This window comes from Cucumis sativus, chromosome 2, assembly GCF_000004075.3.
Source record: "Cucumis sativus cultivar 9930 chromosome 2, Cucumber_9930_V3, whole genome shotgun sequence".
NCBI lineage: Eukaryota > Viridiplantae > Streptophyta > Magnoliopsida > Cucurbitales > Cucurbitaceae > Cucumis > Cucumis sativus.
In genome coordinates this window covers 21,102,106-21,230,276 of record NC_026656.2, presented here as the reverse complement: position 1 = coordinate 21,230,276, position 128,171 = coordinate 21,102,106, and the positions used below count along the sequence as shown (strand labels likewise).

The 128,171-nt window shown below is 33.5% G+C and overlaps 25 protein-coding genes, 1 long non-coding RNA gene and 2 other non-coding genes across 41 annotated transcripts; 15 read left to right on the top strand and 13 right to left on the bottom strand.

Moving 5' to 3' along the window:
- Positions 1 to 1,188: 1,188 nt before the first annotated feature.
- LOC101215666 (pEARLI1-like lipid transfer protein 1) lies at positions 1,189 to 2,075 on the top strand. Its single transcript, XM_004138673.2, has one exon. The coding sequence runs from the start codon at positions 1,413 to 1,415 to the stop codon at positions 1,848 to 1,850; it is 438 nt and encodes a 145-aa protein (XP_004138721.1). The 5' UTR covers positions 1,189 to 1,412; the 3' UTR covers positions 1,851 to 2,075.
- A 4,253-nt stretch (positions 2,076 to 6,328) lies between these two features.
- Positions 6,329 to 8,822, bottom strand: LOC101215432 (adenine phosphoribosyltransferase 5). Its single transcript, XM_004138672.3, has 7 exons — positions 8,511 to 8,822; positions 8,312 to 8,422; positions 7,700 to 7,792; positions 7,471 to 7,620; positions 7,039 to 7,097; positions 6,856 to 6,928; positions 6,329 to 6,645 (listed from the first exon to the last, which is right to left on the bottom strand). The coding sequence occupies exons 1-6, from the start codon at positions 8,599 to 8,601 to the stop codon at positions 6,857 to 6,859; spliced, it is 576 nt and encodes a 191-aa protein (XP_004138720.1). The 5' UTR covers positions 8,602 to 8,822; the 3' UTR covers positions 6,329 to 6,645; position 6,856.
- Positions 8,823 to 20,982: 12,160 nt separating this feature from the next.
- On the bottom strand, positions 20,983 to 21,986 carry LOC101215909 (ATP synthase subunit b', chloroplastic). The gene has a single exon (XM_004138674.3). It carries the CDS (start codon positions 21,809 to 21,811, stop codon positions 21,161 to 21,163), a length of 651 nt encoding a protein of 216 aa, XP_004138722.1. The 5' UTR covers positions 21,812 to 21,986; the 3' UTR covers positions 20,983 to 21,160.
- Positions 21,987 to 22,150: 164 nt separating this feature from the next.
- On the top strand, positions 22,151 to 22,230 carry TRNAL-UAG. Its single transcript has one exon. It is a non-coding gene; the product is annotated as a tRNA-Leu (tRNA).
- Positions 22,231 to 24,515: 2,285 nt separating this feature from the next.
- On the top strand, positions 24,516 to 25,850 carry LOC101206679 (auxin-responsive protein IAA29). Its single transcript, XM_004138803.3, has 4 exons — positions 24,516 to 24,814; positions 24,992 to 25,257; positions 25,421 to 25,511; positions 25,595 to 25,850. The coding sequence occupies exons 1-4, from the start codon at positions 24,609 to 24,611 to the stop codon at positions 25,653 to 25,655; spliced, it is 624 nt and encodes a 207-aa protein (XP_004138851.1). The 5' UTR covers positions 24,516 to 24,608; the 3' UTR covers positions 25,656 to 25,850.
- A 3,264-nt stretch (positions 25,851 to 29,114) lies between these two features.
- LOC101206923 lies at positions 29,115 to 31,403 on the top strand. 2 transcript variants are annotated; one of them, XM_004138804.3, is made up of 4 exons: positions 29,115 to 29,534; positions 29,631 to 29,745; positions 29,953 to 30,067; positions 30,163 to 31,403. In XM_004138804.3, exons 1-4 carry the CDS (start codon positions 29,434 to 29,436, stop codon positions 31,017 to 31,019), a joined length of 1,188 nt encoding a protein of 395 aa, XP_004138852.1. In that variant the 5' UTR covers positions 29,115 to 29,433; the 3' UTR covers positions 31,020 to 31,403. The 2 variants fall into 2 exon arrangements, with proteins under 2 accessions (XP_004138852.1, XP_011649833.1); XM_011651531.2 differs by lacking the exon at positions 29,115 to 29,534 and having other exon boundaries at positions 29,949 to 30,067.
- Positions 31,404 to 31,567: 164 nt separating this feature from the next.
- On the bottom strand, positions 31,568 to 33,227 carry LOC101207162 (glycosyltransferase BC10). The gene has a single exon (XM_011651530.2). The coding sequence runs from the start codon at positions 32,855 to 32,857 to the stop codon at positions 31,697 to 31,699; it is 1,161 nt and encodes a 386-aa protein (XP_011649832.1). The 5' UTR covers positions 32,858 to 33,227; the 3' UTR covers positions 31,568 to 31,696.
- Positions 33,228 to 34,172: 945 nt separating this feature from the next.
- Positions 34,173 to 37,105, top strand: LOC101207405. 4 transcript variants are annotated; one of them, XM_031880784.1, is made up of 5 exons: positions 34,176 to 34,691; positions 34,801 to 34,915; positions 35,109 to 35,223; positions 35,318 to 35,515; positions 35,600 to 37,105. In XM_031880784.1, exons 1-5 carry the CDS (start codon positions 34,591 to 34,593, stop codon positions 36,166 to 36,168), a joined length of 1,098 nt encoding a protein of 365 aa, XP_031736644.1. In that variant the 5' UTR covers positions 34,176 to 34,590; the 3' UTR covers positions 36,169 to 37,105. The 4 variants fall into 4 exon arrangements, with proteins under 4 accessions (XP_031736643.1, XP_031736644.1, XP_004138854.3 ...); XM_031880783.1 differs by having other exon boundaries at positions 34,173 to 34,691; positions 35,333 to 37,105; XM_004138806.3 differs by having other exon boundaries at positions 34,181 to 34,691; positions 35,318 to 37,105.
- A 123-nt stretch (positions 37,106 to 37,228) lies between these two features.
- Positions 37,229 to 39,678, bottom strand: LOC101207652. The gene is made up of 4 exons (XM_011651527.2): positions 39,174 to 39,678; positions 38,929 to 39,087; positions 38,442 to 38,822; positions 37,229 to 38,275 (listed from the first exon to the last, which is right to left on the bottom strand). The coding sequence occupies exons 1-4, from the start codon at positions 39,462 to 39,464 to the stop codon at positions 37,373 to 37,375; spliced, it is 1,734 nt and encodes a 577-aa protein (XP_011649829.1). The 5' UTR covers positions 39,465 to 39,678; the 3' UTR covers positions 37,229 to 37,372.
- Positions 39,679 to 44,367: 4,689 nt separating this feature from the next.
- On the top strand, positions 44,368 to 47,474 carry LOC101216153 (G-type lectin S-receptor-like serine/threonine-protein kinase SD2-5). The gene has a single exon (XM_004138675.3). It carries the CDS (start codon positions 44,804 to 44,806, stop codon positions 47,273 to 47,275), a length of 2,472 nt encoding a protein of 823 aa, XP_004138723.2. The 5' UTR covers positions 44,368 to 44,803; the 3' UTR covers positions 47,276 to 47,474.
- A 268-nt stretch (positions 47,475 to 47,742) lies between these two features.
- On the top strand, positions 47,743 to 51,784 carry LOC101216396 (putative L-ascorbate peroxidase 6). Of its 3 annotated transcripts, XM_004138676.3 has the most exons (11): positions 47,744 to 48,008; positions 48,220 to 48,331; positions 48,486 to 48,622; positions 48,892 to 48,962; positions 49,043 to 49,085; positions 49,201 to 49,297; positions 49,785 to 49,868; positions 50,454 to 50,575; positions 50,895 to 50,961; positions 51,211 to 51,349; positions 51,454 to 51,784. In XM_004138676.3, the coding sequence occupies exons 1-10, from the start codon at positions 47,825 to 47,827 to the stop codon at positions 51,308 to 51,310; spliced, it is 1,017 nt and encodes a 338-aa protein (XP_004138724.1). In that variant the 5' UTR covers positions 47,744 to 47,824; the 3' UTR covers positions 51,311 to 51,349; positions 51,454 to 51,784. The 3 variants fall into 3 exon arrangements, with proteins under 3 accessions (XP_011649824.1, XP_004138724.1, XP_011649827.1); XM_011651522.2 differs by having other exon boundaries at positions 47,743 to 48,008; positions 51,211 to 51,784; XM_011651525.2 differs by having other exon boundaries at positions 47,813 to 48,008; positions 48,220 to 48,372; positions 51,211 to 51,784.
- A 1,145-nt stretch (positions 51,785 to 52,929) lies between these two features.
- Positions 52,930 to 56,768, bottom strand: LOC101216639 (EIN3-binding F-box protein 1). The gene is made up of 2 exons (XM_004138677.3): positions 56,428 to 56,768; positions 52,930 to 55,635 (listed from the first exon to the last, which is right to left on the bottom strand). Exons 1-2 carry the CDS (start codon positions 56,450 to 56,452, stop codon positions 53,720 to 53,722), a joined length of 1,941 nt encoding a protein of 646 aa, XP_004138725.1. The 5' UTR covers positions 56,453 to 56,768; the 3' UTR covers positions 52,930 to 53,719.
- Positions 56,769 to 62,105: 5,337 nt separating this feature from the next.
- Positions 62,106 to 65,013, bottom strand: LOC101216869. Its single transcript, XM_004138678.3, has 5 exons — positions 64,865 to 65,013; positions 63,662 to 63,902; positions 63,009 to 63,096; positions 62,653 to 62,719; positions 62,106 to 62,561 (listed from the first exon to the last, which is right to left on the bottom strand). Exons 1-5 carry the CDS (start codon positions 65,003 to 65,005, stop codon positions 62,508 to 62,510), a joined length of 591 nt encoding a protein of 196 aa, XP_004138726.1. The 5' UTR covers positions 65,006 to 65,013; the 3' UTR covers positions 62,106 to 62,507.
- A 449-nt stretch (positions 65,014 to 65,462) lies between these two features.
- Positions 65,463 to 70,691, bottom strand: LOC101207900 (phospholipase D alpha 2). Of its 5 annotated transcripts, none has more exons than XM_031881345.1 (6): positions 70,213 to 70,691; positions 69,567 to 69,575; positions 68,801 to 68,854; positions 66,836 to 68,696; positions 65,672 to 66,659; positions 65,463 to 65,583 (listed from the first exon to the last, which is right to left on the bottom strand). In XM_031881345.1, exons 1-5 carry the CDS (start codon positions 70,297 to 70,299, stop codon positions 66,226 to 66,228), a joined length of 2,445 nt encoding a protein of 814 aa, XP_031737205.1. In that variant the 5' UTR covers positions 70,300 to 70,691; the 3' UTR covers positions 65,463 to 65,583; positions 65,672 to 66,225. The 5 variants fall into 5 exon arrangements, with proteins under 5 accessions (XP_031737205.1, XP_011649822.1, XP_011649823.1 ...); XM_011651520.2 differs by having other exon boundaries at positions 65,702 to 66,659; XM_011651521.2 differs by having other exon boundaries at positions 65,707 to 66,659.
- Positions 70,692 to 71,041: 350 nt separating this feature from the next.
- Positions 71,042 to 76,263, bottom strand: LOC101217108 (RNA-dependent RNA polymerase 6-like). 2 transcript variants are annotated; one of them, XM_011650266.2, is made up of 3 exons: positions 75,592 to 76,263; positions 72,378 to 75,104; positions 71,042 to 72,158 (listed from the first exon to the last, which is right to left on the bottom strand). In XM_011650266.2, the coding sequence occupies exons 2-3, from the start codon at positions 75,090 to 75,092 to the stop codon at positions 71,280 to 71,282; spliced, it is 3,594 nt and encodes a 1,197-aa protein (XP_011648568.1). In that variant the 5' UTR covers positions 75,093 to 75,104; positions 75,592 to 76,263; the 3' UTR covers positions 71,042 to 71,279. The 2 variants fall into 2 exon arrangements, with proteins under 2 accessions (XP_011648568.1, NP_001267634.1); NM_001280705.1 differs by lacking the exon at positions 75,592 to 76,263 and having other exon boundaries at positions 71,280 to 72,158; positions 72,378 to 75,092.
- A 1,644-nt stretch (positions 76,264 to 77,907) lies between these two features.
- Positions 77,908 to 83,322, top strand: LOC101217346 (DEAD-box ATP-dependent RNA helicase 56). 2 transcript variants are annotated; one of them, XM_004138680.3, is made up of 12 exons: positions 77,908 to 78,079; positions 78,219 to 78,337; positions 78,670 to 78,770; positions 79,698 to 79,870; positions 80,006 to 80,237; positions 80,426 to 80,544; positions 81,116 to 81,172; positions 81,252 to 81,436; positions 81,797 to 81,941; positions 82,037 to 82,120; positions 82,190 to 82,253; positions 82,798 to 83,322. In XM_004138680.3, the coding sequence occupies exons 2-12, from the start codon at positions 78,225 to 78,227 to the stop codon at positions 82,806 to 82,808; spliced, it is 1,284 nt and encodes a 427-aa protein (XP_004138728.2). In that variant the 5' UTR covers positions 77,908 to 78,079; positions 78,219 to 78,224; the 3' UTR covers positions 82,809 to 83,322. The 2 variants fall into 2 exon arrangements, with proteins under 2 accessions (XP_004138728.2, XP_011649821.1); XM_011651519.2 differs by having other exon boundaries at positions 77,917 to 78,079; positions 78,223 to 78,337.
- A 1,935-nt stretch (positions 83,323 to 85,257) lies between these two features.
- LOC101208140 lies at positions 85,258 to 86,472 on the top strand. Its single transcript, XM_004138809.3, has one exon. It carries the CDS (start codon positions 85,400 to 85,402, stop codon positions 86,249 to 86,251), a length of 852 nt encoding a protein of 283 aa, XP_004138857.3. The 5' UTR covers positions 85,258 to 85,399; the 3' UTR covers positions 86,252 to 86,472.
- On the bottom strand, positions 86,411 to 88,384 carry LOC101208383 (UPF0481 protein At3g47200). Its single transcript, XM_004138810.3, has 2 exons — positions 88,271 to 88,384; positions 86,411 to 88,001 (listed from the first exon to the last, which is right to left on the bottom strand). Exon 2 carries the CDS (start codon positions 87,949 to 87,951, stop codon positions 86,605 to 86,607), a length of 1,347 nt encoding a protein of 448 aa, XP_004138858.1. The 5' UTR covers positions 87,952 to 88,001; positions 88,271 to 88,384; the 3' UTR covers positions 86,411 to 86,604.
- A 587-nt stretch (positions 88,385 to 88,971) lies between these two features.
- Positions 88,972 to 89,043, top strand: TRNAG-UCC. Its single transcript has one exon. It is a non-coding gene; the product is annotated as a tRNA-Gly (tRNA).
- A 1,736-nt stretch (positions 89,044 to 90,779) lies between these two features.
- LOC101217578 (probable sugar phosphate/phosphate translocator At2g25520) lies at positions 90,780 to 92,082 on the top strand. Its single transcript, XM_004138681.3, has one exon. It carries the CDS (start codon positions 90,859 to 90,861, stop codon positions 91,891 to 91,893), a length of 1,035 nt encoding a protein of 344 aa, XP_004138729.2. The 5' UTR covers positions 90,780 to 90,858; the 3' UTR covers positions 91,894 to 92,082.
- Positions 92,083 to 95,077: 2,995 nt separating this feature from the next.
- Positions 95,078 to 97,721, bottom strand: LOC101208624 (pentatricopeptide repeat-containing protein At4g21065). Its single transcript, XM_004138811.3, has 2 exons — positions 95,439 to 97,721; positions 95,078 to 95,314 (listed from the first exon to the last, which is right to left on the bottom strand). Exon 1 carries the CDS (start codon positions 97,588 to 97,590, stop codon positions 95,770 to 95,772), a length of 1,821 nt encoding a protein of 606 aa, XP_004138859.1. The 5' UTR covers positions 97,591 to 97,721; the 3' UTR covers positions 95,078 to 95,314; positions 95,439 to 95,769.
- A 3,459-nt stretch (positions 97,722 to 101,180) lies between these two features.
- Positions 101,181 to 102,189, bottom strand: LOC101208867 (EG45-like domain containing protein 2). The gene is made up of 3 exons (XM_004138812.3): positions 102,011 to 102,189; positions 101,639 to 101,918; positions 101,181 to 101,509 (listed from the first exon to the last, which is right to left on the bottom strand). Exons 1-3 carry the CDS (start codon positions 102,111 to 102,113, stop codon positions 101,503 to 101,505), a joined length of 390 nt encoding a protein of 129 aa, XP_004138860.2. The 5' UTR covers positions 102,114 to 102,189; the 3' UTR covers positions 101,181 to 101,502.
- A 3,545-nt stretch (positions 102,190 to 105,734) lies between these two features.
- On the top strand, positions 105,735 to 108,353 carry LOC101217815 (adenine nucleotide transporter BT1, chloroplastic/mitochondrial). Its single transcript, XM_004138682.3, has 3 exons — positions 105,735 to 106,711; positions 107,337 to 107,498; positions 107,586 to 108,353. Exons 1-3 carry the CDS (start codon positions 106,160 to 106,162, stop codon positions 108,057 to 108,059), a joined length of 1,188 nt encoding a protein of 395 aa, XP_004138730.1. The 5' UTR covers positions 105,735 to 106,159; the 3' UTR covers positions 108,060 to 108,353.
- A 268-nt stretch (positions 108,354 to 108,621) lies between these two features.
- Positions 108,622 to 110,358, bottom strand: LOC101218051 (transcription factor HY5). Its single transcript, XM_004138683.3, has 4 exons — positions 110,034 to 110,358; positions 109,703 to 109,883; positions 109,139 to 109,295; positions 108,622 to 108,943 (listed from the first exon to the last, which is right to left on the bottom strand). Exons 1-4 carry the CDS (start codon positions 110,128 to 110,130, stop codon positions 108,902 to 108,904), a joined length of 477 nt encoding a protein of 158 aa, XP_004138731.1. The 5' UTR covers positions 110,131 to 110,358; the 3' UTR covers positions 108,622 to 108,901.
- Positions 110,359 to 111,370: 1,012 nt separating this feature from the next.
- Positions 111,371 to 114,528, top strand: LOC101218289. 2 transcript variants are annotated; one of them, XM_004138684.3, is made up of 3 exons: positions 111,371 to 111,636; positions 112,555 to 112,786; positions 113,999 to 114,528. In XM_004138684.3, exons 1-3 carry the CDS (start codon positions 111,518 to 111,520, stop codon positions 114,293 to 114,295), a joined length of 648 nt encoding a protein of 215 aa, XP_004138732.1. In that variant the 5' UTR covers positions 111,371 to 111,517; the 3' UTR covers positions 114,296 to 114,528. The 2 variants fall into 2 exon arrangements, with proteins under 2 accessions (XP_004138732.1, XP_031736431.1); XM_031880571.1 differs by having other exon boundaries at positions 111,498 to 111,636; positions 112,477 to 112,786.
- On the bottom strand, positions 114,333 to 115,265 carry LOC105434668. Its single transcript, XR_968778.2, has 2 exons — positions 115,155 to 115,265; positions 114,333 to 115,035 (listed from the first exon to the last, which is right to left on the bottom strand). It is a non-coding gene; the product is annotated as an uncharacterized LOC105434668 (long non-coding RNA).
- Positions 115,266 to 115,329: 64 nt separating this feature from the next.
- LOC105434669 (UPF0481 protein At3g47200) lies at positions 115,330 to 117,994 on the top strand. The gene is made up of 2 exons (XM_011651516.2): positions 115,330 to 115,646; positions 116,287 to 117,994. The coding sequence occupies exon 2, from the start codon at positions 116,306 to 116,308 to the stop codon at positions 117,845 to 117,847; it is 1,542 nt and encodes a 513-aa protein (XP_011649818.1). The 5' UTR covers positions 115,330 to 115,646; positions 116,287 to 116,305; the 3' UTR covers positions 117,848 to 117,994.
- A 7,452-nt stretch (positions 117,995 to 125,446) lies between these two features.
- LOC116402142 (basic form of pathogenesis-related protein 1-like) lies at positions 125,447 to 125,923 on the top strand. Its single transcript, XM_031881204.1, has one exon. The coding sequence runs from the start codon at positions 125,447 to 125,449 to the stop codon at positions 125,921 to 125,923; it is 477 nt and encodes a 158-aa protein (XP_031737064.1).
- Positions 125,924 to 128,171: the final 2,248 nt, after the last annotated feature.

Genomic DNA, 128,171 nt, shown 5'->3' with positions numbered 1-128,171 from the left:
AAAACCTCTAATAATTAAGGATATATGCCAAATTGAAGTGTCAAATGGGAGGGTCTTAATCATATCAGGCGTAATTGGGGGGTTAAGGTACAGTGCTGTGGAAGGGTTGATTGAGGTCTGATCTTCAGGCATTGGAAGGAGCAGAATCTTTGGATGGTGGTCAAATCGTTGAACTGATCTTTTTGTGAGAGAGAGGCTGTTAGCCTTGTGTTATTTCCCTTAAAAACAACGATAAACTAAAATGAAGAATGAGTTTACCGACACGACACGTTTATATACGTATATGATATCTAGCAGGAGCATGAAGAACATATAGCATGTGAAGTTTGAAAGATAGAAAAGATGGGTATATTTTTGTGTTGTGGGGGACTTAATTTGGTTATCAATAATTCAAATGAACAGCTTGGGATCCTTTGTCAAGACATATAAAACAAGACAAATTAAACCCCGGCCGACATGTCACAATTGGTTCTTGCTGTAATACACCCACTTGCATCCTTTTCACCTCAATTCAACTTGCACCCCTATTGCACCCAAATACTCGTTATCTATATAATCTTAACCTCCACAAACATATAACCATTCTTCTACACAAATTCCATAAACAATATATTGTGGTTTTGAATGTATATGAGACAGATATTCTAAAAGTTTTTCAAGTAGTTTATATTTGGTTGTTAGTAATATTAAACGGCATTATGGTTTTATAACATTCACCCTTTTGTAACTTTGAATATCGATATAGGTGAAAATCAAATATGTCTAAAAAGAATTGACATTACAAGGATTTGAACATAAAACATTGTTTTAGTATCATTTTAAACAACATGAAATTCTATCTCAATACATAATCAATCTTTTCTACATCTTTATAAATCTCGATCATGTTTTAAATTGTAGAGTTTAATTAAGCCATGCATTCTCAAGCCTAATGATCCAGTAAGACGACGTTGAGATGTAGGATTAAAGCATTATGATGTTTTCCTAAGGGTGAGTGTAATTTATTGTAAGTCTACGTAGCTAATACTGCGGAGCTTTAGAAGTTACAGTAGCCACTATTGTTGCGATCTTTACCCTAAAAGAGAAGAACATGCAATCTTCAAATGCACAATCAGTAGTAAAAGATTAAACGTAGTCTCAAGTTCCACAGTATAAACTTGAGTTTGAGTTACATTTTCTTGACTTGATTTTATATTTTTTCGCTTCATGTTATAATTGCTCAAATAAATTATTTGATGGACCAAAAAGAAATCCTTGCAGTTTCCCCCACAAGCATCCAAAGATTCCATTAAATGCATTTTCATCGTCTTCTACAACCCTCAATCTTCGAACTTGTTTAAATAAACCCCCCCATTATCCTTCTCCATTATTCCTCTCTATAAACTCAAATTTCATATCAATTCCTTCTTAAAATGGCTTCCAAATCTCTTTCTTTACCAACCATTCTGTTGCTCTCTCTTCTCCTTTGCTCTGCTCTGGCCACCCCATGCGACCAACCCAAAACCAAGCCAGCACCGTCCGTGCCGAAAAAGAAACCCGCCATCCCCAAAATAATCCGGCCACCGGCGGCATCTTCTCCGGCAGTACAATCGAGTTACTGTCCAAAAGACACCTTGAAGTTGGGCGTTTGTGCCGACATTCTTGGAATTGGGAGTACCGTAATTGGGAGCCCTGTTTCGAACAATTGCTGTGCTCTGCTTAGTGGGCTGACAGATGTTGAAGCTGCTGCTTGTCTTTGTACCGCCATTAAAGCCAATGTTCTTGGAATTAACTTGAATATCCCTGTTTCAATCAGTTTGCTCATCAGCTCTTGCCAAAAAACTCTTCCCGATGGCTACCAGTGTAAATGATCAAAGTTTGGTTTTTGTTTAATGGGGTTTCTTGTTTTGGTTGTTATTTAAGTTCTGTGTGGGTCAATAAGTGGGCAAGAAATTTTTTTGCCTTAATTCAGGTCAGCCTTTGTTTATCTGTCATCATTGCTAAATTACTCGCTAGCAACTAGCAAGTGTTATATATTATTTGTATGTGTGGTGAGGAGGAATAATATTATTAATTTCATCCTGTGATTTGTGTTATTTTCTTTCATTTGTCTTTGCTGGTAGTTTTGAAAGTTTATTTATTTTTTCTTCTTCTAAATCTGCTCACTAGTTTTTCACTCTGTTGTCTACATCTAAGACTAATACATCAGTTTGTGTATTTTTCAACTTCAAATGATGTCTCATTTATTATGTAAATGAGAAAACGATGCAGGGGAAAACTTGATTAAACCAAATTCATGACTAACAAAGGAAAATCCGTCCCTGAAGAAGACCTCTCTCACATAGTTTAAGTTTATTTTTTGTAATGAAGATGACTATAATTTTATAAGAATCTTCCACACTAATGAAGAAATTACTTTCTACTTACAAAGGATAAATCCAGACTCAATAGTTAAATTAAATTAAGATTGAAGTGAATAGTTAATACTCTGTAATTAATTAAAAAGAAAACACAAAGCCTATATCTAGGGAAGAAGCTCAACCAAGGAATTCTCCCAAAAAAGAATAAAAAAAGAACACAAACAACCAAGGGAAGGAATAATTGAAGGATCGCTCCAAATTTAGTAATTAAATTCAAATTAATTGAGTATATAGTACAATTTTAAAAAATTTGCAAATATAACAAAATTTGTCAAATTCTATCAATGATACAAGTCTATCACCACCGATAGACCATGTTGCAAATGTTGGTTTATCATTGATATACCATATGAAGTCTATCAGCGATAGTTTTGCTATATTTACAATTTTTTAAAAATGTTACTATATCCTTAATTATTATTGCTAAAATAGTCATTCATTGCAATTTTTTATAATTTTAAACAATGTTTTCTATCAACCGTTCTGCTTAAAATTTTTATTTGCTTTTGGTTTAAACTCTATCTTCGCAAGTAAAATAGAATCTAGAATTAATTAAACTAATTACACTTACATTTGACTTGATTTGTATAATTTTAAATTTTCTATTTCAAATCATGATGGTTGTGTTTTATAGAATTGTTGACTTGAGACACATCATTTTTATTAAGGGAGATTGACATGAAATGATAGAACACCTCAATCTAAATGACATAATAGATAAAAGAACAAGAAACATTGTTCGTGCAATTATCAAGAATGTATGCTTATGGTAATTGATACAATCATTCTAGTTTCTAGCTTGAATCTTTTACCCTGTAGTTATACTAAAAAGAAATAATACAAAATCGCAAATCTCTTCCACTTCCCTCCATATTTTCTTTTTATTATCATGAATTTACTCTCCTGCAAGCAATTCCTTACCCAAATTGTTAAGCTGGTAGAATTTTATTTGGGTGATGAAGTTCAAAATCTTTCCATTGCGGGTTTGGTAGGTTTTTGTTTTCATGTATTCATAATGGACAGGACACTATTTGGCCACAGAAATTCTCACATGGAGTGAACTCACGATATGACTAGACAATACCATCTTAGGTTTTCTTCCAAAATAATGTCATTCGTATCTGATTCTGTAATAATATTCGAATTGAACTACTTGTACAGTGTTCATCTGTGATAAACACAAAACATTATTGTAGAGAAATCATTTCACCCCATACATTAGATTGATCCTCCCCTTAGGTAATCTTCATTTGCATTATAAAAGGAGATTCTGATTTGGATTCTATCCATTAAAATTGGGAGGTTAAGGATTAGACGTTGAGAATATTAAAGATGAAGAAATTTTTGTATCTTTGTTGTAGACATGAATTACTTCTAAAATTGTTAATTGGTTTTCATATTAAAATATAAAATATACTAAGAAGGCTTCAGCCAGGGTGCCCATAACCTATAGATATCTGAGGAAGTCTCATAGAGGAATGGATGATAATGCTACTCTCTGACATTGTTACATCAATAAAAAAACCATTGCAGTGGCTTGCTTGCTTTCTTTCTTTCCGTAATGTAGGCTCCATAATGCAAATGGGGGAACCTGAATTGGTTGTAATTCTAGTAATATTTTCTTAAGATCTGCACTACCAAAACTCCAGCCAACATTTTCAGTGTATTGCAAGATGAAAACACACCAACTTCATTAGGAAATCCACCTTTTTTCTTTCACACTCGCTGTTTCTTCTATTCAATCGTGTTTTCCTTCAAGATAATATATGATAATTGTAGCATTTAGAACTTGAGAACACAGGATTAGTGAAGGATGACGATTTCAAATTCACTGTTTAGGATTGGGCAGCAGAAAATTTTAACTAGTCCCAGACAGAAGTTTCGGATACATGGCACATTTAACATTGGTGAGAGATGAACTAACCATTCCATAAAGTACTCTTGAGTTGTTGAAGGCTTTAGGGTTGGTGTTAGGTGTTCAAACCCAGAAAAAATGCAAGGACAGAACTATATTACAATAGGAAAAGTTACAGGATAAAAAAGTAAATCGAGATATTTACAACCTCTTTCTTGGGGTCTCTCTGAAGTCCTAATTTACTAACAAAAATGATGAACCCCCTCCTTCCATACTCTTCCATTTATGACCAAATTACCTCATCACATCCTCCCTTGCTAAATAGTAATATAACCTTATAATATCCAGAATTATGTTTGCATCAGTTTCATATGGTGGCTTCTATGGTTATCTATCAAACTTTTCTGGGAGCAGGAATTTGGCTAGAAAATTTGATACAAGTTATCTGCGAGGTAGTGACTTTAATATCTTGAATCAGATGAGGAAAATTGCAGTACAGCTCAAAATCTTGGGCACGCTAATTTTTCATGTTTACTTCTGGGTTGAAGTTAAATTGCATAAAAAGTCATTTATAACAGAAACCAACACTGAAGATCTAACTGTATACTACATGAATATGATGCTCAGTTCTGGGTTGAAGTACTAATAGAACTTGGTTGTGATAAACCTTGGGCCTGAGAAATGGGCTCGTCTATTGATCCTTTTTAAATTTCTTAACGTACATATGGAGTCTCCAGCTATGCAAGCTACCTGCTTTGGACCAATAAAGGATTTGGAACTAGATTTTGAAAATACCAAACTGAAAAGATAACTTTTCAGCAGGCTATTTTAGTGTAGAAGGAAAAAACTAGCCATCTGAGCCGTGAAGGAATTTCCACTATAAATCATTGATCAGTTGAATTTGAATCACATGGGTTAAAATTAAGAATATGAATTTCTGAACTCTTTCCAATTCAGAGCTAGCTGACATTGATAGGTGGTTATTGTATCTAGTTGTGTTAGCTGAAATGTAGGCTCAATCAAGATAGATACTTGTCATGAGGGTTTAATCAAGCACTCAAAAGAAAAGGCCAAGAAAGAAAGAGGTAGTTTGTTGAAGGAATAATCAAGTAAGAAAACGGATGATAATTGCTTCTAAATTACAACTTTAGACTCGGTTTGCAATATCAAATTCATTCCGTCTCAGCTTCAACTCAATCATCTTTTCGACTGTTTTTCGGTCTTCAAGATTCCATTTTCCTTCATCATGGATTCCTATTTCTGATTGCATTCTTTGGACTGGGGGGATGGGATGAGAAAAGGAAAGGGTGTGGATGGATGAGAATGAAGATGAGTGAATCCAAGGAAGTTGCAATCAGAAATCTTTACAGATCAAATGGTAGATTGAGGAACCCACTCCATTCTCTAAAGACGTCATGCTGTCAGAACAGAATGATTGGATCCCAGAAAGTTGATTGGGAGGTCATTTCACGAGATGCTCTTTTCTTCTAAGGAAATACGTCATCTCTAACTTGGATACTGACAATTAAATTTTCTTTTCTTTTTTATTTATTTTCTTTTCACAAATAAAACACACAAACAACCCCACTCTTTACCATCTCTCATAGGTAAATGATGACAATTCCACAGCCAAAAGAAGCTGTACAGTGGAAAAAAAAAATCATCATGCATAAAGCTTCATGTTGGCAGAGCCATTTTCAAACAAAATTATTGGTTCATTATCTTAGGCTTGTTCCCCCACTATGATTGTTACTGTTATATGCGATTAAAGTTAAACAATAATGATAAATTTGTCTTTACAACGAAACCCTGCACATTAGTGGTTTATCTTGAATGCCATGTTAAGTTCTTAAACCATGAGTTTGTTCAGGATCGTAATCTCAAACCCACGGTTTGTAATTTTTATTACCTTCTCCTTCCACTTTAATCAACCAAACCCTGTTTCCTACTATTTTCAAACTGGTTACATTCTAAGAAATTCTTTTAGCAAAGTAAGACTGATAAGGAAAGAGGAGCAGTAGTGGTAAAAGGTACAAAGCCGGAACAGAACGAAAAACTAAGAGAAAACACTGGAAAAGAAAGAAGACACAAATTGGATCCTATTCATGTACAACAAATGAGACATCATGGATTTTTTTTTCTTTTATGAATATCAGAATCTGAGAATAGTTTGTTCATTCAAGATTTTGTTAAAATAACAGCCTGGGGAAAGGACAGATAATTTACCATTAAAAAATAGTACAATGGACCCAACATTTTCATTCATCGCTGCTCAAACTTTGGATGCAGTAATCAAATCTCTCTCTCTCTCTCTGTCTCAGTCTCAACCTGTTTGCTCAAGCATCATCTTCTCACTATCAGCCTAAGCACAACCTAAGAGATATCACCCACCTACATCCATAATGGCAAAAATGGGTTTACTTTACATCAAAGTCTGCTACTGCTGTAAAAATGTGGTTATAATAATCTAGAGCAATGAGAGTTAAGCAACCATATGTTGCATCCACAATTGAATCATTGATGTCTTGTTTGATTAAATTGATATTAGACCTCAACGAGTTTACCATCAAATTATAGAAAAATAAAGCTTCGAAAATGTACCTTAGAAACAATCATCCAATTGACGTGGCTCAACAAGGATATAAAGTGGCTTTCCATCCAGCCTACGCTGTCCCTTAATTACAGGGAATTTCAAACAAAGCAAAGTTTAGTTAATTTAATTACATAATTAATAAAGGATAGAATTAAACTAAAAGAGACGAAATATTCTCTGACGATTACTACCTTAACTTCGCGCAATCCGACAACACAAGCACATTCAACCACTTCAGCACCCATCCGTTCTAACAACAGAAAAGGATAATTAAAAACAAAACCAAATTAATTTGAAACTAAACTAATTTATTAAGATATGATGGTCCCATTTGATTTTAATTCTTTATTTTCAAGATAACGAGGGAAACATAATTATGCATAATAATTGATTTTAATCAAGAAATCTAAAAAACAATGATGAATCCCATACTTTTGTTTTGTAGTCCAGAAAAGACCATGGACATAAAACAAGCAAAATTTTCCCACGGATTTTCTCTTTTAAGGTTTAGTGATAAGAAATGTCCCAAAATTAATTCATCGAACCTCAATTTTTATAAGGTAATGTTCTTGTGAAACAATTTCAAAACTAAAAAAACAGAGTACCGAAGAACCTGAACATACCCAGAAGCCTGATTGCTGCCGATAAGGTTCCACCAGTGGCCACCAAATCATCAATAACCAATGCACGTTCACCAGTTTTCACAGCATCTATTTGCATTTCTAAGCAATCAGTTCCATACTCCAAATCATAAGCTTCTGAAATTACTTCACCTGTAAACAGTCAAAAGAAAAAAATTGAATCAATTAACCATCCCCACATCCCAAATGCTTGAAAAATAAAAACTATTACCAGGAAGCTTTCTGGGTTTTCGTAAAGGAACGAACTTTGCTCCAATGGATAAAGCAATTGAAGGACCAAACATGAATCCTCTGGCTTCTACACCTGCATGTCAAAGCGTTAGCAAAATCAGATCACAGACTTGCTTAATGGGGAAAATATCAAAAACGTGTTTGATAGAAATGGTAATGGAGAGGGCCAAAATAAAAAGTTTAAAAGATAATCATAATTTCTTAGGTAAAGCATTGTGTGTTTTTTTAAAAGGGTAAGAGATGTGGACAGCAAAGTACAAGAAGAAAGTTTTACTTTCCTTCAATGAACCGTGTGAAAGAAGAGAGAGAAACACTAAATCAGTAAAAGAAAAAAAGAAGAAGAAATCAGTCCTCGACAAACCCCTATAGTTCTTTCCTTCCATTTAAGCTGACAAAAAAAAAAAAAAAAAAACAGAGGAGTTGAGAAACCCCAAGAAAGTTGCAAGAGGAAAAGAAAAAATCAGTACAACTTTTGATCACTGAAGAAATAAGAAAAAATCATCAGGCAATGCCGGTAAAGAGGAACAAAACTTTTCAGTTTGATTCCATCGTGTTAAAGAGAAAGAAAAGAGAGAGAAGAGGAGAAGAAAACCAGCAACAACAGAGATGTTCATTCCCCTGTAACGATCTACAAAAATGTCGACAGTATCCTTAAACGCCTTGTGATCAAGCAACAACGTAGTAATATCTTGAAACATTATCCCTGTCAACAAAAAACGAAAAGAAGATAAACTTGAAATTCAATTCAAAATGTGTACAGAAACAGAATCATGATTTAGTTAAAAACAAACCGGGCTTAGGGAAGTGAGGAACAACTCTAATGGCTTGAGAGATGCCTTGAAGCCTGGGGTCTCCCTTAAGACCATTTTCTGCAGCAAACATTTCTGTGGGGCTGTGAAAGAGGAATGAACTTCGAGAAAGAAGAAGAAGAAAAAGAAGAAGAAAGTGAAGAAGATGAGGTTTTAATGGAGGTTTTAGGGTGGAGAAAGTGTTTTATAAACAGAAATAAAAGTATATAGAAGAAGAAGAGAGGAAGGGGGAAGGAGAGGGCGTTTGGAAAAGATGGGTCTTATCTAAGATGTTGGAATAATGGAGTGTGTGTTTTTAATATATATTTGGGGGTTGTTTTGTTTTGTTTATCAACGTTGTCCCGACCATAATACCTTGCAACAGATAATTAAGGACCTTCATCCTTTCCCACGCCTTTACCATCGCACGTGTAAATCACCTCTTTAAATCAAACCCTTCATTCTCTTTTGACTTCCCCCCACCCCCCACCCCCCTACTTTTTTAATTTCAACATCTCTCTTTCTCTTTAACTACTTCCATTTTAATTCTTCTTCAACCGGATTACCTTTCAACTTTATTTTATATATTCATTTAAATCAGTTTTAGCTCTACCTAAACATTCAAATTTCTAACCTTTTACTCAATCATATAATCTCATCCCACTATTACAACCTTCCTCCTTTATATTATTTATCAATCACTCCATCTCGTTTTCAAAGTCACGTTGCCTCCTTAAAAGTTTTCATATAATCAAATAGTATCATTTTCATTCAAAAATTCAGCAAAGTCTAGCTAATTAACTAATAAAATGTTGCCAAGTAACGACATTACTTTTACTAATTTCCTTTATCCAACCATCTTTCATGTACCTTCGACCACAAAACATTGCAACGCTCCCTCTCATCTCCCGCCAAAATTTTAATCTTCACAACATCAATATTGAGTTTGAAAGAGACAAGTGGAAGAGGATGTCAAGAAGAACAAAACACCATAAACCAATACTCTCTTCTTAATACTAATTTGCTATCATATTGAATGTTAGATTCAATAGAGTTTATTGATTTTTCACATATTACAAATTAATTACATTATTTTATAAATTTGAACAAAAGTTTAAAAAGACTAAATTGAACATATTAAAACTGTAAAAACCAAAGGATAATCAAACTATAGATGTATTTTATAATATTAAATCTTAAAAATAAAAGGGCATAGGTATATGAATTGTAGTTGTTGTAGATCATGAAAAGAAGAAAAGAATCCAACCGCAGCAATAAAAAAAGGTTGAGCTCCAAAATTTTGAATATTTGATTCGGAATCAATGGTTCGGCTTTTCATACAAACCCACCCCGATTTTATAACATACAGATTTTAAACACATTTGTCTTAATAATTTAATTACCCTATTTGTGACACAACATTCCAACTTGTTTTCAAACCCTATAAAGATTCGTATAAATTCCCTTTTTTTATTTCTTCCCCTTTTTCTTTTATTATCATTCTAAAATGGACTTTCCCATCACATTAATTAACCTAAATATCAATGGGAGTTTATCCTCTTATGTTACACTATTCATTATCAACATTTTGTGATACATACCAATTTAACAATTAATCATTTCTAGTTTGATTTGGTCCTTATAAAGTAAACGTGTTGGATATGGATTGCAACATACTAATTTTTTCTTTTCTTTTTCATTTAAAGGCTTCAGATTTTATTTTCCTTTATTTACCTATTTCCTTTATTTTTATTTAAACTAGAGTGGATAAATGTATATACTAAAATCACATTAAAGAAATATAAAATACGACTTGAAGTTTTATTAGGCATAACTACTTTGATAGTGAACTATATTTTTTTTATGAATCTAAAATGCAGTGGAAAAATAATATCTAATAAAGTAAATGATATATTTTGTCTTCTATAACATCTAAGTATTAGAGTTGAAAATCCATCATTTTTTTTGTTGTCTCATTAACTATAAAAACAATTAAAAATAAGAAATTAAAACATATCAAAATGAATAAAATTAAATTATATAACCACCTATCAACCAAATAAGTAAAGATTTTTTTTTTTAGATTTAGAAACTATATATATATATTGTTGAGGTTAACAAATCTAAGTATGGATGGAAAGTTTTGGATTTTTAATAGATGTACAAATTAAGACTTTTATTTTCATCAACTATTATTAATTTAGCCAGAAAAAAAAAAAAAAAAAAAAAAAAAAAAAAAAAAAAGAGAAAGAGTGAGAGAGAGAGAGAAATGTTAATATTTATTCCACTGGAAAGAAGATTGGTGAAGATTTCGTCCCCTGGTACCCTTCAATCTTATAATGTTATTATAACTACAAGTACAAAGTTAAAGATCATATCTTTACATTCTTTTTATAAAAGTAGAAATATCTTTGAAGAGCCATAAGCTCACATCTGCCCATTTTGACCAAGTTGGCTTTTTAAAAAATTATATCCAATAATTATCCTTCTTTTTATGATAAAATAAATAATACTTCGTTTTTAGAGTACATCACGTCCTAGATCGAGATAAACTACAATTTGATACATATATTATGGTATATATCTTAATCTATTACATATGAATTTATTTATATTGTCAAAATTTAGAAAGTTGGGTAAATTTAAACAATTTAAAAAATATACATTAATTTAAATGAATTAATGAAATGATGACCTTTTATCTTATAGCACATATATGAACTATGCAAAACATTAATTTAATTATTTTAAAAGACAATTGTTAGACGTTGAATTAATACATAGTTTAACATACACGCTTACTAAAATATTACAAATTTAAATTTTATTACAAATTTAAATTTAAATACCAAATCACTGCTTTCACAAGGATGGGTTATGATATGGTTTCTTATTCTCAAAAATTGAATGATTGGATTGTAAAAGTTTGAAATTGAATGAAGCAAATAGGAAGTAACTCAAAAATGGGTACTAACTAAAGATTACGTTTATTATTGTTTTTACTTGGTTTGAAATATTGTTTACGCCAAGCCATTGGATGATTCAGTGCTCATTTATGTATGCATACAAACATCAAAATAAATAAATAAAAGCAATAAATAAAAGAGGTTTCGTGGTGGTAGAAATTAACTACCAAAGATTTGATGGCCTGCCAAAAAAATCTTTTAAAAGACTCAATAAATATTGATGTGATGTATCATCACGAACTGATTTTGACAATTAATTGCGAAATTTAATGCAAAATCCATATTCAATAAGAAAATATCAACACTCTCAACATTTCCCCTTCACAATAAAAACGTAATCACAAATGCAACAATTTTATTAAATAAAGTATACAGTAATAGTTTTTAAAAATTATAAATATAAAAGAAAAATCTCTCAAAATGTAACACATAACCCTAAACATTTTTTATTATATTTATACTTTTTAAATGTTTTTATATACTTTATTATTATTATTCTTAAAATTACTGTAACTTATTTTCTTAGCTAATAATTGAACCTAAGTTAATTTATTTGTTATTAATAATAGCTTAAGGTTAGATCACGAGTTATTATCAATTTTATATACAAAACCCTTACCAATCAAAATACAATAAGATGGTCAGTCAACAACGACTAACAAAAAAAAAAGTTAAATATTGAAAATGACGTATTTTGTCAAGCAACCCTATCTTATATATTTACAAAATAGGTGGAGAGATATACACAAAGTATATATCATACTATATGATTTTGATAAAATAAATATATATACTTTTTGACTATACAACCGGTTAAATAGTTTAAAATAAACATTAGAATAGTGGATAGAATCACCGCACAATCTACAAAAAGATCATTAAGTATTTGAGGATGACGATTAAGTATACGCAATGATAAAAGAAAGTAGTAGCAAACTTTACATACTATTTCTTTTTTTGCTGGTGATATTGATCTTCAATCATGCGCAGTCATAATTGACTTAACATATGACTACTACATATCACAAAAGATTTTCTCCAATATTCTCATACTTTTTTACTCAACCCAACATGGGTTCAATCAAAGTCAACCTTCTCATAGTGGTCATCTTATAAATAAAGTTGAGTGAAGTATAAACTAAAAACGACATTTTACCATGCAATTTTTAGAAAGCACACGAGTTTAGTTTAGTTGAAATAAAAACAATAAATAAAATCATATAATTAATTTTGTCACCTAACATAATAGTCCATTTTTAAATTGAAATAAAATGGGGAAGTGGTACGAAAATTGATTGTGTGATGGGGAATGGAGAAATAGCATGTGCAAATTATGATCCAATGAAGTTGGGATTATGGGAGAGATAATTAATAATTAAAAGAGAAAAATGTCAACTTTAGGATCTTATAAAATTAAATTATAATATATTTTTGGTTTGAAGAAAGAAAGAAAGAATAGAAGGAGTGTGAGGTCACGCTCGGGAACGGGGGAGTGAGGAGGAGGGAGGAGGGAGGAGGGGGAAATTGGATTGGGAAGTGGGAAAAAAGGACACAGCTTTTAAAACAGTTTGAGTGAATCTAAGCAGCAAAGGCTGAGGTTGAAGCAACGTTGTGAAACCCAGAAAAGTTTTTTTGTTTTATTTATTTATTTATTATCACTCCTTTAAAAAGAGAGAGAGATATATAAATTTTTTTAAGAATCCTATGTTTCCGAATCTACCATTACCACATAACCAAATCTTCCTTTTCTTACTCTCATCAGCACACATTTCTAAAACAATCACCTTCACAGTTTCTGTCTCATCTCTCCATAACTCTAAAACAATATCCTATGTTCTTCTACTCCATCTCAACATACCCTCGAGCTTAGTTGAAAAAGAAAAGTGAAGTGTGGATTGTAGAGATGGTTGAGTCAAGCCGGTTACCATCTACATTATGTTCTTTATATTTCCCCATATCGACACCATCTCAAATGTGGGCGAGCTTTAGGGTATTTTTCAAGCGATGGGTACATTTTATAAACAGAGCAAACACACTAATGCACAATGTACAAAACACTTCCTTTGGCTGACAAGTATGTGAAAGTATGTGTTCCACACCGCACTGATACAATTTTATTATGCTCGTGAAGCTTACATGAATATGAAGACCTCGTAGTGACCTAATGAGATCCAAGTATAATTTTCATGACTGATAAAAAAAAAAAAAAAAAAAAGTCCCATACTATTAGACTTGATTCAACTTCTTGCCTGACTAAAGAGGGATATTAATTAGTTGCTTTTCTAAAAAATATATTTCGAATGATGAATGGATAAGAAGGGTAGCTTTGTTATATATATATACTCATAATTATTATTTGAATTCTTTAAATGGAGGTAGGATGGATAAATTTTTAGACTACTAGTAACCTATAAATTTCCTCGTTAAGAGAGAAATTTCTCGTATCACATATTTTTTATACTTCTTTTGTTATTGTATATCAAGTTACCCTCACTTTAAGAGTTGGGTGGAGCTCACTGATATCTATGAATACAAATTTATGATATTTAAAAAAAAAAGAAAAAAGAGCATAGTATTACTAAAGCAGTGTGAACTAAAATGTAGTGAAATAAAATAACATTAACTTTTAGTCATTGTTGATTTTTTTTTTTTATTGGGGCCTAAAAGAAAAAGTAATATTTGCATGTGTGAGAAGAGAAGGCAGGATATAGAGTTCACGAGTTTCTTTAACCCTAAAGTTATTCTTTGATTCACTAAAAAGTTAAAATCCTCATATGAGTGAGTTTGCCTTTTAAAACACATCATTGGAAAGTCCACCATTATTCTTTCTTGTCCAATTAATTAATAGGGGCATTACTTCTTCCCTTTCCCCGACGACATTTTTTTTGTTTAGTTAGAAAAGAAAAGAACATTTATTATATAAAATGGAAATAAATTCTTCTTTAGATCACAGTTTGTTGAAATTATACTGATGATCGAGTTAGTAGAATAACAACAATACTCATTTGAAGTTTGTCGGTGCTTTGATATTGTTATGTTGGGTCCACTATTCCTTGGTTTGGTTTCTAAGGTTTTTACACTGCCATGGTTTCAAACTAGTTGATCCTACCTTATTTTAATGTTTAAGTTGATATAAGTAATGTCTAATTTGATTGAACAAACAAAAACAAAAGTCAAACATCTATTTGGAATATTACTTACTTACATTTTTTTATTGTAGAGAGGTGAAATGAGACAATTAATAGATTTAAAATTTGAACTTGAAACACAAAGGTTAATGGGATGATGTAATGGGATGTTAGTTTTTTGAAAAGATAGAAAGAGTTAAGGAGATGTGATGTAATTAAATTATAATAGAAGGAAGAAAGTGTTAAAAAGAGGAGGGGGTGGAATAAATAAAGAGGAGGGGGTGAAAGCATGAAAAAGAGTAATAAATGGGTTGGTTCCAAAAATGGGGATAGAATTGGGGGGGTTGACAGAGAATCAAGTGGCAGTAGATTTTCAGAGATTTGGGTGGGTGTGGTCCCCAATAAAAACAAAAACAAATAAGAAAGAAAGAGGGTGGTCCCTATCACAGCTAAGACGACGTGGCAGTGGCCGAATCTGATCACACCGTACACGTAGCATGATGGAAAACACCTAAGCCCCCCAACCTCCACCACTCTCATTTATTTCATTTCTCCCCTCTTTGTCTTCTTCTCCACTTCCCTTCCCTCCATTGACCTCACCAACCATTTCTTCCATTCTTCAATTCTTCAATTCTTCAATTCTCTTTTTTCTTTAATTAAATATTTAATCAAAGAAAAAGAAACCACCCCCCCCACTGTGGGCCCCTCATCCTCCGACTAGATACGCTTGACGTCATCTCTTACAATTTTTTCCAGACCCATAATGCCCAAATCACACTTTTTTTTTTCTCTTTCTTTTTATATAGTTTTATACTCACGCACGTGCTTCCCACGCCCCCTGCTTTTCTTTCTTATATATCAGTAACAATAATAATAATGATAATAACAACACCATTCATGATTTCATTCCCTTTTTTTACCAATCAACCTACTCAATATCTATCTACTCAACCTTACTCCTTTTTTCTTCTCTTTATTCCATCTAATTATGCTCTCTGCTTTCCTTTTTTTTTTCTTTTCCCTTCACCTCTTTTATTTCTACGTCCTTAATTCACTTATTCATAATATTTAACGTCAAATACAAGGGTTTTTTCAACTTTTAATAAATCTTAAATATATTTCAATACTAGCATTTTCACGGTCAATCTTTTAAATATACCTGCATATTCTGTTTATTTGCATTTAAAATATTATGATTATTTAATTAAATTTTAAATTTGCTAAAAATAGCTCTCCAACAAATTTTAAAATAAATAAATTGAATTATTACTTTAATATAATATTCAATAGAAAGTAAGTAAAATGTAATTTAAACTTTATGATGTTAATCTATTGAACATGGAAAATAAACAATTAAAGGGTTGAGTATCTAAATAGTAAGAACCCAAAACTTGATTTTCTTGTTTTCCAAAACTTCTCTACAATTAAAACGGTGTTTATAATTATGAGAATTAGACAAAAAATAAATTAAAAAAAACCAAACTTTTTAAAAGTTGACTTTTCTCCCTTGTCTTATGTTGTGTTAATGTGAATTCTCAAAAGCAGATCATTGTTATTTGTGCACACAAGTTAAGATATTGTTTTTCCTTTATCGTTTTCCAATCTCATTCCATTAATTAAATTTCAAAGCTTTGTGTTTCCCTTTTGCTACTCTTAAGAAAATAAAAACTGAGAAGTAGCAAGAGAACAAAAATCCAAGAGTTTAGATAAAAAAAAAAAAGAGTGTTAGCATTAGATCATCCACAGAAGGAAACTAAAAACAAAATACACCAAATTCAGAAGAGAGAGCAGAATCCTAATATAATGGGTGGGTGCTCCAAACTCTTCCCAATGTTTATTTTCTAAAAAGAAAAAAGAAAAAAGAAAAAAAGAAGAATAAGAAAGGATGGTAAATACTTTTCTTCATTTTATATTTTTGATGGAAAAAAAAAAAAGGTCCAATGTGAATAAATATATATTTATACTTTTACTGACAGGCCAAGCATCAAATCACTTTGACTATCTTTAACGTTAATAGACATTTTGACTTATAGGACAAAAACGTAAAGCTTTCTATATTAAATATGTAGTTTTGTCCATATTGTATACCTTCTTTTAAATTTCAATAACAACCTTTTTAAAACTTTTTCATTTTTGTCTTTTTCTATATTATAAATAATAAATCTTCTGTTTAAACTCTTACGTTTTCTTCCATATATATTATTGAAAAATACGCCCTGCATCATGCATCTTCTAAATCTCTAAATTATGTATCACTTATATTAGTTAAATTTAATTGTTTGATGTTACCAAATTAATTAACTCAATTTTCCTTCAAATCTAGCAATATAATTTTTAACGAGTGAAAATTGTTTCACCAACCAACCGTCCAAATCAAATCAAGCTATTATGAATTAAAAACATGAAAAATGAGTAGTTTGGTCATCTTTTACAAATGTGTCTAATTCATCATGCATTAAGGGAAGAGAAAAAAAAAAACAGGTTTAGAGTAGGGGTAACATGTGAGAGAGTTAAAGAAAGTATATAATTAGAAGTAGAACAGTAACAAATAAACATGTGTAATGATGAACAAATCCATGGTAGAATCCATGAATCAACAGAACTATGAATTTGAATTGTATTAGTGATAATAATAATAAAAGAGGAAGGAAGGGAGGGGAGATGGTAGGGAATGGGAAAAGTGGGGCCTAGAATGGAAATAAATGAGAAATAAGGGAGGGGAAAAGAAAAAGAAAAGAATGGTGTACAGAGAAAGAACTGTAGAAGGGCACGCGAGGAGTACTAAGACAGAAACATGATAACATGATCATTAAAGAGCTTTACATTACACACCTCCTTTCACATCTCTCAGATTACAAAATATATATCCTTACCTTTTTCAACCCTTCAGATCTCATTTACTCCTTTTTTCCTTATATCCTCACCCTTCATTTTGATCCATCACAGATCTTTGACCCTACCCCTTTTTGTTTCTCTTTTTCCCCAAGGTCAAACCCTAAACCAAAAATAACCCTTTCTTCTTCTTCTTCTTCTTCTTCTTCTTCTTCTTCTTCTTCCTTTTTTTACTCTTTTAACCTTTGGGAAGAAGTAAAGTAAAAGAAAGTAAAATTTGTATCCCTCTTCCACACGGGTGTTTCATTTCATCTTTTTTCTTTCCGCCTCTTTCATGTCAATCTCTTGCACGTGAAACCAATCATAATTTTCTTTTTTATTTTCATTCAACTTTCGACTTTTATTCATTTTAATGCAAGTTTTTTATTGCCACTTTCATTCATTGTGTTTTAAAATGTAACAATAAATTTGCATGCACAAGTTTTTATTATGTATAAAGGTGTGCAAATAAGGATCAAAATACTTTGGTTTTCAGAAGTAAGATAACCAAAATATTCTCTAAACTATAAAACTAAAAGAGACAAATTTCAAAATATATTATTACGTGAACAAAAGTGTACAGACAAATATAGTATCTAAATAATAAAAACATCACTTTTTCAAATTATTTTTTAATAAAATAAATTCCAAAAATAAAAATTGTGAACAAATTAATAATTAGTCATTCAGCTTTTAATTATTTTAATTCTTGCTTTTAAAACGTAACATGTTTGGTTTAATCCTATAACAAACATGATGGAAAGTTATGAGTTTTAAAATTAAAAGTCAAGAAAAAACATTTTAGGCCTTTTATTTGCTGATTTTTATTTAGTTTTTTCTATGTTGTAAATGACTTAATGTCCAACATTTAAAAATTTGGATAACTTAAGAAGTTATGAATACTAAATATTAAAGAATTTTAATTGACAAACAATTAGACAAAGTATGTTGGTGGTGATAATATAAAATTGTTACCATCACATGCCAATATTTGTATGGATAGATTATCATGGTATTTGTTTTTCACCGTTTGAGTAGTAAATTATCGTCCATCGGACTTAATTTTGCTTAGTTTTGTAAGTAAGTTAAGTAGTTTTAATTTTCCAAATTCTTTTGTTTTCTTTGAATTCCCTTCTCATTTTTTCAAACATTAAAAGGGAGTTTTTTCCCTTATTTTTTTTTCAACATGAAATAGAATATTTCTCTAAATGTTGACCCTATGAAACGACCTATCTAAAAGAGTAGTGGCGTAGGGAAAATGATTACTGTTATTAACCTACAAAAGATTATATTTTGTGGGTTCCACAAACATATGCTTGGTCAATTAACAAATTATGTACAAAAATATATGGTTAATTAAGGTTCAACACTATAATTAATTGTTAAGTTGTTTTAGAAAACACAATAATTAACAGCTTACATGTAAAAATTCAAATTCCTTACAAACATTATAACAAAACGTTTCAAGTACTCAAAAGCGACCCTTTCCACTTTCATCATCCACCATACAATGCATTAACGCAATAAAAAGTTAGGAACTTGATAAAATTTACTAAATTTGTGTAAAATGGCCAAGATCCAAATTAGAATAGATATGGTACTTTTTCCATTCAATGATATGTCGAATATATACCACACTAATTGATAAAATAGAACGTGGGACGATAACGAAAGAAACGAGAGGACGAGAAGATATATATATATATAGCTATTAAAAAAATATATATATATAAAATAAAATATGATGAGTGCTTATCTTTAGAGAGTCACATCTAAGCAAACCTAACTTGAACTAATTATTTATGTGCACTTTATAGCTTATGATCGACCACACTTAGATATTGTCTACTTGTTTGTGTGTGTTGTTTTTTTTTTTTTCATTTATATACAATTGTTTAGAGAATAAAATAGAAATAAATCTTGGTAGAGATTTTCCACTATATAATAATGAGTTGTTTGATTGAAATTTGAAAGCTTTAGAGGAAAAAGGTCAGTAGAGTTGGCCCATTGAAGGGACCTTTTATGTGGAAATGCCTTTTTTTCTCTTAATTTTTTCTTTTAAAGACGAAGATGGATATTTCTTGTTGATAGCTGTTGCCCATCTCCTTTTCTTTCTTTCTTTCTTTATTATTATTATTTGCTTCGTCTATTATTTAAACAAAAAGTCTTTCATCTTTTTAGACGAGTGCTTAAAATGGGATGGGCTGTATAAGCTTTATTGGTTTCTTAAAGCCCAAATACTCCCATTGATAGTACTGCTACGTGGGCTTGGATTATCAGCCCAATTTCAGTACGGCTCTTCCTGATATTTTTGTATGATTGTACTTCCCATATTTCATAAAATTGTATAAATTTCAAATTATTTTGTTAATAGCTATTAAGGACTAATTAAACTTTTCCATTGTTAGTTAAACATTTTAGAAATATTTAATTGTTTTTTTCTTTGCAATAAGTTTTGAATTTGTTTTGTTATTTATTAATTTCCGTTAATATTGTTTTAACTATTAATTTAATGTTTCCTAATTTTGTAAGATTTCGTCTATTTATATTCTTAACTGTAATTCAATCACCTCTCCATTGAGATTTCGAGTTGAAAATTGGATTTATAGATAAGAGAGAACATTTAATGGTATAGTTCAAATACATACTATGAATACTATCTTTTTCATTCAATTTTTCTATTCCTTTTAAATATAAGTGATTAACATGCCTCCATTTTTGTGCATTGGATTGTAATTATACACCTAGAAAACAGTATTTTAACAATAATTGAAGTTTGTAACCCAGTTTGGGTTGACTTCCTCTGATTAGTAACTTATATTTTTTAAGTGTAGAATGTTAGATTTAAACCAACGATGTAATGAAATGTAAGACTTACACCAACCTTGGTTAATTAATTAGTAACAAAGTTGGTATGTTTCACTACTGAGCAGCTAGTTTTCGTAACTTCTCGAATACAATTGCTAAGAAACAATAAAGCTTTCTAAGCTTTACAAGTGGATGTTAAATAGATCAATTTCAATAATGGTAAAATAATTGTTACTATTGATGTATGTATATTTATCAATAAATTCCATTTTCTCATCTTTCCCTCTTTCTCAGATATAACAAAATAAATATGCTCAACTCACCATTGTCTAGTGATTAACATTGTAACTCAAAATATTTTTCAGTGATTAAGATTGTATGTTGGGAGACAAACTAGTTCCCACTAAATTTCCAATCCCATGCTCTAATAAACCTAAGCAACCTTTGCATCTAAAGTCATCTAATCATTTTAATCGGTATAAGCTTAACCATGAATGAATAAAAATATAAATTTGTCTTTTAAAAAATCTAGTTAATCCTATTTACGTTGTCATTATTTGATTAAATGTCAAAAATAAACTAATGATAGCACAAATTTGATTGGTAATTTGGTCTTCAATTTTATTAAATTTTATCAAATTTTCAAACCTCTTTTGATTTTGAAAGAATTGGAATGAAAAGTTTTAACACATTAGAATTACTAAATAAATAAATAAAAAAAACGATGTTTAATTGTTTTATACATTGAATTTGTTGGTTCATTATGATTACAAGGCAAAAATATATAAGTAGAAATGAAATCAGATCGAAACCCATATAATGATCGATCGATGGTAAAAGCCCATTAGAACCCTAAGAACAGAACAGAACAGGAATGGATTTAAACAGGAAGAACCTTTTTGACGATGTCATCACTAAGAGCAGCAATTTGAGCATCAAGTGATTTAATGGTTTCCGCTTTCTGATTCTCCAAATTCGCCAATGCTTCCTGCAACTCCACATCAATTCTCTTTCTCCCCTCCGCCAGTTTCTCCTCCACCTCCGCTTGAGTTTCCTTCTTCATCTTAGTAAGCGCCGCCGAAATCTCCGCTCTAGCAGCTCTCATGACAGCGGCAGCTTGATCGTCCAGCTGCTTGACCTCCTCGGAAGTGTCTTTAACGCTATTCAGCTTCTCTTTAATGGCGGTGTCTCTTTCGTCCATGAATTTCCCGAGTGGGGAGAAGTAGAGTTTGTCGAGACCGACCATGAGGAGGAGGAATTGAGCCATCATGATAGGGAGAGTGAGGTTGAAGTCGAAGAGAGCGGCCTTTTCGATCTCTTCAGCGAGGGAAGGGGGAGCGAAGGAGAGAGATGTAGCGGCGAAGAGGGAGAGGGATTTGAGAGTGGAGGTGGAGAGGGAGATGGATTGGGGCTTTTTGAGGAATTGTGGGATTAGGGTTAGGGTTTTGGGGATGGAGAATTTGGGGGTTTTGTTGGAGATGGAAAGGGGAGGAGAGGGGGGTTTGGAAGAGGCCATGATAACGTTCGCCATGGCTGAGTAGAAATGAAGGTTACAGAGGTCTGAGAGAGATAACAATGGCGGATTGAGAAAAGAAATGGGGTGGAGATTGGAAAGGGAATTGGGAATGGGAATGGGGGATTTTTTTCTATCTACATTGTACAATCTTCATTCTTCGCCACACAATTTGATAAGGCTAAGCTTGCTTTGCTTCGCTTCGCCACCACCTAGTAGAACAGATTGGGATTTCTTCACACGTGCCATTTGCCATGCTCGTGAATGAAATGGGCCGAACTCTTCTTCATTGTATGGGCTTAGCCCAATTCATTTGTATATAATTGAATCCATCTTAGTTACTCACCTTTCAATTCCGACAGTTTGGCCGAGTGGTCTAAGGCGCCAGATTTAGGCTCTGGTCCGAAAGGGCGTGGGTTCAAATCCCACAGCTGTCAAATGAATTTTCAGGTTTTATTTTATCTTTCCTAATAAAACAAAAATGTAAATAAACAACACATGCTGAATAGATGGATTGAAAATTTATTATGTTGAAAGAGAAAGAACTTAGTATGAAAACAAATAAAAAGGGGCACTAAATCTTAAACACAACACTTCTTCTAAGGTACAAATTTCTGTTTCTTGTTTTATATTATTGAAGGCAAATCCTGTGAGAAGCCCTACACTATTCCTCTATTAATTGATTGTCCCTCTCTTTTCTCTTCATATTTTGCTTCCACATTCCCCCATTTATTCTATTTTTACTTTTTTTTTCTTTCTACTTTAATTTGTTTTTCAATTCTCTCAACAATATGTAGCAAGTGGGATAAATGAGTCAGTTAATTGATCTAAATTGTTCTCATTCTATGTATATGTTTGACACCATGATTGCATGGTATTGTTCATCACAAGTTGGAGTTAATAGTACTGTTGCCATTTAATCTTTTATTTCGTTTCCTTTTTTTCCTCCTTTTTTCAAGTTCTAAATTTGGCTAACATCCAAATTCTCTATCGATCAACATCCATAACTAATATACTTTATCATTCTCTAACTACTTCTTTAGAAGTGTTTTGAGATAAGAGTTGTTGTTTGAGATAATGATCCTATTAAACCAAGTTTTTAATGCTGATTTTATTTATTTTTGTCTTCTAGTCCTATGGGTGTTTCCTTTCTATGCTTATTGTTTCCTTGGCTTAGAAAAGGAAGGACAAAACAATAGAAAACTATTTATGAAGAAACATTCTATTTCTTAAATGTGTCAAGTTAACATTTAAGAAGATATTACATTATTCCAATATAGAAAAGCAGTCAAATAAGTATTTCCTATTAACTAAATTAAAAATGGTAAGTAATAGCGGTAAAAAAAACTAGTTTGAATATAGTTTAACTAGTTAAGAGTATATGGTATAGAGATAATTTTGAAACAATAAAAAAGTAAAAATGAGATAATTAAATTATGAAGGTAGAAAACATGCCTAGAAGAGGGATCTATGGAGGGAAGAACGAGTGGGGCAATTATCCCACCTAGCTAAATTGTCTGTTTTTGTACTTTGAAAGACTTCTTAAACTTAATTGTGTATATATGTTTGGTCCAATATTTTCAAACGAAAGAAATCACAAGTTTAATTTAGCAACTGTAGGTCATGAGAATTATACAAAACTAGGTTGACTTTATGATGAAAGTTTACCTAAATACATTATTTGGATTTGGATTTGGATTGATTCAAAAGTGATCTCTTATTTCAAATTAAGAAAAGATGTACGGTGGAAAAGAAGTAAATGTGAGATGAGTTTGGTTGGCCAAAATTTGGGCAAAACATAATTGGTGTTAAATATTGGATCCCACTTGCGAGGAAGGAAAAGACGTGATGTAATTAAAAAGCAGTAAGGAGGAGGGTAATGTTTTGAATGGGCCAAGGCCCAAGGGTGATGAAGGTAGGCCCAAATGTCAATAATAGAGCGGCAAGGGAAGGCTACAGAAGAGAAGAGAAGACAGTGATTTGATCTGTTATTGGTTCGGGAAAGCAAAGCCTGTGTGTGTGTGTGTGGGCTCCCTTACTCCCTTAAGTTTGAAAGTCTAAACCTACCAACCAACCAAAAAAAGCCAATTACCCCCCAAACCCTTCTATTTCTCCCTTTTATGATTTCCCATTGGTGCTCACGTGGACTTCACAAGCATGGGTCTCTTTTCATTTTCATTTTCAATAATTAAATTATCCCCTTTCTTTCTGCCACGTGACATACCCCTTCCCCTTGTCCATTCCTTTTAGTTTTTTAACCCTACCTCCCATATGCACAATTCCACATTCAACTTCCCAACACCACAAATCAAACACTTACTCATCCTATTCCTCACTTGTTTGTTTAGAATAAATGGAAAAACTAATAAACTAGAAATTTAATACTTCCTATGAATATAAACAAACTTTGAGCTTATTATCTTATAGCATTTTAGATTAATATTTCCACAGAACTGTTCCCCTTTTAAGGTAGAGTAGTAAGAAAGTAGGAATGAATTTAAGACAACCCATTGTCTGCAATTTACTTGTTTTTGTTGAATACTACAAGGTAGAGGACAGGAAAAGGGATTATTAATACCAAAAGAGTGGTATGAGATAAAAGAGAGACAAAGGAGGTCCAACCCACACGCCCCCTCTATCTCTATCCTCATCCACTCTCATTTTCCCATCCCTTTTCCCACACTCAAACTATTCTCTTTCTCTTTTCTATAAATGCCCATATTTCTTTTCCTATATATATACCCACTCTCTCCATTCTCCCTCTTTATTCCCTTCAAAACCTTCTCTCTTTTCTCTTTTAAAATCCCTATCCAAAATGGAGCTACAACTTGGCCTTTCTCTTCCCCTTCACAGCCACCCCAATATTCATTGCAAGCCAGCTGGTGGCCGTTTTGGAGATCATTCATTCATTCTTGAAAATGAGCTTCCTCAAACTTTGCCTTTGCTTTCTTGGAATGATAAGCCCAAGGATGAAGATGACCCACACCACCCTAGAGGAACACATTTTTGCAACATTCAAAAGTGAGTCCAAACTTATGTATATAAAAAGATTTAACCATCTTCTCTTAATCTCTATTTAATAATTTACGTGTCACTTAGTTATGCTTGTATTGACAGGCTCACTTGTTACATTGTTGGAACTTAACTAATTCCATGTTGATCTAATAATGATTTTAATTATGTCACAATTTCGTATAGGAAAGATGAAGAGAAGAAGCAAGCAGTAGGATGGCCACCCATTGAGTCATGGAGGAAGAAGGCCTTCGATTGGCACACTCAACCTCCGCAAACCATAGAGAATCGTCGTCCTGCAGTAGCAGATCAAAGTAACCAAAATGGTGGACGAAATTCATTGTTCGTGAAAGTGAAAATGGAAGGGGTAGCAATAGCAAGGAAACTCGATTTAAAGCTCTACCACTCTCATCACTCTCTCAAAACTGCTCTCCTCACCATGTTCACCACAAGTAATTCTGAATTTCCTTACACATTTAGTGCTACTAATTAAATATATAGCAAAAATATATGAACTAGACTCCCTATGAACACACACCATGACAATTTTGTTATATCTATAAGTTCTTTCACACATATCATTGAGTTATAATGTCCGCTGATGTAACATAACAGATAAGGGAATGGATAACAGCGATTGGGATTTTACGCTGATCTATGAAGACGAAGATGGTGATTGGATGCTTGCAGAAGATCTTCCATGGAAGTTAGTTCTCAACTTTCTTTTTCTTTTTCTTTTTTCCCAGCTTCATGATGTTTTATTTATAATGTATTAAATTTTTTTGGCAGTTCCTTCGTCGAGTCTGCACAGCGCCTCAAGATTCTGGTTGGCAACAGAAACAAAGAATGAAGTCCGCATATATTATTATTATTTCCGAATCTTAATATTCCACATGTATGTAATCATATATATTATATTCTAAAATGGCATAATGTGTTTGCTACTTCTATATTACAAGCAATTATTAATATTTTCCATTGCTGCTAAAGTGTGGACCTACGTGGTCGAAATTTTTCTATTAAAAAAAATTATTTGGCACAATAATTTCTTTCTTTTTTCTTTTTTCTTTTTTCCTACAAGTTGATCTGTGAATTACGGATAAATTATTCTTTTAATTCAAACTTAATTAATCATTCAAATCAAATGTTGTTGGTGAATCTTAATTAATAGTTTTGAAAATCGAACTCTCTTATGTGTCACTAAATTTGGAAGTATCAAATAATGGATAACCTATTTCAGAAAATCAAATCTTTTGAGATCGCTAGAAACTTCTTAATACTATTTATTACACTCGTTGAAAGTATATGGGTCTATTTTACAAAAAGTTGGAAGCTCTTATTCCAAATTGTAATTTAAAGTAGTACTTTAATCACCATACGTTTATCATAATTGTTATACTTGCAAAATGTTTATTTGGGTTTCTATGATTATTTTTGCCAATGTACTTTTTTTAAAAAAAAACCCATAAGATCTATCTATTTTTTAAAATTTTATTTGTGAGAGACTAAAATAGAAAAATAAAATAAAATAGGACTGTGATTATTGAATAAATAAATGAACAGGTGGAAATGGTATTTAAACATACTGTAGTAGTAGTGGGGTGACCGTTGACTGGAAATTTCGGGGCCCAGGCCCATTTGGAATGTTAGAGAAAGAGAGGATTAGTAGGGCCGAGCTGAAACCAGCCCATAACCTAAAATTGCCTCTTGTATTGAGAACGACATTTAAGCGTTGTTGACCGTTTTTTTACGAACGAGAGTCTATCATTGCTATATTTATAATTTTTATAATGTTATATACTTTGATTATTATTTCTAAAGTTGTTATACCTATTATAATGTAATTAAGTTGTTACCTATTATAATTACTTTATAATATAATAACAACAATAAATACAAATGTCCACCATTTTAGTTAAATGTGACTGAATATGAGGAAATTTTGAGTATTTTTGTAGTTTGTAAATGGAAATGGAAAATAAAAGTTTTTATTTAAGGTGTGTGTTTATGAAAATTGTTTTGTGTTGTTTACAGTGGGACCATGAGGGAGATGGGTGGAATGGAGAGATAGAAATTGGGTATAGGATGGAGAGATTTGTAGTTTGAGGGTTTAATATTATTTGGTAAAAACAAAAAATAGTTCAATAAAAAAAGAAAGAGTTGTAGAGGACACGTGGCAAACATGCAGAAGAGTTGGATCGGACGGATAAGAATAGGTCAGGCTTAAGTGCAGCAGAGAGGAATCATTGATTTAAAAAATGGGTGTGCAGTAAACTCTTTTTATTATTGTTATCGTGACGTGGGAAGTTTCAACTTAAACTTTTTGGTCCTCTAAACTCTTTGTTGGCCAATTAAATTCTTTTTTTATGTTTATACTTCATTATAACTCCATGCTACACATGAACATAGGTTTCAAAATTTGTTTTTTTCTATACCTATGATTTTATAGTCTAATCTCATGTTAGTGTATCACAATCTTATACTACTCGTTTTTCTCTTCAAAATACAAACATGTTATATTGAAGTATAAACATTAGAATTTAAATTGTTGCAATTGTTTTGTTTTAGAATTTTGACCTCATGATTCTTAAAAATATTTAATTTACAGTATAGATTGATATTTTCATTAAACATTGAATAGCAATAATGATGAAATTGACTTGTAGCGGCATAAATAATTTATCGTTTTATTTGAGACAAACCAACGTTGATAATTTGAATTACAATAAATATTGACAAAGTGATCAGTGGTAGCAAATAGCAATGAATCCTAGTACATTCAATTCAACACACAGCAATAATTTATTTATAATGGTTTAGGTTTTTTAAAACCTATATTAATATCATAAATAAAAATAAATCAGAATAATCATTCAAACCCATTTAAATAAAATGTTTGTGAAGTTTTATTTATTTATTTTAAATGAGTTAATTAATGTCAGTCCGTTTTAACCAATACATATTGTTAATTTATCTGATTATAAAGAATAAATAGTGGATTAACATCTTGGCTCATTTTTTCTCTGAAAAAGCAACCATAAACTTATACATCGATTTATGGTCACGCCATTGTATAAGGAACAAGGGACATTATATAAACAAGAAAAACGAAATTGGGTGCCAATTATTTATGGTTGGACTTCCTCTCATTTGTTTTAGAGAAAGCAAGGAAACTTCATTTGAATCATGAGCATTAGTCCCAACATTTGCTACTCTGTCACACCAACAACATCAAAGATCAAGTTATTTAATCAATTTTTGAACTTATATATTATTAGTTTAAAACACGAGTCTACACAACTCATATAGTTTTAAACTAATAAATTTGTAACTTCAATATTTTTCTATTGATTTTCTTACTCAATACTAAACGAAAGTTCAAACCTGAACAAAATTTATCGAGTAAAGTAAAATAAAGCTAAAAATTAATTTATTTTTTGCTAATTTTAAAAATTTTCCTACAAAAAAACCAAATTAGAGTTAATATATCTGAGTAACCGTCCACACACCTATAAGTGGTAAGATTAAAGATCAATATTATTTATAAAGACATACGCTAATAACAACGAGCAAGATACAACATATTTCTAAAGTAATAAGGACTTTAATTGAATAATTTGTATTCATATTTTATTTATATATTAGTAAAATTAAAATATGAAGGTTGACACCCTAGCTGATATTTTATTCTTAAAAGGAAATGAAATTTATAAATCAGAATATAAATTACTACAACACATATGTGTTGTTAAAGAGTAGAAGAGATGTAGTTAGTAAAAACATAAACTTTTAATCACCAACTCAATTAAACAGATTTAAGTGGATAGGTGAAACAAATTTAATAAAACATATAATACCTTTCTTATTTGTGGATTATAGGATTTATAATGTGAATAAAAATAGAATAATGAACATTAAACAGGGAGAAAAAAAGAATGAAGAAGAACACATGAACATCTTAAATTAGCCGATTCAATTTATAAAAGTGATAGAGGAAGACAAATTTGATGGAATATGTACAGCATAAGGAAAGAAAACAAAATGTGAAATCACATGAGAGCAGAAGAAAAGTAAAGGGTGAGCAGAAGGATAAGGGCGGAAAAAAATGGGAAATAGTATTTTGGGGGTTTGTGCAAAAAGAAAGAGTTATGGTGGGTATTGTTGCAAAATGGGATTGAGGTTGGGGTTAGTTTGGGCCACTGATTGTGACAATATCATCAGAATTCTCCCCCCTATTACTTCATCAATGGTCAGGACTTTTGAGAACGAAGCCAAATAAAATAAAATATATATATAGAAAAAAGACTGATGGGGGTAGGAGAAGGAGGCATGTGGATGAGTGGGGGACACACCAAACTCATCAATTTCTTTTTTCTTTTTTTCATAAAGAAAATCCTCCCTTTCAAATAATTGAGCTTTTTTACACAACACACACTGTGGTGAAGAAGAAGGAGAGGAGAGAACAAGAAAAAAGAGGGGCAGTTGGGGAACACATACAGGAACTCTTTTCTTCTTCCTTGAATCTTGGAATTTCTTCTGCATTTTGTTGAGTTTAAACTTTAAGGGCTTCTTCACTCCAAAACAATAATAAAAACCCCAAGAATAGTTTCTATTTTACTGTATTGAAGATGCCAAGACCAGGACCAAGGCCTTATGAGTGTGTGAGAAGAGCTTGGCATAGTGATAGGCACCAACCCATCAGAGGTTCTCTCATTCAACAGATTTTCAGGTCTCTCCCTGTTACTCTCTCTTTCTGTTTCTGCTGATCATGCTTGTTTTGTTTTTGTTTTTTTCGGTTTTCTGATCTGTGTTGTCTGCTTCGTAGGGTTGTGCATAAGATTCATAACACCTTCACTAAGAAAAACAAAGAATGGCAAGAAATGCTTCCTGTAGTTGTTTTCAAAGCTGAAGAAATTTTGTACTCAAAAGCTAATTCTGAGGTATTTTCCTTCTCTTTTCTTACCCTTCTCTGCTGCTGCATATTTTTTTTTTTCCATTTCTCCTCCTGATTTAGGAGTCAAGCTAAGATATATTATTCTTGACATTTGTAACTTCTGATATTTTTAGGCACATAAGTAGCTTGCAATCCACGATCTTTGTTTAAGCTTAGTTTTTTCAAAGTTGTAATCTCTTTTTCCCCTAGACAGGCCGAATATATGGATTTTAGTACCCTTCAAAACCGTTTACTGGACGCCATCAATACCATAATAAGGCTTGATGAGAGCACTGAAACTGGAGACTTTCTTCAGCCTTGCATTGAAGGTACTTGAAAATGTTGCTTCTTTGGTCCCTATTTGCATCCTCCTTTTTGGGGTTTTGTTTTGATCCTTTGTGTTACATTTGGATTTCCCTTTCAGCTGCTCTCAATTTAGGCTGCACACCCAGAAAAGCTTCACGAAGCCAACGAAACAATGTTTCTACAAACTATCTCAGTTCTAGGAATCAGGAGACTCCCAGCTTGTCTAAGGCTCCCATGGTAATGAAGCCTTCTCAGGGAGCTGTCACTAATACTCATCGTGTCCCCTGTTTTTGGAGTTTGGCCAAGCCTGAGAACAATGGCTTAGGCAATTCAGGCTTCGGACTCAAAAGCTTTCTTCCTGCTCATAATTTCACTTCTGAAAAGTTCTCTGCTTTTTCAAGCCCACATGGTTTGATAGAAAATGCTCTCCCACCGACCAAGTTCTCCGTCTATCCACTATATTACGGGAATGGTGTTCAGTGGCAAGGACAACGCTCTCACTTCAATGTTGCTCCTCGACCGGTTGCTACATGTTTGGATTCTACTGATGGTGGCATGGAGAATATGAGGGCCTCTGGTACAATGTTAGCAAATGGCATCACCCAAAATGAAGTAATATCTTCTCTTGCTAGCCCATGTGATCTAGCATTGCGGTTGGGTCCTCTCTCAGATTCAAGCTCAAGCTGCAAAAACAAAATTCCGCTTCGTGTGCTTAAAGTTGGTGGTTCAAGCAGTTCACGAGAGGAAACCAAAACTGAGGATTGTTCTCTAGTGATGGAAAGGAAGCTTCCCTTGTTTCCCAGGAGAAATGCATATGGCCTATCTGAGCACAATACATGGGGGAATAGTCTAGAGGACGAGTTTGTCTACGCAGAAACAAGGGTGAGAAAACGAAAGGCAGATTTTGGTGATTCATTCAAGGAAAGACACTTAAGTTTGCTTCCAAAGGGTCCTTCCAGCAGGTTCATAGACTGAATCGTTTTCCATTTTGAAATAAACAAGATTATCGACGAAGAAGCTGCAACTATCGGCCAGTTCATTAAGCATTGTCCACAACTGCAATGTAAGAATGAAGTTCAAAAACTAGATTCTAAATTTGGACGAAGGAAGGAATTTATGCGAGGATCTGTTGGACCCATGGAGTAGATTACTTAAATTTATGAAGGGGATGATGTTTTAACAAAGAAGCAACTGGTGAGGTTATTGCTGTGCAAATGGGGGACATAGAGGCATTGAGCCAACAAGCTTACTTATCATATTTTGGGAGCAATATGCTTTTGTTCTGTGGGTCCTTTACTTTTTCATCTTTGTTCTTTTTTTTGGAAAGAGTTGAATTGATCATTGAATGTTTGGATGGAAGTCTCTGCCTTCAACTTTTAATGGGTGGTAACATTAGTGTCTGTGGGGTCAAATAGATAATTCTTGTTTTATCTATCGTTAAGGTAGACAAAGCTAAGCATTCTGATTTTAGTTAAAATTTGCTTTATCAAATTAGGAGGTTTAAATATCCAACTCCCCACAAAAGATGTACCATTTTCACTCACAGTTTTATTCTTGTCCTCTGGAGAACCATAACAAAAAAGAACAAAACAATACAAAACTGCACAAATTAGATATAATCCTGTGTTTGTTGGTTGTAAGTTAAATTCTCATCAATCTTTAAATATGAAGTCACTCGTTATGTTCATCAACCGGTGGAGCGAGTGTGCAGAGAATTTCCTCGCAAACAAGAACGGGTGTTGACGCTGATATGTACCAACGGATACAATCCGGCCGCCGCCCCTTCGGGTTCCTATTCTAACTTTCATTCTCCTTCCACCGTCGCCGTATCTCGGCCGGGCGGTTCTCAAACCACGTATGAGATCCGGTCCCACGTCAGATGCCACGTAGGTGCGTGGGTGGCCATCGACACTGCCGTTCCAGTTGACGTGTGTTAGCGTAGCTGGCACAAGCCCTCTCCGGTCCCACATGCTGAGTAAGGTCGGGAAATAATTCTCCTCGGGGTAACACGTGTCCAGCCGCACACAAGGCAAGTCAAACTTTGACCAAACTGTCTTATCTCTCACCACTATCCACGCGTGCCGCCGCCTCAACACCCAAAACTGCGACCCAATACGAAAATCCGCCAATTTAACAACCGGAAGCATCACATCCGGGCCACGCGCCGCCCACCTGTCGTAAGCCCCTAACTCACTTTTGAGAACCTCGATGAAGCTTTTCTTCGACCGAATCAGCGTTTTGTATGTGAAATTGAAGGAATGAAGAGGGATGCAAGAGGGGGATAGAAGAGCGAACATGGAATTAGCAGAATCGTGAAGCAGGGCGTGAGCAAGAAGGCGACGAGCGGCAGCGGAAAGAGAAGGTGAATTTCTCTGAGTGGGTTTAGAAGGGATGACCCGGTTGGCAAATACGCCGGAGAAAGGCGGGTCGTAATACCGGGTCGGGTCGGCATGGATGTAGATATTGAACAGATCAGGTGGGATATTTTCGAAGAACAATTCCCAAAGAGGAGCAAAAGGAAGAGGTGAATTAGTGAGAAACAAGAAGGCCAACTTGTGTGTTGGCGATGGGGTAGAGTTTACACCGGCGGCTAGTGGGAAGAGCAAATCATCATCCTCCGGCGGCAGCGGGGAGGGCGGAGAAGGGGTAATTTTGCGATGGATGTTGGAGGTGTAAAGAGATTGAAATGGAAAAATAAAAGGGTAATCAAAGGAATTGATGGTGGTGGTGGGGGTATTGATGGTGAAGAAAAGGGCTAAGGATAAACAAAGAAGGAGAGCAAAGATAAGAGAGAATGGATTAGGGAAGAACATGATTGTTTGTTTTAGAGTGAGAGTGGTTAGTGATTTGAGTGAAATAGAGGGGGAAGATAGAGGAGTGGTGGAGAACGCGTGGCAAGCATGTAGAAGAAGAGATAGGAGGGAAAGGGAAGAGTGAGAAATGAGTGTGAGGGAGAGGAATGATTGGTTGGAAAAGGTGTGGAGTGTATTGTTGTATGGAGCACTGAATCATATCTAATGCAATGGGAACCCATGTTGACGTGGATTAATTGGGTGATGGGGCCTCAGATTCTTTCATGCCTTATTGGTATTTGTTACTAATATTTCACCTAACTCCTTCCTTTTCTGTTTCTACTTTCCATACATATCTATAAAATACTACTTTTTAACTCCAAAATTACATCATTCTTTCTTCTTCTTCTTCTTCTATTATTCATTTTGAATTTTGAATTCAAGTTTGAAATTTGTTTTGTTCTATAGGTGAAATTAGAGTTGGTTTAAACTGATACCATTCTCAAAAGTTTATATCTAATTTATTTGTCATTAAATATCAATAATTATGGGAATGGACTTAGCAAAATTAACAATTTGAATGCCCATTAATAACCATTTACAAAAGTGATCCATTGTAGCAATGAATTCTAGTACACTAAATTGAGGAGACAGCGCAATAATTTATTTATAATGCTTTGTAGGTCTTTAAAAAGCTACAATAATATCCTTCATGAAAATTGGACGATATATTTATTACTATTTCAGATGGCTCAATCGTCTGATTCTTATCCCATGATTATTGAATTATAGATAAAAAAAGAAAAGAAAAAAAAGAAAAACAGAAGAGAACTTTGGTTTTAGATATTATTCAAAACCATAACAATATTCTTTAAGAAAAAGACAGTTTGGTTGATAATTCTTAGATTCAATGAGAGTTGGATAGAAATGTATAGCCAAACTAGAGTTATGAGTAAAAATATATTTGTAACCGATATTAGATGTTAATCAAAATTCTATAAATAGTCACAAAATGTAAAACATGTAGTTTGTAGTTTTTTGAATGAGTCACTAGAGATTGATATTATAATCTTAAAATGGAATGAAAACTAGCATAAGTTAGAACGTATGTTTTAAATGGTTTAAGTCAGTGAGTATGACTTATCCCAGTAGATTTGAGTGGAGGAAAAAAAAAACAAAACATTAAAATCATTAAAATCATGTGAGGGCGATAAGGATGGAAATAATGTAAAAATACTTTTTTGGGGGTTTGTGCAAAAAGAAAAGAGTTATGGTGGGCATTTTTGCAAAATGAGATTGAGGTTGGGGTTAGTTTGGGCCACTGATTGTGACAATATCATCATAATTCTCCCCCTGTTACTTCATCAATGGTCAGAACTTTTGAGAAAGAAGCCAAAGTAAAAAAAAAAAAGGAAAAGAAAGAAAAAAAGATCGATGGGGTAGAAGAAGGAGGCATGTGGATGAGTGGGGGACACCCCAAACTCTTCAATTTTTATTAAAAAATCCTTCCTTTCAAATAATTGAGCTTTTTACACGACGAACTTTGGTGAAGAAGAAGGGGGGAGCTGGGAAACACACACAATAAATCAATACAAGTCCCTTTTTTTCCCCCCTCAAGTCTCCTCTCTTCTTCTTCCTTGAATCTTGGAATTTCTTTTGCATTTTGTTGGGTTTGAACTTTAGGGGAACGGTCTTCACACCATTTTTCTGTTAAAAAAAACCCCACAGCCAATTTGTCTTTTACTGTGTTCAAGATGCCAAGACGAGGGTCAAGGCCTTATGAGTGTGTGAGAAGAGCTTGGCATAGTGATAGGCACCAACCCATCAGAGGTTCTCTCATTCAACAGATTTTCAGGTTTCTCTCTATTACTCTCTGTTTCTGTTTCTGCTCATTTTTTTTTGTTTCTTTCTCTTTTGAATCTCTGATGGAACTTTTTTGTGATCTGTGTTGTTTGCTCTGTTAGGGTTGTGCATGAGATTCATAACTCCTCCACCAAGAAGAACAAAGAATGGCAAGAAGTGCTTCCTGTTGTTGTTCTCAAAGCTGAAGAAATTTTGTACTCCAAAGCCAGTTCTGAGGTATTCTCCTTCTCTCTTCTTACCCTTCTCTGCTGCCTCATATTTTCTGGCCAGCTGATTTAGGAATCAAAATATGAGATATTTTGCTTGCATTTGTAACTTCTAAAACTTTCGGCACTCAAGTAGCCAACAATTCATGATCTTTGTTTAAGCTTAATTTTTTCAAAGTTATAGTCTCTTTTTCTTTAGATAGGTTGAATATATGGATTTTGGTACCCTTCGATACCGCTTACTGGACGCCATTAATACCATAATAAGGCTTGATGAGAGCACAGAAACTGGGGACTTTCTTCAGCCTTGCATTGAAGGTACTTGAAAATGCTGCTTCTCTGGTCCCCGTCTGCTTCCTCTTTTCTGGGGTTTGTTTTGATTCTTAGTGTTAAATTTTGATTTACCTTTCAGCTGCTCTCAATTTAGGCTGCACACCCAGAAAAGCTTCACGAAGCCAACGAAACAATGTCTCCACAAACTATCTCAGTCCTAGGAATCAAGAGTCTCCCATGGTAATGAAGACTTCTCAAGGATCTGTCATTAGTTCTCGTTGTGTCCCCTATTGTTGGAGTTTGGCTAAATCTGTGAACAATGGAATAAGCAATTCAGGTTTTAGATTCCAAAGCTTTCTTCCTGCTCATAATTCATCCTCTGGAAAGTTCCCTGATTTTTCAAGCTCACATGGTTTGATAGGAAATGCTCTGCCGCCGAGCAGGTTCTTTGTCTATCCTTTATATTATGGAAATGGCTTTCAGTGGCAAGGACAACACTCTGGCTTCCAAATCGCGCCTAGACCAGTTTCTACATATCTTGATTCTAGGAATGGAGGTGTTATGGAGAAGACTAAAGCCTATTGTACAATGGCAACAAATGGCATCACCCAAAATGAAGTAATCTATGCTTTTACGAGCCCATGTGATGATAAATGTGATCTAGCATTGCGGCTGGGACCTTTTTCAGCTTCAAGCTCAAGCTGTGAAAACAAAGCTTCGCTTCGTGTGCTTAAAGTTGGTTCAGGCACTTCAGTAAAAGAAACCAGAACCGAGGATTGTTTCCAAGTGATGAAGAGGAAGTTTCCCTTGTTCTCTATGAGAAATGCATATGGCCTATCTGAGCACGAAACATGGGGGCAGAGTCTAGAAAGGGAACGTGTTGATCCAGACACAAGGATGAGAAAACGGAAGGCAGATTTTAGTGATTCATTAAAGGAAAGACACTTCAGTTTTCTCCCAAAGCTTCCTTCCAGCAGGTTCATAGGCTGAATCTTTTTCCATTTTGAAAAAACAATACGATTATGGAGGAAAAAGCTGGAGCGGGCCAGTTAAACACCTCCAAATTGTCCACAAGCGCAGTTTGGATGTTTGAAATGTCAGAATGAAGTTCAACAAATGAAATGTAAACTTTGATGGAGTAAGGGAATATATGTGGAAGAAAAAGGGTCTAAGGCTGTCTGTTAAAAGAAAATCTTTTGGGATTAATTGATAGGGTTTGCTGGACCCTTGGAGGAGATTACTTAAATTTTAGAAGTGGGTGAAGAGTTGATAAACCAGCAACTAGTGAGATTACTGTCTATGCAAATGGGGGACAGAGAGGCATCGAGCCAACAAGTTTATTTATCATATTCTGGGGGCAATATGCTTTGGTTCTGTGGGTCCTTTTTGTTTTTTCCTTTTCTTTCTCATCTTTGTTCTTTTTTGGAAAGATTTGAATTGATCATTGAATGTCTGGATGGAAGTCTCTACCTTCAACTTTTAATGACTGGTGACATTAGTCCTGTGGGGTCAAATAAGGATTATCTATTGTTAAGGTGGACAAAGCTTTCTGCTTTTAGTTAAACTTGCTTTATCAAATTAGGAAGTTGCTTAGAGAGAGAATCAAACATGATTTCTTTCACAAGATTTCATCAATATTGATACCTCAGTCATTTTCCATTAGATGCCATATTCTGCCCTTTTTCCACCAGTCATTATTTTGCACTTTTTGCCTCTTATCCTGTCCTGTATTCACTGTATGATTAATGTCAAATCCAATGGGAACTTGTTATATGGATATGGAATCTGAATTTGCTTGATTTCAATTCCTAACTTTACTCCCACCATTGGGTTATCACGTGTTCTACAATTTCTTCATACTTTTCTGTACTGTTTTTCACTGTTGTTTTTCTATCAAATGTATGTCTGGAATATAATCATTTTGTTACTTTTCTGAATTTGCTCGATGTTGTTTTTCACTGTGATCATTGGTTCCGTTTTAGGTAACTTGTAAAGATTAAAGTTATTTTGTCAAAACTTACTATTTGGAGTATCTTAAAAGAATAGGTCATTAGTAAAAATGAAACATAAGTAAACAAAAGGTTTTTCGTAATAGTCCAATAGGTATGAGTTTTATTTACAACAAGAAAAAAATCTCAGAGAAGCTATTCACTATTCATATACAAGGAATAGAATCATTCGGATGGGCTCTGGTTTATGCAGGGCTTCGATCAGAGAAAAGAGAGCAAGGGGAATTTGATGGGGATGAAGCAACAGGGCTGCTAAAATGAAAGTCAATTTGTAACCTCTGATGGGGTATAAAATTAGAATCACTCAACTTCTTTTGTTCTTCTTCCAGCTCTTCAATCGTTATGGCTGCAAGAAACCTTTCAAAAAACTCTCTGCAACACTCTTTTCCCCTGCAAACCAATTCCCCAGGTTCTCCTTTCTCTTGGTTCTTGAACATCAAACTTGATTTATCGAACTTCAAGATGTAAGCTTGATTACACCCCTCAAACAAACGTTCACCTAATGAATCAATGATGTAACACGCATCTTCTTCCATCTTCATCACGAAGAAGTGATCGTTCCAACTCACAATATAAATTCTTGACTCGTAAGTTGAATATGTTTTGGCATTGACCTCATTCCATATTTGCTCGAACGACATTGCTTCTGCCAAGCAGTTGAATTTCTCTGGGCTGAAGAACCCTACAAAGGAATTTTCAGCAGAGACGGCGATGGGTCGGACGTCGGCTTGCACGATGGTCTCAAGGTCAAAATGTTTGTTTGGGAAGTAGTTGGAGTAGCAGGCATTGTTGCAAAGCTTTTGCCATTCTGATGAACCTTCAATTATGAGGCTGTCTAGCTCCGGTTGTGTGGGCATCGTGCCATAGTTCGAATGCAGCCAGTGGGTGATCACGGCAACTATAGCCGTGCAGGCACTCTCGCCTCCAGCCTTCTCGCTCCGCTGGTCAAACGAGCCAAAGAACACCTCTGTTTTCAGCTTCGTCTTGCCATCTCTGCTTATTATTTCTCTTGTTTCCCATTTCCCTCCGCTAGTTTCTTTGTTTTGACCATCTGTTTCTAAAGAAAACGCTGTGGTTTCTGCTTTGTCCTGAATAAAAATAAATAAAAAATCAATGTAAGATGAATAGATGATTTAGTCATCAAGGTTTAAATATACTTTTCATTTTATGATTGAACACGTCAACGGATAAGAATAATTCTTCCATGTGTTTCCAGAGTCAAATCAAGGGGAATAGAGTGTTTTAAAGCCATACCATTTGAGAAGTTGAAATGGGGACGACTTTCAACACGGAAGGATCATTGTCGTGTTCCGGTTGGTCAACGGTAACTCCGTCGTTGACCGCCGTGTTCGTCTTCTCCAACCACGGCTCCACTTTCCCTTTCGAATGTCTAAAACTAAAACTCAGCCGTCTCTTCTTAGACAACAATTTCCCCAGCTTTTGATCTCCATCTTCCTCTCCTATCGTTGGATCTCCCAAACCCCTGTTTTCACCATCCGATGAAATCACTTTACCCTTTTCCCTGTTCTTCTTCTTGAAGCTCGTTAAACCTTTCAACGCTTTCAAAAATCCCTCCTTGTCTTGCTGATGAATCATGTCCGACCCATCTCGGATCTCCACAAAATTTACACACACCTTCAAAAGTCCCATTATCAGAACAAATACCCACAAATTATAATCTTCTTTTTCATCTATAAACAATCAAATTTCATTAAAAAAAAAAAAAAAAAAAAAAACTTACAGAAATCATAGCATGATGAGGAGCCGCTCCTGCAGAATCCTTCAACGTAATAGGAACATTTCGCTCCATTTTCGTCTCCATTGCCAAAAGCATCTCTGCTAAATTAAGCGACGCCTTGCCCAAAACAGAAGTTTTCGTCTTGGATTTTGTGTATTCCTCCTACATCCATGAAAAAGAAACGATAAATTCACAAATTTGGATTAAAAAAAAAGAAAAAGAAGAATGAATGGGATAAGGAAACGTACGAGTAAGACGTAGAATTTGGTATCCCAGAAGGGAATGGAAGAAGGATGATCATGATGGGGGAGTTCGAATTCACAAATGCTGTGGAATTCATGGTTCCATTGATGATGATTGTTAAGAACTAGCTGGGCGGTGGTGCGGTTAATTTGGAGAGGGGATTTTGCATAAAATGGAACGGATAAAAGGGAATGTCTTTGAGGACCTTTCCATTTGATTTCAATGGCGATTCTTTCATTCTCTTTGTTATATCCATAAAGCTTAAAATTGTCTAATTTCACTTGGAATTTCTTCATCTTGGTGGTTGTTGGTTTCTTCAAATTTGTTTTGTGTGTTTCAGAAAAATGTTTTGTGAAGGAAGGAAGAAGGAAGAGGCGTAATATGAATGAAGTGGGTAAGTGACAGCTATTTCAATTTTCAATTCTGTTTGTGAGAACAAGTCTAGGCCTTGTTTTTGTCTACATTTTTTTAGCCTTTAAATTTTTTATTTTAAATAATATAGAGCATGTCTTATCCATCCTATATTTTACTTAGTCTAACTTTAACTAATAATTAAAATTATAAGAACTACCCAAGAAACCAATATACTATCGTCATATGCTCATTTCCATTTTAATATACTCTTAACTTACTCTTATATCATTAGCAACATAATTTTAATATTCAATTATACAACTTTTCTCACTGCTGATTTCCATTTTGATATACAAATATTTTAGTTTTACTTCTTAAGAAATAAATCAATTTTATTTATAACAAAAAAAAAAAAAAAGAGTAATTGACTATAGAGAGAAAAAAATTATATAAAAAAAGAAATTACGGAAGAAATAAATCAATATTTTTTAAAACTTGGTAAGTTACGTCAACTTAAATAAATGTGACAATTTTACCATTTCTTCCACTTTTTTAATAAAGAAAAACAATGTACAATTCTTCCTCAACTCATTATGATAATCTTAATTGATCTATGTAGTTTTAATAAATCACAAATTAGTCTATACATTAGTTTATCAATAATAAACTTTCATTATAGATTTTAAAAAATATTATTATTAGCTAAATTTTGTGATTTTTTTAAAATTAAAATTCGTCAAAATTGATTTTGAATGTACGGCAACTAAAATTGAATCAAATAGTATAGTGCATAATAAAAAATAAAATTTGAACCAACAAAATAAAAGAAATAATTTAGCTTACGCGGCAAGATGTAATTGGAAAGGTGTGGAGGATATAGCCACGTCAGAGGTGGGAGGATCAGTTCACCAATCTATAAGAGACGCGTAAGAAGAAAGACGCGGCGAATTAGTATTAATATTATTGTTAATTTTGGAGGGAAAAATTAATATTATCAATAGAAAAAATTGAAAACATTAAAAGGGACTAAATAGAAATATTTTAAAAACTACGGTCTTTAGCTAAATCAAATGAAGTGGGCCGAGACTCATGAAGTAGTTAATGGGCCTTTCTCCAAATCCATACAGTCCTTAACATGCGAAGATCCTTCTATATTTCAGATTGGGAGTCCTTCTCATTTAGAAGGACCTAAGTTTAGGTTTTCTTTTAAGAAAATTTAATTTTAGTGGAACACACGATAATTAATTAGTAGTAAACATTTTCAACCATGAAATTATCCCAATCTAAACGTAAAAAGAGGTGCTATGAGTTCTACATTTGTTATTGTAATTCATAAATATAGGGACGAAACTCGATAAATTTCTTAGAATGCATTTCAATCCGATTATTTAAGACTATATCGACTATATCAACTAAATTTTGTTATAGTAAATATTATTTTGAACTTTCTAATTAGTCATTGCCACAACTTTTACTATTTTATATTTATTATCTTTTTTATTTTCTATGTTAATGTTTACTATTTTCTTTTCGATCTAAAATAGTTTAGTAATATTATATAACGGAGTCTAAAACAATCTAGATCCCAAATATAAACTATTATAATTTTAAAATGTAATAACAACTTTTTGCCCAACCATCTCCTTAATTAATTTAGATGTAGTTTACTTGATTGATGTAATCATCTAAATCAAGTCAAAATCTCAAATACTCAGTCATAAATGGTGAACGTATAACTTGTAAACTTGATTTAATAAAAATGAGAGTATTTCATTGTCTAAATAATCAAATCATGAGCTTGAAAAATGATACTAAATATGAAGATTGTAAATCTAAAATTCAAATTTTTTACCTAGTACCTATTAAAACCACTTAAATATATTTAAGTAGTCAATCGGTAACATAAAATTTATAATATTCGACTAGAAATAAGAGATTCGGTTTCTCCTTCACTCACAATTTGTTAGTAAAATAAGACATAATGGAATTGACAATATCTATCTTTCTTTTCAAATATACCTAACGACTATATGCCAAAGTTATGGAGATTTTTCAAAATCTGCTCCCACTTTTGGAATGAGTGTTTGAATCAACAAAAAATTTTATTCTATTTTATTTAATTTTAATTTGCTTTCTTGTTGAAGTTTGAATTAGAAAATATTTTATAATGGAGGAACATTAATGTTTTACTTTCTTTCCATACCTAATCTTTCAATCCTTTTTTTCTTTATCTTTATTAATGTTCTTTTCAAACATTATATATTCTTCATGGGATATTTTAATTCAATTTCGGGTTGAAATCTTAATTCCCTTTATGTGTTTGATTGGTTAGATAGATATGAGTCTCTTTGTTTTAATATTCAATTACCAAAAATCAAACTTGGTCAATTTTACACATTACCTTTACAACCGGGAAGCCACACAAGCAAAATGGGTTTCAACACAAGTAGAAGGATTACACATCATCCCTTCTAAAACCTAAATGGTTACGAGTAGTTTCAACGCTTGAGACAACTATCATACCAAATACGCAAATTTGACTAAATTTTTTAGCATGACTTAGTTATTTTTCAATTGATATATACATATATATACGTAACACATGCACAAGCCATAGAAAGATTGTTATAAATAGCTCTACTTCAATGACCTTAAATGAAAAGAGTAAGCAATTGTCTAAGGTGAGTCCCGACCTTACTTTTGTGTGCTTAACATAGCTATAAATCCCTGTATTAACTTAGACAATTAAAATGTAATAAATTTGAAATCACACATTTGGAAGTAACTCTTGTACAAGTCAAATTAGAAAAAGAGACTAGACCAAGAGAAACAGGCTGAGAGAAGAATCCATAAAAGATAGTGAGATTGATGACTCTAAACAAGTACTAATTTCTTGTACCTACATGAGTCAAATTGTATCTTGCAATAAATTTATATATTATTTAAAAACTTAGACCAAAAATGGAATCCTAATTGGTAATGTATCAAAACAATACATTGCTATTTTTTTATTTAGAGATATGGTATGATTGAATTTGTTTTAAAATAAAAAAAAAATTGAATTAGAATTGGAAAGATAGTGTAACTAATAAAATAATAACATTATTTGAATGAAAATGGAAAGAAAATAAAATATTTGAAAGACATGTATTTGAATCATTAATCGTTTATGATAAGAGAAAGACATCAATTTAGAATTTAAAAGAAGTTGAGAAGTGTGGTTGGGAAGGGGAGAATTAGAAGATGAATGTCTTTATTACAAAAGATTTATTCCATGTGATGAGAGGTAAGCAAAATATTATTGGGATGGACATGTGACTCAAATTGCCAAACGCTGCCGCTCCATTTAATTAGAATGTTGAATAATTAATTAATGTTAAAAAATAAGAACAATGAATAATACTTCTTATCTAATCTTTGTGAGGTGGACTTTAGTGGGCTGGACTAATTAATGTAATCATCAAATTACTTCATTTTATAAATCTTCTCAATTATCAACATCTCTTCTTTTTCTTTTTCTATTTACCATTTTCTATTATTGCCAAATACTTCAATAATAAATCAATTGCTTTCAAAATTAGTTTTCTTTTTCTTCCTATTTTTTACTTTTTGTTATATTTTTCTACTAACCCTATAAACACTCTTACAACTTCTTTTTTTCTTTAAAAAAAAAAAATAAACTATCTATTTTTTTTTTATCGATTTTTAAAAATTAAGCTGAATTTTTAAAACTATTTTTTCTATTGTCTTCACATTTGACTAAAAACTCAACTTATAAAAATGAGAGAAAATAGAAGCTTTTAACTTTCAACCACCATAAAAACAGATTTTCTTTTTAAATAGCAAATTTTACAAAATATTTACTAATCTAGACCAAATTCAATCATTGAGAGGCTAATAAAATAATAGAATCCAAAATTTTGAAATACTTTAATTTATTTTGCTATTTTTAAAAATGTTCCAATAAAAAAAAACTAAATAGTTACTACCTTATTTACTTAAATTAAATTTTCTTAGCCTACGTGTTTATATGTCACTAGTGTGGTGTTAAATTTATTAATTTAAACTTAATAATTTAAATAGAACCGGGTATAGAAAATTTATTTTTCCATATACTTATATCAAGAAAAAAAAACCTTGTAATTTGATACATCCTAATTAATTTGATCTACAAACTACATCTATACTATACTAACTAAACCTTTCAATTTATTGAAAGCCCAACAAATTGATATGATATTGTTTACATGTAAATACAAAATAATAAAATAATAATAATAATATACTCTCAAATTGTTTGACTACAAAATTTAATAGTAATTTTAGGGGTGATGTAACTTGCAAAACAATAATATCTTTGTTACTAAGATTTCACAAAGATCCTGTCATTGTTAGGTGAGACCCTTTGTATTTACCAAAAATTAAACCAATACCAAATGTTAAGAATGTATGACAGCACAATTTCTATATTTCTTAATGCCTGGAAACTTTCACATCTTTTTCAAAAATTTCATTATGTTCAAACAGTTATGAGAAGTCAAAATAATATTTGTCAGTTAGAAAAGTAAAAGAACAAACGTTATAATTATTTAGGCCCGAAGAGACACACAAGAACATTAAAGTGATGAATGAATTTTCAATGGCAAGTAAATAGAGCGTTATCACTAAAAAATCGAACCTCTATGGTGAAAGAACACAACAAAATAAGGAAATTTTTTCTTAGAAAATTGGAAAAGAAAGAAAGAAAGAAAGAAAAAGAAATAAAGACTTGCATTGACTCCACAAGGAATAAAAAAATGGAAACTGTGATAAAGAAGAGGAGAAAGAGGGGTCCAAGATTTAAATACCATTACAGCTCGGCAATGGCAGACTATGAGGTTGAGTTAGTTGACATGTTTGAACACCCACCACTACTATCCTACTTTGCATTTATTATTCCCATTTTTTCTTACCCACATTCCGACGAAATTACCAACGCCATCATTCATTCTAATCAAATCCCTTACCTCTCCACTCCTCCTCTTTCTCTCTGTTCTTTCCTTCTATTACAGACTTGGAATTTGTTTTTATGGATTTCCCTTCCTTTATTTTACTTACCAATTCCTCGCGGTTTGTTCGCCCCTACCAGTTTTTTGGTTTCCCTGTTCCCCACTTTCTAACATTTCTAAACCATCTTTCTTCAACTTCACCCTTTCAGATCGCTTCTTATTTTTGAATCTTTTTCTGGGTTTCTTCTTATTTATCTTCTTTTCTTTTGTGTGATTCTCTGGAAAGAAGGGTGATGGGAACGAGTCGGTTTCGTGGTTATTTGCTGCTCATTATATGGGTGTCTCTTATTCTTCTCCTTCTACGGTTTAGACCTTGCGCCGCTGGTTTTCAGAGCGTTGGGCAGATTTCTCCTGGGCTTCAAGGAACTCAAATGAATTGGGTCGATCACGATGGGGTGTTTCTTCGATCTAACAACTCTGAATTTGGGTTTGGATTCAATAATCAGCAGAATGTAACGCAGTATTATTTAGCGATTATTCACTTGAGTAGCAGGAGTATTGTCTGGACTGCGAATCAGGCCTCGCCGGTTACGACTTCGGATAAATTTTTGTTTGATGAGAACGGTAATGTGGTTTTATATCATGAGAGCATTGTGGTTTGGTCTACGAACACTGCGAATAAAGGAGTTTCTGCTCTTGCGTTGAGGGATTCGGGAAATTTGGTTTTGTTTGGGAGTGATAATGCAGTGATTTGGGAAAGTTTTGGCCACCCGACTGATACACTTTTGTCGAATCAAGGTTTTGTTGAGGGAATGAGACTTGTAAGTAAGCCTGATTCGAATAATTTGATGTATTTTCTGGAATTGAAATCTGGGGATATGGTTTTGTATTCAGGATTCAAAAGTCCACAACCGTATTGGTCAATGAGCAGAGAGAATCGCAAAACGATTAACAAAGATGGTGGGTCTGTAATCTCTGCAACTCTAACAGCAAACTCGTGGAATTTCCATGGCGAAAATGATGTTTTACTCTGGCAATTTTCTTTCTCAACTAATATTGATTCAAACGCTACATGGACTGCGGTTCTGGGTAGCGATGGATTTATCTCCTTTTACAAGCTTCAAGATGGTGGGTCTGGAGATGCTTCGTCCATTCGAATTCCTGATGATCCTTGTGGAACACCAGAGCCATGTGAGGCCAATTTTATCTGTTACAGTGAAAAAAAATGCATCTGTCCTTCAATTCTTGGCTCCCGTCCAAATTGCCAAACTGGGATTACCTCGCCGTGTGACCAATCTTCTGGACCTGTAGAGCTTGTGGAGTCTCAGGATAAGATTGGTTATTTTGCACTTCAATTCATGCAGCCTTCTTTGAAAACAGATTTGGAGAATTGCAAATCCTCTTGCAGTAGTAACTGCTCTTGTATTGCTCTGTTTTTCCAAGTGAGTACAGGGGGTTGTTTCTTGTTTGATGAGATAGGTGGGTTTCTAAATTCGAAGAGCTCCGAATTCGTTTCGTACATAAAACTGTTGAAAAACGGAGAAAACGGTGAAAACAATGGCGGAAATGGAAGTGGTGGAAAGAACTCAATCCCTGCGATTCTGGGTATTGCTTTTTCCACTATGATTGTCATTTGTGTTCTGATTTACGTCGGAGTTCGATTCCTTAGAAAGAAGAAGAAACCTCCAGAACCTTCTCAAGAGAGTTCAGAAGAAGAGAATTTCTTAGAGGGTCTTTCGGGAGCTCCAATTCGTTACAGTTACAACGATCTTCAAACTGCGACGGATAATTTCTCGGTGAAACTCGGACAAGGTGGGTTCGGTTCAGTTTACAAAGGATTTCTGCCAGACGGAACTCGCTTGGCCGTGAAGAAACTAGAGGGAATTGGGCAAGGAAAAAAGGAATTTAGAGCTGAAGTGGGCATAATTGGTAGCATCCATCACATCCATTTAGTCAGATTAAAGGGATTTTGTGCAGAAGGAACTCATCGTCTTCTTGCTTACGAGTTCATGGCTAATGGGTCATTGGACAAGTGGATTTTCAAGAAAAACAAAGCAGATTTGTCGTTAGATTGGGATACGAGATTCAACATAGCGGTAGGAACCGCAAAGGGATTAGCATATCTTCACGAAGACTGTGATGCTAAAATCGTCCACTGCGACATCAAGCCCGAAAACGTACTATTAGACGACAATTTTCAAGCCAAAGTCTCGGATTTCGGGCTAGCAAAGCTAATGAACCGAGAACAAAGCCATGTGTTCACCACACTCCGAGGAACCCGAGGCTATCTCGCTCCTGAATGGATCACAAACTACGCCATTTCAGAGAAGAGCGACGTATACAGCTACGGAATGGTTCTACTAGAGATTATCGGTGGAAGAAAGAACTACGACCCGACAGAGAGCTCAGAGAAATCCCATTTCCCCACTTACGCTTTCAAGATGATGGAAGAAGGAAGAATGAAGGCCATCCTCGACGCTAAGTTGAACATAAAGGAAAACGACGAGAGGATCATCATAGCCATTAAGGTGGCGCTGTGGTGCGTGCAGGAGGATATGCAACAAAGGCCGCCGATGGCTAAAGTGGTGCAAATGCTTGAAGGGGTCTGCCCTGTGCCAATGCCGCCGATTTGCTCGCCGTTGGGTTCTCGACTGGTTGCTGCAGGGTTCTTGAAATCTAGCAGCGAGGAATGGACTTCATCAGGGCCATCCGATTGCAATAGCGATGCGTATCTTTCATCGGTCCAGTTATCTGGGCCAAGATAGATAGCCATTAAATTGTATAAACTTGCACATTTTTTAGGAGTTTAGGACATTGTAAATTTTCAGATTGCTTCAGTTTTGTAAACCGGCTTTTGTGTACACAAATTTCTCAACAGCTTCATGAATATTGTTCAACCTTCATTTATAGTTTAAACGGTAGAAGAAGCAAATTCAAACCCCCCATCCGTTGTTAAGTTATTTATGTGATGATTGTACTGTTGACTCGCAGCTCTTTGCTATTTGCTCACTTTTAATGAGAGTGAGAGAAGAGCAAAAAGCAGTAAACAAGTTTGTTATATGTGTCTTTGAGAAATTTGTAGGAAAGGCAAGCACAATTGAGGCACAATCCATAAGGAAAAATCTGTTAATAGCTCAAAATTAGAAATCCATATTTTGTAATTGAGATCCCATCAACAAATTCTCTCCTAAATAAAATACTAAAATAAAATCCGCCAGTACTTGTGGACCACTGAATCGATAGAACCGGTCGAACTTGAACTGAATGCACATTATACAATACGAACGGCCGGTTCATTTCACCCGCTCGTGGAAATGACTTCCACCTTCTTCAATCCTGCGCCGTCGTGCAACGTCGCCGTCATTTCTTCTTCCTTTCTCAGATTCAAGTTCATACCGAAATTTCCCACCACCATACCTTCATCGTCTGTTTCGACGGTCTCCTTTCGCGCCAAAACTACCGTTAACTGTTCTCTCCCCGCCCCTGGCCATGCTTCTGGTAAAATATTAATTAACTGCTTTCCTCTTCCTTTGTGCAAAGCCTTGGTCAATTCCGATGGGTTTTGCCTATTCAATTTTCGGAACTTTGTATTTGACTGCTATTGTCTATCCTGTGTATCTGTATTTGGTTTGTGGCTTCTGAAACCAAAATCTGTATTATGCATTTTGCAATGGCGAACTGATCCTTTAAAGTACTGTTTGAATTACAGTTCAGACTGATTTCTGCTTTCTGAAGAAGAGGGAATTTGTCTTTTCTGCCGCGCTGCCCTTTCTTCTTATTTTGCATGAATCCGTGGAAGGTTTTAAAGCTGAGGCGGCAGAGTAAGATGGAGGATGAGGATATTGCTTACGATTAGTTTGAAGTATTTAATATAAAACTTTCTGTATTCTAGAATCTTGTTCATTATTGAAAACTCATGAATTCTTATGTCCTAGTAGAGGGATTATTAACTGAGTTCTGTCTGTTTTCTTTTAGGGGCAGAAGATTGGATAAAACGGAAGTTGAACGGATAAGAGAAGAAGTAAGAAAGGTGGTAACCAAAGGAAGGGCTCCTGGTCTGCTTCGTTTGGTATTTCACGATGCTGGAACTTTTGAAACCAATGATACTTCAGGTTAATATCCTTAAACTTTAAGAGGAGAGGCAATGAGGTTTTCTTAGGCGTCCTGAATTATTTGAATTCATACATAGATTTTAAATTTTGAGTTCAATTGTTGGAATTCAGACAGCATTGGATATGTTGTATGAACTGTTATTTGCACCAAATGTGAAGTTTTGTTCGATCACGGAGGCCATGATATCCACTTCCATGTAGGCTTTCAGACATGTTTGTTCTTGTATAGTTTTCAGTATGATTGTCATTTTAGTGAGCCTTGTTTGCAGGTGGTATGAACGGATCTATAGTTCATGAACTTGATAGACCTGAAAACAAAGGTCTCAAGAAATCAGTTAAGGTGGTTCTTTCTTCTTATTCCCTTTTTGTTTTAGGAATCTGTCTACCAGCAAGCTCATCATTGGTTTTGTTGTTTCTTAGATTCTTCAGGAAGCAAAGAGTACACTGGACTTAATTAGACCTGGTAAGTTTACTCTCTATTTCTCCATTTCTATCTGAAAGGAGATGAAGTTTCCATAATAAGAGGTATTGACTAGTAGCCAGGCTAACTTCTTAGCAAATTGGTTTCTTTTGAATAGTATCGTGGGCAGACGTGATAGTAGTGGCTGGTGCTGAAGCAGTTTCAATATGTGGGGGTCCAAGTATTGCTGTTGATTTGGGTAGATTAGACTCGGAGTAAGCTGAAGCTGGCTGTTTTCCTTGTTATATGATGAACCATATTTTCCTTGAGTTGCAGCCTGTTAACGTTCTTTTTGCTTGTTTTTCCATGAGCTTTATGTACCAGAATCATTTGTTTCTCTGGACTATGATAGTTACATTCTCACCATTTTAACTTTTCCCATGGGCTTTGTGCACAAGAGAAAGTTCCGAATTCTGAGATATCCTCTCTCTCACATTCATCACAATAGATAGATCCCTCTTCACTGTGTACACTCTCTTTTTCTCCCATACATCATTTCTACCTATGCTCTGCTGACTAGCTCTCTAACCGAGTTTTAGTCCTCATGATAGTAGACCATTTTAGCTAATGAATTTCCTGTGTTCCCACTGCCGAACTCTTTATCTTTCTCATCAATTCCTCTGTCCGTCATATGATAGAAGGTTTGTCATATTAATTTTAGCTGTTTTTCTTTTTCCAATTGTTTCTTTCCTTTCCAAATAGGAAGCCGGATCCAGAAGGTAAACTTCCTGAGGAATCTCTGGATGCTGTTGGATTGAAGCAAAGCTTCAGCAGAAAAGGATTTTCGTGAGTGCATCTATCTCATTTTGACTCTTCCATTTGAAGGAGCTGTAGTCACTGGACTGTTTATATATTTGTTATTTATTTTAATTTCTTTTTTTCTTGGCCAATATATTCTAAGTTACTGCATTGCTCTCCTTCATATATTTATTTACTAATGTGGCCGAATCTCTAAGATGTAATCTGGATTCGTTTCCTTACAGTAGACATAAAATGGCTAAAAAGTCTATTATTAGAACTTTAGGAATGGGAAATCCTAGTTCTGCATTTGATTGTACAACATAGTCCTTTCAAATGTGTGTTGAACAGTGTTGTTTTTTATGAAAACCAACTCAACCCTCCCACTGTGAAGTATATTCGCATGGACAGTAGTAGAGAAGTTAAAATGCTCGTCACTCTAGAAATATGCCCATCCTCTGTCCTATCCTTTCTTCTTTCACATATTTTTTTACAAAGAAACAATTTCATTGGTATATGAAATTGGAGAGTAGAACTCCAAATGAATGCCAGATAATTCATAATAGAATGAATTTACACCTCCAAGGTGTCTTCTGCATGATGACATTCACGGATACTCTTTTTTCTTTGCAGGACACGAGAACTAGTTGCACTATCTGGAGCCCATACTATTGGTGGGAAAGGTTTTGGAAGCCCTGTTGTTTTTGATAATGCATATTTCAAAATACTTTTGGAGAAGCCATGGTCATCTAACGGTAATCAATCTCAGAATGATACTTTCACACGTCTCATTTTGTTTGAATTGAGCCTCAATTGCAAATCATTGGCTGCCTGAGGCACTCCCTCAATTTTTGCTCAAATCCACATTATTAGTGTTCCCGTGAATCAGTGGGTAACGAAAAATGAAAGCTAGTTTTTTGTTTTTCTAGTTGAAGTGAGCTATGAAGTTCTTGTGATTACTCAAACTGAGTTGTTACTTTTGTGGCTTTTGCCATTGATTAATAATACAAGTCATTGCTTTGAATTGGTTTATACATATTTCCACTCGAGCCTTATTTTATTTTTTAATTTTAGGTGGTATGTCAAGTATGATAGGGCTACCTTCTGATCGAGCTCTTGCTGACGATGATGAATGCTTGAGGTTCTTCTCTTTCATTCAAATCTATACTATTGTCATCATTACTTTTCTGCACCACTGTGAACTGATGCCATTTCTGGTCTCTTGAGTAGAATTTCAGCAATGAGTTCAATTTGTTGAACTAAAGTAGAAATGTTCATAAAAGATCAATTTTACAACCAGACAACCAGCAAGATTTACCTGATAAACAGAAAATGAGCTGATTACCCCTCTTTATCTGCTTAAATAAAGTGAATTACTTTGAACTCCTAGATGGATCAAAGAGTATGCCAAGGATCAGAATGTGTTCTTCGAAGATTTCCATAATGCTTATATCAAGCTAGTAAATTCTGGTGCAAAGTGGAGAAGCTAGCAAACAACTGTCCTACTACTACAAATATACACCCTAAAGGCAAGCTTTAACTGCTACATATTGGCTTATAGATGGCTTTGACACGTATTACTACACTTTTCTACTCCCCAAAAGCATTGCTTACTACGATCCATTGTTGGTAGGTTAAATGACTGCAAGACAAAGCAAAAGTTGCGATGAAGATGAAGCTTCGAATGCATTGTGCTTTCATCACCATCAAAAATTAACTCACTCTCTAAAGCTTTATCTTTTGTTGGCCTAAATTTGGCTTGAAGCTCTTGTATTTTATCAGGAAGACAAGAACATAACAACTTGCAATTTATGGACGTCCCAAATTCTTGATAGAGCAAGGAAGGAAGGTTTTTATATTTCATGCATATGCATATCAATGTTTCCTTGTCAAAACCTAAAACGTTTATGGTATGGGGCTGGGAGATCCCACAGATAAAAACTTTACAATCCAGTTGTGAATGAGTGCCCTATGTTAATCTTTCTAACTATCAGCTGCTGTAGTTTTAATTGGACAAACAGATAAAGTTACTATGGATAAAGTGGAAATAGAAGTAGTGGATAAAACAGTGGCTTGCGTGTAGCTAGACGGTGGTTGGGAATATAACGTGAAGTGAATGCCTCATTGAGATGTGAAATGACCGTCTTCTACAAGCAGCCAATCTTGATTTTAAGACCCTATTCTGTTCACTTGGATTTGACTCACAGCGAACCTGCTCTACCCACTATTCTCCATAAAGATAATTCTACTCTGGGGATGAAGTGTATTTCTGATGCTATTATTGTCTGCACTTACAATTCTCTATCTTTGAAATAACAACTATTTTTAGTTTGAGTTATAATAGTTTATATCTATATTTAAGATATACAAAATATTAATCACGATAGGTTGCTCTATGCTCCTTAGCATGGAGTAAGTTATAATAGTTCAATTCACTTATTAAACTTAGAATTTCAAATACTCTTAAACTTGTTGAACTTAGAATTACAAAATACACGTAGAGTAACATTTTAAGTCTAAATCATATCCAACGTGTTATCATATTTATACTATAAAAATAGTTTAAGAATATTTTAAAAACTGTAATAAAAGGTGCTTTGCATAGAGTACTTTCTTAAATGAATGGAGAAGTTTATAAGATCTTTGAGAGTATAATTTTTACCTACATTTAATTTTCATTTTTATGTTCAAATTTTGTCGTTATTTAGGTACCAATCCATTTAGCTAAATGTGGTTACTGACATTTATCAACCAACGATTGTGGTAAATTGAAACTCATCCACCAGAAATGGTAAAAACGTACACACAATTGTACCAAACTCGAGCATTAGAAACGAGAAAAGGAAAAAATACTGGGTAAAAAATCATGTGGACGATGAAAATAAAAAATGAAGAGGTGAAAAAATATCATATTTGAGTAAACTAAATAATAAATAGCTAAAGTCAAATTTGAAATCATATCAATGAGGATGCCATTATAAAATTCTTAGTTTAAAATAAAATAAAAAAACTACATTTGAACTTGATTCACCGACGAATTTAAGACCTTCGTGTAACTTAGCTTATTTAGTTAGGCGGAAGCCATAAAGACAATTCCATTGCAAAGATCTTGACAAATAAAATATAAAGCACGTTCTTATTGATTAATAATATTGGATACGAAACTTACAAGTTACATCACAAAGGGCATAAGGCCGATCTGTCAAGTCATTTACATACAGCTCAGTTGCAAATGGGGAAGTTCCTTAAAAAAATTGGTTCCTGAAAAACAAAGGCCTGGTATAAACTTAAAAAAACAATCCCTTACGAACAAGAAGATTGTGGTGGCAGACTTGTATAACCCGCTGCCACGACCTAGGCCCCGTGAATGGAAAGGCACCAAATATTGGAACTGCCAAGAGTAACCAAGAAGATGATTTGTCTAGGCGATCATAAACTCTACCCCCTTTGAGGAAAATACAAACACAAACCCAAACATAACAGAAACAAGCACAAGAAACCGAAACCGAAACGTGGATCGGGTAATAGAACCTGAGATAATCCTACACAGTGACAAGTGGGACAAAAAACCAGGACACCGATTACCCAAATAACACAGGACCTAATAACCTTTGATCCAGAAACTGGTAAGCTCAGGGAAGGATGGCCATCAATCAAAGTGAGAGACATCTCATGTGAGAGCCAAAACACTAAAAACAGAACCCATTCAAGGGAGATCTGTGAAAAAAGGAAAGAATGACCATATTCCCTGGAAAATGGACCTAAGGTTATTAGATGACAAAGACCCATACCCATGGACCCAAAAACTACAGTCTAATGATATTTCCCTGATAAGATTTTTATGCTACCTTCTTACAGATGGATTCCTCCTTTTGTTATCGTCTTTTCTGCTGACAAGCTCAGTAGAGGATGTCACACCGATGGAGTTGAGCCAATAGCAGCTCAATACTTCTGGTGCTGATTGAGTTGCAGTGCTGAAGATTCAAGCCCAAGAGGGAGTCGCCTAATTTTACAAGAGCAAGCAAGCTCTGATCAGTTAAGGCAGAGCACCCGTACACGGAAAGGAGTTGCAGGTTGAACTGGTTGGCTTGAGCAAGGGCTGCAACTCCAAAATCAGTGATACAACACTTAGAGACGTCAAGGTCATTGAGCAATGGGCAGTTCTCTGCAATTGCCACCAAGCTTGAATCGGTGACCTTCAAACAACCATCAAGATTGAGCAATTCAAGAGTCCAACCATGAAGCTTGGTCAAGGATGAAATCACTTTGTCGGTTAGATTCACACAGCCACTTAGATTGACCTTCACCAATCCTGCTTTACAATTCATGAACAATGGCAATAGCCCAGAATCTGTAATAGCATTGAGCCCAGAGAACTCCACATGCTGAAGCTGGGGGCACAGCTTGCTCAAAAGAGTTAAGCTTGCATTACCGAACCCAGGGCAATTGCGGATGGATAGTGACTGGAGAGACTTGCATGAGGACAGAGAAGGCAAGTTCAGGCTCAAATCCTTGATCCCTAAGCAGTTTACTAGAGAAAGAGCCTTTAACTTTGCACCACAGTTTAAGATGGTACCAAATAAACCCAATTGGGTTATCCTGTGGCACTCTTCCAATTGTAAGTTCTCGATGGAGGTAGCAGCCTGAACAAAAGAGACCATTCCATTGTCAGACAAAAATGAACATTTGTGCAAGCAGAACTTTTTCAAGTTTGGGCATCCCTTCCCAATCGATTGTAGCCCAACGTCAGTCACACCATGGCAAGAACTAAGTGTAAATGATCTCAACTTTTGCAAACCATGACCATTACCCATGGCCCAAAATCCCCTCTCAGAGACATTTGTCAGGCCAGTAAGCGTAAGATCTGTGATTGCTCTTCCGTAATGTCCGATGACAGCAAGTGACACATCAGTGACATTTAGACCCTGGAGCTTTGCCTTGTTTAAGGTGTAAGAGGTGGAAGAGAACAAGCTTGATATTCCTTGATCCCCAATAAGAGGGCAGTCTCTGATTGAAATAGACTTCAAATTTGAACAATATTGCCCAATAGCTTGAACGCTTTCATTCCCAATGTTTGCACAAGCCTCAACTGTTATATCAGTCAGATTAGGGCAGTTTTTGGCAAGTTCCAGCAAAGCTTTGTTGGAAATTCCAGGACATTGACTTAAATCAAGCTTCTCTAGAAGTTGACATCCCTTGGCAATCTCAATCAGACCTTCATCTCCGATTGAAGACAGATTCCACAAAGAAATAGCTTTAAGGCCAGGGCATCCATGGGCAACAGCCTTGAGGCCAAGGTTTGTAACCTCAGAGCCATGATTGCCTCCGCGAATTGACAGCTTGCCCAAGCCACCACAACTAGCAGTTCCTACTGCTATGGCAGCTAGTCTTACATCTGTGGCCTTCTTCCCTTCCAAGTTTCGTGAAAGACATCCCTCGTTTGTAGTTTGGTTATCTTCTAGATTTTCAGTCACAACATTTTTAGGCTTCAAATTTTCTGAAGCACCATAAAATTCGTTTCCACTAATGCTGCTTAAAAGCATGAGCCAGCGTTTAGAAACGCAAGCACAGAGGCTCCTTGTCTCTCTTTCAGGTAAGCGTTTGAAGATCTCAAAGAGACACTCATCTGGAAGAACTTCAATAGATGCCTCCTTTTTGAGTATTTCTCCACTAGGCACAAATGGAGCGCTGACCCTGGACCTCTTACGGAGAGGATAATAAACATCCACCTGGCGACCAAGGGATAAAAAGAGACTTGTATCCTTGGGGTTTGGATAGATTGGTGCCCCAGGAAAAAAATCCTCACTTTCTGTGACTGCAAGATCAAGAGAACAATAAATTAGCTGATACATCCTACCAAGTTCACACCTAGAGAGACTGTATTCCCAATAAATCACACCACAGAGCACAAAACTCATACTTCAATGAAAATATGCGAGTACCGTTACATCCGCAAGGAAAATCTATTAAAACACAAACCAGATCATAATTTTTCTACCTAATAAAACCACAGTTTCTGTCTGAGCAACATATCAGAATATAACACTACCAACTTCATCCGTACCCAGAAATCTAAAATAAGATTACCATCAAAGCCACAGCTAACGTTCTCGAATTAACCTTGCTAGGAAATCCCAAAAAGAACCAGAAAAAATACCACACAACCACAAGTCTTTGCCATAAACATTAAAATTCACCAAATTAAACTTTTCAAGTCTTGAGATAATTGATCTAAAACCGTACAGCTCCAAGATTTACACCTTACAACATAGGAACACATAATTTCATAACCCAAATATTTAACAAAAAAAAAGAAGTTATAGTTAAATCATATCACCACAGACCTCTCCAAAATTAAGATCCAAACTACAAAAAATCAAAAGAACCCATAGGAACGATCAGATAAAGCACAATAGTTAAAGACCATAGTCTACCCAACAAAAAAAAAAAACCCACAAATAATCCAAAAAAAGTCAGGAGAACTAAAACACCAAGTATAAATTACAAATCTACACCCTATCTTCAACCAATCATTTAAACCCACAAAAATCAAACAACCCAAAAAAAAAAAAAAACAAAAGGAATCAGAGTTAAAAGGAAATCTTACGAGTAAAACCAAAGATCTTAGCCATGGGTAGCGGTTGACGAAACCCAAAAAAAGGAGAGAGGTAAAAAAGGCAGTAAAAAACCCTCCAAAGAGAGCAAAAAAGAGAGAAGCAATAAAGGTGAAGACCGCAATCACCAAGTTTTCAAGTGGGAAGAGCTGAAGCATGAGGGGGATGGAAGGCAAAATGACATGGAAACCCTATCAGATAGGGAAAAAAAAGGAAGAAGGAGGAGAAGAAAGAAGAAGAAGGGTAAGGGGAAAAAAAATGAAAGGCAGAGAATGAATAAAAGAGAGAGGTTTATTGAATTGATTGATATTGAAGAGTTAGGAAGTGTGTGTGCGTGTGTGTGTGTGTGTGTGTGTTTGGGTACATGACAATACACGCTAACAAAGCCCACATGCAATGTATTTGAGCAAAAGTGGTGGGTGTGACCGTGTGGGCCTTCCCTTTGCTTATATTCTTCCACCTAATCAATTTCAATTTAACCATACACACATACACTCCTTCTTTTTCTTTTCTTCTAATTCTTCCCCCTTTCTTTTCATCCTCCTCCTTGTTTGGATCCTCGTTTATCCTATCCTATCCTTCTTCTTCACTCTATCACTCCTTGTTTGGACACTGCCTTTTCCTATCCTTACACAGATAACACCATTTTTAAAACTCAAATCAATTATTGTTTTAAATGTTTTCTCAATTTATGTGGAGGCTATCAAAATTATCTTTTTTGCATTTACAATTGTTATCAACCTTCAAACTTACTTTTTGGTCAATAATAATTACATATCTCTGAATTGGAAGAAAAACGAAACCACTACTGTTCATCAAACACACATCTTTGACTCAACTCAAAACCATTTTTAAATTAAAAACCCATTAAAAATGTGTTTTTATTTACAACTTTTTTTAAAAAAATACTTTTCATAACCCAAAACTAACAAATTTCTTCCCCATTAAATAATCTAAAAAGTTCAATTCAAAAAAACAATAATATTTATATTTATTTTAAAAAAATTCACTTTTATTGTACTATATATAAATTCACGTATCTCTAGAGGAATTTGAATGGAGATTATAGTTTTTCTAATTAAAAGTAATAATAGATCTATGAGAAATTAATATGTGAAATGTGAAATTCCACTTCATACAAAGTAATGACAATCACACATACAACTTGTCACAAACAATGGAATAATTTGGGTACAAATTCCACCACTTGGTGCATTTTATTATCGTTATTATTAATTATAAAATTAAAAGGTGACCAAGTTGAATAATAATGCTTCAGCAATTGTGGAAATTCCTATATGTTCATTTTAAAATTAAGTCTTGAATTATTTTGAATTGAAAAGGCCAACCAATTAACCAATCAATAAGGTCAACTATTATAAATGAAAAAGCTACACCATAAATGATGAAAGTATTTGGTAGATATTTAAACTTTTTTATAGATATATACATATAATTTTATCGCATTCAAATTATAAAACTATAGATTAAAAATTACAATGGATTGTTCTTCAATCAAAAACTTTGAACGAACAAACTTTATATATTATTAAGACTTAACATATTGGTTCAAAATCAACTACTTTCTATTGAAGCCATAGATGAGCACAAGTCTTATACTTATCAATATCAACTTTTGACCAATCAACCTTCTTATAAATTCTATCATTCATTGTCAATTAAGAATATAATGTACCAAAAATAAAGAAGAAAATGCTATATATATATATATATGAAATTTTAGTCCAAACATTTAAATAGCGTAAAAACTTTTAAATTTGTACAACAAAAAATACACCTATAAGTTTCAAACACATGCAAAGTTTTAAAAAATGAATTATTACATTAAATATGATTTGTAATAATAAAATCTAAAAGTTTTAATTTATACTATTGTTTAGGATTTGTATGAGTTTGAACCTTAAGTTGGAGGTTATATTAAATTAAAATGTAAATGAATAATTGTATCAATCTAAAATTTAGATGCTAAACTTTTACAAGTACATCAATTTAGAACGTGAACATATATAAAAGTATAAACACGTTTATGAGAGTCGAAAATTTAGAATAATGCAAATATTAAGAAAATTAGAGTAATGAATAGTATAGTAGATAGCAATTAAGTTTAAAATAGTAATAAGAAGAGGCAAAACAATTGACTTGGACTTTGATGAGTACAAAATTTGAAACAATAAAGGGAGAGAAAATTGGAAGTTGTGAGCAAATTAAACATTGAAAAAGAGTACAATTTGTAAGTAGAAAATGTAAGGAATAAGGAAAACCCAATCCCCCATTGAACCATTTCACTGACCCACCAATTGATTCTCTTCCTAACTTCATTGGTCTAAATTTAAAGGTCTTTGCTATTTTGGAATTCTCTTTTATCATTCAATTCAAACTCCTTTTCATTCTAATTTTTTCTTCTTTTTTCTTTATTTCTTTCTTTCTTTCCATTTCCCCTTAAAGCATTCAATCAACACCCACTTTTATGAATCACTATTCAATTTAAACCAAACAACCTAACATTTTGTATTTAATCTTTCAAACTCTTCCCTTTTATTATTATTTTTAACTTTAAAGTTTGTACAATATGTATTCAAAAATAATTTTCAAATTAATAATTGGAGTGTGAAGATTATAATTCGTAATATCGTTCCAACTACGTAGAAGATAAAGTTTACTTTCACCATTTATTTCATTTTCGAAGATATTGTCATAGTTTTTTACTCGTTAATTGTGGTATCCATTCCAATTAAAAGTTTTGAAAATTAAAAATAATATTGAATTTTTTTAAAGTAAAAAAATTGTCAAAAGGAAAGGAAAGAATTCATTTTCCATTGAAAATAAACTAAATTAAAAATAAATCTGTAGAACGTTAAAATGGAAAAACTTCAAACAAGAAGAAATCTACATCCAACCCCATTTAATGAAGATGAATAGACTAAATATATTGAAATAAAATTGGAGTAGTTGGAAGATGTAGAAAGCTTTAGAAATTATTACATAGACGAATTAAATTGAACTATAATTTAACCTTTTGTAATAGAAAAGAAATGACAAAGAAGTTGAACCTATCTTTATGGTTCTATTTTAGGACGATCATGATGTTGATAATCATTTTAATAAAGTTAAATCAATTGGTATCATATCAATCCCATGTAATCAATTTAAAATTAGAAAGTGTAGCCCTCAAGCTAAGGTTTTGGGTTCATGGTGTAAACATGCTTTAATTTCAGTTTCAAATCATAAAAATCCATGAACACTTTGTGAGGTTATTAGCTTATTAGTGAAATTAATTAAAAAGGTAAATGAAAAGGAGGGAATTGGGGACAATGCAATGTATGCTTTTCTCTTTCAATTGACCATTTCAAAAGAATAGATTAGATACATTGATTAACGCTAATTAATTGCGTTAATTAAATTGCAAGTTGGAGCCGTACGACCAATTGATGGCCAACGCAACCTTATATGAAATATAATTTAATTTACCAAATTAAACAATAAGAAAAGAATGCTTTATTTGGTGGTGAAAGAGGTTTAATTAAAATAATAGTGGACAAACAAATCCACCTTGGACATTTCAATTGGATATTTCTATCATATACCATCATATTTTATACTTTTATATAAACAATGCATACAAATCAATCTCCTCTCACCAACGAAACTTCGTCTTTTAGCCTAGGAAAAATCTAAGAAGGTGTGCACACTACATGCGCGTATCATCCCCCTAAATGTTTGAGCATAAGTTGCATAATTGAAGGGAACGTCAGAAAATTGATGTCAAAATTGCTTTGTAAAATTTGTGTTTAGCCATTGTTTTATTATTGAAATTTGAGTTTCCATATTTTGGTATTTTTAAAAATACATCTTTTTCTTTTATCACTTATCAAATATTCATGTGCTCATTTGTTGATAATACATACATTATTAATTTACTAAGTCTATCAAATTATATATTATGAAAATAGTACTCCACCAATAATGTTGTTTCTAGTAAATTTAAAATTAGTCTATCTCAAATCATAATCCTATTAGGAATCGACATGAGGTGGGTCTATCGTTAAGTAAAATCATAAATGTATATATACTATATAAAGAAAAGGGTCACATAAGTGATGTCTATTTATTTTCACAAACACTATCAATATATATTATTTTTAAAGATTTCGTGACCCATTATATAATTAAGCTTAATACCAACGTCTTGAAATTAGGGATATATTAGATAAAAATCTTGAAAAACTTTATGAAAAGTCATTCATTTTGTCCTCATCCATGTTTTGTACAACCTAATGGTCAATGTTTAGACATAGCCCATTAAATCCCCAAGTGTAGGCCAAATGACATAAATAACCATTATCTTGTGATTGTGGAGCCTAATTTGTAGTGAGGTCATCCTTGCTTGTCATGGTAATTAGAATTCTAATTTGTTTGAGCTTTGGAGGTCGTCTAGTGGGTGAAGTCACGTCTTTGGCTGCTTTAGCTCATATGCAGTCATTCGTCTAATGCTTGCACTCGACGAACGGTGTCTTCCTTGTCTAGCTCATACGGTTGTTGTTTGAGCTAGAGTCTTTTGGTTTCTGTTTTGGGTGGCCATGGCCTTGTCTTCGTCCTCAGAAGTGGTGAAATTTGTACTTTTGATGTGGCAGAGGATGATTGTAATGTTAACTCTGATTTGGTTCAGTTATTATCCTTCTTAAAGAAAAAGAAACAATCATATAACATGCAAAGTTTTTTCTTAATAAAGATAGAAAAAAATAAGGAAATTAAAGAAAAGGGTAATAGTGGGAAATGAGTGTTGAATTGAAAGAAGAAGGTGGGGGTGGGGAGGTTGGGTTTGAAGGTGGTAAATGAGGGGATACCCCTTATCTCATCTAAATCTTCATATCATATCCTAAAAAATTATAAGACCCACACCCACTTCCTTTGTCTCACCAAAAACCCAACACATATTTGCTGTCAAACCCTAAAATCATTTTATTGCACTGTCTCTTCACACACCCACTTTCCTTACTCATTTCAATGGCTCTACTTGTTTACTATTCACTACCTGATCTCATAAATAAAACCGCAAAATTTCTCCCATCCAATCATCTTTATGCGTTTTGTTTCCTTTGTCATTCTTCCTTTCTATCAACTTTTTAATATTCTCAGTTTTCTGATCTTTGTTTATTGTTATTCTTATTACTCAATTTAGATGGTTCCATGTTGTGTTTGGCCATTTTTTGCAGGGTTAAAACTTTGTTTTTCATTCCAAAAATTTCATGTCTGTAAGTAATATCGAGAATTATGAGAAAAACAAAAGTGTTAATTAAAATACTTTAACTTTAGAGTAGTTTGAATTCAAATGATTGATTGAGAATTACCCAAAAATACTATGTCGAATCAATCGTCAAACAATTTGTAATTAAGCATCTTTTTTTGTTCTCTTCTAATTATTCAAATTCAGGGTGAAATACATACTTAGTAACATGAATAAAAAAAATTTGTTTCTATATGTAATATCTGCAACACCAATACATTGTCTAAAAAAATCCATGTAAAAATTCAAATCTGTGAAATTTATAGGTATATAGATATATTGTTTTGAATCCAACTAGAACAATGAAAGTGAAAATTCCAACTTCTAACATCTTTGATCAAGAATATATGACTTAACAATGGCACATCCATCAAATTACTAAGCAGATCATATACTTAAAAAGAAAAAGAAAAGTCCATCACAAATGGTATTTATACACTTTATACCCTTGAAATCTTTTTTATGATTGGGCACAAGACTTATCTATCTTCACGGGCTTAAGAATTTTAGAGCCCAAACTGTGTTCATTATGCCAAAGCCAGTAGATGCCAGCCCCAGACAGATCGAATCTAGCAAAACTTCAACGTAAAAGACTGTTTTCAAAATGATTCCATTCTTGAAAAAGATCCAAAATGGGTAGCTTGAATTCAACATAAACAGTAATATTTATACTATAAGCATCGAACGATTGCTCGTAATTGAACGGCAGCAAAAAAAATTCAAGCTGCACAAATTTAAACAATATGAAGACTCCCTTGAATTGTAGGCTCAGTCATATAGACCCTCCTGCTCCCAGACATCAACAAGAAACTCTATCATCTCCTGCCATTTCATATGCAAAATGAACAACCATTGTTGAACTGCACAAGAAAATATATTAGATAACAAGTAAAAGCTGCTGACAACTACTTACAGTAAGAGGTATGGCCTCAGGGAACGGCTTGTTCGTTGTTAGTAAGTTGTCGTAAGTAGCATTCCAGCTGCAAAAGATTAAAAATTCAAGGCATGCGAATTAGTAGTGTATCTGTGATAGAAAGGTGCAAGTCACAATGACAGCTAGGCGTGGGTAGAAAAATCTAAAAAGTTTTTTATTGTAGATGTTGTCTCATGAGCAAGATCCAATACTGAAGTTATACTTCAAACGATTTGATTTCAAGGCCATCAAATGTAGCTAAGGGATTTGTATGGTTTAAGAGGACTGTTTGTTTGCATTTGCAATTCCATTACAATATGAATCAGTTCCTATTACGCTAGACGTCATTCGTCCACCTTATTTTAGGTTCCTGAACTTGCTTTTGGCTCCCGGACATTTTATTTCCAACCCATTGCTTCCTGGTCTCATTCCAAAGAAGTAGTCCTGAAACCATTCACGATTATTCAGATCAGCTTAAACTCAGAAAACTAAGATCGGAACAGATGATAAATCCCCCCATCCACACAAAAAACGGAAAAGAGCAGTTGGGGCATAACATTATTCAGAACCAGGATATAGATTGATAAACTCAGTAATCAATATACTTTAACACTCTTCACCTGTGGGCTCAATAAACTTATAAAAGACTTGACAAGTAGAAATCAATATTAACGGAGAATGAAATAATATTAGAGGGTTTTCAATCTGAAACCTTGCTCTAATATCATGTTAAATCACCACTAGTAATACCAATATGATCATAGCACTAGGAGGAATGACACACGAAAAAATAACCGAAAGGAAAAAGTTATGTTAGAATCGCCGCAAAAGGAGCCAAGATTAGAAGATTGCCCATCAAACACCAACCCAAGTAAAATTAACTCTATCACCCAGTCACAAACCAAATTCCAAACAGAAAAGATTGAAAGAAAATCCAGTGGAACAAGCAAAAATGAAGTTTTTCCCATAAACAGATCAGAGGAAAACATCAGAGGGGCTTTGCACTTACCAGAATTTACAAAGTCTGTACTGCTCCCAATATTGCTGTGAGAATCATGTGCTTGGCCTGATGCCATGCTTCTCTGGGACCAAACTGTACTGTTGTCCATTTCACATGTGCTAGAGCTTGGGAAATTTTCTGGTAAACATTGTTTCTTTGCTTCTTTGTTCTTAACTCTCAGACCTTTAGACGGCCCATCCATTGCATTACCTAGTGCAGATGCAGTGCAGCATCCATCACGCCTTCTTTTCTGTTACACACCATGTTTAAATCACAAAGTAAAGAATTCCATTCTCTCTAAGAACTTCTTAGCTAAAGCTTCTTTTAATATATTTAATCAAATACTTGAAAGAAATTCTGGAACCACTAAAACTGCAGCCTCAATACACTAATTACTTTAGTTTGCATCAATTCTAAAGCATATTACATCGAGATCCACAGCTAAAATTGTGGGCAGAAATCGACTTTCAAATGCTAAGCCCCACTTATAACTTCCTCTCTCTCTTTTTTTTTTTTGTAAAGTCAAGCATATTTACTAATTTATTTTTTGTATTTTTAGTTCACTCCAAAAAGTATTTTGTAAATCCTAACCAAATTTTGGTAAGTTGAAAAAATAGTTTTTGGAAAGAAAAAAGTCGAACAAAGAATGCATAAAATGAGTAGTGTCCATAAGCTCAAGTGTTAAAAAGAGAAAACTTACAATATAATCATATTAAAAAAAAAAAAACTAATCAGTCAGTTTGTTAGTTCCATCTATGCTGGGACTGGCAGATTTGAAAATGAATAAGTAAAATGTTTCTTCTTTTGGATTAGAAACGATTTCATTGATTGAATGAAATATCCTTAAGGAAACTGTAAAATGTGGAATGGCACTCATCTAATGGATTAGTTGCCTGGATTTGCTCTTTCCTCTCAAAAGAATTTCATAAATTTTTCTTTTTGTTGTTAGCCAATTGGTGAGCCTTTTCTAATCTCCCTGGTCCTTTTATCAAGCTGGTCACCCAATCTTCCAAACAAACAAGTGTAATTAAAGAAGAAGAAGAATCGAACTCCCAAAGAAAAGATATATGTGGAGATAGAATAATTAGAAAAACAAAGGCTACTTGGTACCAATTTCAGAAGGAATGAATTCCCTTGAAGACCAACTTAATTATTCATAAAATATCTCTATCTGATTCATATCTCATTGAAGCCTTAAACTAGAATCCTTACATGGAAAAGAAGCTTGATTTTATCCACCATCAAAAGAATAAGAGCGCGCATATATTCTCCAGAAAACTGTAAGAAAGAACAACATGGATTCTTGCTAGAGCAACCTTCTAAGCGGTTGAGGAGACAACACCTAGAATACATAGTTTCCCCTGCGTAAACAATTTCCCAGAACTTGAAGAAAGGAATGATGGGTAAAAAGGCAGGAGAAGTTCCCTGTTCACTAACTCTCAACCTTACTTGATGAAGAAGCAAAAAGAAAATTTAAAGATTCCAAACCAAAGTAAACATACTCTTAAACTACACACGAAAAGCTAATCCTTCCATTTCTATTTGTTTACCCTGCAAGCTAAGGGAAGAACCACAAAATGACCAATAAATCCTCCTTTTAATGTGATCTACAAGATCCAAAGCCAGAAAAGAAAAGAAAAAACACCACCCCCAGAAAGACAGAAGAAAAGATTGAAAATTAATGGTTGTCCATCGTTGCTACTCCGAGTGATCGCTTGTCGTCTCTTGAATTTGTCACTGACCAAAAAGGATTTTTTTTCTAAATGATCATTAAGAAAGGAAGAGATAAGCAAACACACGAGAAACTCACCTCATCTGTTATAATCTGTTAAAGCACAAGCCAAATATTCCTGGATAATGCATTAACGCGTCTCCAAGCAAAATTGTCCGAAGAAGAGCACTAAATCCTGGTGGGGAGAGGCTTAAAGTTCCTGCACAGTGAATCGCACGAAAAAAAACCAGTAAGCAATAAAGGAAAGACAACTTTGAAAAACTCAATGGCCAATCTCTATGGCTTACGACGTTAAAAATCATGTAAACTCCCCAAACCTCACTTGATTGTGTTTTCCGTGAAAGGGAGAAGCCTTCGAATAATGTCCACAGTCGAAGATTATTTTAGAAGGGTCGAAATAAATAACCCATTGAATAAGGATGGCTCCTTACCAAGTGGAAAACAGAGTCAATTCATTGTCCATTTTCTAATCTGGTATGTTCTTCAGCAATGGTAAGAGGGAAAAGCAAAAAAAACAAAAACAAAAACAAAAACCACAAAACAAAAAACAAAAAACAAAAAACAAAAGAAGGGTAAAGGAGTAAAACGCAGGTCAAAGTTGAGAATATATTCCAATATTTGAAGTTTATAAAAGTTATTCTTTTTTCTTATAATGACCCATTTCTCTTCTGTATGTATGCATTTTTCCAATTTCTTACTTTCCCTTTTTGTTCTGAGAATAATGAAACAATTTAACATCAATCAAGTCATCAAAAGATCAAATCTTTACCGACACAACATATTTACATCTTTTGACCAATCAATCCTAGGTACGACGAGATGATTAAATCACGACATGTCGTCAAGTGGTGAGGATTGGGGGTAGATACTCGGATAGTTGGCCAAGAACACGAGCCTTCGTGTCAGGGAAAAATTCAAACTTTGGCAGCGCCGAAACCGATCCGTTGGGGCCTACTTGGATGGGATAGGAAAGCAAATGGCCAGGAAGATCGCCATCGTAGGTATCGTCCGAGTAAAATTGCCAGTTCTCTTGAGCGAGCTTGTTTACGAATTGGATGCAGTCTTCACTCTCTGGGTTATGGAAGACTTTGTCAAACAGACCAAGATGCTCGTACCATAGAGCCACTCTGAAGCCGTAGATTTGACCTCTCGCTGGCTCACTGGATGCCAAGTGACGAGGTTGAAAAGCCCCCATTGCAATCTCAGAATCTCTTCCTCCATCCATTGATCTTTGGTTGATGTTGGCAGATCCAATAATTATGTACTCATCGTCAACTAAAATTCAGAGAACAAATGAAACAGAGAAATAATCACATACCTTTATTGAAATGTCAAAATAAGAATGCTTGGTAAGGTGTAATGCAATGAAACCCAGATTTTTCTATCATGTTTCAAGTAGGAAGGTCAATTCAATGAGTTCTGATGCAGAGAAGTCAATCTCTTAAGCTTACCTATCATCATTTTGGAGTGAACATAGATCATAAAACGTCGGTGCTCTTGAGCCCGAGCATAATCCGAATTGGGCTCTGGTTTCTCTGGTGGTATATATTCTCCAGTTCTCTTCTTCTCTCGATTGCCAAGGCAGAAGAATGTCAGGTAATCTCTAGGATTTGCATCAAGACCCTTCTTCCGAAGGGCTTGAGCTATATCTGTGTACATCATGTCTAATGTTCTCCTTTGCCAATCTAATATAGCTTGAACTGAAGCACTCTCTGGAATACCTTCTGGCCACATTGGAATCACAACATATGCTGTAAATCTCTCTCCGGCTTCAATCTTGCTTACAATCTTCAGTGATATCTCCTTGGGAATAGTATGCAAAGCATTGATTTCTTCTACCCTTATACCAGCTGCTTTCCAACCATAAGAACTTCCAAGGAAATATTGATTCTCAATGTATATAAACTTTTTTGCTCGGCGAATAGCATTAATATAAGCATCTTGAATACTCCTATCTATAACATTATTCTTTCCAGTTACAAGGTTCATTTTGGATGCAACTTCGGGTGTATCTGGAAAACCATCTACAGCACCACCATCAATAGACCGAAATATTTGAACACTCCACGTGTCAGGGTCGTCTGCTGGTAAAACCATTACTGGGCGGGTAATGATTTCTTCGAGCTTTTGCATTGGAATCAACGAGTTGTTTCCAACTTGCTTTCTCCATCTTTGCTCAAAATTGTACAAAATATCCCAAGCAACAGGCCCTTCTAGGCGGCAATGGATGTCATGCCATGGTTCTCGAGGACCACCTTTCCTAATTGAAGAGCCTGAAAAGTTCGGCTGGTGGAAATCGTTATAGTGGATTGAATCTAGAGTTGAAAACAAAGGGTGCTGCGGTGTATCGTATCTCCCATCACACAGATCAATGCCACCAACAAAACTGATGATCCTTCTTTTTTCTGTTCCTCCACCAACTATTTCACTATCAAGCACAACTGTTTTTTGGTGGTGAGTAAACATGGTATCAGTCTCAAACCCCTGAATCGTACTTCTGCCTACATCAGGTCTCCGTGGACATAGAACGCAACGTACCTTCGAGTTCCTGAAGTATTCTGCAGTTTCTTGATCGTGAGTTGCCATCAAACCATCTCTTTTGAACACTTCAATGGAAGTCCTGTCATCCCAAACAAGAAGCAAAACGGTCACACCTTCTTCTGCCTTCTTCTTTAGCAGTTGTCCCAGAGTAATATCATCTCCTGTTTGTCTTCTTTCTCGGTCTCTGATCAAAGTTATTTCTGTATACACAGACCAACCAGTTATGTAAATCAAGTGTCTCGCGTTGCTAATTGCATCAAAAATGTCCTCCCAACACCTGTGTACTTCATGAAAATTCCCTCCTGACAAACCAACCCGAGGAAGGAAGTTGTTTAAAACATGGGCATCCTGGTAAAGAGAAACTTTACAACCCCATCTTTGTTTGAAGAATGTGAAAGGTACACCTTCAAAATTCGGATCCAAGATTCCTCGGGACCAATTCCTGTCTTCATTAACACTTGAAAATTGCAACTTTACATGGATTCTAGAACGACCATATAAAGGCTTACCGTCTTCATCTAATATGTCAACCCATTTCTCATATACAAATCCCTTGATGATTTCCTCAACAGGCACATAAGCTCTTCCAATTAATGTTGCACCAATGAAATCTCCATCTTTAACTGTGAATATAATATGTGACACTGTATGAGCACAATATATACGAAAATGATCATTCCAATGAGGATTGTATGGCTGATCCACTATTCTCGTTCGACCAACTCTGGCCTTATCAAGATCGACTGTTGCATACATTCGAGATCCAACAATCTCCATATTGAGTGAATATAGAAAAGAAATGACAAACAAAAAATTAGACCCCAGTTAAAGGATAAGACACGAAACAATGCTACATTCACCGAAAATTTACATACCTCAGGACGACAAAGGATGCATCTCTTCACTCCAGCAAGAAACTTTTTGGTCGACTTTTCACATGAAAAGAAGATGAAAATGTGAGGATAAGTAAAAGTTATCAAGAGAGGATCTTAAGTTCCAATTATGAGGAGGTCCTAAAAGAATAACTAGCTTCTATAGGAAGATGTAAGGCCAGTAAAGATGCTTTTATTGTTGGTTATTCTTCCCAAAAGTCACCAGCTTAATGGTTTTTGAACATAAGAGTTTTAGTTCCAATTTATGTGGAAATGATACTTTTGCTGGATTCAAATTTTATCTAAATAAGAAACTCAGAGAACCAACAGGCCATAGAAATCATATCACGGAACTTACTCCTAATGATTATATTAATCAATTGTTACAATGAACAAATATAAAAAACTTCAAATATCAGGAATGGAACAGCTTCCTGTGCCATTTTTTGACATGTTTATTTATTTATTTTTGCACTAATTTTTTCTTCTAGTTTTGTAGCATAGCAGGACCACAACTGGGAAAGAGGTAATTTATATTTCTAATTATCAACCTTGCACAGTATATCAAGCCACACATTTTAGAGATAAAAGGACACAGGCCAATGCTAAGTTATAAGATAAATTTACGTCATAGGAGTTTGAGAACAGACAGAATTCTTGGATATCCATGAGGAAAAATATGATAAATGAATCTAAAATTAACTAGAGCATTGATGGATTGGATGAAAACCTGACTTTTTCAAGTAATCTCACAAAGAAAGACTCTTACCCTTTTGTCCTGCAATGAAAAATTCAGCTCAGTTAGAGACTGCAAATAATGTAGTAAATACAATTTTGTAGAATTAAGATTATTGATGAACTTCAATGCACAAAAATGCAGATAAAAGAAATCGTATCAAATCTTTTACACCAAATTTTATAACAAACTCAAGACGCTAAGAAATGTCAGCTAATAAATTCAGCGAACTCATTATAACAAGCTTAGAGTTAGAACACACTATGAAGCCATCACCATAAATAACATACCAACGCCATAATGACATCCAAACTCTTTTAATTTGCAATAGAATTGAAAAGGAATTCAATTCATCTTGAAACATAGAGATTTGGGTACTAAACTGCTTTTGTTTCTTATAAACCAGTCCTTTTCACTTAAACTCCTTTTCTCTTCCAAAGACATGGAAATGTTTATTTAACCAAGGTTATTTTCAGCATGTATAAAGTCAACATGATAATCTATGTTTTCTCCATTATAAGTGTTTCTTAGAGGACAACACTCATCATCTAAAACAATTTCATTACCAATCGAATATGCTGTTTGTTAAGTTTGGTTCAAGACAAGAGAAATATATTTTAATTACATTCTACAAAAATGAGATATAGAATCAAAATCAACGGAACTTGTTGAAGCATACCTTCCCGCAGAAAACAGGAAATCCAGTTTGAAGCCTGTCGATTTCATATATATCGGCATGCAGCGTCCCATGAAGCAAGCGTGGCATTTGCCTCTTGCAACAGAGATGAAAGAGAAAAGGATTCCTGCTTTTCCCAGAAAATACGTCGAAAAAACAGGAAAACTCGGATATTCTTCCATATGAGACGGCGTAGATTCATATATATAAAATGGAAAATGAAATGGGAAGAAGAGCATCTTCATAGATTTTTAATTGAAGAAAGAGAAGAGCCTTGATGGAATAGATTTTGGTTCGCGGCAACGGTATTCTTAGGAGAATGTGAAGATGGGGGAAATCCAAATGAGAAGATTACCTGTTTTGGGGTTTTTCTTCTTCCTCCCATAGCTTTTGCCGCCATTGCTACTCCAACTCTATTTCCCTCCCTTTTCTGCAATTTTCAAACATCTTTTCTTTTTCTTTTTCTCTCGTTTTAACAGAAAACCTTTCGTTTCCACCGTGTAAATTCAATATATATATTTCACAACAACTTTTGACGATTGTTTCAAAAAAGTTTAACGAAGAAATTTGTTAGTATGCTAAACGAAAATTATAGCCTTTGATGGTGCGATGATGAGCATAATGAGAGTTAGGATCTCAACAGATCACTCATTTCAAAACTAACAAACATTTGCTTCTTGACACACATTGGCTTGTCATACTCTAGATTAAATCCTATAAAATTGCAGCTAGTTTGTACATGTTGATCGCAAATAAAGAGCAATACTTGAGTGAATTATAGGTTGCATTTATTTTTTTGGCAAAGAAAAGTTCAAAAACGTTAGGAAAGAAAAAAAAAGGAAAAAATAGTTTACCCCTTTAATACAAACATTTTGAATCTTCAGAAATATAAATGACAATATTGTTTCAAGGAACACCTCGAAATTTATAGTACAATCCAACCCGATACTGCTACTGCTACATTACAAGCTACAACAAGTTTACATAACAATCATGTTCTATACTGGCAGAGTGGTCTTGCAACCAGATTATCTAAATCAGCTACAAAAGTGCGAGAGCCATTCGGATGTTCACATTCGATCAGAGAGATAACTTGCCAAAGAGTTAATCGGCTTTGTTGGGTCAAAACTTTTCGTCCGCCTGCATTTGATTTTGATTCGTGCAAGATAATCGGCAGCAATCCAAGGAAAGCTTAACATCGGGACGGCCTCAGGAGCGTCGGGTTCTCGCAGCTCCAATGATTTCTTCAACCAAGTTGGATGGTATGCCACCTGATACCAGGCAGATGCCTTTTTTTCATACAGTGCATTCCTTTCATCACAAGTGAGTTGCTCAAACTCTGGCCCAAGATTCTCAAAAACTTGCCTGAAGTCTTTCTTAAGAGTGCTATAAGAATGTTTAAGCTTCTCCTTCAGCTCTCCTTGCTTCCTACTAACATACTTTGGCATGGACCAAATATGTCCAGTGACAATCTCTTCTTCCCTATTAACTTTATATTGTCCCAGTAAACCGCTCAGCTGACCATCGTATGAGCATTTTTGATCCCATGCTTCTGCAATGAAATCTTCTGCTCCTGCCACTTCGAGGTCTACATCGTAATGGACATCGCCAGGAGTAAAATTTAGCTCACGTGATGTGATCATATCATCATCATCATATGCATCTCTAATTCGGCGGTACATTTTTCCTAGAATTTTGGTGGACTTGTATGATTGAGTAGCTTCCTTTCCCATAAAATCTGGATATAGTTTTGGTTTTAAATGGGGAGGCATGGTCACGAGCTTCCCTGTCTTGGGGAAATCAACAGCTGTGGCAGCTAATTCAGATAATTGTATACAGTTCTCATCCAAAGCTCCATGCTTGCTGCGGTCAGCATGAACAACATGCGCATTGCATATCGTCCCCAGACTCTCATTGATCATATTTTTCGCAAAGAACTCCATTATATCCTATAAAATGATAAGATAAATACAATAAAATGATAAGATAAGATAAATACGAAGAAATAATGAAGAAAAAAGAATATCAATAAATAATAAAAGAAACAGAGTAGGCATTCTAGTTCATGTAAAGAAGTTATTTAAGAGTCCAGGAAGAATTAAAGAATAATGCATGCAGGTAATGAAGAACAACCATAGGGTAAAAAAAGTTGAATTGGAGGACAATACCCATCGAGTAATTTTACGTTGAAGAGTCTTTACTTCCGCTGGAGCATACTCCATAGGTGGCCAACTTTTTTTACTAGGTGGAATAAGATTTCCATCCCAAGTAGTGAAGTAGAGATCCCCATCCAAATCACTTCCAGAAGCTTCATTGGTATGGGGCCGTTCACCATTTCGAGGAAACACGAGGCAATCGTACAAATGATGCAACTCGGGAGCATCAACTGCTTCAAGAATTCTCACATCTCCTGGATGAAGGCACGGATTTTTGGCTATGACTACAGTCCCTCTTACTACAGTAAGATTGTTCTTTGTCTCAGCAAAGAGAGACCCATGCTTGGAGAAACACTTCTCAAGCAATGGAGTGGATACTTGGATGAAGCATTGACCTTCTTGTAACACGCCGCTCTCGTCGAAACACCCCATACACCACCTCCCCTCAGTAACAAAAATCCTTGCTTTTTCCCGAAGGCCCCACAGCTGTGCTGCTCTTATACACATTAGCATGCCCCTTAGATGAGGTTCGGTTCGAGGTTCAAAACCAGCACTCAACATAATTGCCGCTGCATTTCCTTGCTCGGCACAGGATGCAGTGAGAACTTCAAACGCCACATCTGTATCGGTGATCATTCTATCCAGTTTTGAAATCATAGTCTCCTGCATACTCCAGAAAATTTCATCAGGGACACTTAGTGTAGAAAGGAGGGTTATAATCTGCCTATTAAGAAAACCTGGCTGAAATCTAGTCCATGAACAGATCTCCAAGATTCTATGATTTGATTCAAATTTATTCATGCTTGGCCTTAAAGCAAGTCTGATTCCGTCCTTCTTGGATGGCCAAGTGGCAACAACACCTTTGTAACCTGCATATCTAATTTGGTAAGCGCAGGGCGGGCTCCCATCCATTTTTAGTTTGTCTGCAACTTCCTGCGCAAGATCAGGAGTAATGGTTCCAATCCCATCAGAGAAAACATATCCATTCCTCTCAACATCAGAAAGATCATGATTGACCATGTTTCTTGGAACTTCAATTGTTGCATAAGTAGATGAAAAGCACTGACCAATTCTAGCAGCACACTTTGCAACATTTTTATTGGTAAATTTTCCCATCCAACCCAAAATAGCATCAACACTTATACTTTTGCATTCAGCAAAAAACCAAGCTGATTGGTCCCTCAGTTGGTTGGATGAATACGCCAAAAAGGAGTATTTCCTACCACACAAGTGAAATCCATGTTTCAGAATATGTTTCATCCTTGCAAATATTTTAGTCTTCTGGGGAAAGGAGCTTGAAGTAATTTCCTTTACTATAGGGGCAACATAATAGGTATAAACGTGTGAATTGATTTTCTTCATGCCTTCATCCATGAAGGTAACCCTGAGGAACCTATCGGCAACATCCTTGTATCTTCTCAAAACCCTATTGGACAGTTCAACTTCAGGTGGAAAGCAATATGCTTTTGAAGGAGTTATTACTAGTCTCCTGATTTCAACAATATCTACCAGCTCTTTAGATCTTTTCAAAAGTGTAGGGTTCTTCAACAACCATTCTTGTACAAGTTTTAGCTTCTTACAGGCATCCAATACAGGACGTCTAAAAGCATGAATATGACTTAAAGCAGCCAAATTAACTTCATTGGGCTGGTTTCTTAGCAAATCAAAAAATCTATCAGACATTTGGTGCTGGTTGATTATCCCTTTGTGCATTACGGCATTTACCAGAAATAATATCTCAAAGGATATGTCTTTTTTATAAAGGATGCAAAAGAAGTGATCAGTCATTTGCACACCATAATCTGGTTCATTCAGGATCTTGGGAGGCCGGTTGAGGGAGACCTGGTGCACTCTTTGTTCTTTTAAATAATTCATGGCATTATTCAGCTTGATGCCATAGCGGGGTGGGACTGAAACTCTGAAAGTATTACAACGACCAATAGCTCCACTAATCGTGAAATCTGTTGTCCGGATCCATGGATCATCATCGTCCAACAAATCATATGGAACTAATTTGGCAATATCATCATCTGCTGTTCTATACCAAATGCAGGGTGATGCTGTAAGCTGCAAGAGAATAACATAACATGAAGTATCCGTATATCTTGTGATCTGATTAATGTCCCTCACTATGAACTCCATTTTGTAATCACACTTCAAAAATGTATGCTTGTTGTTATCTTTAAAAGAGAATGCAGTATCCTTCGTGAAACAAAATTTACAGGTTCCATCAAAGGGATCCACTAGAAAATCCATTCCACTCGAAGGCCCTCTCCAAGCAACTGAAAACCCATCATGACAAGTTAAGTTCCCTATATCAACTTGCACATCAGATAACTTAAAGGGAACCTTAGTCCTTCGCCTCTGATTTATATGAAAAGGACTCTCAGGCCCCAAACTCGCCTTCAACAATTTATCATTAAAAATAAGCTCACCACGACCTGCAGCATGTAGAGCCTCAGCAGCAGAGTCAGGTGAGACAAAATGTACAAATGCATGAGGCACCACCTTCTTGTAATCATCAGATTTTATAACATTAGCAACATTGCTGACTTCAAAATCTGGGTACGATTCTGGAGGAGTCCATGAAGTTTTCAATCTACATCTGTCCACAAGCCCAATCTCAGATTCCAGATAACTCATAAGATCTCTAGCTTTAACATCACTGTCAAATCCGCCAAAGCTGACTTGAGTTACCACTATCTTTTCACCTTCTTCTGACCCCATTTATTTCTCTGACTGAGAAAAATAGAAGGCAATTTAAATTCCTCATAATACTCAATAAATTAGTTGAGAGGTTTTCTTTTATAAACAAAATCTTAAGTTGATGAGCACAGAATACATAAGTAAAATAAAATAATGAAACAATAATAAAAAACCGTTCTATCAACAACTCCAGAAAACTGAGTGTTGAAGTTCATCCTCAAGTTCTCAGTAATATTTGCCCATAACAGATTTCTTGTATTCTTTTGAACTTATCTGATTCTTGTAAAGTCATACATACAGGGCAAAATTTCCAAAAACTGCCCCCCCGCGGTTGTGAAGTAGGCTAAATAGGGAGAAACGTAAATTTTTATCTACCAAACCCATGAGATGATAAACATCAAACAGTTTCACCCATTCCTTACCCCACATTTTCCCAAACAGAGTTTCAAACAATATCAAAAAACCCCAAATTCTTAAAGTGAAAAAGAAATGACATTCTTGATAAATTGAAACGACTAACCTCAAAGAAACAATAACTTGCGAATTTTGGTTCCTCTAACTGATACTCCCAAGAATCAGAAATCTTTGCAGATTGCTGAAGAATGAGAACATTAAGATTTTAAATATATAAGCTGATGGGTATGGGTGGATAGCTTCTTGAGTAAGGTTTAGGAGTGAAGTAATAATTTATGGTGGAATATTGACTGAGAGCAAAGCGGTCTTCGTGCCCATGACTACGTGATTTTGCTTTGTTTCTTGTCTCTGTACTTCTTACAACTGTACAAACTATTGGGAATATGACAAGAGGATTAAAAAGAGTATTGGACAATTTTCAAGATCAAATTTTTTGAACAAATTGGCCAATGAAATGTCGGAATTGACCCTTAGCAAAAGGAACCCTAAAGCGTAATACAAAGGAAAAGGAAATCGACCGGAAAATCTTTCGACGGGGCGGCAACTTCCGGTGGCTTTCCACATTTTTCTTCAAACTGCTTCAGTATTTCCAAATTTTTCTTTCTTTAGAACAGTCAGGCCAATTGCAATACCAAAATGAAATCTAAGAGGTCGTTTGTAACTATTTCGTTTGTTATTTGGGTTTGCATCTTTTTAAATACAATACCCTAAATTTTAGGGATGTGGGTTTGGTTCTTTGGAACTCTAATGGGATAGTCTTGAAGATCGTTGCGGTGAGTTTTGACGATTTTACTTCAAATGGGACTTTCAAAGATAGCCATTGAATCGTATTATTCAACCTTTAGTTAGTGTGATTACTGATAACAATCTCATGACAATTCAACCCTGGGGTGTTTGTGTATATCAACTCCACCTTTTGAACTTAGATAATTTTAAACTCATTTTGTTTGGGCAGTTTTTAAATTTCTATTTTCTTTTTATCCTTTTTCACTTTTAGTAAATTCATTTTTTGTTTTGTTATCAATTGGACACATTGTTCAACATTTTTTTATTTTCAATAATATTGTTAACTTTTAGTCTCAAAACACTCCATTTATGTCGTTTTATATGAGATCGTTGATTGGATACAACACTTTCAAATTACAAGTATGTCTTTTATACCTCATGTTTGTAATGAAGTTGTTTGTTCCCACGATGCACGATAAATATTTTATTGAGTTGTTAATAGAGTATTAGTCTTGTTTCAAAAACAACATTTTTAAAACTACTTTTTTTTTTAATTAATTTTAAAATTTGACTTGGTTTTTGAAAATATTTATAAAAAGTGCCTTTCCAAAATATTTATAAAAAGTAGATAACAAAAAAAATTATCACAAACATTTATAAGATTTATTTTTATAGACTAGTAACAAAAACTTAAATGGTTTTCAAACATAGAATAAAAGAGTACTAGTGGTAAAAGAAAGTATGCGAGTTGGTTACAACATCATGGTCATATTAGTATAACTAATTTGATGTTTTAAGTAAGATTTATTTATAAGTCCTCGTTACCATAAATTTTAATTGATACTTGGATGTTACAATATTATAAATTTACTATGTCCATTTGCTCTTGTTGTGCAATTTAGGAGGTATATATATATTGAGTATTTTGAGAGAAAAAACCCTAATTGTGACTCCTTTTGGAGCTTGTTTTAGGGGATCTATAATGAATGTACACATGCTAGTACTTCTTTTTATATAATTTTAGATATAATTTATTGTATTGGTATCATGTCACAACTATCTTTCAACTTGCAAATTTTAAATGTCCTACAAAATTGATTTAGGTCAATTAGTTTTTTAGCTTATGTATTTTTGGTACAAATTATTGCCCTCACATACAACGAGCAGATGAAAGAACTTAAGTTGAGAACTAGTGAATTGCAAACATATCAAACTATGGACATTATTAGAGAGAAGAGCACGAGACCTTGAAAACTAAAGAGAAAAATCAATGTAAAAATCGTGTCAAGTGCTTATTTTTGTGCAACCATATAACATATATAAAAAGACACGTAGTGACAACTTGCGAAAGTCTCGAAGGTGGAAAGAATATGTTCTATTCTTATTTTAAACTTAAAATGAGTGAAGTTACGATCGAACTAGGTAAAAAAGTAGAACATTTTAATTCTATACACGATATATTACCGTGACATGGATGTTATTTATGTTCGAATTTCATATATGGTAGAGTTCAAACTTAGGTTTAAAAAAATATCTTGCTAAAAAACGAAAAGAAGAGAAAGATCAATAATTCAAGTTTTGCCCACTAGCTGTCAGACTAAAAGGCCAACTTATCCTTTCAAGGGATAGTAAATAGAGGGAGGCGGCAAGGGTATTTTGGGCAAATCGCAAAAGTATTCCGCCTTTATAACGGGGGCTTCATTTTTTGGAACCCTAATAATCCCCTTCGGCTCTTCCGCTCTCCACACTCTACGATCTTTGGAAAAGCCAGGTCTTAACGATTTCTCTCCAGCTAACTTAGTTTTCCTTTGCAGACTTTGTGTAATCGCAACCCTAACTCTCAACTTCAGTTCTTAGCAGGCTAGCAGGTAACTAAATCACCATGTTGGAAGCTATAGTGTCTCTGTTTTTATACTTCTAAACCCTAGTTTTGAAATTGGGTTGGATTTACTTTCTGTGAACCCGAATTTTAATTTATTCTTTGGGTTTTTTTTTTTTTTTTGGTAGCAAGAAATGGGAGAAACAAGAGACAACGAATATGAGGAAGAGCTCCTCGACTACGAGGAAGAAGAAGAGAAGGCCCCCGATTCCGTTGGAGCTAAAGTCAACGGTGAAGCTGGAAAGAAGTAAGTGGTCTTCTTATGCACCATCTTTAGCTTTTTTCTTTTCAGATTTGCTTATGGATAAATTATCGCACCATGGTTTCTTGAACTCGTATTGTGAGAGAATTTGAGATTTGGTAGTAATCGTATCCATCTGGTTTAGTTTGGATCTAAGGCAGTTGGATTAAGTAGTTGTTTGAGCTTGGGGTGAACTTAAATTCGATTTTTTATTCTCCACAATGCACATCTCTTACAAAATATGAAATTTCTCTTCATTTTCTTTTTTGCATTTTTTCTTGGAATGTCGCATTTCTTGTTTCTGAGATTCTTATCTTCTTTCACCGTCTCTCTTTCAGGGGTTATGTCGGAATTCATAGTTCGGGATTCAGAGACTTCCTATTGAAGCCAGAGCTTCTCCGTGCTATTGTAGACTCTGGATTTGAGCATCCATCTGAAGGCAAATTTCTAACTTTTATTCGAAACCCTTGAATCTTAACTTAATTTGACCATTTAATTGAAATTGGCACATAACGGATAAGAAAGACTTAATTTAGAAGCAAGAGGAAAACTGAAAGTGCTAATTCAATATTTCAGTAACTTACGAAATTGAATAAGCAGTTTTCAGAACCTCCTCAAGAAAGAAGTTGAAAAAAAATTTTATGAAAACGAATAAGCAGTCGATAACTGATAAAACTCTACTTCTCTCTCTTGATTTTAAAGAAACAACTTAAAGTTTGTATAGGTGCTGTAGCTCACTAACCTGCACTAAATGCCTATTAAGTTTGATTTCTTTTTTTTGGAGTTCCTTGGCCGTGATTGAGTTTTGTATGGGAATTATCAATTTATGGCGTCATAAACGGGATAAAGTGATTTGAATGTTGCTCTGGCATGTTTTGCGAAGGGTTTTGTAGTTCATCAAGGAGACCTACTATGTCATCAGTTGTTACTTTGCACAGTTTTTCACGTAACAATGGTTTACTGGTTCCTTGAGAACACATGATGCTATAAATTTATGACCTTGTTTCTAATAGAGAGAAACTTATTGACACATCTCTTGAGCTGATTATAATTTGCATGGATGAACGCACAGCTTGGAGAACTTTTCTTTCTTGAATAACATTGATTATGCTATTTCCATATGCTCTCATAACTTTCATGGACAATTACTTCTTCAATCCCTAAGTACTTGCTCTTCATAACCAGTCCATCTTAGATGTTTATATCAGTTGTTTAATGGTTTGCAGGTAATAAATTAATATCATAATCTTGATTTCGGAGCAATATATATGGTTTGATAAGCCTTTCACATAAAAGGATCGGAGACGTTATAATTTACTTACCAACGGTTCATTTGGTTCGATCCTTTTCTTTGGTTCTTCATCAGTACAACATGAATGTATTCCCCAAGCTATCCTCGGCATGGATGTTATTTGTCAAGCTAAATCTGGTATGGGTAAAACTGCTGTTTTTGTTCTGTCAACACTGCAGCAGATTGACCCTGTGGCTGGTCAAGTATCTGCTCTAGTTCTGTGCCATACTAGGGAGCTTGCATACCAGGTGTGTAGATGTGCTGGCTTATCTTTTTCTTTATTTGGATGCTCTTGAAGCATATGAAGAATTTGGTTCCTTGCGTCACATATATAGATATATATATCTAGATCTGACACTTTCCTTATACCTATATCCTTTTAGATCTGTCATGAGTTCGAAAGGTTCAGCACTTATCTTCCGGATCTGAAGGTTGCTGTCTTCTATGGTGGAGTGAATATTAAAATTCACAAAGATCTTCTGAAAAATGAATGTCCTCATATTGTTGTTGGAACACCCGGAAGGATATTGGCACTGTCAAGAGATAAAGACCTATCCCTGAAGAATGTCCGACATTTTATCTTGGATGAGTGTGACAAGATGCTTGAGTCACTTGGTATATTTCTTTTAATAATCATCTGACTTCAATGATTTATTGGATTGTCAACTTTATATTATGTTATTCCAAGTTCTAATTTGTCCCTTCATCCCTGTTCTTTTATTTCTCCTGGGCTATTTTTTTGATTCATGTGTATCGTGGCATTAGCGTACTTTCTTATTGTGCCTCCTACATGTGGTTTGTAGATATGCGGAGGGATGTACAGGAGATCTTCAAGATGACTCCTCACGACAAACAAGTTATGATGTTTTCTGCAACACTTAGCAAAGAAATCCGCCCAGTTTGCAAGAAGTTTATGCAAGATGTAATGTCCCACAGCTAGTAAACCTTGAATTTTAGAAGTTTTTTCCCTTTAAATTGCACTTTCTCCTAGAGTTTTGCAAATTGTGGTTTATATGGTAGGGTTGCCTACTATCTTGTCGTTCAAGGGGGGGTCTGTTTAAGTACTATCTTTTTATCCACCGTTACCTACAGCTGGTTCAGGAATTTGCTAGTATAGTGGAAGAGTAATAGTTGGTGATACTGTTTATAGAGGTTCTGATGTAGTAGGTGATTGAAGTCTCTCACTTCATTCTTTTTACTCTACATTGTTTGTCACTTGTTTTCTCTTGTTGGGTTATGGTTGTTGGATTCTGGTTTCAACTTCCAAACTGTTCGGTCAGGAGCATCCAAGTTAGGGGACTGAGAAAAAAGGGTCGATTCAGATTTTTGTGTATTAGTGTAATTGTCTCTGCGGCATTTCTTGGTGAATATAGAAGTAGCTGCAAGGGGAGGCAGAACAGTTGGACCACAATCATGATTCATGGGATGAACATGCTCTTTCATTTCCTTCATCTTGAGGAAGTATGATTTACTGTGACGTTTGTTCCTTTCAGCCAATGGAAATATATGTAGATGATGAGGCAAAGCTGACATTGCATGGTCTTGTCCAGGTACATTGTTGTTGACATTGTTGTAACTGTGAATATATTGTTTTCTTCCTTCCCTTAGAATTTGTCTTTGGAATGTCAGCACTACATCAAATTGAGCGAGATGGAGAAAAATAGGAAGTTGAACGACCTTCTTGATGCATTGGACTTCAATCAAGTTGTTATTTTTGTCAAAAGTGTTAATAGGGCAGCGGAGCTAGATAAGTTGTTGGTGGAGTGTAACTTTCCCTCTATATGCATCCACTCTGGCATGTCGCAGGAAGAGAGGTAGGTTTAGCATTGATTTTTAGGTTAAGAAATTTCATGTTCATTTCTGCCTCAATATACTGGTTCCCTTATTAATGTTATATAATGGGGATGTTTTGACGTTGATCTTCATATTGGTGGTTAGCTAAGGGATCAGTGGTACAGTTACTGAAGTGCTGTTTGTTGTCATTTGATTGTTTCATATTATTTATTTATCTTTAAATTTGGATTGTCCACACGTGGAATTTTTGTCCCTGCGAACTGTTGTACTTTATTAGCTTTTTTTTGGTAGGAAGTTGTGAAATTGGCCATTTCATTTGTTATTACTTATGGTTGATCTTTCATGAGAGCAATGATTAATATGGAGAAATGACGTGGCAGGTTGACTCGATACAAAGGTTTTAAGGAAGGACATAAGCGGATTCTTGTGGCTACAGATTTGGTTGGTCGAGGAATTGACATTGAACGTGTAAACATTGTGATCAATTATGACATGCCAGATTCTGCTGATACATATCTGCACAGGGTAAAGTGGACCATTCCAACTTAATTTGATTTTCATTATAAATACATTGTGCTTCTTAAGAGTGTATAGTTAGTTTTTCTTTGAATATTTTACAGGTTGGCAGAGCTGGTAGATTTGGCACCAAAGGGCTTGCAATTACTTTTGTATCATCTGCAGCTGATTCTGATGTTCTCAATAATGTACGTAATTTCCAGTTGTTTATTAATGTGGCTGTTAGTTGGGCGTTTTCTTAGTTTTGGCTATTGCAGGTTCAAGAAAGGTTTGAAGTCGATATTAAGGAGCTTCCAGAGCAGATCGACACCTCCACTTACAGTATGTTTCCCTCCTTTTTTTGTTTGATGAGATTATTTTCCTTTTTCAACTTCAATTCCCAGTTTATGTTTCAGCTTTTGTTTAACACTACTGATTATCATTTAGTTTTCCATTTTTCCTTACTAACTGTCGTGGGTTAAATTTCTGCACATTTAGATATTATTTTTTAATGGCTGAACCTCGGTAGTCACGTATCTTTTTATTTACATAGTTGTCACTTGTCCGTTAGTTGCAGTTGATTTTTAATGGTAAATCCAAACTGCTGGTTCACTGAAACATGTTGATGAGATTGTATTTCTGACTTGCATTTTCGCTTGTTGTCTCACTCGCACATTAATTTGGAATCCAAGTTTCTAGTATTTTGGAGCATTATTTTATCAACTGGCGGTATTTTGTAAATTCTGAAATTTCCATGTGCTTTAGATATATACAATGTTTACAAATAAATAAATAATATTAAGATGAGAACATAGGGGAAATTAAGTTTTTATTTGCTTAAACGTTACAAGTTAAGCTAAACATAGACTGCTCTTGTTGGTTGCAGTGCCATCATAAGATGTAGAGATCTTCAACATAGAATATCGGCTACTCAGGTTGGTGAGGGGTGGTTCAAATTTCATTTTGGTTTGGTTTTGATTCGAACTACAAATGGATGGAAGGCCACTGCGCACTAGCTTTTGATGTGAGTGAGGGCGATGGTGGATGCTCTAAAATGTGGTGGTTTACTCTGCCATTTGAGTTTTATTGTATTCTAATTGCTGGGGCTGTCTTGCATTGGAAGTCTCTTTATGCATTTTATTCTAAATCACGAATGGTGTCTTAAATGTAATACTTTAGATATCCTTCTCTCTGCAAGACTAACAATTACGGTAGACTGTTGGTAGTATTCGCAATGATTTTTATTAGATTTGTTACGTGAACTCATATCACTAGTTCCATACCTGCCACTGTCTTCTCTCAGTCTCACGTCCCTATTGCCAGGTGTTTTAATGTGGATTTTTCTCGAGCTTTATATGTTGACATGGAAATTAATTAAGTTTTGAGAATGGGATGTTTATATATTATTACACGACTGGGATTGAAACATGTGTTGTTTAAGTTGTGTACTTTTCGGCTCTGAATCTAGATGTTTAATTTAACTGAAATTTGGAACCTTAAGTGAGCTTGAGTTCAATTTTAGGAAGCATTCCTCCTGGTTTTTCACTGATGATTTCAATATTCAATGTTCAATTCTGTTTGCTATAATTGGAGGAAATTTGATACATCGTGGTTCAAGTTCGTGCATCAATTACAAGGGCATTTGGTTACGAATTCAACCGTTGAGGACAGTATTATTTCAATTTGCATCGTTAGTTTGAGCTGATAGTATGGATTAATAATTATATTCCAGTAGACTAAATAACTAAAAAATAGAGTTCAAAATCAAGTTACTCCAGAATTAATTGAATATCTTTCGTTAGTTTTGCTTTACTCTATTTTGGTCTGCATGAAGTTCAAATATTCAATCTAATAACAAAAATTTGAGCATAGATCGAAGAATATGCCCCCTTCTCAACCCATAGATTCTTCTAATTTTATCTTGTGTAAGTTGAAAGCTATTCATTCTGATTCTCCCAAATGGCAAATGCTTTTAGATTTTCTTTATACTAAGGTACATAAAAACCTTTGTACTAATAAAAACAATAATATCTTCAGTAGACGTAGTCGTCAAGTCCTCAGTGACCCATAAATGTGATAGCAATACCTGGAGAAGAAACTTTTTAAAGACTGGGTTTGATGTTAATACTGGAGAACTTCAAAATTTTCGTGTTTGAAGGCTTTCTTACCAAAACTACCCGTTCATGGATTTTCGGGCATCTATTCATATTTGAAGTTTTATTCCACGGATCTCTCCAGCTTCTTTTCATGGGGCGGTACATGCCAATTTTTATTGAGGGTTATTTTAGCCAACCTCTTTGGTCTCATTCTGCACTTCAAAATTAGAATATCTTCATTCATAAATGTGAAAGCCTAAATGGAAGTTAGATTTGGACTTGCTATGTATGGCGAGTATGGATTAAAGACCACACGTAAATATGGTAAGATTATAAGGAAGTTGAACTGGTTCTTTCCATATTTTCAATACAATTTAAAGCAATGGTTTAATTAAACTTATAATCCTTTTATATCTATTTGATTTTTGTACCTTCCAAAAAGTGTTTAATATATCCTTCCCTTTTAACTATTAGATATTTAACCTGGAGTTTAATAGGTTGTTGAACTCTAAACTTTGTGTTTAAGAGATGTTTGATATATTCATTTTTGGCAATCATTAATTTATATCCTAAACTTTGAGAGTTATATCAACTAATCCTTAAACTAATAATTGTATAATTTAAATTTCAAACTTTCAAGAGAATTTGAGTAAATTAAACCTCTATATTTTCTCAAACCAATAAATTTATGATTACATTTGAATATTAACCATACATAATGTATTAACTCTCCTTCCAGCATGAGTAGAGTTATTCATTTATAATTATAAGAGTTTAAAATTTATTCAATTATAAAAGTTCACAAGTTTTAGCATCAATTTATTCAAATGGAATGTAATAGATGGTGTAAATTGGTACGTCCAGTTACAAATGACATTCATATTTCTTGTTTGGAAAATCGTAAAATAAAGAATCGTAAATGGGGTTGTAGTGTTTGGTTGATTTCCAATGACCATTTTTGTGATGACAATACTCCAAGTCTAATCGGTTATAAGTATAACGCAGGAATTAGCTTCTCTTGTGCTCAAAGCAAACACATATAAATTGAAGGATCTAGCCATGTATTTTGTTTGTTTATTGATGTACAAAATAAAATGCTGAAGCTGAGTAATGTTATATTGTTTAAGGAAAATAACAAAGAGAAAACCCAACAAAAGCAAAGATGGAAGAAAAGCAGCTTTCTGCTTCTTCATAAAAAGTGGCATTAAAAAAACACTCTTTTTCATCTACATTTCCTCAGTTGGCTCATTTCTCAAATTGGTTAATTTCCACTTACACTTCCCTCCGCCATTAAAACCCCTTCAACTGCCTAATACCCAAATATTCAAAACAAAAAACAAACTCAAAATCCTCTGTTTTCTCTCTTTTATTCTTTCAAAACCCGCCATTATAATGCCCTCCATAAGCTTAGAAGAACTCCATCTTTACCACTCCATTGACAGAGAAATCTTCTCCCGTTTACTCATTCAACTCTCTCGAGACCCCGCCCAGTCTCTTCTAATCATTTCTCTTTGGCTATGGCTTGAAGAACAAGGCGTCACCAATTTCATTTTCAGAATCATGCCTCTCTCCGACCCTTCATTGAATTCTCTAGCCAATGAAGCTGTTTTCTGTCTCAGCTGCTTAGATTCCAACAACCAACCCGGCTGCCCCCACCCCACCACCGTGCTTCCGGCCACCTCCAAGGCGGCCGGAAGAGATATTCCGGTTGAAATGTTTGTCCAAAACCGTTTCAGAGCAATCAGTGGGGTGAAGTACTTTCTCACCAATGTCTGTGCTCGGATTTTCACCGACATTTTGGAGATTGTTTTGGGTAGAAATAATTCTCAACCGAATGAGGCTTTAGTGATTCATGGATTCCCGCATCCGATTTTTGGTTCGATCACAATCATCCCAAAATCCTTGGATCAAGACTTCCCGACCGGTGGGTTGTGGGGGTGGCCGTCAGCGGACGCCGGCATGTCGGAAGACGACCGGACTCTGTTTCTAACATTTTCACGAGGCTTTCCGGTGACGGCAGAGGAGGTGAAGGGGCTATTTGTACAGGCGTTTGGAGATTGTGTTGAGAGTATTCAGATGGAGGAAGTTGAGGCCGGGGAGCAGCCGTTGTATGCTCGAATGGTGATGAGTTCGGTGGTCCCCGTCGATCAGATTCTCGACGGGAAGCGAATTGCTAAGTTCCGTATTAATGGGAAACACATTTGGGCTCGAAAGTATGAGAGAAGATCGGAGTTATTGATGTGAAAGAGAAAAACCCGTTTGGAAAAAAGTGAATATCTTTGTGGGTTTTGAATAAAAATGCCAACTTCGCAGTTTAACTTAAAAGCATTTTGAAAATTTTAGTGTCAGGTGTGTGTGTGTGTGTGTGTTTTATTCTTTCCTTGTGTTTCATGTTGGCTTCGATTTTCAATACCACACATACTTTTTATATACATACACATAGTTTTGAATTACAAAGTAAGAGTGAGACAACTTCTTTGCTCTGCTCTTGGCTGTTTTTTTTTTGGAAATGATTTTGAGCACACACACACACACACATATAATCAACTGTTTTAAAGCTAAGCAACAACATATTGTCCAAAGATCATGGGATGTCATCACTTATATAATGCAATGAAAGCTACCACAGTTTGCAAGAGAGTGAGTAGAAGGAGGAGGACAGCAGCGACAAAGGAGATAAAGGCCCATGGCGTACCAAAATAGTCGCGTTTCAAGGAAGTCATCCACCGGTGTCGACGATGCTTGCAATATTCTTTCATTCTCCAACACGCAATGCTGTAAAAGTTCCTTTCAATCATAATGTTCTTACAAAGGTCACTAAATAACACAACAATTTCTTTTGTGCTTCCCAACTGGTTTTGTATAATCCCATCGTCAACAAGCAAACTCACATCCTCGTTGGTGTTGATCAAAAAATGCATGAACATACCAAAGTTACTTGCATCCTTACTCTTCAGATGACAATACTCATAAGCTATCATGTTTCTAAAAAGGATTTCGAAACTGTCATCTATTATGATCTTCGGCATTTTGAGAACTCCTCTACGTTCTTTAAAAGACACGTTCATCATGCATTTCTTTTGACCATGAAAAGAAATGCCACATTCATGAAGCTCAGTGGCAGTGAGCGGCCAACTGGAGAGGAAATCGTCGACCGAAAGGCCGAAGAAATGTGGAATATGACGAGGTTGGGTTAAATGTATTCTTAGAAAATCAACAAGATGGTTCACTGCACTAGCGTCTATGTCGAAATAGCCTTCTTTGACATAACTCATCCCTTCACGGACTTTACTGAAATATCCACGCAGTAATTCAATGAAAGAGATATCTTTCAGTGAAGGTTGAGCAGAGGCGCACAAGTTGTAAAGATGATTGAGAAGGAAGAAAGGAAGTTGGTTTTCAAGTAGAAGAAGATCTTTAAATATTCCATTACTGAATCTCCATAAAAACGATGTGTCGAGGTCCCGAAACTCGGCAACCATAGAACCGATGACATACATAACCACGAAACAACTGTCATAGATTAGAAGTTGTATGAACTCATCTCTTTTCATTTCGATGGTTTCGACATAATAGTTGCGGGCTCTTTCTTCCCAACTTAAAAATTTCTTTATCATCTCATTCCAATCCAGTTTTGCAACAGTAAGAAAGTTTAGAACATAGCTGCCTTTTTTCTCTTTAATCAAGTCATTTTGAGTGCGATAATAATGAAGAGGACCGATGGAAATAACTTGGGGACTATACGCTTTTGGGTTTCCCTTGCGCAAAAGCTTGGGAACCATGTATATGCTACGTTCTTTAGAAAATGATGAAGCACTTCTTGAAATTTCTCGAAACATGGATTGGTTAACAGATCCTACCATTCGATCATAAATCACTTTGATTTCTTCATCTCTTGACTTGGTAGTATTGTTATTTGATTCATCATAGACGTTGATTTCCATCTCAAAAAGATTCTAACAAGATCAGGTAAATAGCTGACTCCCGATGACACCTAAATTTCTTTTAATAATTAGATATATGAAACAAAAACTACAACATATATATGTTTACACAAATTTGAAACATTATTAGATATAGGATGCAAAAACTACAACATTATTTATAGACATTTGGATCTATGTAGGTAGCTAGATAGGGACATGCATGCCCATTTTCAAATACTAATTATAATAAACATAGATACTATATATCAGTGAGAAATGATATTAAGAATAATACAACAAAAACATGCTGAAATCAAGAGATAGGAAGAGAGTGTACCTGCAAAATATTTAGAGTCTCCCAGTTTTGCTCTTCTAAACTTGAGGAGATAAAAAGGAGAAAATGATAGTGGAATTAAAAAGAAGTTGAAGAGAGAACGTGCAATGAATGGGTGGAAGAAAGTGATTAAAGCAAATTTGGATTAGTAGTAGGGTACTCCTCTCATGATCATAGTAATACTACAATTTATTGTCGGTAATCATAATTTGGAGTCAATTCCCTAATAACCATACATTCTAAATATATCCAAAAATACCTTTGAACCTTCTTGTTTACCAATTATAGGAAGAGCTATTTCTTTAAATGAATAATAAATTCTAGATGTGTTTTAATTAATACCTGATCTAATATGTATGTTTTCATATATGAATATTCATATGATATTATTGTATGACGACCCCTTTGAAATTCACTCCAAAACAAACATACATTTCAAATAATTAACATGCATACAACTAGGTACCAATTATAATTTTATGTTGTGTGTATCCCAAATGCAACTTAAGGTTAATCTAATATAAGTCAATTTGGATCAAACTCTATCATTTTATAGTTTGGGACATTTTGAATTTCTTTTATAACTTAAAATTCATATATAATTTTTGTTTCTAATTAAACAGCTTAATCTTACAAAAGATTTAAATCGCATTCTTTAATAAGTTTTATTAATAAATTTACACTATAGTTCCATGTCAGCATTAGCGTTTGTAGTCCAACGGTTAGGATAATTGCCTTCCAAGCAATAGACCCGGGTTCGACTCCCGGCAAACGCACGCCCTTTCTCTCTGAAAGGGAAAGCTTTCTATTTTTCTTAATTTAATTTAATATTATTTTCTCTATATGAATCCTTTTGGAAGGCACCGACAAATGTAAAGAGGAAATCACGATCTTATATATATATTTATTTATTTTTGTTAATACGTGCATTGCATGATCATCTCTAATTTCTTTATTCTTAATATTTTAAATTATATAAATGTAAGACTACGTATTCAATTTAAAATTAACATAAAAGGTTCATAACAATTAAAGTACACACTTAAGACTTAACTATGGTCCAATTATCAAAATGTGCTTCTCATAAGCATTTATTTAAATCCTATTTCTTTTTCAAAATTATTCATTAATATTTGTTTTGGAATCTTTTTCCTTCCTATAATGTTGACCTTATAACAAATCCTTCATTTCATAATTAAAATGGTTGGATGCAAACATAATTCTACCTATAATATTACTCTTAAAAAAGGGTTAAATCTCATTTGCATGGAAAAAAGAGTTTTAATCGGCACTCTACTTTCTTTCCTTTTTCTTAAATTAAATTTAGAATGCTAAAATTAGTTGAAGAAAACATCATGATAACACAGAAGAGGATAGACGAAAGTTTCTAATTTACCACTACATTTATAACAAATTAGTAAACGTTTGGATCTTTTTTCTGGTGATGTTTTAGATGATTTCTTTTTTTATTTATTTTAAATTTTTAAGATTTATAAATAATGAATGAGAGATGTAGTAAACACTGAACTAAAAATTTAAAAACAATTATATAAAACTCATTCATGAATAGTAGAGTCAAAAAGTCAACAGAAAAAGAAAAAATAGAACAACTGGCAATGCCATGTTGCAACTACTCACACTCCCTCATTTTTCTTTCTTTCTTTTCTTTTTTCAATTTGAAAAAAAAAAACTTTATGTAAAGATTTTTATATTAAAAGATTTCGAAGTTTTAAATTTAAATATGGAAGTTCATTCATGTATTGGCACTTTTTTACTTCTAATTCCTAACGGGATAAAATAAAATATTTGCATAATCGTCATTATTTATTTGTTTAATTTATAAATCTCTGGATAAAATGAGTTAAAATAAGGATGGAAGATAAATTTGTATTAAGAAATGAAGCAACATATGACATAAACAACAATAATTAATTTGCATAATCATTCCGTAATAGAGGGAGAGAAATGAAAATACCCTAATTTTATAATAATAGAAATAAAATATTGAAATGATTTGAAAGGGTGACGAATACTTTTGCTTCCCTAACCCCACGCAAAAGCCTTCACCTTTCGTCCCTATTGTCCTCTTCAGTTAAATTACCATTTTAGTCCTATGCTACCACTCTCATTTTTTAAATTATTTTGGTTCTTTCTATCATTTTGTTAAGCTTCTTAGTTCTTAAAAAACTCTACACCTATAAACTCTATTGATTAATTTTACAAAAACAAACGTATGTATATTAATTACGAGCTACATACAATTAATTTATGTATGTTCACATGGTTTTTTTTTATTTTATTTTATTGATAATGAATTTGCTTTTAATTTAGTTCATTATAGTAGCAACTTGAAATTGGTGTAATCAAATTAAAATTAAAAAAGCATTATTAACCAAATTAAAACTTTTTAACCAAACTGAAGAAACTGAGTCAAATTCAGACCACCAGACCTAATGAGAAATTAAACTTTTGCTTTCCCAATGTATTATTTTATTTCCTTATATATATTGAAAAATAGTCTCCACACAATTCCCCAATTCACCCCTTCTCTTCAATCCTTCCATCCTTCCATCCTTCCATCTCCGGCAACAATGGGGAAAGGCGGTGCTCTCAGCGAAAGCGTCGTCAAAAAAATTCTCCTCTCCTACGCCTACGTCGGAATATGGATCTTCCTAAGCTTCACAGTCATCGTCTACAACAAATTTATTCTCGACAAAAAGATGTACAATTGGCCATTCCCAATCTCCCTCACCATGATCCACATGGGTTTTTGTTCTTCCTTAGCCTTCATAATCATCCGCGTCTTCAAGCTCGTCGAGCCCGTTTCAATGTCTAAAGAACTGTACATCTCATCTGTTCTTCCTATCGGTGCTCTCTACGCCTTCTCCCTCTGGCTCTCAAATTCCGCTTACATCTTCCTATCTGTTTCCTTCATTCAAATGCTTAAAGCACTTATGCCCGTCGCCGTCTACTCCATCGGCGTTCTCTTCAAAAAAGAGGCATTCAAATCCGATACTCTGTTCAACATGCTTTCAATTTCATTTGGGGTAGCTGTCGCCGCCTACGGCGAGGCTCAATTCAATGCTTGGGGGGTTTTTCTTCAATTGAGTGCTGTAGCTTTTGAAGCTACAAGACTTGTTATGATTCAAATTTTGCTTACTTCTAAAGGGATTTCTCTGAATCCGATTACCTCTCTGTATTACGTTGCCCCCTGTTGTTTTGTTTTTCTTTTGGTGCCGTGGGTGTTCGTGGAATACCCAATTTTGAAGGAGACTTCTACTTTTCGATTCGACTTCTTGGTTTTTGGGACTAATTCTCTCTGCGCTTTTGCGTTGAATTTGGCTGTGTTTTTGCTTGTGGGGAAGACTTCCGCGTTGACGATGAATGTTGCCGGAGTTGTCAAGGATTGGTTGTTGATTGCCTTTTCGTGGTCGGTGATTAAGGATACGGTAACTCCGATCAATTTGTTTGGATATGGGCTTGCGTTTTTGGGAGTTGCGTATTATAACCACTCCAAATTACAAGCTTTGAAAGCTAAGGAATCGCAGAAGAAACCGGCGGCGGCCGATGAGGAGGCCGGAAGATTGTTGGAAGAGAAAAACGCCGGCGATGGAACGGGGAAGTGATGTGAATCACAGAATTAGTGAAAAGAAAAGAAAAAGAAAAAATAGAGATGGATTCAATTTCTCAGTGGGTATGTATTGTTGTACGTTGATTATTAGATTAATGTTTCGTATTGACGTGTTTTGAAAGTTACAAGAAAGGGAAAAAAATAAATTGACATGAAAATGAAATTCATCTTTGCTATGCTCTAATGTGCTCGTTCATATCGGTGGCTGAATTAGGCGGATTCCAACTTCAAAATATATTTATTATAATCATTGAAAAAAATGATTTGGTTTTCTTCTTGAAGTTGGGAGTAATTTGATATTAGTAAAAAATAGATCAATATTATGAAGGTTTGAGAGGGCAAAGTTTTAGGATGAAGGAGTTAAGAAGTTGTTCCAATGCTGAAATAAAATGTTAAGGTGAATGGTCATTGTTTTTAGTTAAAAGAGGAACTAATTAATTAATTGAAAAGGAGATTATAAAAGAGTTATGAATTAGGAATGAATGAATGAATGGGTGCAGTGGTAGATGGTTACAAACGTAATTAGGATTAAATGCAAAATGAGGAGTTTTGATTAAATGGGCAGTGCCACAATTTGACTTTGTTAAACACACAAAATATAATAAGTCAAAAGTTTGGTGATGGGGTGGCTCCCATTCTAAACCTAAATCACAATAATGGACAAAAAATTAGGCTGTTTACTTTCATCCATAATTTTTAATCAATTTTTAAATTCAAAGATGAGAAGCTTCCCCCATTTTTGTTCTTAATAATATAATGTTCAACATCATTCAAATAATTAGTTATTATATTATCGGATGATTATCTTTATGGATTTCAAATATTTATAAATACCATCAAATTATATACTTTATCCTAAGTCTATCAATATCTATTTATATAAATCACATGATAATATTCGCTAATAATTTTAATTAATTGGATTAATTAATTAACACTAAGCTTTCACTAAATACAATATGAAACTAAATTGAAAATGTAGGCTAAAAGGAAGAATTATTTTAAACAATTTTGGCTCTTTGTCAAACTTTGAATTTACAAAGCTTTGTTTTTGGTCTTGCCTTATCTTACTATCAGAATATTGGATGTTTAAATCTTAAGTCACAGAATATGATACCTAAATTAAAAAATGCATTATTAACAAAAAAAAAAAAATACTATACAAAGTATTAATATAGTTTCTATTTTGAATAATTGCTTTCATCTCTTCTCATTATTAAATATTTATAAAATATTAACAAATATAGTGGATAGATAGATGATATTTTGTAAAAAAAAAAATTGTTCACTTTGGTGTATTTTTTCAATAACTCTTTCTTTTATTCTAGTTTAGTTTTCCAAATCAATTCTTGATTTTTAATTATTTAATACTTAAAATTATGAGGTAGTCATTAATATTTTTAAAATGATTTATGAAAAAACACATATATGTCTTTTTCATTTAATTATTCGTGAAGAGGTATTCGTACCAACAAGTGTCTACACTCTATAATAGAAAATTAAATCACGTCGAAAGATTGTGACTAACAAAAAAGAAAAAAAATTAATGCTCGATTTTTTATATTTAATGAGAAGTTTAAATATTAAATTGAAAGAATTGAAATGTGAAGGAGTAAAATAGAGTATTTCAAAGTTGGTAGGATGGACCATGAACAAAAAAGTCCATAAAATTATAAAATTTTGTTCATTGAATGGAACTATTCTCAATGGTTGTCTCTTTCATTGTTAGGTTCTCTAAAAGGCTTTCCTAATTATTTAGGATGGAAACTATAAGACTTTATATGGATTTACCATCACCAACCTCTCATAAAAACATTGAAATTTTGGGTACAACACTTATTTCAAAATAATTCTATTTCATCCAAATACTCAATATTTCAACGAAAATAATAAATTGGTATTATATATATATATAAAAGATCCAATGTCAAATCAAAATAAATCTATTTGGATAATTCCATGGGTTGTTAATTACAATCTTATATGTTTACTTAATTTGGTTTGTAAAGATTGGCCAAGTCAAAATAAGTGTGTGAGAACTCGTTGGAAATAGATAGCCATTCATATAGCGATTGTAGAAGACATTACATTTACTTTTTGGTGGCCAATGGGTAACTCACCAAACGCACAAACTTTTGCGTTCAATAATTCTTCTTCATCTAACCCTAAATTACTTAAACACTATTATTTGACTCTAATTAATAAGTAATCCCAAAATTGAAAATATAGTTTCAAATTGTTCCCATTTTCCATATTTACACATATTTAGATTTACACCGTTCATGAAAATACAGTACAAACTACAAAGACAAAACACGCAAGAGTTTCAAACCCTAAACATAGTTGGTAAAAAATAAAGTCCAAAACAAAAATTATGAACAATAGGTCTTCTTCATAGAAGTGAGATAAATCTTGTGTTGGAGTCATTTGAAACGTCATGTTCAAAGTATTTCAACACGGTCTAGTGTGTAGAATAGAACATCATTTGAAGATGATATGAACCAAATGGTAACCATTCCCAAATGAAATTGGGCTTCCTTCCATTAGTCTCTGTATAGGGATAATTCATACTTTTTCGTAGTGTTTGGTTGGCAACTTGGCATAGATGACAATTGATTTTATGAACTTTATAAACTTATATTTGTAATAATTCAGTATATTTTTATTAAAATGTCGCATATTTATTTAAATATATATGTCTGAACCACTGATTGATAATCGATTTTATTTAAACCCACCCTAAAATAATGCAAAAAAGATTCCACTAATCAATGTAAAATGCCAAAAACAAAGTCTACATCCATCAATTACCTCAGAAATATATTTAATAATTTAGGAGATGATTGGCTAGTTAAGTACTTAAGTTAAAGCTACCTTTACTTATAAATTTTCTATAAACATAGTGTCAAAAAGAGGGTCCATTCCCTTTAATCCAGACTTTACACAAATTTAATTTCCTAAGGCTAACATAATATACTAATAATATTGTTTAGTCAATCCAAACATACCAAACTTAAACTATCTCAAAAGTGTTTGAATTGTGTTTTAAAATGGTAAAAAGGAGATTTTGAAAAAAAGTGTTTAACCATTTTTGCAAATGGTTAAATAATCTAACAAAATCACTCTTTAAATTATAACTAACTTGTGAAAGTAGTAGGCTTCTCACTTTTAGATTCAACTTTTTAAAAATCTTCTAATTTCCTAACCAATGAAATTAAATTTACCAAATACTATCTTTAGCTGTGAATTTTTTAGGAAGCAAAGCTGAGAACAATTATTTTAAAAGCAAAAGCAAACTCAAATGAAACCTTAGATATCCATCAACTTGAAAGTCACATCACCAGGCTAAGCCCATCCTGTCTTTGTGTTGGGAGTTCCTTAACAATTAGATATAATAAGAATAAAATTTGACATACCTGCAATTCAGATTGGATTAAAAAGATCATGACTTGGAAGAATCGAAATATAGATTCTTTAAGCATAAACTAGGATGTCCTAAAAGATTTTTTACAACTGAGTCGAAGATAAGTTGAACGTTACCGAGTTGTTAGTTTGATTGCCTTTGAGGAGCCGTCCACCAAGGAAGCTAGCTTTCCTTTTACTTGCAGGATTGATAAAAGAACACTTCCAATCAAAAGCAGCTGATTTTATGTTTTTTCAGTTGAATTTGAAGCTCTCAAGCATATTGGCGCCAAAGGGGTTGAGCTTTGAATCAAATGGAGGAAATATATAACATTAACAATTGCATCTTTGAAACATTCTTCCAATTTTTAACATGTAATGCCCTCAACTGCATAATGGATGCAGAGCATTGATGAACCTGACCAACTACCAATTGCCTGTTTCATACTCATTTGATGCTATTATAACTTCACCAGAAATCTCCACATGAGCACTGCCCAGACTTGAAGTGGTGAAACCTGTTGCGGTCTCTCATTATGATTTCACGATCATAAATTTTAGAAATGAACTTGGAAGCCGAGTGGCAATCACTGCAAACTCGCAAATTCTTTACAATTCGAATTGGAGTTCCTGGTGGAGTCCTAAGAAGACCAAATGCAATAGCTAGTTTTTCACTATGCCTATTCAAACTATCTTCTTTGTCCTCTTCATTGATATCAAGCAAAACCTCTGATGTCGAAGGACGGTATCCAGATTTCTTCATTTCTCTACCCATCTCATCCACCATTTCATAGATTTCTTTGTGCTGTTTATGAGACTTATCTCCAGCAACAAATTCATAGATTTCATTATCAATCTCAATCATAGTGCTCCCTGGAACCTTTTTCATGCCTTTCACTTCCATCACCTCTCTAATTTTGGTCTTCTTCTCCCAACTAAGCGTTTTTGCATAAATATTAGAGAGCAACACATAGTTTGATTCATGCAAAGGTTCGTGTTTCATTAGCAGTTTGGTTATCTTTTCTCCAAGCTTGAATTCACCATGACCACGGCAGGCACTGACTAGTGTTCGTAAGATTACTGGATTTGGCTCGATTGGCATATTACGTACGAACTCAAGAGCCTCTTTCACAAGTCCAGTCCTGCAATACATGTCCACCATGCATCCATAATGTTCTATCTTAGGAACAAGTTTGTATTTCTTCATCATAGAACCGAAATATTCTCTACCTCTTTCTACTAGTCCCGAATGGCTACAAGCAGAAAGCAAGCCAATAAAGGCGACATCATCTGGAGCTACACCAGAACTTGTCATCTCCTCAAATAAACAAGTGGCCTCTTGACCACGGCCATGCATTGCCATGCCAACAATAACAGAAGTCCAGGAAACTATTGTTTTCTCATTCATAGCTCTAAATAACTTCAATGCTTTACTAATATCACCACACTTTGCAAACATGTCAATGAGTGCATTGCTAACCTCTACTGGTTTATGAATTTCGTGTCTCTCTATGTAAGCTTCAATCCACTTCCCAAGTTCAAGGGCACCCAAATCAGTACAAGCAGAAAGCATGGAAACCATAGTGATCTCATCTGGGCAAACCTCCGCCATTTGCATCTCTCTAAACAAGGCCACTGCTTCAGTGGAGCGCCCTACTCGAGCATACCCACCGATCATCGCACTCCAAGTCACAGAATCTGACTTTGGCATTTCATCAAACACTTTGCGGGCAGAATTGATCCCACCGGCGCAACAGGAATACATATGAACCATAGTGTTCTGAACATGAATATCACAATCAAACCCAAACTTCACCACCGAGCCATGAACCGTTTGGCCCAAATTCAAAACCTCGAGACCAGCACAAGCCTTCAACACAAATGGGTACGTGAATTTATTAGGCAAAATGGCATCATGAAGCATTATACCATACAAAGCCAAGGCTTTATCCTTCGAGTGACCAGTTTGAGCGTAGGCTCGGATGAGGGTATTGAAAAGAAATGCATCGTACAGCCGAGTATCGGCTTCAGCAGAGAACAAGAAAGAGGCAGCGTAGTCAGTAGCATGAATAAGAGAAGAAATGGAGGCGAATTTGGTGAGAACGAGTGGGTTGTTGTGGAGACCCAACTTGAGAATGTGAGTATGGATTTGGGTGAGCTTGGGTAGCGCGTTACAGGCCTGAAGAAGGGCTAAACAATTCTGCTCCGGTGCACGAGGGTTAGGTGTAGAAGAAGCTAAAACATTGTTGATTGTACGTAATAGCTTGGGTTTTGTGAATTGAGATTGCATTTAGTCAAACATAGAAGCACGAATTGTTGCGCAGAGCCTCATTCAGTAGAATATACATTCAAATCCCCCTCTCTTTCGGTGGCTTTTACAAAATACAGAGTTTCGGTTGTTCTCAACCAAATTAAAATTTGTTAAAAGTGTATATTCAAAATACTAACTAAAAAAACATTAAAAATACAAAAAAAAAAAAAAAAAAATCTCATAGTAAAATAAATTGGGATGTACTTGCACATTTTTAAATAACTAATCCATTAATATAATATTGAATGAACTAATAAAATGTAATTATCTGCTATTTGTTCAAGTCTTTTCAAATTTTTGTTCCAGACTTGAATCATCCAATTTGACTATAAAAGTTAAATTGACTCAATTTAAGTCCAAAATAATTTACATTTTAAAGCCACTCTACATATATTTAATATGTGAGAGAACGTAAAAAAACCCTAAACCCTAAACGAATATATAAAAAATGTATTTACACAGTTAATTAATTTTAAAAAACCAAATACTCATCACATATATACAAACATCCCTTATTTATTTGAGTTATACGCCATTATTTCAATAATGTCATTTTCCAGTTGACTTAATTATACTTTCTAACATACTTCATATCGTTTTTTTTTCTTCAAACTTATAATGAGGTTTATGTATAAAGTGGTGCTTTAATATAATCATCCCCTTCTTTGTCCTTTCAATGTTGACTCCATTTCAGTTTTTGCTTCTACAAAATTTTTCCAACTGTGAAGCTAAGTGTTAAGTTATGCCCTATCTATGATTATGCATTTTACTTTGACTTGGTCACAATGTTCATATTCAAAAATTAATATAGTGTACCACTTTTACTTTATATCTTATATTATTCACCACATTTTGCCAATTATTATATCCTATGCAATCACAAAACACTACCACAAAATAGAATTTTGGATTACAACACTACTTACTCATCAATTTGATTATACATAGTAATATTTATAATGTGAATTTGCTCTATCATAGGTTAATTAGTTTAGCATCCTTTTAAAATAAAAATTTACGATATATGATAAAATATAAGTTTAGTTATATATCATCCAACATATATTTGACATGATTATTCTACTAGTACTATAAGGAGGTAGTGTATACATGCATACACTTAATTCAATTTCTCAAACTTCATCTAATAATGATTTGATTTTTAGTTTTTTATATTTTAAAAATTAAACTTATAAACCCATGTTATTTACTTAATTTTATTTAGGGATGTGGCTCAAATTTAAAAAAAGAAAAAGTTTTATTTTGAAGTTCAAAGTACAGGAATAGTTTTATATAGTTTTGTTTTATAATAAATTGCTAATTAAAACATCATCACACCATCTAGTTTATATATAAGTGGAAGAAAATAATTATCTATAAACAACATTTTATTATGTGTGAGAGGTCAAATTTCAAAATTAAATTCATATGAAGGAGACTGCAATTGCATTGCTACACAGCAGAAAGCCAAAATTTGTGTGTATATGATGATCAGTGATATCTATTTTTGGACCTTAATTTAAATTAAAAATACAAAAATTTTAAAAATAGATAACATAAAAAAGAGAGAAAAAAAAGTTAAAACATAACTTTATCCACACATTACACATAGATTAAACAATTAACTAAGGTGTACTTATCCCTACCCAATCTTAACACATGATGTCATGTCAAAAGATATTAAAAGATAAGGCTTAATTAACTCCATATTTTCATTGATAAACATTGATCCATACATATATATATGTATATCTAGCCTACTTAATGTAATATTGATACTATTGATTATGTTTAAGGCATGGTTGGCCATAGTTAATTCCAATCTTTAAAGATGGCTGAGAATTATATATACAAAAATAAAACAAGCTTTAGCTTTTACTATATGATTATATCAGATGCATGTGTGGGCATTATTTTGTCATCCATAAAATAATGAAGCTATCTTTTCTGCTTCACCAACCAACTTAAATTATATGGAGTAATTAGTTAAAGGCTGTTATCATCAAACTAATAATTATCAAATCTTTAACCACAAAAGTGAAGTGTGTGATGGCCAACTTGAAGTTCACTAAAATTTTCTATATATATATAGACCATACGTATTCAAATTCTCAACATATATGATCATAACTTAAACTTGTTTTTATAGTATTGAAATTTAAAATTACTAACTCATGCACATACCATATTAACAGCTTACTTAATTAGAAAAGTTGTATTCATGGTTAGAAAACTGTTTAATACAAACTTATCATAAATTTGAAATTGTGACAGAAAAAAAAGAGAAAAGGAGAAAAAAAAAGAAATGAATGAATGAATGAACAAAAAAAGAAAAGGTAGATATTGGAAGTGAGCATATATTTTTGGATGATGATGAATTTATGAATATTGATATTGGTTCTCTCTCTTTTACTTTAATTGATTAATGGATAAAGAGTGGAAAGACCTTTGGTCAACTATGGACAATTCCTTTTGAATAATATGTGTATTTGCATAAGTTTGGTTTAAACCAAAATATTTATAAAATATAACGAAATTTTAAATTTTATAATTAGATATCAATAAATTTCTATTAGTTTATATCCGTATGTAATTTTTAAAATATAAAAAAATTTACATTTTGTACCAATATCTTAAAATAGTATTAAATTAGTTTATAATGATAATTACTTATAAACCAAATAAGCCAACGTTAATTTAAAAATATTTTAAACCGCAAGTTCTATATACTCTTTTTATGTTTGCGTGAAAGCAATAAGCCAACCTTTCACCACTTTCTTTTTAGTTCAATAATAAAACCACATTCCACTTTTAATTTCTAACTTTTAGTTCAAATTTGACTTTGTAATCCCTAACACTTCAAACTACCTATTCTTTGGGCTCTATACTTTGCTTTTTATTAGCCCTTTTGTTTTCGCTTAATGTGTTTGGATTTGGTTTTCCCCCATTTTAGTTTTTACCCATAGTATAGAATAGTTCATTATCATATATACGTGCATATTAAAACTACTTGGCACTACTACTTTTAACTATTAGATAAGGACAGTTTTAATATAAAAACTACTTAGCACTACTTTCTCAAAAGTGCTTACGACATAGGTTTGATCTCTCTTTATAATTAAAATGAAGATAGGATATAGCATTAACGTCCGTATATATTGGCCTTATAATCATTATATACCCATTAGCACTTAGGGGGATGGGTGTAAATTAGAATAATAATAATAACAACAACAACAGTAATGCACAATGAAATTGAGATAAGTTATAAGTATTAGTTCTTTTTGTTCCACTAACCAACTTAATTAAGGACTGTTAATTAAACTAACCCCCTCACTAATTCTAATTTTGTTAAATTAATAACATTCAATGGATTAGCTGCAGCATGTTTAGAGATTCTTATCTGTTTAAATATATATAAAACTTATTTAATCAACATCTCCTTTCCAACTAATTAACATAGACAAAAAAAGGATCATAAACAACGAACCACCGCCATCCAATTATATTTATTAAGAAGAAACGTGTGGAATTATGAATAAAAATTTGAGTGTGGGATTAGAGAAGAATTTTTTGTAATCTGCTTGATCGTGTATATAGTAATAATGAAAATAAACCAAACAACAACAATATATATCCAACCATATTTAATGGTTTTCTTTCTAACAGACTATATATATGAATTTTCTTGAAATTGATATTGATAGTACATGTATGTTGCTAGTTGAACTATGGTCATTTTGATGACAATATTTGATAGGGTTAGCACGTTGCAAAAGATGGGTATAGGTATAGGTATAGGTACGTTGGTATTATTGCACAGCAAATTATCTTTGAAAATTTGAGACTGCACTCAACTTTTGGAAATTAATGGCTGCAAAACTTGTGAAATTATATCCTGCAGAAGCACCCAACAAATGAATTCAAATTAAGATTTGGATAGTAAAACAAAGTCAGATTGAAATTTAAAACGTTTTAAGTTGATGGATTATGATATGTTTAATATTAGAGAGAGAACGTAACGTACTCAATGTATTCAACGTTGAGTTTAGCAGTAGGGAAGCGAGAGATGGCGAAGAAAGCCTCTTTGGACATGAGAAAGGAAGAAGGGCATGGGGACTTAGGGCAAAAGTTCACGACTTGAACTTCGATGATGTCGGTCTTGCATGGGCGATTTCGACCACTCAAACACCGTAATCTATATCGTCGACCGCAGGCAGCACCATTATCCCACAACCCTTCGTTGACTGCGACAAAGAGGTTGCCGGGAGGAAACTGTTCGACGCTATTCCCGTTACACTGTGTGGCTGCAAAAACAAGCACGAGAGACCATTTGCAAAATTTCTAATTAGTGTATAAGATATCGAGGATGTGTGTATAAAGATGTGTTTTTACTTACGAAGATATGGGGGGCCATAGGATGAGGCAGTGCCAATGTCTGCAAGAGCCATGGAAATGTGTTTGAAGATCAGTAAGAAGAAGAAGAAGAAGAAGAGAGCCATTGTTTTGTTGTAAGGCTTCTTCTGTTGTGTTAGAGTTTATATATAGTTGGAGGTTTTAGAGCTTTGGTAATATTTTATACTCTCCAATATATATATATCTATTTATAGTAGCTGCTAGCTAGGGAGGGTTTTGGACATATACAATATGGGGAAAGTAGGGAGGAGGTTGCATTTGATTTTGATTTTATCAAACATGTGAGTTTGAGAAAAAGTAAGTGCTACTAATGATTTGAGGAAATGGGAAATTCTAGTGGGATTGGACAAAGGTTGAATTATATATGTGGTCAATTCCTTTAATAGGGAGTCCTACCAAGTTTAACGGACAATATTGATTAATGTACCATCTTTCAAATGAGATTAATTTTAAGGAGATCTATCAATTTTAGCCATGTATAATAATATTTTAAATTAATCTAATTATTTTGAGAGAGAGTTTATATGGGCACATATGTAAGTAATTGAATTCCAAAACCAACAATAATACACTTTCACTTGCTAGTATATATTATTTTATTTGTTGTGAAATTGTAATACAAAAGTGTGTTGAAGAGAAAAGAAGATACCTAACATTGAATTTGCATAGAAAAAAGAAGAAGAATATTTGATTTTGCGGAATCAGGATGCCCTCCATTTAAGCTTCCTTTCAAACAAAATAATGCTGACTCATACTTAGGGTTAAAAGAAAATGATAATATCTAGAAGGTTTTGTCTTGATTTACAATTTTTGTTTTGTGACATTTATTATTCTAAGTTTTGATTCGAATTTCCATAAATATCAAAATTATTGTAAAAGGAAATTCAAATATCCAACCACCGCCACTCAATTTCTTAAAATGATTTTCATTTTCTTTTTTCAATTCATAGCCAAATGAAAAATATATTTTTCTGAGTATTTAAAACTGGACTTAGTTACCAAAATTATAAATATCAAAATATCAGAAATGTTTGCAAAATTAATTTTCAAAATTCTAAAAATCTAAAAGCTAATTGATTATATATATATAAACAATTTTCTTTTTTTTGCTTAGAATTACTCCTCTCCTTGAATTCTACAACTTAAATGTGTCAGGAAAAATATAAAGAATTTCGCCTATTGAGGCACCCTATGAAGTATGGGGTTGGGCTGATTAAAGGAATACATTATGAATGAAGTTTGATACATATATTATGTCATCTTTACTTCTTCCTCTTTTATTTTTTATTATTATTATTTTGCTTGATGTACGTATGAGATTTCTAATTAGTTTATTAATTTTTTTTTAAAAAAAATTAACAAATTATTTATCCTCCATAGAGAATAAAACCACTACAAAACACGGTTCATTATCCTCCATTTTTCTATAAACTATAAATATTTCGTCAAATATTTTATCTCGTACAATTTTCCAAACTTAAAATACAATTCATTTGAGAAAAAACTGGAGGATTCCGCAACCACTTAGAATAGCTTTTAAAGTGCTAAACAATTTTATCCAAGGAGATGAATAAAATAAAAGTGAGTTTTTTTAGAAACATTTTATTTCTTAAGTCAATCTAAACATTAATTTTAAAGCTCTAATGAATTTATGGATGTGTTTGGATTACATTTTAAAGTGTTTAAATTTGAGAAAAAAATCATTTGAGATGTTTGGTAACTTTTTAAAATGTATTTTTTTAAAAAAATGATATTGAATAAAATTCATTTTAAAGAAAACATCTCGAACCAAAATTTTGAGAAAATAAGTGTTAGAGCAAGAAAATTCGGCCAATTTATTTATTAAATTTTGATAATTAAGTTTACGCAATCTAACCTAATTTAAGTCCAACAAACACATCAGCCAAGTCAAAACTCAACAAGCAGATGAGCCCAAACCTAATAAGGCAAATGAGTCCAAGCCCAAGTCCAATAAGCAAATGGGCCCAAACCAAAAACTCATAAATTTTCTCTATAAATAGAGACATTTGCCACTCATTTAAGAGGTCTTTGGTTGAGGGAGTAATTAAAGTTTTGAAACTCTCAAGACGTGCAAATTCTTATAAACTTTGAGATCATCATCTTCTAATAAACTTTGAGATCATCATCTTCTGAAATATTAAAGACTTGGAAGTGAAATATTGAAGTCAAACTTTTCTTGAATTCCAGAAAATTGGGTCTCAAATAGACTTGCAACTATAACATCCTAAAAATTGAAGATCAAGAAATTATAAGTTTGTAACTTGTATTCGAGAGAAAGCATCAAATAAATAAATACTAGAGATGATATTCACAATATTAATCAAAATACAATGTTCAACTCCATGAAATACATTTTTTCGAAATCTCGTATGAACAATAAGTTCTAAACAAAATTATGTATATAACACTTATAAGAAGATCTAACCAAACATGTAACATAAGTCTTTAAATTTTAAACTTATTTGAAATAAAGTATTTTTAAAAAAAGTATTATTGAAAAGCATTTTTTTAAACCATAGATAATCTAAATCCACTCTATATCTATCTATTGTGTCTATTTTCAAATCCACTCTATATCTATCTATTGTGTCTATTTTCAAGTGAACACAAATTACTATACACAACCAAAACGGATAAATAAATGATGATGTGAAAACTAGTTAATTTAGGGATTTTTTTTCCATCTTGGACAAAAAATATATATTTAAGAGATAAAAGAGATGAGAATGAGAAAATCATATTCAATTTTCTTTAATCTACTAATCATTTTATATAAAAAATTTAACGACATCAAGTTATTTGACATCTTATGTTGTTGAAAATGGGACGATACGTAGACGTCTATCCAGAAACTCATGGAGATCCATCTTCTCATGTAGTTATATATATATTGTTTGTGTTTATGATATGAAGGTGTGAGATTCAGTTTTAAAAGAATTAGAAGCAAACAAATATGACCCTAACTTAGTAATTAAGATATTATTTATTTGTTTGAAGTACAAATTAAGTCAATATTTACACTCTCATATTTTTGTGGAAGTAAAAATAACATATATGTTTTGTAGTTAAAAAATTATCACATGTAATAGAAAAACAATATTTTAGATTCAAAAGTGAAAATTGATGAAAAAGAAAATATTTAATATTAAAATGTCCCATATAGATTACACATTTTTGTTTCCTTTTTATTTGAAGGATCACATTAGCAAATGAGACTAAAGACGCCATAATTGAAGAAGCAATCAGAAAAACAAAAAGGTAATCCACTATTTATTTACTCAAAGGTAAGCGTAATTGTAGGTCCAAAAAGAAAATGTAGTATAAAAGCCTTATAAAGTAAATGTAATCAATAGAGAAAAATAAGAATACGATTCTAAATTCATATGCTTAACTATTGATGTAGCTTAATATAGTCACTTGTTTCATCAATAAAATGTTATGTCAATTAACCCAAATATAGGAATAAAAATTAATAGAAGATTTATTTCTATTTTTTTTCTACTCAAGTGGACAAATATGAGCCAAAATAGACAAATTTTTTAGTTCAATTTAAACTTAGATTTACGTATTTAGAGAATAATAATAATAATAATAATAAATATTTTTTAAAGGAAAAAAAAAAGAAAAAAAGAAAAAAAAGAAGAAGAAGAAGAGAAAAAACTAAATCGTTGGAATGAAGCAGAGGCCAATCACTCTGCGAAACGAATAAAGGAAGCAAAACAGCTTATTATTCCTCCATTAAAATATTTCCTTCAAAACCTTCAGAAGTTTGGCTGCACTGTTCTTGGGTTGGTGAAAGAGAGAGATTCCTCTACCTCTCTTCTTCTCTCTTCTCTCTTCCCTATTAGGTTTTCCCTTCCCCGTTTCTTCAATCTTCCTTTTCACAAATCCCTTCCTCAAAAACCCCTTTCTCCCACCCACCCCTTTTAACCCTTTACTTCATGCGCCTTTCTATTCTATCTCTTCTCTTCCTCGGTTTTTCCGCTCTTCAAATGGGTCTTCTTTCTTAATTCCTTTCTTCTTCCCAATACCCCCTTTCACCCTTTTCCTGGATTTCAATACGCTTGCCCTTAATTTCTTCCTAACCCGATTGTTTCCTCGCTTTTGATTTATGGGTAGGAAGGAATTTCGAGTTTTCGATGATTCCAATCATGGTGGGTTCTTCACGGTTTCTGGTTTGGGATCTCAATGTCGTCTCCATCAAGATGAATCTTTTCTTCCTGGTGGCTTATTTGCAAGCGTGGGGCAGATGGGTGTTGGCTTTGGAATTTCTCCAGATTCTTCCAATCCTCGCAACAATGGCGGCAATAAACTTGCTTACACCGATTTGTACATGAAGTACTTATCTTGGGTTGAGGGTTTTCGGATTCATGGGGCTAACGAAGACGAAGGGGTTGTGAAGAAGAAGAAAGGTGGGCTTAGATTGAAAGTTAAAGTTGCTAATCCTTCACTGAGGAGGCTGATGAGTGGTGCTGTTGCCGGGGCTGTCTCTAGGACTTGCGTGGCACCATTGGAGACAATAAGGACACATCTAATGGTGGGGAGTAGTGGAAATTCTACCACAGAAGTGTTTCATAATATCATGCAAACTGATGGGTGGAAGGGGCTGTTTAGGGGAAATTTTGTTAACATCATTCGTGTTGCTCCTAGCAAAGCTATTGAGGTATTGTAGCCTCTGATTTTGTGTCCATTCTCTAATATATACTTTGTTTCTGATTGGATTATGCTTAGTTGATGGTGGGAGGGAGTTCGAAGCTGCAAAGCTTTATCCTTATCTGATGAATTGGTTACTTTTGACTATGTGTTGTTCTTGTCCAATTGATTCTATATAACCTCAAGGGATGTATTTTTGTGAAAAGGTTGTGGTCATTTCAGGAGTTTTAGGACTATTGAACTCTAGTTTGCTAGTCAAAACTGGCTTTTCAAGAAGCCTCTCTGTTGTTATACTCCGATTGTGTATTATCAGCATCAATATGTTTGTTTTAGTGCTTGTGTCATTATACCTGTGGTTATTGCGTTATAGCATTACCTTGTTTTGAAATCGTTGAATTTTCGTTAGGTTGCTGGAGTTGTAGACTTGAATTCTGCTTTATCTACCTCATGTTGTGGAACCGTAAAAAGTAGCATACTCTTTTAAAATGTAACATGTGTTCCATGCAGTTTCAAACAGTAATTTAAATTTCGTTCAATACAAAATAGTGAAAAGTTCATCTAGGAAGGACGTTGAATCTGGCTTCTAATTTAACTCATTATGTATTTTGAAACTTTCTACACCATTCCATGTGCAGCTCTTTGTGTATGACACAGTCAACAAGAATTTGTCACCTAAACCGGGTGAGCCTTCAAAACTTCCAATTTCTGCCTCATTTGTCGCTGGGGCCTGTGCAGGAGTTAGCTCAACATTATGCACATATCCTCTTGAGCTACTCAAAACCCGGTTGACTATTCAGGTACATCTGAACTAAAAACTAAGCAACTCTGTAACCTTTCCTTTCTGATTTGAGATAATGTTATATAGAGCTCTGTGAATGTTGCAGAGAGATGCATACAACGGTCTATTTGATGCATTCTTAAAGATACTTAGAGAAGAGGGGCCTGCCGAACTCTACAGAGGCCTTGCCCCTAGTCTCATTGGTGTAATTCCGTATTCTGCGACTAATTATTTTGCTTACGACACATTACGGAAAGCCTATCGAAAAATTTGTAAGAAAGAGAGGATTGGAAACATCGAAACCCTTTTGATTGGTTCAGCAGCTGGTGCTTTCTCAAGCAGCGTTACATTCCCACTCGAAGTAGCACGTAAGCAAATGCAGGTGGGAGCTTTGAGCGGAAGACAAGTTTACAAGAATGTCATTCATGCACTTGTAAGCATATTCGAGAAAGAAGGCATTCCAGGGCTATTCAGAGGGCTCGGTCCCAGCTGTATGAAGTTGGTTCCTGCTGCTGGGATTTCTTTCATGTGCTACGAGGCATGCAAGAGGATCCTCGTCGAAGACGACAGTGAAGACTGACGAGTAGACAACTTTTTTACATGGCATGATAGAGCAAGCAATTCATGCTCTGAACTAGAGAGAGGAAACACAGTTTTGTTTTCTGTTTTTTTTTTTTCTCCCTTAGCTTTTATTTTGGCCCCACTCCCCCAACTCTTTAACTAGATTTCTGGTGTTTTGCTAAGATTCAGTTCCAGGATCCCCTTAGAAAGGCTAGAGCTGAATTTTCTTTTTTAAACTATTTATTTGGATAATCTCTTATATGATATTGTTCCCATTGTTAGTCAATGCATAATTACTTGTTCTAGTGGAACATCTCCAGTGTCGTTCCTGGGAGTGATTGGTCATATCCATGGATGGCAAGACAGGCAACTGAATTTGGGCCGAAGTCACGAGTGTAGTTGTCAACCAAGTTCATACTGACTTCAACTAAAATAGGTCCTTCACAAAGAAAAATGCAGGTGCTCCAGCAATGAAGTAGCTCATCAACATTATTGCATGAAATCCTTACGTACCAAATAAGAACAGTCGATGTACATTATCTTACTAAAATCTTTTTCTATCTCGAGTTTGAAGATCATTGTTGCAAGGTTGAATAGGCAAATTGTTTTATAAACCGTTACTCTGTTTGATCAGTTTTTATAGAAACTTCAATTCCATAGAAGTACAAGAATCTCCTTAGACCTCAGGTCAACATGAAAGATTGACAAATTAGCTACTTCTTTCTTCGAATGGAAGATGGAAAGGAAAAAAATGAGTATAAAAAAACAAAAAAACAAGATAAATTAAATTACCAAACTTTGGCAGTAACTTATCATATTTGATCAGAACTGATCAGGTGTAACAAAATACTCTCCTCCCTCTCACTCACCGCTTCTCCTACTTGCCGTTGTGTTCTTCAAAATCTACAATTAGAAATAGAAAAATGTTTTGTTAAGAAAAAAAAAAAAAAAAAAAAAACCAAATTTCATCGTATCAGCCAATGAATTTGGGTCTATCATAGAAAGCCCAGCAGCATAAGTAAAATAGAAAAAAGTTAAAAGAATATAATTATGGAATGTTAAATGGAAGGAATGATTAGAGTAATTAATTAAACTTACTTGTCTAAGCATCTGATTCTCATTCTGTAAAGTGGAAAGCCTTTCTTCAAGTTCAGAGTTCTTCTTCTCCAAATCCTTCACCCTTATCTCTAAATCATTCAAATACGCCTTTTTTCTCTCCCTTGCTTGCTGTGCCGATACCCTATTCCTCAGCAATCTAAATCCAATTTTAAATAAATAGCTTCAACAATCCGAAACCTCAATTTCAAGAAAAAAAAGTGCCCTTTTTTCTTTTCTTTTTTCTTTTTCATTTTGAAGTTGAAATAAGACTACGATTGAAGGATAAACATATCAATTTAAATTTCATTTTCTTTCATTTAAACAAATTTTAAAGTTGAGTAAAAAAATAATAAAACATTTCAAAACAAACTTAGTAAAAAAACAAAGTTTATAACCTAAAGAGAAAAAGGGAAAGTTTTTTTTTTTTTTAAAAAAAATTTTATGAAATAATTTTAATTAAATATCTAATAGAATGCTTGACTTTTGTTAAAAATTAGAAAAACGAGACAAAATGAGAAACTTAAAGGACTAAAAAGTACCAAAACGGCATGCGTTTTGCCTCACCTCTTGAGTCTCTTGCTTTCTTTATCAGCCGGACTTCTCCCTCTTTTCCTTTGACCCTCCCGAGAAACTTGAACCCGGTCCGGACCGGCTACCGAACCAGTATCCCTCCCGGAAGCCGATGTTCCCGCCGATTCCCCGCCTATCTCCGGCACTCTCCGGATCTCCTCATCGCTCTCCATTCCTAAATTTCTCTCACCAAACATCCATTACACACAAAATTCAAACCCCAAAAAGAAAAAAAAAATGAAGGAAACCCCCTAAATTATGTATGAATATGGATGAAATCAGCAGATAGAAACGATCAGATTCGAGAAAGAAGATAAAGATTAACCTTCTTTAACTTCGAGGTGAAGAGCAGAGCTGGAAGATCTTTCACTGCTCGAAGGCAGAGAACTAGCGGCGGCTGAACTCGTCGCTTGCTCCTGCATTTCTTCGTCAACCAAAACCAAAACTTACCCAAAAAAAAAAAAGAAAAGAAAAAGAAGAGCTTCGAACAAAGAAAGACAGAGGTCGATAAAAATCCCTTTTGCAATTATTTAAATTTATTCCGTTCAGATATTTTCCAGAAAGAGAGAAAGAGAGAAAGAGAGAAAGAGCGGGACATAAAAGGCTTCACACTGAAAATTAACTGAGAAAGCAAGGACTGAAGGATGGATTCACGCCGTTAAATGTTGTTTGATCCGACGGCTTCCGAAACTAGAACGTGGATGTGTCTTGGCCATGAGAAGATGTGGAAATCAAAGGTGTTTTTAAAAGGAACGTGGTGAAGTGTGTGTCGTTGGATGGGATCTGAGATCAGATGGGTAGGATTAGAAGTTTGTACTTCTTGGTTGGGACCATTTCGTACTCTTTACAAATAAAAAAGCGTCCGCCGTTCCGGAATTCCAATCGGGTTATTGTCCCACCCCTCTCTTAACTGCCTAAGTTTAATGCCAAACTCATTTTTCCCCTAACATAATTATCTATCTTCAACTATTTTCAAGTTCTACTCAATCAATCATCTATTGATTTCTTTTCTAAGTTTATTGTAATTTCTGTCACCTTAACAAACAAAATCAAAAACTAGTATATCAACGTAATTCATCGAACATGTTTTGGATCCAATTATAGTTTGATGTGATATAGTTCAAATTCATTAATAATTTATCAAAAATGTATGAAAAGGTGGATTATTACTTGTCTCACCTCCAACTATGCATCACATCAATAATTCATCACCTTGTTAAATGTTAATGATGTAGGAATTTTCCTTTCCAACTTAAAGATTAATAATACTAAGTTAGTATGTAATATTGTAATATTATATTAAAATTTAAATTATATGGTCAGACATTTTAATTATATTTTGGCAAATGGAGTACTAGTACGATAGTATCACCTAATCCATCCAAAAAAAAACAGACAATGTAGTTGTTTATGTATCAATAAAGTGGAAGATTGTTTATTAAAGGAAAATGTGTATTTAATGTTGTAACTAATGAATTAGATGAAACTCTTGCTATAACGAGTAATCCCAAATAATACACCATATTTTCTTGCCTTTCAGTGTAGAATTTCTACTTTGGACTTGGGCCTATTTTCAAAAAGCTGGATCAGAGTCCAAAACGAGGCCCAGCCCATTAAACATTCTCTCTCTCCTGTTTCGAATTTGGTCCTTGAAATGAAACACTGCCTGTTGACAATATTTCCGATTTCAACATCTCTTTTGGTTCCCGATCGATTTCTAATTAAACCGCCGTTACCCAGATCCTATTTCTTCCTATCTCCACCGTCTGAACTTTACTCTTTTCTTTCTCTAGTCTCAAGTTGTCAACCATGGCAACCTCAACGTCATCATCGACATCAACCGCATCAAAGAGTTGGATTAGGAATCTTTCTTCAATTGCATCTCGCGTCTATTTCTTACTTATCATACTTCAGATCCCGCTCTTCAGGTGTGTTTTCACTTTCTTCCACTTTTTTAACCTCTGAAACTCCTAATGATTTTGTACTCGGAGTTAGGACGGATTAGAACTGTTTCTCTTTACTAATGTTTACTTCCAGTTACAATTTTGAACAGCTTCTCATTAACTCTCTTGCTTCTTTCACTTTAGTTTGTTGTTCATACTTTGGTATATGTTTCTTCACTTGTTTGTATAATTTTGAATTTCTGATTCTTGATTAAACTAATTGTAAACACTGAATTTTGTCCTCTGTTTAGGATTAGTTTTAGTTTATGTGTTGAGTTTTGTGAATTAAAACTATTATTCGAGGACACACTAGGAAGAGAGTGTTGAAGAGTGGGATGAAAAAGATTGAATAGCTTAAGTTTGTGCCATTTCTTTTATCTATTTGAATCTTCGGTCCAATGTGCTTCCACTTCTTGCGAATTAAGGGCTCTTCTGTAGAAAGGAAGGATTATGGTTTATGGATCTCAATTGAATTAATATGTAGCATTTTCTATAGGTTTGAGATTCCATTATCCTTAAATCAATTAAGAAAATGGATCAAGGAACTGCCTAATGTGTGTGTTTGCTTTGAGATCAATATGCTTATGTTATCTAGAAATAAAATTTGGAGAAAATAAGGAAATGAACGACTGTGAATTTCTTGCTTTCATTTTACACGATGCTTCATCGGATATTAGTTATATATTCCTTCCAAGTTCCAATATCCTGTACTATACATTTCCATTCTTTGAAATTATGATTCTTGGCTACTAAAAGTTTAATAATAGAAAAAAACATTGTTCCTTTGTCCAAATATTTGACTTTGTGATATTTATTTTCTGCAAGTTTGGAACATCCATGTTGACGTAGCCTTTGGTGTATGATGGATGTGCACATTACATAATTCAAAATGTGTCTTCTCAGGATCTCATGCAGATCTGGCATGTGTACGAGCCCTTTGCACGTAACTTCATCCCAGTTGATTGCAAGTGAAGTATTTCCTGCACCTGTAGTTAAGGCACTTCTCTATCCTGGAGCAGTTGTGAATGGGCTTGTCATGAACTTGACAGTTCCTAGCTGGAGTAATTTGTTCGACATCTATAATTTGACTAACATTAAGGAAGCCTCTGCTGTCACTGATCTTCAGCGCTTGGAGGTTATTTTGCTTGACCTCCCTGTTTACCTTTTTTATTCAATTGGTAACTTTTGATCTAATACATGGTTCTATCTTGGATTTAGGCCCTTATTTTGATAAAGCAAATTATGGTTTATTTTAAAATTTCTCAACGTGGTTAGCTAACTGGACAGGCTTCCTGAAGTTTTCTTTTGGAAACCATTTGGGACAATTGGGAATCTGACAGAACATCTTATTTATTCACTTCACTATCCCTTCTGCTTAAGATTTTAACCAAAAAGTGCTTATATAGTATAATCTAAATGCTTTTTCCTAACCGCCAACTGATTCCCTAGCCCAAATAGTGGACCAACAATACTATGTTAGAAGAGACTTTCTTGAGTTGAAAACACTGGAAAAGTGTGTCCAGGAACCTATCTCACTTGGGAGCATGAAAAACTAGGTGAACAAACACCGTGTTTGGTAGAAGCAAATGATAAGCCAGTTTGCCACCAAGCCAGTAGGCTCATTGACCTAAAATTGACCAATCTCTGGGATCCGACGTAGGACTTGGATGCTTAACCTGAGGTCCCTGGAGCTTTTGTTTTAAGGATATTCTTAGTCATTGACTGCAAATTGGACTTCTCGTTGTTTTCTAAATTCTGTCATACTTAATTATTGTTGCCGTTACTGCTCATACTCCTTCAAGGCCCCGAGCATAACTTCCCTATCATTTTGCTGCTGTTCAACTTCTGCCACCAGTGAGGTATATATTGCGAAGGGATAACTTTGAGAATTTGCTATCCTCCTGAGCACCAGAGAATCCTTTTTAGAGGAGCCTATTTGGACTGCAAGATAGTCTATTTTGTATCCTGGCTTGGTATTTTATTTCAAAATATTGATATCATTATCGTGGTACTTTGAAAAAACTGGTTTTCTAATCTTTCTTCTTGAAGGTTTTGCAGAAATCCTTCTTAATCGAGTAAGTCAATTGATTTAAATATTCCATCTGATTAAGGAATTTCCTTGCAACATACACACATGTTTTTTTGTGATGCTGGACGTTTATTTTGTTATTTTTTGGAGAAATTGCTTACTGATGCACAAATCACTTCAGATGAATCATTCCACTTCTGCTATTATGAAGAAAAACCCTTTCGATCCTGTCATTGTTATTTTTCTTCCAAGATGAAGGCTCGGTAATAACTAGCAGTATTTTCAGGCTGTATTGATTGACATGTTCCTTGGACTCAGGTTCTTGCGGGAAGCTATTTCTCAGTGGCGGGAGCATTTGTTGGTCTTTTGAAGCCCGGGAGGATGAGCATGTTTGGAACTCTTTTGGTAATTTGGGGTCTTGTTAAGGAAGGAATCCTGGGAAAACCTGTGAACACAGATCCTGTAAAAGCTGTTTATGTTTATCCTACAATGATTCTCGCTGTGATCTGTGCTTTCTCATCGGTTAAGTATGATGTGAAGAAGGTTGCTAGAGGTGCCCCTGCTCGACCAATTGCAAAGCCGCTTCAAAGCTCATCAAAATCTAAGCTCAAGTGAGTCCAATTATAATTTCCTTAGCTTCTATGGGTTTTTGTTTTTTGTTCTCACTCCTGAGTCCTGCCACTTCCAAACATCATTTTATGCATATCCCAATATTCATTTTGTGGATCGATTAGTTGTGCCGTGGGTTTGATATACAAATTTCTTCTCAGATAGTTCTTTCCACCACCACTATCTCACTTTTCCAGCTTCAATTGCTAGAACTGCATATATTATATTTGGTTCAATTATTTGGATCATGAAGAGAGAGGTCCCTCTCATTTCTCGTTCCTTCTTCTCTACAATAGCTTTGTAAAAGTTATATATTTCAAAGGATCGATGTAGAATATTTTATATAAAGTAAGGGTAATGGGTAGTCATCCAAATATATAAATAAGATTTAACCTGTTTTTAAAAAGTGTTTGAAAATATTTTAAATACATCAAAATGTCATACATCAGTATTAGTGTCTCGTTAGTGTCCATCAAACCATGAAACTCACGCGTGGTATTCACTAACTTTTTAATAGAAAAAAAAATGAAGTATTAATAATATAATAATTATATTACATTTATGAGTATAAAACGAAATGCATACGTTGGGTTGGATTGGGTGGAATTTCACTATTCTTTCAATCTGCCCCTTGTCTGCCAAGGTTGGATCAGTTTCAGGAGTTTTGGTTCGATTTTTCAAATTACTTCACTCACGCTAGGTTAGCTTCAACCTACGTTAGGTAAGATTCTAATGTCTAACATATCCTACAATGAGGCACAAAAAATAGTGAGTGGTATTGTCAATATACATACAAAAATTGTTACATCAACTGCTTATGTAGTAAACAAGGATTTTTGCGTAACAATATAATTATCCTACGTACCTATGAACATGAAGGGGTAATTATTGGAGTTGCCTGTGAGTCTCGTGGATGCTTTGTTTTAGAAAAATCAAATTGATTTTGAAAAGATAGATGAACTATTTTTCTTCGTTGCTAATTGATTCTGAGATAAAATTTCCTATCATTCAACAATAATTATTCTATATATGGACCTCTAGCCAATTGCTATGATCGTAAAGCTGATTCTTTTCTTGCATGATATTTCTTGATTGATTGATTAATTCAAGAAAGAAATATATACTCAATAAACTTAACTAATACAAAACCTCGATGGGGTCTGTGTTCTTAAATATTACGTTATATATATATATCCAACAATCACCCTTTTGTTAGTTATCAGAAAACCTGCGTACGTAGTAAATGCAAGCAAAGAGTTCCATTTTCACAACCCGTCTTCTCTTAATCATCTAGTTAGTTAATTATTCCCAAATTTCTCTCTTCCTTCCATACAAGTTTGCACACAGAAGCAAGCAGGTACTCTTTCACTTCTTTCCTTTCTTCCTTTCTAATTTCCTCAATTTATCAAACTCTTCCTTTTATGTGTATATAGTTTTTATAATATTTATTCCTTGTATTTCTTTTTAGCTTTGGTTCGAATTCGTTTGAGTTCTTATATCTTATTCTTTTTGGTCGATGTATTTTCAATTTACATTATTACAACTTGGTTTCTAGAAATGATCTTTACCTTTTCTAGCATGTCTTTGTTTTCAAGGAGGGATTGGAGACATATAGATGTATTTAAGTTTAAAATAGAAAATAATACTGAGAATGAAGTGCTTCCAATTTCAAAATATCTGTTAAAGCAATAAATTGTATACATAGATATTGTGTTTTAATTAAAAGATTTGTTTGTTTGTAAATATTTACTAATTGATAGACTACTATCTTCCTCTATACTGAAATTTTGTTATATTGAGTTTATGTATATATTTTTAACAGTTTTGTCGATTAAAACACCGACATTAAAACAATTTTTTTACAAATATTGACTTTGATTAATTAAGGCTAAATTGAATCATGCGTTTTGTTTGGAAAAGTAAACATTATTGGTATGTGTTATTTCATTCAGTATTATTAAACTATATATATTTGGATGTGTTGTTTGTTGTTTAAGGAGATTTGAAACCGTGGAAATGGAAGTTGGTGAGAATAATGATTGTCGTGATATTGTGATATCAATAAAGAGCAAGTTGAAACAACTACATGTTGTTAACACAGAATGCAACATTTATAGAGTTCCCAAATTGCTATGTCAAATGAATATGACAGCCTATGTTCCTCAAGTCATTTCCATTGGCCCTCTACATCATGGTTCTAAGGATTTGAATGCTACAGAATGTTATAAGCTTCAAGGTCTTCGTAACTTTCTACGTCGTTTTGATGATAGTTATGGGGAGAAGTTATTGGAGAACCTTGTGGAAATCACTCAATTTTATGTAGGTCGAGCCCGTAGTTGTTATGCCGATCCGATAGACATGGACGACCACGAGTTTGTAAAGATGATGCTTGTGGATGGTTGTTTCATAGTAGAACTCTTTATACTTGTTCATAACATAACTACTTCAGATGACCATAAGTTCTCTAAAATTGATCAAAATGTTGACCTTCTCTTTTATTATCAAGGAATAATTCCTGATGTATATTTTGACTTGATAAAGCTCGAAAATCAACTTCCGTTCTTCATTCTTCAACTTTTGTTTGATCTAATACCACGAGATAACAATCAGTCCAAATCCCTAATTCTAAACCGTAAATCCCCAATCCTAGATAAGAATTCCCTCTTTATCCCCTTTCTAGAGCTTACATTTGAGAATCTTCGTCTTGGGTGGGTAAAAGATTATGTACAGCTTGGTAAAAGATCAATTACTTTGCATGAGTTTTACCCCAAGCACTTGCTGGATTTCTTAACACTATACTACGAAAACTCAAGTTCAAATGATGACGAATGTCACAACGAAACAAGTGAGAAGAAGAAGGTTCATGCGGAAAATAGAGATAATCAGAAGACTCTTTCAATCTTCAAACAAACCTATTTGAAGGTGAAGAATAATTTGTGCTCATGTTTTAGACGAAATAAGAAGCATGGGGAAAATGACCATGAGAAAAAGATGTATATTCCTCCATCCATAACTGAGCTCTCTGAGGCTGGAGTCACATTCAAGAAGCCAAAAAAGCTTCCAATTATAACCAACATAACCTTCAAAAATGGGGTTTTGGAAATCCCACCTATAGTTATTGACCATTACTTCGAAACTATTACTCGAAACTTGATAGCGTATGAGCATATGGACAAAATTTATAAAGAAATGAAGGTAATCTCATATATCTTATTTATGGATTATTTGATAAGCACAGAAAAAGACGTGAGTTTACTTGAGAAGGCAGGAATCATAGTCAACGATATTGGCGGTAGCCATAAAGAAGTTTCAAAATTGTTTAACAATCTCAGTAAATTTGTCAATAGGTCAGATAATAATAGTGAGTATTTCAAGAAATTCCAGGGTATCAGCAAAGCATTATGTGAGCATCGTGATAGACGGTGGAATAAGTTAAAAGCTTCGTTGAAACATAACTATTTCAATACGCCATGGGCTAGTATCTCTGTCTTTGCTGCAACCTTGGTTATTGTTCTCACTCTCCTTCAAACAATATTTGCTGTTATATCAACTTTCTAGTCAAAACCTATCCTTCGTCTCCATCTTTCTGTTTTGTCTTCTATAATTGTACTCCATTTTTCTTGCACTTCTTTTTTGGAAATATGTAGTTTGATGTATTAATTAGTTGGAAGAAAACGTTTGGATAAAACATACTAATTTTCCTAAGTTTTAAGTAGCTTATTTCAAAAGAAAAAAGAAGAGATAATTTGGAAATTGAACAAAGCCATGGAAGGTTTCTCCACTTTTCAATTTTTCAAAACGTTTTTCCCAAAACGTTTATGTTGGGGTTGTTTATTTTTTAAAACTAATTATTCTATCCATGTTTACAAGAGATCGAAGAGACCTATCATCCATAAAATACGGAGAAATTTGTAAGAATGACAAAATAAGATAGTGCAGTTTGAAAAATAGCAAATTTACAAAATAATTTTAATTTTAGCAAAATTGTAAAACATATATCTTTTTTTGAGAATTTTTCAGCCGATTTTACCCCTTGATAGAATGAATATCACTTTGTTAATTACAATGTATTTGTGAACCGTAAAACAATAGAACATAACACATAATTACGATTACGATATATTTAAATATCATTCAATTTTATAATAATATTAAATAAGTATTTATTTTATCTATCGATCTCATTTAACTAAATTCTAGATTCATGCCTTAAATTTATAACAGATTATCATATTGCTTAATTGTAAGTTTCATTAGAAGATTCAAAAATTTGAATTTAAAATAATATATTTTACCTATAGTTATGCATATAGCAATTATTCTATATTCGGATTGATCATATTAATAATAATAAATTGTTAAGAATTATTTTAGGGAATAAATGGTAACATAACGCCAATAATCTTGTTATGTAATTATCATTAAATTAGGAACATTTTCTATAGATATTATTTACTACCATTTAAAATTTGATTTTAAATTCTTGTAAATTCTCCTAAAATCGTGTTATTGGATTGATATCTCTAAAATAATGACAAACATAAAATTAAAATTTTTGGATTATTTATATTTCAAAATATTTATAAAATTATTGAATTTAAATTTTATATTTAAATACCTCCAAAATACTTATTGCTCCTAACAAATTGAATTAAAATTTTTATCTTCTCCTCAGATCGTGCTAATTGATTTATTTTTATTTTTAAAAAATTATTTTATTGTGCCATGAATAATTATTTTGAGAAGTGTTTTTAAATTATGTTAATATCTACGTTTATTTTCACATAGTAAGAGTCTCAAATACATCATAATTGTGATCCACAATCTTTAAAATTTTATAGTCATCTATTATACAAACATATTCCAATCAACAGATTTTGGACACACAAAAAAAGATAAAAAATTTGGTCATCAAGACGTGGTATCATTACTCATCTTGATTTCACATATTCCAAATACAATTTATTTCAATAGGTAAAAAAAAACGAGACATGATATTGAAAATAACACAAATTCACTATATTTTGTAAATAACATTCAAATTTGGTAAATCTTAACCAATAATACATGATATAGTTTTAATAATAATTTGAATTTAAATTTTAGATCATTCTCTAAAATTGTGTTAAATATAAATATAAGAATTTCACTTTTTTTTAAAAAAAAAATATTTTTAGTTGATTTTACTTGTATAGAGGAAAATTCTTATCCGATAGATATAGGTTAAAATGATAGAATATAACCATAATTATGATGTATTTGCAAATCATTCAGTTGTGTAAAAATATTAAATGAATATTTACTTTTGAAATGAATTTGATTGAAACATCCCTAGATTTAAGCCTACAACTTATTCCAGATTTTGTAGTTTGTAGGTTTCAAATCAAGTAATTAACAATTTATTTAGTTGTGGGGGTTAAAATTAAAATTGTTAAAATTAAAATTGTATCTTACCCCTATAATTATATAATTATGATGCACGTAATGTATATATGATTATTCTAAGAAAATTTTGATTTTCCTCTACAATTGTGGTACTTGATTAATTTCCTAAAATAATGTCAAATATAATTTCAAAATTTTAGGATTATCTTGTTAATATCCTTTATCTATTTTTCATAATTGTTATTTTAAAATAAAATTTTAAATTTTGATTCGAAACCACCAAACTATTAAAATTGATTTAAAAATTTATAAAAATAGTTTGAATTTAACCAGCTAAGATTATCTTTATATCTCCAAAATAATAACAAACTTAAATTTAACCTTTTAGAATATATCCAAAATATTTATAAAAAATGAATATTTTATTTTTTAGAATATATCCAAAATATTTATAAAAAATGAATATTTTATTTTTGGAAAGAATTAATTGAAAAGAAAAGATTTGTTTTATTTAAATTGGAGAAGACAAAAAGGAAAAGGAAGATATGTAAGGGAAAATAATAATATACTAATATTATTATTACTATTCATCAACATCTTCTTCACTCTCACCAAACTTTAGCCGCCATCGACACCTTCATCTCTGTTCGAGTGTTCTTCGTCCAGTCGAGATCTCCAACTTTGTAGCCATCTCCTCCATTATGTTGATCAAGAACTAAGCTGCAAGGAAACATCTCATTTGCTGCACGTCGCTAGTCGCATGTTTACTTCATCCAAAGTTGAACGCCTTTGTGCCACTTGTTCCTTCGCGCGTCGCATGCCCAGCCGCATCGGTCTCCTTCGTCTGCATTTGTTCACCGATTATGCCAAAACTTCCACCCTCAGTCACTGGATTTTAGTGACTTTGTTGTTGTTGGGGTTTTGTGACATACATTGTATGTTTTCTAAAAATTAAGCGGATATATTGTTGTTGTAATTTAAATGAGCGAAGAAGAAAATCTGTTGAAGAAGCTCACCTTTGCACAAAACGAAAAAGAATCTATAATTGGTTTGATGAAGAAGATGGTTGACAAGAAGGAATTTTTTTGATTTGCACTGAATGTATGAAGACTTTGAAGGTTTCGAGGAGGACGAAACTTGTAGCTCCAATCTTTTCTGCAAATAATCGAAGACTTTGAAGATTTGGTGGAATATACAAAAGTGGAAGGTAGTGAAGCTGGATTCTTTTCGACTTTGAATACCTAAACATGCACAATTTTAACAAGGATGTGTTATTTAATTACAGTGTATTTGGGTTTTAGGTGAACAATTGTATTTAGAACTGATTTTGAATTGGGTAGGGGCATTGAGACATTGTTCTATTTATTTATTTTTTTTTTTCAGATTTTTTAGTTTTACTATTCTAACAATTTAAAAATAAATTTGCTATTTTTCCAAAGTAAACCTCTTAATTTGCCATTGTTCTTGTCAACCCTAAAATATGCAAAGAATTTGAAGTTTTAAGTAGAGTTTGTTTATTTGCACACGATAGTCTTTTTATTAAAAATTAGTATTGTAAAATAAAGATGAATTATTTAAGAAGGTCTCGTTTGATTGCTATTTGATTTTTAGTTTTTGGTTTATGAAAATTATGATTTTTTTTTCTTTTACAATTTTTAAGAGCAAATTGCAAAAATTACCGTTAATTAGTTGCACAATTCAACTCTCAAATTTGTACACATGTTAAAATTGGAATTCCAAACTTATATGATGGTAGAAATTGGTACCAATTGTTTAAGATTGAAAGGTCAATTTCTACCCATGAGAATCCAATTTCTATAACTAGTAAACTTGAGAGCTCAATTTTAAGATTGGTAAAAGTTTGAGAACAAAAATTTTATAATGGAAAGTTCAAAAGTTAATTGCAAATTCTATCACATATAATTTGTATCCTCAAGGATGGATGTCTCCATTGTTTTTCTTAAAATCTTGCTTAAAATGAGGTGGAGAGGAGATGAGATGAGATGAGTTACTAAGTTATATTTATATATATTCATTTATTATTGTTTAGTTTGTTTTGAAAATATATATGATGCATATCTTTGTTCTAATTAAGGAGAATAGAAAACGTGGACGTGTTTGAAGTGGAAATGGGAAAGAGTAGTGAGATTGCAAGTGCATGATGTAGAAAGCAAAAAGACCGTATATTTAATAACCATATGCCATCAATTAGTGAGCCTCAACAATATCTTCCTCATAATGTTGTGATATCCATTCGAAAATGTTGAACCAAATGCATTCTATATTAATCAAAATTGTAGATCTATCCACTTGTAACTAAAAGAAACCATATATTATATATATTTACAATTGAAAATTTTAAATATTTTCTTTTAATTTTATTTTCTCATTCTTAATCTATAACTTTATTATTGTCTATTTTTGTCTAGCTACCACATCCGGTAGTAATTAGTTCTATTTACATTCATAATATATTTTCGAAAAGTTAAGAGTTCGATCGATGCTAGTGCAAGTTAAATATTGTAACGTTGAGTAGAGTTAAGCATAAGGACGTTTGAACAACAATGAAAATATATAACACTAAAAGTAATAAAATATGGTATCATTTCACGTGAGTTAATGACAAATTATTAAAAAAAGCGAAAAGTACGATTTCTTAACTTATGATGTTTTATTTCTAAATCCAATAAAATATAATTATCGAATATTTGTTGTGATGATGTGGCAAAATTTAATTGGCCGAAATTTCTTGCTCAACAATCTCAACTCTTTATCTTTATTTTCTTTTATCTAAAATATAGAGATAAAGAACGAGGATAGAGAAAATTTTGTCATTATCATTATCGTTATCACCATTATTATTATTATTATCATCATTTATTATTATATTATATTTTATTACTATTAGGGTTCTTTTTCTTTTTTCTTGTTGTTTTTCTTCTTCTACTTCTTCTTATTATTTCTTTCTTTGTTCACTCCTCTTTTTTGTTTCTTTCTTTCTTTCTTTTTTTTTTATTGTTATTATGTTTCCTTTCTTTTACTATTCACATTGCTATATCATAATTATTGTTGTATACACATAATCATTTAGCAAATTTGTCTCTAATGCTATAAATGTTTTATGTTTTTCAAAACCTTCAAAATTTAAGATATGATTTCATAAGATTTCCTAAACCAGTCTTTTCTAAAAAACTTATACTGTTTTCCTTAAAAAAAATCATACGATGGAATCTAGAACTTACTGGAAGTCCGTTATTTTTAGATTCTTGAGGTAAGGGATCAATATCTTTGGAAGTCCGAGATTTGATTATAAGAAAAAATGAATTTAATTAATGTTTAAAAAAAATCTTTATTCAAAAATTAGCCTACGATAGATTTTGAGAAATTGTAATAATTTCTCATTATCTTAAAGTGAGAAACTTTCCTTAAATATGTAGTCTTAATTAATGGAATATTATTCCACTTATTTTATGAGATCATTGCTTCAAACATTGAAGTAACGAGGGGTAGAATAAGACATTAGTTTAAAAATAAATGAAAAAATATTTTCAATTTAAGATTTGAAATTTGACCACCGTTTTTAAAATGGGTGTTGTGAGGTGCTAATACTTCCCCACACACAAATGACTCCCAAACTCAACTCAATTTTCTCACAACCATTTTTTTTTTGTTTACTTTATTTCGGTGTCCAATCACACCGTAAAAAATATTTGTGGCGACTCCTATTTTATTTTAAAACTAGCTCTTTTGAGGACGTCGGCCGCTCCGCGTCGTCTTCGGCACGTGGTGACAATATCATTTAGCTAGTAAGATTCAAGAGAATCACAAAATATATAACTTATCCAGAATCAACTATCTTGAATTACACGACTTTTACAAAGACAAATATTTAGACACTCCTCCTAAACCACTTGAGTTTTTCATACTACTATTTGATGAGTACGATTCTTATCGATTTGGAGTAGATAAATTCTTTCAAATTCAAGACAATGTCACTAGAAGAAAAACCCTCTACTATGACATTTATTTATTTCACAAAATAGAGGGATGAAAAAAAATGTCACGAAAGGGAAAAAAACGCGTTTTTGGCGGGAAAAGACGGAAATTTTCGGAAAATATTTTTCGCGACAGTTATTTGATATCATAAAATAGAAATAAAATAATATATTTAATATAAAAAAAAATAATAACTTTTTTAGGGATTTTTAACTTATTCCCTTCTCCCCTTTCCCCTTTCTTTCGTCTTTCTCCCCTTTTGCCTCCTCTTTCTGCTTTCTACCCGTTCTCCCCTTTCGCCTCCCCTTTCAGATTTCTTCCCTTTTGCCTCCCAATCTCCGAACTCCTTGAACTCCCTTCTCCAGACGACGACGAGGTCCATCATCGGCACTGCCTCCTCATGGCCATCTCCCCACTCCAACGGCGCCTGTACCTCTTCTACTACACGACAAATGGGCTACGACCACTCTTTGGAATCTACCATTGAAGCCTCCAAATCTCGCCTTTCTCAGATTCGTTCCACCTCTTATCTTCATTTCCAAAAGGCAATTGTAATTTCTTCATCCCTTATTATTACTATTGTTTTTTTCTTACCTCTCCTGTTGTTCTTTGTTTAGTTTCCAATTAAGGATGAATGTAAGTTTAGGTCTCTAAGAGAAAGGGTTGAAAGGGTTGAAAGGTTTTGAATCATTACTCTCTGTACTTTTCTTTGAGTAAGTCATCCTAAAAAAGATAGTTTTATAGCATTTGAATAAAGCTTTAGGCTATTTGCTAGATTGCAAAGTGGTTTCTGGACACAAAATCCCATGGTCGAAATTTAAGAAGAATCGAGTTCTTGCTCCTGTCGATTTTTTCAATTAAACTTGAAACTCAATTCTCAACATTGCATCTAAGATATGTTCTTCACAAATTTTTGTATTTATTCCTTAATTTTTCTAGATTTCTGGCTGCCACTAAGTTTAAATTCTCCTCACATTCACACGATGAACTCGTAAGAAAAACTATTTTTGAATAAAAAAAACAAAGTTTTATTTTATTGGTTAAAGATAAAAAAATTTGTTTAGTTCAACGTGTGGGTAAGGGTTCAACTTCAGTTAAGGGTGAATGGAGTTCAAATTCCTACCTCCAAATTTGGAATATTATTATATTTTTCCATCCTCAAAGGGGAAGACATAGAAAACTAAAACTTATGAAATTGATTGAACTAATATTTCAACCAAAAATAATGTGTAATTAACATGTTTGACATTCAAACTCATAAGATGCACAGCATTATTAGTCCTTAGTTGTATATTAATGTAACAAATTAAAACAAAATAAAAAGGAAAGAAATAGAGGTTAATAAGGTGAAGTTCAACTTCAGTTAATAAGGTGAATGCAGTTCAAATGCCTACCTCCAAAATTGCAATGTTATCTATTTTTCCATCCTTGAAGGGGAAAACACACAAAAACTAAAACTTATGCAATTCATTGAACTAATATTTCAACCAAAAATAATGTGTAATTAACATGTTTGACATTCATACTCTTAAGATGCACATCATTATTAGTCCTTAGTTGTATATTAATGTAACAAATTAAAACAAAATGAAAAGGAAAGAAATAGAGGTTAATAAATAGAGGTCAACAAAGAAGCAAAAATACAGACAGTTTCAAATACATTTCTTCCTCTCCTTCATCACATTCCATATTTAATTGATCTTCATCTCTATAAAAATCATCTTTCTCTTCATTTTCTAACATATCAAAATGAAAACTCAAAGTCAAAACCCTCCAATGGCAATTTTCATTCCCACTTTCATGTTCCTCTTCTTCCTAGCACATGCCCAAAACTCCGCTCAAGACTACATTTCCCTACACAACAAAGCTCGGGCGACAGTCGGCGTCGGTCCAATGACATGGAACAACACTGTAGCTGCCTACGCTCAATCCTACGCCAACAAAAGGATAAATGATTGCGCCTTGGTTCACTCCACGGGACCATACGGTGAAAACATAGCGGTAGGCTACTACCCCGAGTTCACCGGTGCGGATGGCGTAAAGATGTGGGTGGGAGAAAAGCATTTATACGACTATGCATCAAACTCATGCAAGGGAGGCGACTGTGGACACTATACTCAGGTGGTGTGGCGAACCTCCGTGCATCTTGGATGTGCAAGAGTGGCTTGTAAAGGGAAGTCCCAGTTCGTTGTATGCAACTATGATCCTCCTGGCAACTATATAGGATTAAGACCCTATAATTCTTCAATGTAAAAGAAAGAATTTACTTGCACTCGTTAAATAAAATATTGTCTACTTTCACTCGACGTACTTATTTTACAATTATGGAAGAATCATCAATCGTAAAGGGACGGAGAATAAGTTAAACCTAATATTTTCTCAAGTTGAACAAAAGTATTTGATACGTTTTAACATAAGCTACGTACATACCTTTATGTTAGTTTGTTTGTTCTTATCATTATTTTTTGTAACGTTGAAAAAATAGTGAGGTTTGGACATCCAATACTTTGTTGGTTACTAAGCTAAATAAAAGTCACATGTTCACTACAAACATGCGTTGGAAATTAAAGCATGCATTTGCGTTAGGTTAGTGCACGATGTATCAACGTAACCATGCATTGTCCCACAGGGTAGGTTATCTAAAGAAAATTGAGAGACTATCAATTAGATTCAAAATAATTAACTATATAGCAACATTTAAAAAATTTACAAATATAACAAAAATAGTCGACTATCTTTTTTTTTTAAAAAAACGATATACGATGAGTCAGATGTACCAGGACATCTCCACTAGGTGGACACCTCCTTAGCACCCCTGTTATTTCTGCTTCATTAATATATAAGAGAGAAAAGTATGAGAAGTCAAAAAAGTACAAAAAGTGCTAGAGAGAAGTCCAAGAGACTCACAAGTCAGAATTAAAAAGCATTTAAATTTAAAGCAATGCTACTGATCGAGTAGTTTCTCAACAGAGGAGAACGATTGGTCCAAAAACTCGTAAGAGCTTGAATATCTTCCTAAATCACAAGGTGATCTTTCTAAATCATTGAAAATCCTCTTATTTCTTTCATTCCATATGGATCAAAGGGTGATAACTACTGTGTTGAAGATAATAATTTGCTTATTTGTTTTCACCTTTGATTTGCACATATATTTGCAAAGGGAGACAGTGTTCTAAAAAATGAAGGAATGGTTAAGCAGAACACCAACATTTTTCCATATACCATTTACAAGTGGACAAGAGATAAAAGATGATTTCTGTCTTCATCGGCGGTTTTGCACATAAGACACAAGGATGGTTTCAAGCTCCACGATGGAAGTCTCCTTTGTAAATGTTCAGTTGTGTTGATACATTCATTCATGAAAGAGAGACCAAATAAAGAATTTGCATTTTTGGGGGATGATCGACTTCCAAAGATTTTGATAAATTTGCTCGTTAGAATTGTTAAGATCGGCTTGATTACTGTTATGTAAAGCCTTTTAATGGAGGCAATCATGAAGCTACCATTGGTATTCAAGCTCCAAATAGGAAGGATCCTAGCCATGATCAAGCAAGGGGGAATTGAGGATGATTTTGATCTCATTCCACAAATGTGTCTACACACTTCTCTCACGGTCTTCTCGAAAAAGGTCCCATTTCAAATTTTCAGCATTCCACATATCTTTGATGGAGTTGTATCTTTTGGTAGTATTGTGTAGAAAAAGAGGACTATGTTTATGTCAAAGACTATAGCAAAAAGATAGGAAATCACCGCTCTTGATTTTTCAAAGGTTATGTCAAAAAATATCAATAAGAATTAAAGTCTACTTAGCGATATAAGTCTATCATAGATTTTATTGTATTTGCCGTTTTCTTAAACGTTGCTATATACTTAATTATTACTACTAGTAATAATTATCCAATAATTAAAACCATCATTAATGTGTAGAACTAGATTATATACAAAGGAGTTGAGAAGAAGAGTCTGCTCTCCTGCACACCCTTCTCCCTTCTTCTAATAAGTCCTTCTATGTCAAAATGAACATATTTTAAATTGGTATAGTATCTATGTTAGGTTTGAAGTTCAATCCTCCTAAAAAAAATGAAAAGACAGAAATTGTGTGGAAATGGTAATAAAAATACTTTAAAATATAAGCTTACACTCAATATGGTCTGTCCAATTAGAACAAAATATCTTACCTTAACTCAAAGATGATAATATTCTTTACAAATATTTATACAAGCATGAAAAACTCAAATTTAAATTGCTACAGCGCCATATATCGCATGTCGAACAAACTGAAGAACTTGTTAGTTTTAACATAACTCAATAGTTGTCAAACTTTTGTCATGCAATTGAATAGGTTAAGATGACATTCTTCAATTAAGAAATAAGCGATTTGAATTCTCCTTATGTGACAAACTAAAAAACTTGTAAGCCTTTAACACATATAACTCAAAAGTTACCAACCTATATATGCATGTAGTTGAATAGGTTAAGACACTCTTCAATTAATAAGAGA

What these genes read in the sequence shown, in the direction of transcription:
- LOC101207900 (XM_031881345.1), bottom strand. Translation starts at nt 70,299, where the DNA reads ATGCCACGCTTGCTTCATGGGACGCTGCATGCCGATATATATGAAATC. An exon ending in GCATCCTTTGTCGTCCTGAG is followed by an intron (nt 68,697 to 68,800) that starts GTATGTAAATTT and finishes CTCAATATGGAG; the next exon opens with ATTGTTGGATCTCGAATGTA. An exon ending in TCACTCCAAAATGATGATAG is followed by an intron (nt 66,660 to 66,835) that starts GTAAGCTTAAGA and finishes TCTGAATTTTAG; the next exon opens with TTGACGATGAGTACATAATT.
- LOC101216869 (XM_004138678.3), bottom strand. Translation starts at nt 65,005, where the DNA reads ATGTATTCTAGGTGTTGTCTCCTCAACCGCTTAGAAGGTTGCTCTAGC. An exon ending in AAATCAAGCTTCTTTTCCAT is followed by an intron (nt 63,903 to 64,864) that starts GTAAGGATTCTA and finishes GGTGTGTAACAG; the next exon opens with AAAAGAAGGCGTGATGGATG. An exon ending in GTTCAGGAACCTAAAATAAG is followed by an intron (nt 62,720 to 63,008) that starts GTGGACGAATGA and finishes AATCTTTTGCAG; the next exon opens with CTGGAATGCTACTTACGACA.
- LOC101208383 (XM_004138810.3), bottom strand. Translation starts at nt 87,951, where the DNA reads ATGGAAATCAACGTCTATGATGAATCAAATAACAATACTACCAAGTCA.
- LOC101218051 (XM_004138683.3), bottom strand. Translation starts at nt 110,130, where the DNA reads ATGCAGGAGCAAGCGACGAGTTCAGCCGCCGCTAGTTCTCTGCCTTCG. An exon ending in GAAAGCAAGAGACTCAAGAG is followed by an intron (nt 109,296 to 109,702) that starts GTGAGGCAAAAC and finishes AATTGGATTTAG; the next exon opens with ATTGCTGAGGAATAGGGTAT. An exon ending in AGAATCAGATGCTTAGACAA is followed by an intron (nt 108,944 to 109,138) that starts GTAAGTTTAATT and finishes TTCTAATTGTAG; the next exon opens with ATTTTGAAGAACACAACGGC.
- LOC101208140 (XM_004138809.3), top strand. Translation starts at nt 85,400, where the DNA reads ATGCCCTCCATAAGCTTAGAAGAACTCCATCTTTACCACTCCATTGAC.
- LOC101216639 (XM_004138677.3), bottom strand. Translation starts at nt 56,452, where the DNA reads ATGGCTAAGATCTTTGGTTTTACTC. An exon ending in TAAGATCTTTGGTTTTACTC is followed by an intron (nt 55,636 to 56,427) that starts GTAAGATTTCCT and finishes TTGATCTTGCAG; the next exon opens with TCACAGAAAGTGAGGATTTT.
- LOC101215666 (XM_004138673.2), top strand. Translation starts at nt 1,413, where the DNA reads ATGGCTTCCAAATCTCTTTCTTTACCAACCATTCTGTTGCTCTCTCTT.
- LOC101216396 (XM_011651522.2), top strand. Translation starts at nt 47,825, where the DNA reads ATGACTTCCACCTTCTTCAATCCTGCGCCGTCGTGCAACGTCGCCGTC. An exon ending in CGCCCCTGGCCATGCTTCTG is followed by an intron (nt 48,009 to 48,219) that starts GTAAAATATTAA and finishes TTTGAATTACAG; the next exon opens with TTCAGACTGATTTCTGCTTT. An exon ending in TGAAACCAATGATACTTCAG is followed by an intron (nt 48,623 to 48,891) that starts GTTAATATCCTT and finishes CCTTGTTTGCAG; the next exon opens with GTGGTATGAACGGATCTATA.
- LOC101208867 (XM_004138812.3), bottom strand. Translation starts at nt 102,113, where the DNA reads ATGGCTCTCTTCTTCTTCTTCTTCTTCTTACTGATCTTCAAACACATT. An exon ending in CTATGGCCCCCCATATCTTC is followed by an intron (nt 101,919 to 102,010) that starts GTAAGTAAAAAC and finishes TTGTTTTTGCAG; the next exon opens with CCACACAGTGTAACGGGAAT.
- LOC105434669 (XM_011651516.2), top strand. Translation starts at nt 116,306, where the DNA reads ATGGAAGTTGGTGAGAATAATGATTGTCGTGATATTGTGATATCAATA.
- LOC101206679 (XM_004138803.3), top strand. Translation starts at nt 24,609, where the DNA reads ATGGAGCTACAACTTGGCCTTTCTCTTCCCCTTCACAGCCACCCCAAT. An exon ending in CCTCACCATGTTCACCACAA is followed by an intron (nt 25,258 to 25,420) that starts GTAATTCTGAAT and finishes GTAACATAACAG; the next exon opens with ATAAGGGAATGGATAACAGC. An exon ending in GCAGAAGATCTTCCATGGAA is followed by an intron (nt 25,512 to 25,594) that starts GTTAGTTCTCAA and finishes TTTTTTTGGCAG; the next exon opens with TTCCTTCGTCGAGTCTGCAC.
- LOC101216153 (XM_004138675.3), top strand. Translation starts at nt 44,804, where the DNA reads ATGGGAACGAGTCGGTTTCGTGGTTATTTGCTGCTCATTATATGGGTG.
- LOC101215432 (XM_004138672.3), bottom strand. Translation starts at nt 8,601, where the DNA reads ATGTTTGCTGCAGAAAATGGTCTTAAGGGAGACCCCAGGCTTCAAGGC. An exon ending in TCCTCACTTCCCTAAGCCCG is followed by an intron (nt 8,423 to 8,510) that starts GTTTGTTTTTAA and finishes TTTTGTTGACAG; the next exon opens with GGATAATGTTTCAAGATATT. An exon ending in TCGGATTGCGCGAAGTTAAG is followed by an intron (nt 6,929 to 7,038) that starts GTAGTAATCGTC and finishes CCTGTAATTAAG; the next exon opens with GGACAGCGTAGGCTGGATGG.
- LOC101218289 (XM_004138684.3), top strand. Translation starts at nt 111,518, where the DNA reads ATGGCAACCTCAACGTCATCATCGACATCAACCGCATCAAAGAGTTGG. An exon ending in CTTCAGATCCCGCTCTTCAG is followed by an intron (nt 111,637 to 112,554) that starts GTGTGTTTTCAC and finishes GTGTCTTCTCAG; the next exon opens with GATCTCATGCAGATCTGGCA. An exon ending in CTGATCTTCAGCGCTTGGAG is followed by an intron (nt 112,787 to 113,998) that starts GTTATTTTGCTT and finishes CCTTGGACTCAG; the next exon opens with GTTCTTGCGGGAAGCTATTT.
- LOC101206923 (XM_004138804.3), top strand. Translation starts at nt 29,434, where the DNA reads ATGCCAAGACCAGGACCAAGGCCTTATGAGTGTGTGAGAAGAGCTTGG. An exon ending in ACTCAAAAGCTAATTCTGAG is followed by an intron (nt 29,746 to 29,952) that starts GTATTTTCCTTC and finishes TCCCCTAGACAG; the next exon opens with GCCGAATATATGGATTTTAG. An exon ending in TCTTCAGCCTTGCATTGAAG is followed by an intron (nt 30,068 to 30,162) that starts GTACTTGAAAAT and finishes TTTCCCTTTCAG; the next exon opens with CTGCTCTCAATTTAGGCTGC.
- LOC101217346 (XM_004138680.3), top strand. Translation starts at nt 78,225, where the DNA reads ATGGGAGAAACAAGAGACAACGAATATGAGGAAGAGCTCCTCGACTAC. An exon ending in AACGGTGAAGCTGGAAAGAA is followed by an intron (nt 78,338 to 78,669) that starts GTAAGTGGTCTT and finishes TCTCTCTTTCAG; the next exon opens with GGGTTATGTCGGAATTCATA. An exon ending in ATTTGAGCATCCATCTGAAG is followed by an intron (nt 78,771 to 79,697) that starts GCAAATTTCTAA and finishes GTTCTTCATCAG; the next exon opens with TACAACATGAATGTATTCCC.
- LOC101215909 (XM_004138674.3), bottom strand. Translation starts at nt 21,811, where the DNA reads ATGGCGAACGTTATCATGGCCTCTTCCAAACCCCCCTCTCCTCCCCTT.
- LOC101208624 (XM_004138811.3), bottom strand. Translation starts at nt 97,590, where the DNA reads ATGCAATCTCAATTCACAAAACCCAAGCTATTACGTACAATCAACAAT.
- LOC101207652 (XM_011651527.2), bottom strand. Translation starts at nt 39,464, where the DNA reads ATGAAGAAATTCCAAGTGAAATTAGACAATTTTAAGCTTTATGGATAT. An exon ending in CCAAATTCTACGTCTTACTC is followed by an intron (nt 39,088 to 39,173) that starts GTACGTTTCCTT and finishes TCATGGATGTAG; the next exon opens with GAGGAATACACAAAATCCAA. An exon ending in CCATTTCAACTTCTCAAATG is followed by an intron (nt 38,276 to 38,441) that starts GTATGGCTTTAA and finishes ATTTTTATTCAG; the next exon opens with GACAAAGCAGAAACCACAGC.
- LOC116402142 (XM_031881204.1), top strand. Translation starts at nt 125,447, where the DNA reads ATGGCAATTTTCATTCCCACTTTCATGTTCCTCTTCTTCCTAGCACAT.
- LOC101217578 (XM_004138681.3), top strand. Translation starts at nt 90,859, where the DNA reads ATGGGGAAAGGCGGTGCTCTCAGCGAAAGCGTCGTCAAAAAAATTCTC.
- LOC101217108 (XM_011650266.2), bottom strand. Translation starts at nt 75,092, where the DNA reads ATGGGGTCAGAAGAAGGTGAAAAGATAGTGGTAACTCAAGTCAGCTTT. An exon ending in AACGTAAAATTACTCGATGG is followed by an intron (nt 72,159 to 72,377) that starts GTATTGTCCTCC and finishes ATCATTTTATAG; the next exon opens with GATATAATGGAGTTCTTTGC.
- LOC101207405 (XM_004138806.3), top strand. Translation starts at nt 34,591, where the DNA reads ATGCCAAGACGAGGGTCAAGGCCTTATGAGTGTGTGAGAAGAGCTTGG. An exon ending in CTCATTCAACAGATTTTCAG is followed by an intron (nt 34,692 to 34,800) that starts GTTTCTCTCTAT and finishes TTGCTCTGTTAG; the next exon opens with GGTTGTGCATGAGATTCATA. An exon ending in TCTTCAGCCTTGCATTGAAG is followed by an intron (nt 35,224 to 35,317) that starts GTACTTGAAAAT and finishes TTTACCTTTCAG; the next exon opens with CTGCTCTCAATTTAGGCTGC.
- LOC101207162 (XM_011651530.2), bottom strand. Translation starts at nt 32,857, where the DNA reads ATGTTCTTCCCTAATCCATTCTCTCTTATCTTTGCTCTCCTTCTTTGT.
- LOC101217815 (XM_004138682.3), top strand. Translation starts at nt 106,160, where the DNA reads ATGGGTAGGAAGGAATTTCGAGTTTTCGATGATTCCAATCATGGTGGG. An exon ending in CTCCTAGCAAAGCTATTGAG is followed by an intron (nt 106,712 to 107,336) that starts GTATTGTAGCCT and finishes TTCCATGTGCAG; the next exon opens with CTCTTTGTGTATGACACAGT. An exon ending in AAACCCGGTTGACTATTCAG is followed by an intron (nt 107,499 to 107,585) that starts GTACATCTGAAC and finishes TGAATGTTGCAG; the next exon opens with AGAGATGCATACAACGGTCT.